The sequence below is a fragment of the Pungitius pungitius genome, chromosome 2 (assembly GCF_949316345.1).
Source record: "Pungitius pungitius chromosome 2, fPunPun2.1, whole genome shotgun sequence".
Taxonomy (NCBI): domain Eukaryota; kingdom Metazoa; phylum Chordata; class Actinopteri; order Perciformes; family Gasterosteidae; genus Pungitius; species Pungitius pungitius.
Genome location: NC_084901.1, coordinates 15,806,375 through 15,948,210, shown reverse-complemented (window position 1 = coordinate 15,948,210; position 141,836 = coordinate 15,806,375). Strand labels below are relative to the sequence as shown.

General features: G+C 45.5%; 6 protein-coding genes across 19 annotated transcripts; 4 read left to right on the top strand and 2 right to left on the bottom strand.

Annotated features, from left to right (window-relative positions):
* Positions 1–31,730: 31,730 nt before the first annotated feature.
* On the bottom strand, positions 31,731–35,526 carry LOC119210144 (transmembrane O-methyltransferase homolog). 2 transcript variants are annotated; one of them, XM_037459845.2, is made up of 4 exons: positions 35,266–35,526; positions 34,413–34,701; positions 33,815–34,023; positions 31,731–33,729 (listed from the first exon to the last, which is right to left on the bottom strand). In XM_037459845.2, exons 2-4 carry the CDS (start codon positions 34,666–34,668, stop codon positions 33,394–33,396), a joined length of 801 nt encoding a protein of 266 aa, XP_037315742.2. In that variant the 5' UTR covers positions 34,669–34,701; positions 35,266–35,526; the 3' UTR covers positions 31,731–33,393. The 2 variants fall into 2 exon arrangements, with proteins under 2 accessions (XP_037315742.2, XP_037315745.2); XM_037459848.2 differs by having other exon boundaries at positions 33,827–34,023; positions 35,266–35,524.
* A 1,152-nt stretch (positions 35,527–36,678) lies between these two features.
* On the top strand, positions 36,679–83,966 carry LOC119210142 (LIM and calponin homology domains-containing protein 1-like). 11 transcript variants are annotated; one of them, XM_062560498.1, is made up of 28 exons: positions 36,679–37,027; positions 54,255–54,325; positions 55,626–55,695; positions 59,987–60,093; positions 61,333–61,363; positions 63,232–63,342; positions 64,662–64,860; positions 67,866–68,130; positions 70,567–70,839; positions 71,932–71,949; positions 73,567–73,702; positions 73,785–73,942; positions 74,053–74,509; positions 75,437–75,745; positions 75,863–75,947; positions 76,074–76,129; positions 76,216–76,324; positions 76,855–76,929; positions 77,354–77,382; positions 77,857–77,970; positions 79,417–79,509; positions 79,645–79,785; positions 79,906–80,003; positions 80,235–80,411; positions 80,930–81,025; positions 81,321–81,429; positions 81,707–81,809; positions 82,154–83,966. In XM_062560498.1, exons 1-28 carry the CDS (start codon positions 36,923–36,925, stop codon positions 82,177–82,179), a joined length of 3,621 nt encoding a protein of 1,206 aa, XP_062416482.1. In that variant the 5' UTR covers positions 36,679–36,922; the 3' UTR covers positions 82,180–83,966. The 11 variants fall into 11 exon arrangements, with proteins under 11 accessions (XP_062416482.1, XP_037315737.2, XP_037315738.2 ...); XM_037459840.2 differs by having other exon boundaries at positions 76,071–76,129; XM_037459841.2 differs by lacking the exon at positions 71,932–71,949 and having other exon boundaries at positions 76,071–76,129.
* Positions 83,967–85,669: 1,703 nt separating this feature from the next.
* On the bottom strand, positions 85,670–88,347 carry phox2bb (paired like homeobox 2Bb). Its single transcript, XM_037459686.2, has 3 exons — positions 87,756–88,347; positions 86,902–87,089; positions 85,670–86,571 (listed from the first exon to the last, which is right to left on the bottom strand). Exons 1-3 carry the CDS (start codon positions 87,994–87,996, stop codon positions 86,143–86,145), a joined length of 858 nt encoding a protein of 285 aa, XP_037315583.1. The 5' UTR covers positions 87,997–88,347; the 3' UTR covers positions 85,670–86,142.
* Positions 88,348–119,179: 30,832 nt separating this feature from the next.
* Positions 119,180–124,219, top strand: tmem33 (transmembrane protein 33). 2 transcript variants are annotated; one of them, XM_037462226.2, is made up of 9 exons: positions 119,215–119,321; positions 120,013–120,065; positions 120,713–120,780; positions 120,912–121,006; positions 121,104–121,291; positions 121,492–121,559; positions 121,953–122,086; positions 122,643–122,726; positions 123,280–124,219. In XM_037462226.2, the coding sequence occupies exons 3-9, from the start codon at positions 120,733–120,735 to the stop codon at positions 123,407–123,409; spliced, it is 747 nt and encodes a 248-aa protein (XP_037318123.1). In that variant the 5' UTR covers positions 119,215–119,321; positions 120,013–120,065; positions 120,713–120,732; the 3' UTR covers positions 123,410–124,219. The 2 variants fall into 2 exon arrangements, with proteins under 2 accessions (XP_037318122.1, XP_037318123.1); XM_037462225.2 differs by lacking the exon at positions 120,013–120,065 and having other exon boundaries at positions 119,180–119,321.
* Positions 124,220–125,190: 971 nt separating this feature from the next.
* bbs7 (Bardet-Biedl syndrome 7) lies at positions 125,191–133,047 on the top strand. Of its 2 annotated transcripts, none has more exons than XM_037462076.2 (19): positions 125,191–125,703; positions 126,069–126,134; positions 126,258–126,320; positions 126,428–126,603; positions 126,692–126,878; positions 126,974–127,046; positions 127,146–127,253; positions 127,409–127,539; positions 127,858–127,942; positions 128,079–128,181; positions 128,310–128,502; positions 128,601–128,675; positions 128,762–128,827; positions 129,091–129,230; positions 130,713–130,877; positions 130,995–131,104; positions 131,198–131,301; positions 131,497–131,620; positions 132,158–133,047. In XM_037462076.2, the coding sequence occupies exons 1-19, from the start codon at positions 125,668–125,670 to the stop codon at positions 132,289–132,291; spliced, it is 2,139 nt and encodes a 712-aa protein (XP_037317973.1). In that variant the 5' UTR covers positions 125,191–125,667; the 3' UTR covers positions 132,292–133,047. The 2 variants fall into 2 exon arrangements, with proteins under 2 accessions (XP_037317973.1, XP_037317972.1); XM_037462075.2 differs by having other exon boundaries at positions 125,192–125,703; positions 128,759–128,827.
* A 191-nt stretch (positions 133,048–133,238) lies between these two features.
* On the top strand, positions 133,239–136,665 carry ccna2 (cyclin A2). The gene is made up of 8 exons (XM_037462077.2): positions 133,239–133,855; positions 134,478–134,709; positions 134,844–134,950; positions 135,095–135,318; positions 135,407–135,611; positions 135,689–135,802; positions 135,944–136,077; positions 136,154–136,665. The coding sequence occupies exons 1-8, from the start codon at positions 133,628–133,630 to the stop codon at positions 136,203–136,205; spliced, it is 1,296 nt and encodes a 431-aa protein (XP_037317974.1). The 5' UTR covers positions 133,239–133,627; the 3' UTR covers positions 136,206–136,665.
* The last annotated feature ends 5,171 nt before the right edge of the window (positions 136,666–141,836 follow it).

The window sequence follows — 141,836 nt, the reverse complement described above, 5'->3', positions numbered from 1 at the left end:
GAGAGTGCTGTCGTCACGGGTTCATTGAGTTTGAAATCGTACCCCGAGCGCCCGCCTCCTTTCCTCTGTCCCTGCGCCGCTGAAATGTGTTTGTGTGATTGCCTCTGAAAGCCTGCACTGACCTGAAAACAACTGCCAAAATTATAAATAACCCGCCCTCCCCTCCTTTAATCCAGAGGAGGCATGATGGGAAAGTGGCCCCCTCTTTCACACATCCAATCAAAGTCTTTTGAAAGATCAAAGGTGTCTCTGGACACTAATGCAAATCTCTAAAGATTAACACCGGATGAAACCACTGTGGAATTTTCAGCGACTCCGAGTTAAACCCTGAAAGCCACTGGCAAGAAAAAGAGAAGTCAATAGCAGCAGCAGAGCTGGACTTGTAATGATGAGCCAATCCACTGCTGAATGAAATAACCACAGCCCCTTTTTACTCTATGCCGTTTCACATCTCAAAGGCTTTTTAGCGTTTAGCTTTCATTCTTTCATTTTCATTCATTTAATGACCTGGACTTCTGAAACAGTTCCTTATCATCAGCATCAGTAACACGGTGCGCTTTATATCATTATAACTTTAGGTCTTTCACTTTCATGAAAAATCAGTTGTCGCAGAGAAATCATTTTAACGCTGTTAATCTAATAGTTTGCGGTGAATAATGGAGAAGCAGGACAATGGAATATAATGCTTATGCACTCGGTCAACAGTGATTTTCAAACAGCGAAGAAATGACTGAAAAAATTATCATTTCTTTGAAGTGCTAATTGATGTGCCAAGATAATTAAGGAGATTCCACATGCTGGGTTCTCCCGAGGTGCAGCGTACCGTTGGTGATCTGCGACCCATCTGGGGCAAAAAAAGAAAACAAACATGGCCTTTTCGTGACGTTTGATCCGTGACTCAGAAACCGCGAAACGATCCAAACCCGAGTTTGTTAACCATTGAGCCAATGCGCGCTAGATGTTTTAAGATAAGCTAACCGGCTGCTGACATTGAAGTGGTATCAATATTTTTAGAGGGCAAATAACTTTTCTCCCAAATGTCAAACTCTTGCTTTGAAGCCTAATAATCAGCTCAAAGTTCTAAAAGATCTGACTGAACAAACATCAAGTTGATAAAAGACTGGAGTGCAATATTTGTTGAAACAACTTTTGCCTCTCGTGTTTTCCGTTCTTTATCTTCTGCAGATGTCCTAATTCATTCAAACCACAGTTGGATGGGCTGGCTATATTTGGACTCAGAACATCCTCAGTAAATGGATTTTTTTATGGCTGCATGCAAGACTTCCATCAAATTATTCCTCATTTGTCATTGATTTCTGTTGAGCACTGAGCTATGTTGATTTCCCATCGGAACTCTGCAGAGGTTTCAAGGTGCAATGGGTCTGTGCACATGTGAGGCTCCGTAAATATGTGATGCCCCCCCTTTCCCCCCCCCCCCCCCCCCCCCCCCCACACCCCTCTCTCTTCCGGCAGTGTTCTCCGATCGGAGCAATTTTCCAAAGGTCCCCCGGTGAGAGCGAACGGTGCGCTCAGCCATCCGTTAAGTGAACACCCAATCGCAGGTCTGCACTGGTGCACCAGCTAAGTTACAAGTTGTGACAAGCTCAGATGGCTCCCTGACTTCTCCGGCCACGGTATTTATTAAAGTCTATCAGCTCTGTGTCTTGCAAAAATAAACACGGTGCCTGGGCTGCTGCAGAAAGTGCTGACGGTGAGCATACTTTATGCAGGTTGGAAGAGAATGGGGCTGAGCCTCATACCCCCCCCGAGCCATTACCGAGCCTCATGGGCGGTGAGAGGAGCGGAGCGCCGCGAACTGATGCAGATGCAGCCACTGGAGTAGTCTGACTACCGCCAACCCCGACCTTCTGCTTTCCACTTGACTTCAGATGCAGTCATTTGCAGAGTGAAATGGTGGCAAGAGGGAGAAGGAGAGAGAGAGAGGCAATGGGTGGGGGAGACGGAGTGAAAGGGAGAAAGATTACGAGATAGAGGGAGGACAGGGAGGGAGCTTTAGGGCGCCGCGCTCTCCTGCCAAAGAGGGTAATGAGGAGAGGAGCTGAGGAGAGTTACTGAGCGGTTCGTTGACATGCTGAATGTCAAAGGTGAAGTAGAAATCTCTTGTTAAGCCCGTGGCTCGCCTTTTTAAGCGCAGTGGTGTAACGATGTGACGCGTCTCGCGTCGGGGGCCCCGACTGCCGGTGCTTGTTGCTCTTCCACAACTCGAGTAAATCCAACGGGGGAATATTGAGTGTCAGGAACGAAAAAAACAAAAAAAACAACAACAGCCAGTCCCCTTTAGCTTTAAAGTTCAAGTTGAAAAAGCTCCCAGATAGCAATGGCAGATATATCGGCAAGATCCAGCAAAGATTGTGTTCTTCACAATAATCCCAGAACGATGGGACAAAGTGTCACGCGGTCAAACTAACTGCTTTTAAAAAACACAATATATCAACCGCTCAATGTCCTTTACTTTCAGCCATTCTTTTGGTTTCACTGTGCACAACCTTTCAGTTTTGGCCTCGTGGCTCTCATCAACCCTCGTTTTTTAGACAAAATGGTTATTATTAAAATCTGTACATGCACATGGACATGAAGTTAGCAATTAGCTTAGTGGAGCTTAGCTTAGCAGCTAATAAGCAAGTCCTTGTCCTCAGGAACCCACGCAGAGCTTAAAATAGAGTTTGGAATTTACATTTGTCAGGTCTCCAGAAATAGTCCTTCACAAAAAAGCTAACAATTTCAACCTAAGAGGTAATAATGCGTCTGCTGCCCCGTAGTGGCAACACACATTTCTAAATGCAGTTAAAGGTTGGTGAGATGCTGACAGCAGCATTGTCTCAAAAACTACTGGTTCTTTTTATACACTGTATAACATTGAGAGGGTATGTTTTAAAACAAGTTTATTCCTTCACTTTCGTGCCTTCGAACGAGAACGACAGTCGGGGGAAAAAGAACTTGAAGATCAGGAACGATTTACATGACTCAAATGAAAGAATTTACGAAATCAACCGACTATTAAAGGGCCCGATTCATCCAGGATGAGATTCCTGATGGAACCGGGACGAGGACAGAAGCTGCAGCGGAGGTGTTGATGCAGTCTGCGTGGGTGAAAGAGCCGGGGGGGGGGGGATTTACACGAGAGGAAACCAGAATCATCAGAATTCAATTTCAAGATCAAGGGGTGATGACCCCACTTTTAGGGCTCAGCGATTGGCTGCCCGCGGCAAACTTCCACACACGCCCTTCGTCCTGTGGTGTCCGTGGAGGGTTAATCACTCCCCGAGACCCCGGGCTCCCCGGGCCCGAGACGGGGAGCTCGAGCATTCAGACCGCATCTCTGTATTTCCGTCTCAATTTATTTTTCTTTGTGTGTCTTCCTGTCTGTCTTTCAACGACCTTTTTTGAAACCCCTCCGGCCTCCGTTCCCATTACTGGGCGGCCTTTTATTCGCGACGTTTTTGTATTCGCGGAAACACTAGAAACTTCAGCCAAAAGATAAGAGCGGCGGGCGGCTGAATAAGGACAGCGCGGATGGGGAGTTAAATGGCCCCGGCCCCCGAAAACCTCGCTGTATTCCTGTATTCTCCCTCTCCTCCTCCTGTCAGCTTGTGCATACTGATGCCAGGCTCTGTGAGCATGATGGCTGAAATGTCAACTGCCTGCTCGCGGCTGCTGAGGCCCCCGCAGAGCAGAACGCACTGTTTGCACTGCCCTCAAGAGGTCCAGAGCGACTCTGCAGAGCGACGTCCAGGCGGACAGGAACTCAATGACTTCCTCCAGCCCGACGTGGTTGGTGCTTCAAGTTCAGGGGTCAGCTGGGCGTGCTTTAAACAAACCCATCTTTTATGGATTCTTCCCGGTTTTAATTAATTGTGTATAAAGACGGTGGTATCTTTACAGCTGAGTTACATAAACGAATGTCAGCTAATTGTTCATAAAACGTAACGAAATAAAGGAGAGAAATACAGTTTCAAGACACCAAGTCATATGGAAACGACTGGAAGTTTCCTCAGGCTTTCCTTGTGCACTTCTTCACATTCCCCGCTGTAAACAATCCAAACCGGGTCACAGTGCGACCACACATCCACAGTAATTGTAAAAGAGGAGGAACGTCGGTTACACTATCCTATGTCTACCAGAAAGGTCTTTGGCCAAAACCACAGACAAACTCACTGCCAACGAGCGAAAGCATCCGGTTGTTGAATTCCAAACATCACGCCGCCGCATGGACTCTGGAGCTACTGAGGTCCGTTCATTCATGGACCTTGAAAGGAAGAAACATGTGGAAGTGTTTCCCCCCCCCCCCCCCTCAACCAGGTCCACATGGTAGCCTTATTATCCACGGCAGCGTGACGGGCCTCAGAAACCGGGAGACGCATGAGGCCGCGGGTCTCTGGGCTCAGACAGTAGTATCTGATGGAGGGGGGGGGGGGGGGGGGGACCATCTCAAGAGCCCCTTCACATACGGAGGCAATTACAGCGAAGGGTCCAAAAGAAATCACCACAATCCTTCTCCCAGCCTCCCTCTTCCCTGTCCGCGCTGCTGCCATTAGCAGCCAGCGTCATTAGTTCTTTCCCTGCAGCAGCTGATGAGTGTAGAGGCTCTCAAGGTCTCACTGCAAATTTCATATAAATATATAAATTCAAATGCCAGTGTGTATCTGGCAGGCTTTGCCTTTCAAATACCTTTCCCTGAATTAATTATCCCGCCCCTCCTCCATAAAGGTGAATTATTCATGTGAAGTGTTGACGTGTTATCTGTTCTCATTAGTTCTAATCTAATTTTGAATGAGATGATGAGCCCTCAGATCGTTGTATGCTGTGCTGTTTGGGCTTTGGTTCCCATCACTTGTCTGTCAAACAGTGTGAGTTTGATGATGTCTCTTCCTCTTTTCCTTCATGGCGGCTGTTGCTGCTCATAATGGGCCGCCGGGAATTAACGTTGCAGCAAATAACCTTTTTTCGATGTAAAGGAACAGTGGAGCAATGGCGTGTCGAAGCTTCATTGAATTGAGGCTGCTCGTCAATATGCTCTGAAATTGGATAAAATACAAACCTTTACCTTTAAACACATCAAGTCCTTTTCAGTTATGGATTTTTGTGTACAAATACCTCAGTCAAGTGTTTACTGGAAGTCAGATCAATACGACATGACTTAAACCTTTTTCCTTTAGTACTTTATATTTTCATATAAAGTCCTGCTACTTATAAAATGGGTTTTATCACAAAAGACATGAGCCGTTTTTATCCATCGTGTTTGTTCAAACACAGCAGAGTTAATCTGGAGCACACAGAGCTACAAGAAGGAAGATACTTTATGGATTCTGCAAAATAAGGATGGCACTTTTTATTCTTTCCTCACTTCAGGAATGTTAATCTTCATTCTTCAATGAAATGCATTCTGAGTTCTTACGAATAAAGGATAACATACAAACAAAACTCGACCTATGTTGCAAGCAACCAAATGAAAGATGATGAATCTCTTGCACATTATTGTGACAACAGCATTTATAAATGTGCAAAAAGAGAGAGCACCTTGAGTGCTTTATCCACAGTAACACTTTTCTGCGTCACATTGCACATTTAATAATGATTATTCACAACATAGTCAATAGATCCACGGATAATATGGTCACTGCACACACAGCAGTCAATGTGTTGCTTTAAGCTTGAGTTAGGAGACATGGTCTCGAGAGGATGGCACATCCTCCGGTTATTGCACATGTTGTTTCATAAAGAACCACTGAGCCTTCACCATCAGAGGAAGACACCCTGAAACGTCACCTTGTGGCTTCCTTTGAAAATGATGGAGGCAGAACGTAATACGCGGGATTAACGTGACGGAGGTGAGGGAGCCTCCACTTTGATCACAACGTACACGAAGAGGACGAAGAAGCGATGAGCAGTTAAACCACGAGAGGGTCGTCAGGTGGTTGAACTACATTTCACAGATGTTAAGTGCGCGGTAATGGCCTTTGTGTAAACTTTTAATCCGGGCAAACGGACAGAAAGATGATTCACACCCGTTCAAGTCCAAGCAATTTAAACATTTTGTCTTGACGTAGTGTTTCATTTAGGGTCAAAGCTCTGTTTGCTCATGTAGTCCCAAAACATCTATTTTTTCAATCGATACACATAAAAAAAAAAAATTTTTTTTTTTTTTTGAGAAAAATTTTCTCGTGTATAACTGTAATATTATTACCACCTCAATGATGTAGCTGGTTGGGATAAACTTGTAGTTTTACCAGTTAATATTACACTCTACTATTAAGCGCTTACTGTCAGTCCAATGCACCCGAATGTTTCACTCCGAAATATAGTGGAGTTAAAGTGTAAAGTTGCGTAAACTGTACCTCCAGAAAATGTGGAATCTGTGTTCTGATAGCTTTGGTGAGGTCACCATCCATTACTTCTTGGGCTGAAGCATAGGAGACATATTTCAGTCTCTTCCTGAACAAATTCAATGCGCTGAATCAAATTTGACCTCTGGAGGCGGAAAGGAGTCATTTTGAGATTAATTTTAAGGTTATTTCCGTTGTTAAGTTAAATAGTTCAACCTGTCCAGGCGCCCCGCGTGCTGCCGTGACCACTTTGAGCCGCACAAAGCCACATAACCGCGGCTCCTCTGGACATTAATATTCACCGCGATCCGCCTGAAAGAAAATCCCTTTACAAATCCAGAAATGTATCTCCCGCTTTGACATTTCACCAATGTGGACGTCCCCCTGGCTTAACGGCCTGAAAAGTGCATCTTCAGCGCTCCATAGTATGCATTATTCCCCCTTATTTGCCGAGTGAAGTCTGTATAGGTTATATATCATTTATATTCACTCCCCAGCTGAGGCAAGGTCAGATCTATTTGGATAGCATTTCAACCGCGACTAATATAAATATGTATTATTGAGGTGAGCTTCGCAGGATTCCACTCTGCATTTGCACCGTATGGATGTGTCAATCATGACGAAAACAAAAAGGCAGCAGTATGCGCGGACTGCATAACGAGGAGCGCACATCACCCTCTTGAATCCCCATTCGAGGGCCCGTTGAGGATGTTTTTGCTCCATGAAAGAAATTACTGTTGATTTCATGTATTGGATATAGTGACTCAGAACTGTTGAAATAACCCTTTAACCCCCCCATGCAAATTAGATACTGTGGTCATGGCTGAATAACAGTTTGAGGATTTAGTTTCTGTGTGATTCAAATTAAAAAAACAACATTTGGATCGGTGTTGACCTCGGGGGTCGCCCCATTTGAGAGGAATATTTACCGTTGGTCCGTGCCTCCGTGTCTCATGGCCACACTTTTCCCCCCCATCCCGTAACCTCCCTAAATCTAAACAAAAGCAGTAAAAACCTCATCATTACATTTACTATTTCCACTGGTCCTTTCTTGACAGCCCGTGGCCCACTTTCTCCACCCTGCGGGGGGGCGTGCACGAGGGAGAGCACACCCATCGATCACCCGGCACACATGTCAAGACTGCCCTAATAAAAGCGAGGTGTAAATAATGTAGGGGGGGGGGGGGCGATATGGCGCACAGCACCATTTTGTGTGTGTGGAGATATAAAAACGCAGCAGCGCCGTTAGTCTCAATCTGAGCGGCTTCACTTCCCCGTCCGCCCCCTGCGTTTCAGGAAGGAAAAAAAACACCACTCCAGCCAGATTCTCAATGTTCCATGTTGAGTGAAGGAGAATTCGGTCCGATATTGTGCATGATTTAAAATGTTTAACGCTGCTCTGCCTGTAAATTGTAAACATGTTTCAATGCAGGAGGAATCGGTACTTCCTGTACTATGGGGCCGTGACTTTGAATGCTAGCACGCGTAATGAGCACAAAGGATACCTTTAACTAATGCACTTAATCGTATTTAATCGATTTGAAATACGTGCAAATGTCGACCTGATGGTGGAACTATGCAAAAGCTCGAGACCAAAACCTGCAGGATTAATCGCCTGTAAACCGTGAACTTCATGCCAATCCATCTTGAATATGTTGACGTATTTCACCTGGTCTGTGGAGACTAAAATCTGAGTTCTTACAGCCCCGCTGCCGCTGTGGTTAAAAGGCAATATCAGAGACACAGCATCTGTTTATGTTGCAACGCTTGGAGAAACTCAACGTGTCCATTGTTGCATTTCCCAAATAACCTGACTCAGGAAAGAAAATGATTAAATAGAAAATGAATAGATAAAAAGGATAAAATCAGTTGTGCATTTACATGCAAATGTGACATTATGAGATATTTATTATAGTTTAAAATTCTTACATATCTGAGTACGGTTCTTGTGCTTTTATAGTTTCATAAAACAGTGATAATAAGCACAGACGGCCCCTGCGACCTTTAACGTGAATACAGCCTGACCCCATAAGTCAGGCAACATCACCACCACTTCTAGAGAAGCCTGCTACGTTCCACCTCATTGTTTCTAACCGGTGGACCTGGTGGCTTGGACCTTGTGATATGCAGAGTAGGCGCTTTTGATACATGCCTCACTGTCAAAATTTCATGCACTCCAGAAATGCCGTCTGCACCGCGCCGCATGAGCGTTTTCTCCCGGCACAATGGAGATGTCACACTGGGACGTGTGGAGACCTACGGCCCCTCGGGGGGCCCTCTGGAGAACACAGGAGGAAACCCCCTGACTCGTAGATAAACAACACGTCCCCTTCCCCTCGACTGCTGCGAAGTGAAGTCCCCGTGGCGGCCTGCTGTGGGTGACGATAATGAGGGCAGGAAGGAAGGCAATGGCTTTGGAAGTGACTGGGAACTGATTATACGAGGGCCCCCGGTTAAATGGGGCCCTTTAAGAGGTGATGCACATCGTGTCGGAGGTCTGGCTCGGTTCCAGTCGCCCCCGGTTACGTGATGTATTTATGACTGAAGGCAATTTTCTCTGTGAGATATTTACGACTCTATCCCTCCAGTTACTTAGTTCACGCACACAGGGGTCCACGGTGTTCCAGCGTCTCCCCTGGTGATGTTTCAGCACTGCCGTGTGTACAGATCAGATTCAGTGACGGCTTCTCCTGGTTCTTATGTATTGCTGTATCTGCTCAGTTTGGCTCCTTACAGCTGGTTCATCTCCCCAGACGGCAGAAAAGTTTACTGTTTTTCTCCTGCCGACAAGCCGAGAAGATCCAATATACAATGTGCAAGTTCAGAGTGGAGGTCATGAATCGTGTTAAGGGCAGCACCAAAAGTACCAGGTCGAATCAGCACGACCGGAGGTAAGAAAGGACTCTGGTTTCAGACCCGATTGCCAGGAATTTGCAGAGCAAGCTGAACCAGCTCCTCTCTGTTCCTCTGCCAAAGAAAATAAACGGCCCCGCGAAAGTCCAAAGGATCACCGGGGGTTGCTGCTCCGCTTCGTGATTCTGGGGGTAAAGAGACGAAGAGCCGGCGGAGGGGCCAACGCGATGTGTGTGTGTGTGATTCCTTTTTGAGTCTCTCGCTCTTCTGCACCCGTCAGGTCCAACGCAAACTCCCCCGCGAACAGCCTGCGGATTGTACCCCCGCCGAGGGAATAACGCGCACATTCATGTAGCCGAACAGCTCCGACAAGGCCTCCTTTCAGCCCTTTACACGAGCCATCCAAGGTCATTTAAGGATGGAAAGTCACTCATTCGTTATAGGAAACTAAGATTCTAAATCTAGTTTTCCCTCAAGAAAAAGCTTCTTTTTTTTTAGGACTACAGCCCCAGTTGAGGCGGTTCGGTCAGAAGAGTTTTGAATCGTGTTCTTTGGGATTTGGAAGCAGTGAGCATGAGGCCGTTAAACAGGGAAGGAATTATGCTGAAGATGTTTATATGGTTTTGCTGTTTCCGATTCTCAGGTTCATCGGGGAGGCGTGTGTGAGGAGAAGCAAAGTTGAAGTGACGCAAGGTGAAACATTGATGTAGAGTCTGTGAAGTGTAGTAGTCCTTTAAATGGTTGATGTACATCAGCAAAGTACAATTGATATATCGCTTTTTCACAATGTCAACGGCCTCCAAATCATTCTCAATCAATGGTATTCATATCGCCATGACCAAGTGCAATCTTTTCTATGCCTGTATACAAACTCACACTGACTCGTCTGACGGGGTCCAGCAGAGATGTTGTGTAGAACGCAGAGTTCAGGGGAGCAGCTGCTGCGGGAAACAAATTCTATCAACACTTCCTTGGCAACCTTGAAACCCGAGGTTTACCCAATATGACCGTGAATATTTCAAGACTCTGGGCTGCTGGGGGGGGGTGAACACACGTGAAATATAAAGGTGTCTCTTTCAGAATGTTATTTTGTGCATGCTGGGACGTATCAACAGGGAGGCGGCCAGAGAAAATACCAAAAAGACAGAAGTGGAGGCCAATACGACGTGTACAAAACCTCGATTGTGTCCCTGTGAGAAACAGGAAAACACAAACTCGACTCGCGAAGAACGGCGTCCGAATCACCGCGAGGGGGGTGAACACGAGTCCACCACCGTGCTTTCGCAACGAGCTGTGTGAGGGTGAAGGTCTTGGCCCCCCCCTCATAGAGAGGGGGGGAGGGGGGGGGCCTGCTTGGACACCAAAGACGATGCAGTCGTGCAGGCGCCAGCTGGTCGTAACTACTGTAATCTCTGCCATTGATTAAATGGGTTCCCAGGTCTTGGGGATGGGGGGGTGGGGGGGTCGGCACCGGAGTCGTGATGGAGCAGCGCCACGGCGGAGGGCAAATGGATGAAGGCACGCCGGGCTGCTCTCTGATGTCGTCTCGTGGGGCTGTTGGTGTGAAAGACCAGAGAGAGACATCACCTGCTGTGTGGGTCTATGGGACAAGGGGAGGTTTCTAAAGGCAGCGGCTGGATGGGGGGGGGGTGAATAGAGGTTTAGAGAAATACTGACAAAGCATAAGAGCGAGCAGCCAGCGACTGCTGGGTGCCGCCTTTGCTACACAACCATTAAGGAATATTTCGAATAGTTCTAAATATCTTGACTTGCGTTGACTGATGAGCGAAGGAAAATAGCTGTGATTCATTTTCAGTGCAAATATGAAATATCTGAGAGCATCTGTGTGTGGATGAAAGCAACGGGTCTCATCTTGATTCAACTTGAACTTGCCACACCACAATTTATTAAATTACACTTCATTGCTGAGAGAGTCTTTGTCCGTTACCTGTATAGAATTTAGAGATTGATGCAACACCTTGATATGCATGAAAGAAATGAAAGATCATTTGGTACAATCCGTTTTGGGGATAATATCAGCAGATTAATATTTATGATGATTAAACAAAATAAAACAGCGCTAACAGGCTCTCTCCCTAAAAATCCTTTTACCCAACGGGCGTCTGGTGATACAATACTTCTATCTTTTCCTACTCCTAAAAGCACCAGCACATTTCTACTCCAGACAGGACGGGCTTTTTAACAGCCCCTCGCGTGCCCTTGAGCTATTACAGCCTGTAATTGATGCACATTATGAAGTCATATTTTCACAGCGGAGCGGGTAGAGCTAATTACGAGCTGGAATCAAACAGAACCGCCCGGTGAAAAAGGCAATACGTCTCCATGACAAATAGAGCAGCCATAACCCCGGCGTGTGTGATTTGACTTGTTTTTAGCTCAAGAAGGAGTGCAGCTGAAATCTCATTCATTAAAAAAGATCCCTGAAAACGTGAGCGGGAAGGATTATATTATTCCGTTCCCTCGCGGGGGGGGGGGCAGACATAACGTGCAGTGAGGGAAGTAATCGTTGAGACAGTTTGTATTGATCAGCAACCCTGACGAATATATGGATGTCTTTTTTTCGCAACCTTACTTATTGCTCCCTTAAAAAAGACTGCATCTCCAGCACGGTGTGATGTTCTGCTTCACGCCTCTCTGGCACTTGACGAATGATGGCGAGGGCCCGACGAGGGGGGGGGGGGGGGCAGTTTTCCTCGGGGCTTTACCTGGGCCGCCGTCTGACGGACCTCTCGCTCTAATAACCGCTGTGAAGTCCCGTCTGAGAGGGAAATCAATGCGGACAGGTAGTTTCAAGGCCGCTGCTCACGTGCCCCCCCCTCCCCCTCCCTCACCCCCCCCCCGACCAGGGAGCCGTATCCGCCTGATGCGCTTATATGTATAAAGTTTTATTCGCGAAGCACTTCTCAAAGCGCGGTTACAGAGTGCTTTACAGACCATAAAACCCGGGGAGGTTTGGTAAGCAAGGCACACTTTCAGTCAATGTTACCAGTAATGAATCGTAGCTCTGGGTGTATTTGGTATTCAAACAAACTCACAGCTGAAACCTGACCAGAGTGGAAGTCAAAAAGTGGGCATGTTTAGCGCGTGCTGAAATAATCCACCTGGTAATTTGCTTTTCCTGCTTCCCCGCGTTCTATGAAAAATGTGGGGAGACATTCCGACTGCCAGCTTCAATGCCCGTCTCCACAGGCAGCACGTCATAGGGTTCGGGAAAAAGAAGAAGAAGAAAAAAAAAAAACACCGTTGGCCAGCCACAGTTTCCATGGAGACCACAATGTTCTTTTCCTTCTTGAGAAAGCAACAGTGAGTGAACATGAAGCGATCCATATAGATTGTCTCCCCGTTTTGTTATTTCTCATTTCCATGCTGCAATGGATGTTGGGTTACAAGGGTGCTGGTAGCCGAGGGAAGAAGTTGTCGTGGTTAGTTATTTCAGTGAGAGTGTGTGTGTGTGTGTGTGTGTGTGTGTCATCGTGCAGTCACCAGCTGCTGGTTCACCGTGGAAGGGAACAATCACTTAAGGTTTAGTGACCATGAGGATTAAAAAGAAAATAAGCCGTTTCCTCCATTGAAATGTTTCTAAAAGCAGGATTCTTTTTTTTTCTTTGTTTATTCCCTTTAAAGCTAATGTCAGCATGCTATGAGGTGAATAGTTGAATGATAGCGTGCTGAATGTTCTTGGAAGCATCGATGTCAATCACAAATTTAAACAACATCAACGCTTTGGGCCAAAAAAACGTATCATATGTTGTGTTTTTTTTCCCTGCAATGAAGCCTCTTTTTGTGGTACTCCAGGTTCCGTGTAATGTGAAATAAATCACCTTGGTTTGCAGGAGGCTGAGGATGTGGTGTAGGTATTTTGTAACAGGACAGATGGCCCAGTTTGTACCGCAGTAATCTGGAGTCTTTGTGCCCCTTTTGGCTCTTTGCCTACAGGTCCCTTTTTTTCTGAACTGAAGCACAAGACGAGACGTGTTACCTGCTTCACGGCTCCTGCACTTGGTGGTCTGGTGGATTTCAAAAGGAAGAGCTATCTTTGCACGCCAGAAGCACTATGTCCCCCGGGTCAGGGCCCTATATCATGTCCACATATGAAAAGGCTGTCAGTGGGGGGGGGGCACACGAAATAAACACGTTTTGACCACTTGCTCTCTTTGAATTCATTCATTCTAGAAACACGAAAAGCCTCCCCTGCCATCGGAGAAAATACACACACTTAGTGTTAATTAACGGGATTAAGCTGGACCTGCATCCTCCTGATGCTAAAGCTAATTTCCAAAGTGCTGGGTTGAGCTCGTTTTCTGCTCACAGGTGGTGAAATGGTGCCACTTATGCACCACGGTGCTATTCATCATGTTTTTTTGCACACTTGTGTTCATGAGAGGGGTCGTCCTGAGGGGGGGGGGGGGGGAGGGCATGTTGGAGGTTTATCGGTGTGCATTCATTAAACACTGAGATCTACTACAGCTTAGTGAACTACAAACTACATTACCACTGCCACTGCATGCTCTGGCTTCCCTTTGTCTTCTGATATACTCTCGGTGTGGATTAAGCGGCAAAATATAACCGTTAATCCTCGGCATTACATCATTTTGTTTGTGTTGAGCGCAATGTGTCTGAGTTGGTGAAGTGAATCCAATCTTTTGTGCTTCTGCAGGAATAAAGTCGGCATGGATGGATTTCACAAATCCAATTAAGTCGGCTGTGGCTGGTTCGCACTGCTGATTGTGAGAGCTCACTGTTGTATATTAATGGCACAAAGTAATTAGCGAAGTGAAGACGGTCCATTACAATCATCATTGTTATTATCTAATCAGGGATATTACTTATGGAGGGGAAACGTTAACTGTTCTTCAAGGGGCACACAGAGTATGAATAAGAAGATGGGAGGGTCAGGTTGCCCTGACTTTAATCATACTTTTAACTAAACCCAGTGCTCTAAATCTAATTATTTTTCTGGTAAAGATATATAAACCCTTTTGATGTGATTCCATTTTTGAAACGCTGGTATTTTGAACATGTAGGATTGGGCTGTTGAACTGTAGATGCGTACGTATGCATCAATGCTCATTCATACATACACTGGCATGTCTCTGAAGCTAGTTAGCCTAGCTTGCCGAAGTTAGACATTGGTTCTTATTTTATCTTATTTTATTGCAAACATTGCTGGGTGATAAAATCCTTAACACTAATTTGTCCTGAAAATAAAGGACCGAAAGGGGTGACTCCTCTATGTAGCTATTGAAAGTCAGCTGGGCCTACATTAGCTTAACTAGCTAGCTATAGCAATACATTTGCTTGTCCTTTTAGCCATCAAAAAGGGACCAAGCGTCCTCATTTTAAGCTAAAAAGTATATTTTGTAGTGATTTGTGCTTATTAAAGCCATGCCAATCAACTGATGGTCTAGTAGAAATCCCATCAAATTACCAACAAGATAATGAAGAGAAGCGCTGCCGGTGGTAAAGCACCCGCTTGCTCACACAACCACACCTCCTTCAGTCTGTTTACATTTCTTACTATGCCCCTTAGTTAAATCCCACGGTTTAGGGTCATTACGTTAGTGACATGGCCTGCAGAGTGGAGGAGGTCTGGGTTTAACGACGCCATTGATGTGAGGGAAACAGTCATTGGTTCAATAGTTCCTGCAAGAAGAAGGGAGGGGGTGTAACAGTTTGTCCATTTCTGGAAACCAAGAACTCCAAAAAGATCAGGGCAGGAAAAGGATATTGCAATGACCCGCCTGAACACAAAGACACTCTTTTACTCGTTCAGCCAACAGGTGTCCTTCAGCATGCGGACAGATGAAAATACTGACCTCCAGCCCTGGAGGAGAGCAGTTTTAGGAGGGAGGCAAACGTAACGGCATGAGGCAGCTGGATAATTCTCCTCAGATCTACACGCTGTTTGTGTGTCTGTCCGTCTGTTTGTGTGTGTTTGTGTGTGTGTGTTTCAGACAAAATGGTAATTGCTCCCAAGTGTTACCGAGGCATTAGGAAGAAAACAATTCAAACACCACTGAATTACTGAGCAGAGCTTTAGCGGAGGGAGCGTATACCCTGGCGGTTTAAAGTGGCTGTGCAGAGTAAGAATAGCTTAGGTCTAATAAACATATCGTTTAAGCCTTTGCTAAGTTCCAAACCCCGCTCAGACAAACTGAACAACTTGCTCCATGGGCTCCTGTGCAATCACTGAAGATTTGCTTCATTTTCAGGCAAAACACATTTACTTGTGAGCCTCCAGCCGATGGTTCTGTGAGCAAATCAAATCCTTATGAAACAGCTCTGGGTCCAATGACTTTGCTACTTTTGCACTGTTGGGCATTTGCAGCGCTCAGCCGTTGAATTAAAATGTTGTTTTCCCTGCATGTTCTTTGATAGCACAAAAGACCTGACTGAAGCTGTGCATGGTGAAGACGAAAGGGAAGCCCGTCTGTTGTTGGGGGGAAAAACACATCTCACTGTGGTACATTTGAGCTCTTTCTTTGAAGTCGTAAGTCTGCTAATGCTTCCTGTTGGACTCGAGCTTCTAGAGTCTGTTTTAATTGCTCCCAGAGAAAGAGGTGAATGCTAAAGGAGAAACAGATTTCACATATAGGGGATTTCAGTAAACCGAATGCAAAATATCAGCAGCTGTAATTTGTTTTGAATTTTTTTCCTCATCTTTTCAAGTCCATATCCTTTACAAACTGCAGGAAAAAATGATTATGGGAAAACTTGTCAGATAACGTTGCTGAGTTTGCTTTCGGCGTCACAATACTTTAACACCCCTAATCGTACCCACATGGAGGATGTGTTTGTAGCCAGATTGAATGACCAGGCCCAAAACATAAAAAAACACATATTTACAATAGCAACCGTCAAACCCCTTGAAGTGAGTCACCTTTTCCCCAATTTTTCACTGGCCAATGTATACATGAAAGGAACAGCGCGGCCTGGAGTTAATAAAAGTGGAGCTGGTCTCACCAAACCCTCAAAAACAAATTGATATTAAAATCTGCAGCGTTAAAAGATTCCACCAATAAAAGCTTTTAATTGAAATACATAGAATTGGGGGCACAAAATCATTAAGTGCTCACATGCACTCACCACGGGGAGTCATTAGGAACATCTGAACCAAATTCCCTCACATACATCATGCGTGCAGAAACACAATGGACCTTAAATCCTGTTTTTGAATGGCTGACTTGACATGGGGCGGCTTGTTGCCATTGTGTTGACACACATTTTACTTCGACAATAGAGCTGAGGGGAGATCGAATGTGGCCCTCGACTAGCCATTCGTCATCCCGCTAGCTTAATGACCTGCGTAACGAGACGTTACCACCACGGACATTGTCGACTTAATCTCATTTCCCAGCCGGACACCGACAGGCGTCTGGTGTCGAGGGGAAGCGCCTTCGGCAGAAGAAAAGGTGACGCTGCCAAACCTTTTACGGCACGCGCCAGTTTGTTTTTTTAATTGAGATGAAGGGATTCATTTGTTAAAGAAAGTGTACATAACAGAAAAAAGGGGGGAAACATTGGGGGCCTCCTTCTCTTCAGAGCTCTTTACAGCTTAGTAATAAAACTACTAATAAAAGAAGTAATTATGTTTGGTTTGTATCCCAGCAATCTTTTGAGATAATCCAAGTAGTGGAAAATCTTCCTAAACGTTTTTGTCATTCCATTGCAGACGAGGAGTTACTCATAGAGCTCTGAAGCGCTGAATGGGACAGTTGTAAATCTTGTTAGTGCCGCCCCACCGCGTTCCGTACCGTGCCAGATGTTAATAGCATAATCGATCTGTGCTAAATTGTCGTGGTCTGAAGCCTGGATGGAGCGCTGGATCCATGTCACCGTGTCAGCGGCTCCACTGTCCTCATTTCCTCTCTTCAGTTAGCCGCAGCGTCCCGGGAGTTACGGTGGGGGAATTGTCCATGTGGATACCTCAGGCCCTCGCAGCGGCCTGGTAGACGGACGGATCCAAATGGGCAGCTCCGACTGTCCGAGTGATTTATACGTCTTTAGAGGAAAGTTCGCAGGGGGAATCCGCCTCATCTGATACCCGGTACCTTTAACCCTCGCCCAAGTTATCTTGTCAGGAACGCTGCAAGACTTAAATCCCTCCCTCTGCAGCCCTGGACTCTAATGGCAGATGTTTATGGAAGCCCCCCTCCCCCCCACACACACACACACCAGCCTCCACTTAGCTGGCCTGACAACATATGGAAAGCCCATTAGAGACTGCATTGGATACGACCTTTTAAGCCCCGCGCCTGTGCTATATTTCATCATTTGGACATCACCTGCACACAGGCGCGACCCGCTCGGCACTCGGTTTGAGTCTGAGAGGAATAGGATGTCTTTTGATGTTTGAAAAATGTGTTTGAAGTCATGAGTATGGATCCAGCAGAGTTAGCGTTAAAGATTTAAAGCTGTATTGACGTGTAGGTTTTCACATACATAGAGGATTTGGAGCTTGGAATTTGGTGCATAATGATAAACAGAGGAGATTAATGAAAAAAGCATCTTATGAAAACAGCTGAACACTGTTTGAAATGAAGAGGATGGATGAGAAGAGAATGTACAAAGAAATATGCCAAAGTTCACAGTATGAAGCATAAATAATGCGTGTAATGCACACAGATAATAAACCAACAGATGGCTGATTAGATGTGGAGGATTTATAATGATGTCACATCCGTCTATTGGGGCGGGAGAAGAGAACAACGATTACTTTCATCACTGATTAATCCCACAATGATTTTCTTGATGAATTCATTAGTTTCCCTAGTAAGACAATGAGGGTAATATTTTGTCAGTTTATTTTCATTCATCACTAAAGGAACCAGATGTTCACGATTAAGAAGCAAACCCGTCTGTCACTTCAGCCATCACTTTAAAAAAAACCTTATTCAGCACTTTTTCCAAAAAATAAATCAACTGACATTTTGTGTTTTTATGTAACACTTGACATTGAATGAAACAATGACGTGTTCCTATCAGATTTGTGAATAATGTGCAAACCATTAAGCAAAACTAAACAGTACAGAGACGTTGTGCTAGGAACCAGCAGACTTCTGAATATTAGTTTAAGCGCCCTCTCTTATTTGAGACTCGTTTGCATCTGCATAAATATAAATGTTAAACTGCTATCTCTGGCTCATTAATAATGAAATGGAACTTTGAGATCCTAAAACTCGTGTGGCATTTTTGACAATTAACAGACTGACTGCTGTAAATTCAAATGCCGCCGTGAGGAGTGTAATATGCATGTGATAAATAATGAAACGAAACGGCACTCAACAGATTTAGGCAGCAGCTCTTTAGATAGTGTCAGTCACTGAGAATCTTTAACTGTGAACCTGCATACCATGAATATGTTGAACATGTTCTCTCATCAGTATTCTTCTGCAGGACAACTCGAAGGGAATTAAATCACGGCTTTGGTTCTTATTTTAAAAGGGCTCCTTCGCTTTATTACACTTTATTTTATCTTTTCATATTTTAACGATGCACGCCTTGAGCAAGTCGTGTTCCCAGCGAGTAAGAGAGTCTTAGTGCGTGTTATATTTGATTATTTGCCCATCACGTGTGTTGCAGTTCATACCCAGTGGCTTGTTTATGAGAAACTGTGAATCCTGCTTTACAACTTGGCATTGTGTCTGTTTATAATATAAATGTTAGTGCTTGCTGTCCATTCACTTTGTGTGTTTATAGTATGATTGTCTCTTCCACCCGATGGACTGGTCTTTTAAACCTTTTATGTTCCTTTTATTTAATGGTGTTGCATGTGCTCTACAAATGAAATGAAGCTGTTGTAGGCGCGTGAAGAAGGGAACGTTCATGTTTACTTAATAATACAAAGCAGCTGCAGCTCTTCAGGATGAAACAGCAGGAATCGTTATCTTCGTACTACAAAGACTCGAAACCCAAATGGACTTACAAGCAAATACAGTCACTATACTGCACTATACTTTAATTAATGGGGTATTCAATTATACAATTTATCCTCTGTGTGTGTGTGTGTGTGTGTGTGCGTGAGCGAGCGCTAATTTATTTGCCCCGTTTGCACCATTGTTTGTTGTTAGCACCGTTTGCTGTTAGCCGCGTTAGCTGCTGGCGTCGTGTTGAGAGGCCAATCATTTTTGGCATTGCTTCTTGGGAACGCTTGCCGCGATTGGCTTTGAGTAAAGCCACACAAAATACAAAGAGTTGCCGTTTATTTTCTTGAGCTGCGCACAAAAAGGGTTGATTACAGGTGTTGTTTGACAGCAGCCGTTGTGACACCACATGGTACCTTTTCTTTCTGATGCCCCAACCCTCATCCCGATCCTTTCATATTCAGAAAGTTGAGGCTTTCTAAGATCTACGTCTTGCCGAGTGTGACTTTAAATAAACAACAGATGTAAACAACATTCCCTCAACAAGTGCTCAAGCAAGCCGCTTGTGTGTGTGTGTGTGTGTGTGTGTGTGCACGTTTATCTCCCGATCCCAGTGGAGCTGTTCCTCCGGGCTGCTTCGTCACGCTGCCTGGTCCAACAGCAGCTTGGATGTAAAACAACGTGGACGCATCTTCCATCCGGCACATGCAGCCTCAGCAGCATTACAGCTGTCGCGTAATCGCCTTTCCCAAAACTACTTTTTAACTCCTCCGTTTAGAGTCTCAGAGCACTATGTAAGTGCTTTGTGCGGCACTTAAAGGTAGTTTTAGACACATAGAGGATTGTGTGATTGAAGTGTTTGTTTTTACATCCAAAACAACTGGTGCATTAACGGCTAGTGTTTGCTCGAAATAATTAAAATGCTACATCGCTGCATGGTGTTCTGATTAATTATTCACAATGCGCGGTACGCTAACTCAATTTTTCCATATCCTGCAACTATGTAGTGCATTTTAGGAGAGGGCCCTTCGACAATACACTCTTATACAAGGTCAGCACTCATGGCGTTCATCATGCACTCGTATAAATTATTCATATCCCCACCGGCAGGTTGTATTTAGCTAAATTCTGAGGTTGATTCAGTAAACCACTTGTCATTTCAAGGATAACTGCTACTGTTAGCCCTGTTGCCTAGTTAACATAATACTTAGTGCTTGAAAAAGCTTTTGTGCAAAATGGTAATGACTGTAATATTTGTAATCTCCGTTTGGAGAAGTATTATCAGGAAGAAAAAAAATGACATTTTGCATGGAGCCTGAGCCGGTTTGTATTAGATGCATATTATCATCAACTTGGGGTCCAAATCCTTCAGTGTTTGGAATCTAACGGACATGTTCGGCCGGCTGCTCATTTGACTCGGATGAAGTGAGATGAAGAAAACCCAGTGAGCAGTATTCCCCAAATGCAGCCGCCATCTGCTCGGTCTCGGCCCCCTGATCACTTCACCTGGCTGTCAGCAAACTGCGGGGGAAACGCGTCTTGTTTACTGCGCCGCCATCCAAACGAGCGGCGCGCGCGGCTCGTTCTCACGCGGCCCACCGCACGTTTCAAAAATGCATGACGATATTGCTTGAAATAAGACCCGGGAGGGGGGTTATCAGCGTTTCCGTTCGCCACCAGCGCGGCCCTCGTTGTTTACCAAGCGCGCACCGTGGGGCGGCTGTTCCCATCCAAGAGACGGGGCGAGGCACCGACTGTGCGCTGAGTGCCGTCATCCGACGTCTGCATATTGAGAGGCACCGAGGGCATCAACGAGAGCGGCTTGTGAATGTGTGTGTGTGTGTGTGTGTTTTGCCGTGCTGTGAGCCGCCTTTCGGACGCATTTTCCAAGGGCAGCGGTGGAAACTCGCTACAGGGGCCCAGAGATGGGAAAACAATGTTCTCAATAGGCCATCAGCTTGTGTTCTTTTCTCAGTGGCATAAGAGAGAGGGGGAGAGAGAGGGAGAGGGAGAAAGAGAGAGAGCGAGAGAGGAACTGCATGACCTTTAAAACTCCAACAGGAGAAGTGCTCCCCTCTGGGCTTTTAAGAGCGTTTCAACCTGAGGCCGATATCATGCAATCCCACTGTAGTTTAACCGCGTCAAGGGACGCCTCGAGTGTGCAATTTCTGGCATTACCCCGACTGAACTTGTGTTGTCGGTCACCAACGGATCCAATGAATGAATGTTTTTGCTCCGCAGCATCCAAGTCGCTTTTTTTGTCGGACGATGAGAATGGCGAAGAGGACTCAGTTCCTCGTGTGGTTCTGGTTTGGACCGCTGCTCCATCAAAACGTCGCGTCCCCCACAGCTCTGTTGATAAACATGAGCTTACAGTGTGTTCTATTGCATGATGGCAGGATGGTACGACCCCCCCCCACACAATGACAAAGTCCAGCTGTTTGTTTTAACACCCTAAATTACCTATATGCTTGCTTCCACCTAACAACAGATGGCTCTCCTCCTTCCAGAGGTGTTGTTTATGGGCTTCAAACTCAACTCACCTATAAGGACAGAGGTGGCGGCTGAGAAAATATATTCCCAAAGTCACCATTTGTCATCATTGCTTTGTCAAGCCCACTGTTCCGCCTCTAGCTCTGCAGCAAGTGACACACACTTCGAAAAAAGGGGCGAAGGCGTCAGTTGGCTTTCGAATGTGATGCTGAGAACAACCGCGAGGCTGCAAAAACAGGGAATAAAACTCTTACAAACCGTAAACAAAGGTGTCGCAGTAACAAGTGAAGCAGGAACGGCAAACATACGTCTATCTGAGCCCTCACATTTGCGCGATTAATCTTCACGCCAGGACACAGCGACGTTATTGGAGAAGTCCATCTGTTTAAATGTGGTTAGCGCTGCTGTTCCTCAAATAACAAGCTGTTGCAGACGAGGGTCATGAGAAATAACACAGAGGCTCTGCAGTATTAATGAGGATGGACTCTCTATTGTCAAGGACGGTGCATTGCAGCTTTTTCTCGTTAACTTTCACAATAAAAGCCTTCCATATATGCTGCATCACTGCTCCACGGAGGACGAACTCCCTCGATTGAACTCGCTGTGGCATTTGTAACCCTTTAGCCTCCGGAAGCTAACGGCTAGCTTCTATGGCGGTTAACAAGTCGGCTAAAAGCCAAATGTGGCTGCAAGAGACAGATGAACAACTGTAAGGAGGCCGTAAAGAAGACCCACGGAGAAGCATTCCAACAGGACCATTAAATGAAAGAAGTCTGTTTGAAGAAATGGACCTACAGTCTCAGAGGAGCAGCAGCTGAAGACGAACTCAAGTTCATTCTCAAAATGTTGATCTTTGGTGGTTCATTGCTCAAACGTGCATGTTTTGAGTTCAGCTTGAGCCATTTCTTTGTAAGTCTCTTAAACCCTGAATCGCTCGGTGCCAATGTGCTCACTTTCTGATGCAATTCAATTCTGTGCAGACTATGAAATGCTTTACTGACACTGATGGATGGAAACATCAGGGTTCTCCTGCTTGTGTTGTAACTCTGTTGTTTCCTCCCTGCAGACGAGGCTGTTAGCTGCCGTTCCTTGTTCCGCAAACATGAAAAACAACTTCCACACAGCGAGATAATTCATCGCAGGAAACATGAGGACAAAATCCTGCTCGGTCAAAATTTCCCTTCCTATTTTCTCTAAATTATTGCCCACTTGCTGTCAATCACCAGAAACTAAGACGTTTATTTTAACAGGAAATAACTCCTCAGACACATGTTTAAATCTAACAGAACTAACACAACTGTTTACAAAGCGGAGAGCAGGTGCGCTCTGAGTTCTTTGTTCCTGAAAACGTCTCAGGACGAACGTGACTTCGGGCTGAGCACATCCATTACATTACATGTTATTTAGCTGACGCTTTTATCCAAAGCGACTTACATTGCATTATAACCCGTGCATTACATTTTTGCATGGGGAGCAATTGGGGGTTAGGTGTCTTGCTCAGAGACACTTCGACATGGCACATGGGGCAGCCGGGATTCAAACCACCAACCTTGCCGGCCCCCAGCGCACTGCACTACTCCGTGCGCCACCATCCGCCAACATCCGCTGTGTGAGGAGGTTTATGACGCTGACGCTTCAGAGGGAAACATCCCGAGCAAAAGCATTTCAGTTCACCCATTGATTTGGGAAATTTTTGAGCTGAAGATCAAGCTCGGTTAGAATGCAAATCTTAATCACCGCCGCCTCCCTCCGTCGGGAGAGTCGTTACATCAAAGCGCAGCAATAACGGGGGGTCCGCTGAGCTTTAAGGGCACAGCGGAAGTGGGAGTGAGACACTCACGTACTCAGACGATGCTCACCGAAGACGGGACTTCTCCGGACCTTCCGAACACGTGGGACGGCTCTCTTAACGAGCCCCGGAACCAGGGAATTATTTCCTCATATCATTAATTGCAACATTTAAGAAAAAAGAAAAAAAAAAGCTCTGTTGATCTGCTTCAGTGTAAAAATATTAGACTTCCTCCCCCGCCTGACCCCCCCGCCCCCACACACATACACACACACACACACACACACTGGCCTTGAGGAGCCGTGCTTTCTTACTCTCACATTTAATCCAATTAATTATTGCAGCCCCCCTCACACACACACACACACACACACACACACACACACCTCGGTACACTCGGCTGTCAGGGGACACAAAAGCTCTGCCGAATATGGATGCCTTTTTGTTCCCGCGGATTTGTGCTGCCCTCCCCTGAGGACACTGAAAATCCGCCCCCCCCCCCAACCACCACAACACACACACACACACACACACGGAGCCTCCCCCTGGCTCAGGAGTGGTGAATAAATACCTGGGGCTGCTCATTGTGTCACCTCTCTGAGCACGGTCACAGCCGAAGGGAGTCGTCTTTCTAATTGAGTTGAAAAAAGAAAAAAGGGATCTAAAGGGAAATATTACCTACTGAGTGATGAAGATGAAGATGGGATGCAAGAGCTTTCATTGTGACGGGGAGGGAAGTCTCCAATTAACACGCGTTTGAATATTCTGCTGGTTGTTTGTGGAAAGATGAGAAGCATTGCAGTTGGAAAATATAATTTCTTGACATTGAAGCTCATTTAAATGCACTTTTGTTGATTAAAATGTTTGTTGAACATCTGAGTGTGTTGAAACAGGAGTGATAAATACCTGAAAAGGTAAAAAAAATGAGATGAGCCCACAATGGAAGTAAACTCTCTTATGTCTGTTGTCTGTTGCTCCTTGTCTTGAAAGCTTCGCAATAATTGTCTCAACGAATGGAAAAAAAACATTTTTGTTCTCATCTTTTGTGAGTTTTGCCGGTAAATAAAGAGGAAAATACCTTTTCACAAGACATCCAACACAAACCCCTGAAACCGCCAACACCTCCTCGGCTCTCGTCCAATTACCCGGCGTGAGTGATGGGCCGGCGCCGGGGTCACCGACGCCGGGCCTCAATTAACCACACAGCCACACACGGGATTCTGCCGCGGCCCCTTATCTGGTATTTATGGAATAACACAGAGACAAACACGGCGCCCCGTCAAGAGGCGAGACTCGCCGGGGTCAGATGTTGCTCCTGCTGGATGTTTGCAGCTGCTGCTCAGGGGACCCTGGAAAACTTTTGCAGCGAAGTGGAATGGGGACCGAGTGCAGGGAGGGTCTGAGGAGCTGCACAGCTGAGGCTCGGCTCCTTTCACTTCGTCAGGGAGCAACCGCACCGGCCGATGGCGTCTGCGGACCGCAGTGTCCACGTTTGGAAATGTGAGCTACACCTTCTTGTTTTCCACTTTTTGAGGTCTCTTTTGCCTTCTTCACGTATCGATTGCAGCCACCAGCACATCCGTAGTTCGCTTAAGGTCCCGGTTGTTTTTATTCAGGGAGTGATGCTCGTCTGTTGCTGCCCTTTGGAGTGAACACAGAACCGTGTGCTGTTGTGAGTCACCGTCAAACAACAAGCGTTCGGTCCACTGCTGAATGAAGGGCGGTGTTTTCTCTTCTGAAAAATCTACGTCATGCACATGAGCCTCGGCAGATTCAAAATTGTAATCCGTGCGCCAATGGCCGGGGCATTTTTTGTCTTGCTTCATTATGGTGATTTAATTCAGTGAGAGTGGATTTCAAATCTCTTCTTATGACAAGTGAAATGCAATCAAAGCTTGCATTAAGAGGTTTGGTAGGTGACTCCCAAGGCTTTGCATCCCCCAGACCTAGAACTAACAGCGGCAAACACACAGCATGCATGCAGATTGGTCTAATTATAGTCACTTCTGTCTTCCCCACCGTGGAAGACTATTAGGAGATTATTATGGTGTCTGCACTTGACAAGAATATCTACATAACACATGATAACGCGCAGCAATGCGAATAATATCAAAAACAAGGTGGAGACCCGTATTCCACTTGTGCCGACAGGATGCCGCGTGACTATAGATGCTTTGTGAATCCTTGGAGGAACAGTAAGGGTTACCAGGTTGCCATTGGTTACCGTTTTGAGCTGTGATTAGCCGTTGGTTAGTGGCCACAATACTCCCTGACATATTGAAACCGCAAATAGTACATCTATACGACATCTGTGTATCATTTGTGATATTTTATTTAAATACATTCAAATCAGTCTCTGATCTCTGGAAGTAGAGATTATGAGAACCAATGGTGTCACCACGGGGACTAGCGGGGGGAGGCGATTGATCTGTGGTGGGAATCAGTACAAAAGGTCCAGGATGCCAATCAACACTCACCATGTTTCCTTTTGAAAACAACAACAACATCAGCTGATCGTGTGCTGCTACTTTCAAACACACAATCACAGAGCTCAGGAAATGTTTTTGGAGTTACTGCAACAGGACTTTTTTTTTAAAGTGGCATTGTCATTCAAAAACTGCATTGCATTGTCATCTTATAAATATATAAGCTTAATAATACTTCTAACTGATCTCTCCTTTAGTTGCTGTTGTATTTAACATTGGTTAGTGAAAGAGGACCCTTCAAATTCACAATTAATTCAGCTGCTGATGCCATTTTTACAAAACTGAGATGCTTCTTTAACATTAGAAAGGCAGTCCCATAATAATATAATCACCCTCAATACAATATTTATCGTAATTAGACATTTACTATTAACAATTTTCAGCTTTAATTTATCAATCAAAGAGACTCACGGTGACCTTCCACCTCTGAGGGGAGGGGAAACGGGAGTAAAAACTTTGTTTTAAACTGGCATGGACAGGTCCGACTATTCAAAAAGGAAAAAGGAGCACTTTCCTGATCAAATGTTGCACGAGAGAGAAAGAACTACACATCTGGTCCTGTCTCTTATTCTAACCTGCACAACAGGAGCAATGTGTTTAGAGAAGGACGACGTTTAAGAAGAGCCCAGAGCATCATCTCACCAGTGAGCCCCGCACAGAGGACACTGGACCTATAATAGACCCACAGGTAGCTTTAATGGCGCGAAATGTGCCACGGTGCAGTTACACCCGCCGTGATGTACAGATCTGTCTCCAAAATCGCCCCCAAATCAGGTCAGTTTTGCACTCAAGGAAAAATGGAAGAACTCCAGCCCAGACAGATCTAATCAGTGTCTGATTTACAACCTCTAAGCGGCTCCCAGTGCCGCGTTCACATCATATACAAAAGAACTACAATAAATCTGTGGGGGGGGGAACATTTTTTATTGAAGAGATGTTATTTTCTTAGCTGGCTTATAGAAGATAATGGCCAAGAGATAGCAAGAAGAAATGTAATATTATTGTACCAAACACTGCTGTGCAACTGGGAATATAGCACACCATTATGGTTGTGTAGTACATGCACATGGATTTTAATGTCTGATACAAACCAGCACTTACTTGTGCTGGCCTTGTTAACAGATAGGTAGAGTCTGTTTATTTTGTTTTCATGCTCTACTTTCCATTGGACGGTGAACCCTAAAGAACAAAAATCAACAACGCATGAACACACGTTTCAGGGTAGAACAGCAAGTGCAATTTAAAGCTGTAGAAGAGCTAACAAACTACTTTGTCTGATGGTCTAAAGCAACCAGACATGTTTTGTTCAAATCAATCTGAGAATCTTGACAGGTGACTTCTATGATCACCAACTCATTTTTCACTGCAACGTATATTTAATTCCTCAGATCACACACACACACACACACACACACCTTGATCCACATCAGTAACAAAGGAAAGAGCCCGCTCCAGGTCTGCAAGCCGCTCCATTGTTTGAGATTTGATCAGCTGCGCTGCGGCTGCAGCCCGAACCCATCCTGGGTCCTAATGAAAAGTCCATTTGGTTGACAAGCGTCGCTGCCTCCTCTTCTCATGTGGGCTCATAAAAAAAACGAGGGGAGTGCGCGGTGGAGAGCGAGGCGCACTGGTCCCCTCAAACGAGATGAAAGACGCCGCGGCGGTGCATCAGATTGGGGATGCACAGCAGTCATTAAAAGCTGCGTGCAGGAGAGTCTCTCTCTGCAGAAGTCACAAGCAATACGAGAGCAAACAGGACAGACTGAACAAAAAGAAACTGAGGGGCTTTGGAAGTGAATTCACAATTCGTTGGGGATTCGTCTAGATGGCCTCAATTCAAGTGTGTTGGTCAGAAATTAGGGATTCGAATTCAAATTTGATGTAATGCTTTCAACATATTAGCCGTCATACAAAAAACAGTCATGGATCACATGACCATTATTCTGCTTCGAGGCTTAATAAATCTATGGCTACTTCGGCAGCAAAGGACTCGTGGGAAATAACTCTGTGGCTTCATAACTGTTTCTACTCCACCCATGGCAGAGTGTTGGAATTACTCTCCATTTTGAAATGAGGTCATTACAAGTCCCGTTCTTGTGGGGGCAGGATGGAGCGTTAGGTGAGGTTTTTTGCTTAGTAAATATTTTATATCTACTTTTACTTTTACTCTTTTCAACATTCAGAGGAATTACTTCAACTCGATCACCCGGACTTCACTCAATGAAGTCCCATTGTTTTCACACCAAGATTACTACAACCTACAAAAAATCCGAAACAAACATGGGTGGAAGAGTGCAATAACTTTGATGATCATGTCACTTTTTATTTAGCGCCCTCAGCAGGTGAAATGTGTATTTTTAATGATTAAAATATGCTCACTCGCTGTGGGATATGAGCGTGATGGGAAAATACCCACGGTGCATTTCAATGGGACACTTCTCTCCTCCGCTCGGATCGAAGGTACAAACTTTTTTGTGGTCATTCATGCCTTTATGTTCAATGCGTTCACATTTCTCAGACTGGCCCCTTTGTGAGTATTTCGTGTCGAAGTCAATGCGCCCTCGGTGGGCTTTGAAAGGTTGATGGTGCAGAAACACAATTGATCCAATAATAAAACAGTCGAGTCCAATCTATACCAAACAACAGAATAAACATTTGGCTGCAAGCACAAACACACAAACACACCCAATCTGGTTTGCCAAGCAAACGCTGGAATGACACATAACAGGTCAATGATAATAAGATGTCCTGTCAACTAGACCCGGTTACTTTTTGAAAAGACCGCACAAAATAAAGCATGAAACAAACGTGGTGATTAATAGAAAGGTCTTCAAGTAACCGAGGCTTCTATGTTAAGAGTCCCACAACATTTTTTTGTATCATTAACATAAATGAGCCGCCTCTTATGAAGTTAAACTAGCATTTTGTCTAAAGACACATTTAGAAATTTTAGCTTTTAGAAAATTAGCCTTCAGCGAGTTAGCTTTTAGCAAAATTAGCTTCTGGCGTAAGCGGCGATCAAACGTTTTAAAGCGTTGCTCAGCTTAGATTACTGGTGATTAAAACCACAATTAATAGTCAACACTTTTAAAGTGCCTACTGTATGTTATGTGAAAAGTGAATTAAGCACAAGATATAATGTATTTGTATTTTCTGATGGAGCCATGTAGTCACCATTTCATATCATGATAAAAATGATGTGTGACGACAGTCGCTTGTCCAGTAGTCCCTTAGCAGCACTCAGCTCCTGCAGTACGAGACGTGGACATTACGTGTCCCTTCTCTCCGTAACAGAAAAAAATAAAATAATATATCAAGCGTAGGAGGCCTCTTCAACCCGCAGCGGAGAAAGTACATTCTGAGAGGCTTCAGCCCTCTTAAGACACTGCATGGTGGGAGGTCTATTTTCTCTCAATCTTCCCTCTCTCTGCAGGGAGGGTGAGTGTGTGTGTGCGTGTGTGTGTGTGTGTGTGTGTGTGTGTGTGTGTGTGTGTGTGTGTGTGTGTGTGTGTGTTGCAAGTTGAAGTCTGGGTCAGAGGCGGGTGGTAGAGTCACTTCACATTGTCAGATCTCTCCAAAGATTAAAAGAGAGAAGCTGTGTTTTCATTTCTCAATAGCTGACGCTCATCAGAATGATGAGAAGTAACGAAGCTGACCTCCTAAACGTGACCGTGGCTTAACTGAAGCTTTCTCTTTGTCGAGTGTGTGTATTACGGTGAATATACACTAGCTTCATTCTGTGACCAGATGTATGCCATCCTTGTACTTTCAATTGAATCTCATTGTGTGTAAGTTCCACGATGAATCCTTTGGTGATGGCATTATGGTGCACAATGTGAACATTTTAGCATGAAAAATTGCTGTGGGTGTGAGTTTTAATAAAAGGATGTGGAAGGAGGAGTAGACACTTTTTGTGTGAAACAATGAATGTAGTTGCATACATAAATCATGGCTACGTGTCCATATGTCTATACATCTTGTGATATATCGCCAGGAGGGTTTGTTTTTAAACTGTAGATTCAAAAAGGCAGACACATGCAGGTAGATACCAGCCCATCGCTCTCATATAAACAACTCTGCAGACAGTTTAAAATTAGGCTGGGTCCTCACTCCTCAAAAGGTTCTTGTGGGGGGGGGGGGGGGGGGGTGATGACAGCCTATCACAGTGTACCAAATATAGAAGCCCCGTGGTGTCTGGAGAGGCCATCAAGTGACTCCTTTCTCCTTTGACAACCCACTCTAGTTGATGAAACAGACGCAGAGGGGGAGGCGTTGTTCCCCAAAGTGAGAATTTAAAATGACTTATCTGCTTGTTTATGCTGCGATCAAACATGCTGATGTCAAAAATAAAAAATAATAATAATCATTTCCACAACCACCAATTTTATTCAACAGAACAGGAGATGGAATTGGTGCAGGCAGGGACCATTCAGTTGTATTCAGTCGTGATTGTGGACTCGAAAAAAAAAAAATCCACTCAGTGAAAACTAACATATTGTGACACTGTGGAGGTCCTCGCGTATATCATTTGTTCCCATCACAAATAGAAAATGAGTTTTCTTTGTGACTTAATGAAGTTCAACCCCGGGAAACTGCCCCCCGCTAAATGGCAGCACGAGCTGGGTGTTCAAATCCCTGAATGTTCCTCATGATCACCTGACAGCTCCACTCAGCCTCTTACCGCGTTTACCAACGAGTGGGTTGTTCTTTCTGGGCCGTCCGATGTGACTAACTTGTGAAGACAGTGGAGCTTTTAGCAGCTAACGACTTAGATCTTTCCCCCATGAAGTGGTAGGGACCAAAGCGGAGCTAAAAGAACAGTGAAAGTTGTGGAACCAGATGGAACAGCGTGTCGTGCTGAAGGTGTAGCATAACATCCTCTTGCATACCTTTTGAAGCTCACTGTCTTGGCCCTTGTGAAGGTCACCTGGCGAATAGGCGGCCACACGAGGACCCAGCAGTGCAGTGAGGGGTATCCCGGGTATGGAGGCCTGGGGGGGGGGGGGGGGGGGGGGGGGGGCAGCGGAGCGTCGCTCTTTGAGAGTTTGATTTATAATTGAAAGCTGTGTTTACATCAACTCTCCAGCTTCCGTAGCACACAGACAGCAGTTCAGAGCATGATGGAGGTGGAACCCAGAAATTGAACCCATTAAAGTTGGAATTTTTAGGGTAATTGGAGGAAGGGGCTAAGGTTGGGGAGGGGGGGGGCGTGGTCCCAGAGCATGCTGTTTACACTTGATTTTACACCACTGTGTACACTGGTGGTACTCTGAAAGGAGGCCCAGGGAATGTTAAATCATCTCTGACAGCTGAGAAATTGACCTGGTCCTGGCTGTGACACTCGTGTTGTGGGAAGTTGGAGGACTCTCGAGGCTGAAATGGCGGAGGAAAGCTAAAGAGCAATCATACGGTTGACTCATTTTGTGTAATTACATTCACACACTGGCTGTTTGCTGCATCCTGCTAACATCTTTGTAATGCCGCTAGTGGCTCCAAAGTTCATCTATGAATTCCTTTCACTTTGTTGAAGGCAGATATTAGACAAATATTTAGATTTCAACATCAATGTGAGCAGAGGGACGTGTCAAATATTTTCAGCACAATGTTTTTCCACTGAAATGGCAACCGGCACTTCAGGTTTTCCCCCACTCGAAGGCAACCTAGAGTTCAATGCATCACGCTTTCTGCACTGAAATGATAACCTAGAGTTCAATGCATCACGTTTCGTGCACTAGTTGGCGCCATGGAGGGCACTTCGTCATATTGGATCTACGGCAAGGGGCTCGGGAGGACAATTCTGCAGGTAAATAAAAAAAACACAAGTGTGTAGACATGAGCCTGGTTTGGAATGGATGGGTCATGGATGAGTTTAAGCAACCCAAAACTTTCACTGCCTTTATTATCACTAAAGAGACCAAACAAGAAAAGTTTAGTTAAATGACTGTGTCATTTATGCCACGTTGTCTTTCTTTATTTAATGGGAATATCAATGGAAAACTGTTGTTGACACATTCTGATTCTGCTGTGGATATTTACATAGAAAACAAATGAGAACGACTTGAATCTTTGTTGTTCTTTCATCCTAAAACATAATTTACTCCTTTGGACGACAAAAGAAATCCTCACAGATGATTACACCGAGCAAAACGTCCCAGATATTAATTAATACTAATTAGTGACAATAATGTTCAGTGCTTTCACTTTCATGCAGGAAATAACCTTAATCCAAATCTTCATTTTGGAATTATTGTTGGTACATTTTGATGTTGGTGAGACTTTGTATACATCAGTTTTAATTGTTTATGCTTCTGCACTTCTGGAAAACAGGAGCACGACCGGTTGTGGAGCAAAGAGCAGCACTTTTGCTGTGTTATTTTCTATGTTCGGCAAATAGAATCACCACATCTCCTGCTGTGCAAATACTGATCCATGCATGAGATTATAAAGTATTCATGCAGCTCGTCAAACCCTCCCTGCTCCATTACCCCTTCTCCTCTGTGGATGCGTTCAGCGAGAACAGTTTAACTGGATTCTCATCTCTGGCCATGCGTTGCCTCATCTGCATCTCTAAGCGAGCTCTCCAGGTTTATTGCGCTGTTGTTCAACAATTAGGAGCTTGAGTCGAGGCCCAAAGCTCCTGGATGAATTGCATTTAATTAAATTGTGTTTTTTGCAGCAATATTAGTTGTTTTAGTGCCGCACTAAATCGTCTCTAAAGCACATAATGGCTTTCCTGCTGCTTTGAAAGACTTTGTGTCATCAGAGTCTGAGTTCTAAACACAGGAAAACCGTGATTCTCCTCATTTGTGATGCACACCATGCTGGAGGACTAGATCGTTCTCTAGAAGAGAGGGGGGCAATGAAGCGACCGGGAGCAGTTTCTGGGAAAACGTTCTACTTTGAATTGTAAACAACGACACGAGGGTCTGACAGATAAACACCACAACTCAACAGGGATAACGTGCAGGTTTCTAAAGTGGGTGGCATCTCCCTTTAAAGGGTTGTTTGTCAAACCAGGCCTGATGCCATGGTTTTTCCTTTTAAAAAGAAGTGACCGCCCTCGTGTGGTTGCTCAGTGCTCTACATCTAGGCACGTTTTCTTTGTTTCCTTTGTTTATATATATGCAATAATGTGAATTCAGCACTTCCTTTTGTGTACTTGTTTTTGTACTTTTTAACTGTTATTATTTAGGGTATCTATTTATTCCAAAGGTTTATTTATTTTGTACTATCACCTACGCTGCAGTAACACACACAAATGGAACTAAAAGGATGGTCCTATCTTATTTGTCTCCCGGGGGCCAAATACGATGTAGCAACCAAAGAGAAAAGTATAGTAATATGATCCTTTCCTTTTCTGCTGTTATTTGTGTCATGGAATAAAAACTGCTTACATATTTGCAATGAATCACTTAACAGTTTCTTGAGAGAAAAGTATGTTTCAACAAAGACTTTTGATGAAAAGTATTTTGTACTCACAGTAATACAAGAGAGAGGAAGTATTTTACACCAAACTGGAAGCACACATCTTTGGTTGTTTCTTCTCACTCATCAACCCTCGTGCTTTTATTTTGGTAGAAGATCTCGGTCATGAAAGGCAGTTCTGACTTTACGCTGTAGCGGTCGGGCCTCGCTCTGATCCAATCCATGACTTCTCCTCCGTCTGCGGCGGCTCTTCGGCTGCTGTAGATCAGAAGGACGGAGCAGCCGGACGGGCGGAGCAGTCCCTCTCTCTCAAGAGCCAGCAGGTCTGGGAGGTACTGCCCGGGGTTGTGGTCCATCAGAACCATGTCGAGCCCCTCGCTGATCCCTCGATTGACCTCGAGGAACAAACCCAAAGTTGGGATGGCCTCCGCTGAGCTGGATGTCAACACCTGGAACTGAAAGGGTCAGAATCCTTTCAGTGAGTAGACCCTTTTGCCAGGGGGGAAGGGGGGGTTACATATCACAGCTGTCATCCTTCACCTGGCCGTGTACCTGGGAGTGTTTGAAGCCAGCCACGAGTATGACCTCCTCCCCGAGCTCCGCAGCCAGCGGGTCCAGCTCCACCGCGATCAGCCGGCCGGCGGAGGGAAGCAGACGCAGCACGCGGACCGAAGTGTAGCCGCAGTGCATCCCCAGCTCCAACACCCGGGACGGGCCCAGCCGCCTCAGCGCTCGGTCCAGCGCTTCACCTGGGACGGATCACAACGCACGCTGATTCCTTTGTCGGCTTCCTGCACCGTGACCGTGATTAAATCATTGACCGGGCCCCCGGCACCATTCGTTACCACGTGGTCATGGAGTTCCAAACAGAAAGCAAATGATCAACTAGGTTGAATGCAGTTACATTAAAAATGTGTTGTCTTCATGTGTGTGTGAGCGGCTTATGACGGTTAGCTGTTAGATATTAAAAAAAATGATCCAAAGAAAATCATGTGAGACTTTTGAGTGAAGTGGAAAAGTCAGTGTTCATATGAAGGCTTTTTTTTTAACAACTTGAAATGAATGATCTGTGGGATCTTCATGTAAAATCCTCCACTTCCTGGTGACTTAATGCACTGAAGGGATCCTGCATACCGACCGGTCACTGGGCCGATGCAGGGGGACGGCCGCGTGTCGGCGTACAGCTCAAAGGTCCGCAGGACGCTGTCGGCCTGGCCGTGGGTGCATCGGGAGAACACGAAGGCGTGGGTGCTCTTTGCGCACGCTCTCCCTCGCAGCAGCCTCAGGGCCCAGGCCACAGCCCCGCGGCACAGGGAGGCCGCGTCGACACCATAACGAGCGCACGCCACCAAGATGGCGGGAAGCAGCGGGACGCAGGCGACCACGAGCCACATGTCGGGAGCTGTGGGGAGGGTCGTCGCCCAGATCTGAGGTATTGAATGAATCACAACCCGGATTTGTGCGTTCAGGGAGCCGTTTGACACGCGTAACCAGGTATTTTCAGAAAAGAGAAATTCAAATCTTGAAGTCTCTGAAATAGGAGCTCAAATGCTCATAATATTAATTAATTAATTATAATGCCAACCTTACACAGGAATAATAAAAAGCACAATGCAACATAAGAACTGAATTATTTGTGTTTCTAAGGCAACCACTAACAAATGCCTGAGCTCTGGCCCCCTCTGCAGGCCCTCCTTACTCATAACACAGGAAGATAAAAGTCACTGGATGTCTTACGTTTAGTGCTTTCCATGAATCAATCTTTAATATCTTTAATCTTTCCATGATAGGCTAATACACCTTGGAATACATAAAAATAATACTGAATATATCTTTAATGTTACCATGAAGTCAGAAGTGTTAACGTGGTGGTTTTAGTAACTTATCAAACCCTTTTTAACAAAGAAAAGGATAATTCTAATAAAGAGGCTTCTTTGGGATTTCCTGGGACAGAAGTGGTAACACGTTTGCAGCAGAGGTGTAATACTCACCAGAGTGACCTGTCAAACCCAGATGGGAACTATCAAGAATGTGAGCAGCACAACGGGAGCAGTCGGCCTCCGGATGAACCCACCATGACTGTCTGCTAATCCGCGGCGTAGTGGGAAAGGGATTGGAATGCAATGGAGGAAATCCACTGAGCGTTTCTTCTGATCCAGGAAATCCAGGCCTGAGGAGCAGAAGAGAGGAGCGCCAGGTGAATCATTACAGATGAACCGCTTCAAGCTCCTCCTACCTGTCGGTGCTGCTCCTTTATTCCACAGGAGGTCAGCGAACATGTGAGAATATCACCAAGACAAAACTGTCTGTAGGAGCTGGGAAAGTCTTGATTGATGGTCATCAAACTTCGGTTACAGATTTAGGAAAAAATGGCTTTTAAAAGTGTTTTGAATTGTGCTTAATGTGTTAAAACATCCATAAAAAAACCTAAGCAGGCTGGAGGGTGGGGGGTGGGGGAAGGTGTATTTGCATCAACAGTTTATCAGGCTTGGCGGTGGACTTAAAAAAATACCATTGACAATTTCAGATTGAGAGATTTCACATTTAAATTGGAGATTTCAAATAGATGTTCCCTGCATTCAAGTGCAAGTTCCCTGCAAAGATCCCTCATGTCCCCCGAAACAGCCTTACCAGCGAGCATGGCAGCAGGAACTAAGATTTGACTGAATTTAATTTAAAGGGAATTCTGTTAATGTACTTTACGTTGCACAATGTAGTTAAATGTGTTTTGCACCACATAAATCAACAGAAATGAACCCATTTCCTAAATGCTGTTGTGCATTGCCTCATAAGGATCAATGACTGGACATATTGTCTTGAACCGTATTTCCAGACACCTCTGTGTAAAAAGGAGGAAAGGTGTGGGTGTACACCACGTGCACATGCAGGGGACTGTGAGCGGGCTCCTTTGTTTTCTGGTGCATCTCTAAGTCAGTGCAACCCGGTGCTCTCCAAGTTGCCCCACATAGTTCGAGATGAGTGTGAGGTCCCCAGTGCGTTGCTGCCCTCTTTGGTCGTTGGAGTATTTTTGGCCAATGGAGCGGATCATGCTGCGGTTCGCGAGTCCCGTCGGTCCAGCTGCGTCAAGTGAGCCAGAAACTGCGCGATTACTACCGGAAGCAAAGCGGCTTCGCAACCAAAATAAGAACCGAACAAATGGCCAGAAAAATAATTTATTTATAATAATAAACAGAAACATAATTGATCGGTGGTTAGGAAAGCAGATGCATTTCCTTCTAAATCAATCCAGCTAAATAAAGAAATTATATAATAATCAATGGTCATTGTATTTTCCTGTGTTTATTACTCCTATTTAACAATGACTTCGTAATTGAATTTTAAAGTGTCATGCTTTTTTTTTTTTTTAAAGCTCTCACCGGAAGCCACGTGCGTGACTGTGGGTGACTTGATGCCGGTTATCTGCCCACAGACTCCAACAGGAGCGACACCGGAAGGCAGCAACTGGTCCGCCGGTGCTGCTGCTGCTGCTGCTGCTGCACCACCCACAACCCGACGGAGGTGAACCCGGCCGACCGACGCGTCGCGCGTCTAATTCCTTGTGGAACACCGCGGCACGCACCCGAGCTCCTCCTCGCCACCTTCTTCTACCAAAGAGTCAGCACTCGGAGGGCAGAGCCTCTTCGCCCGATGGCCAGTCCGGTCGCAGGCGTCGGGCAGCCGCATCAGCATCCCGCGGGCACTGGCGGGGCGGCCGCTGACTGCGCGTTCCGGGAGGCGCGGGAGTGGATCGAGGTGAGTGACGCGCAGTGCCCCCGCGGGACTTCGCCCGGCTTTTCATGCAGGTGTTTTGCGGTGCTTCGCACCCGGGGTCCCGGTCGCAGGTACCCGCTGCGCGTCTCCCTCTAACCCGCAGTTTGAGTGTTTTGCTTCGTCACCTGTTGAGAGGTGAGTCAAACTGGAGGAAAAAATGAAGTCTCTCTGCTGGGTTAAAATGCGCTTCTGGCTTAGAAATGCATTCATTGTATTTAATATTATTGGTATTTTAGTACCGTTCATATAATAACTCAACTGGAATAGTTAAAAACCTTTACAATTAGAAACTGTCCCTCTTGATCTCCGATGATACAGCCTAAATAAACACAATACTGTATGATGTTGCACTGGAGCCTCCCAAATGCTGCAGCAGCTTTCCCCGATGCTCTCGGTGGGGGCCATTGTGTGTGGCTGAAAACCAACAGTGCATCATGTGGAATGGATTTGTGTCCCGTCGGGAGCCCGCATGGGGAACAATAGTCCCACAAACGAGGGGCTTGTTGGTAATCACAACACACGCATTTGGCTTTGTCATCCTGCAGTGAGCTGGACCGATTTACAGAGAGGCTCAAACATCTGGCTGGAGGCAAGTGAAGACTCAAAGCAGCATGGGGCCACACCTTGATGAACTGTGAAAAAACAATACTGACTGTAGAGTTGAGGTGAAAATGTTAAGTCTCCGGTTGCACCATCTTAAAATGGTTTATTTAGTCTTTCAAGAGGGCTGGGGTCATCTCCTCAAGTTTTTGGATGTAATATTTCCCTAATGATGAATTTAAAAAGCTAATTATAAATCACATTGGTTAGTTCTAATCCCTTGCATGCTGTGTTTAGACTAATTAAATTGCATTACATCTCAAAGTGAGTATTGAAGCCAGGAGCCATTAAGGACCCATTTAGCAGCACCAAACTCCTTGGAGGCTCATATTAAACCTGTAAAAAGCCACTACTGACCTAGAATCTCGGATCGGCAGGCGGGAGAGTGATCTGATACCACCCCTGTGTGGTTCTTTTGTCACCCCCTCTCACCCCCCCCCCCCCCCCCCCCCTCCGAGGGGGAGCAATGTTCTCACCCCCGTGCACACATGGGGAGGGAGGATGGGTCTTCAGTCACCTCAGGGAGCCACAGGCAGGTTACCGGATCCCGGATGCACAGAGCATCACGGAGAGCCTCCGTCTGCATGGCAGGGGTTAAGGTGGAGTTTGTTCACCTGATGACGTCATGCGGCCGACGGGTCTCCTGGTTGCCGTTTGTGGCGACGTCCTCACTTTGTCCGCCAACGTGTCCTCGGGGTGCTGCTTTTATTTGTCCTCTTGTTTGTTCCAGCTGAAGTTTATAATCTTAACTCTTGTGGCGTCAAAGACCTCTGAGGGAAATCCGGATCTTCTGACCTTCTAAAGGTGTCTATTCTAAGATAATGGCTGGCCGAAAAAACACAACCTTTAATCATCACTATTTCACTTTCTTTCTTCTACCCCTAAATATTGATGCAACATTCATACATTAAATCGCTTTGAGACGTAGATGTCAAGATGGCTCTCTAGAATCTTTTTCCATGCAATCCCACAGAAGTAATGACGGTCATTTACCGTCATTCACAAAACCATTAGCTGTGAAATACCTCGCTAAACGAGATGATGGGTATAAACGCGGCGCTCTTGAAAGGAATAGATCACTTCAACCTTCAACCCGCCGCATGTTTCCTTTGCTTTTAACGGTCTGTGGCAGCATTGTAGGAGGAGAGGAGCAGCCACAGCCGACCAATCACAGCTGGTCACACTTCCTCAAAGTCCACATTATCGCAACACCTAGCGGAACTATTTGAGACGGAACAATCTGTCCACCAAACTGCAACAAAGATAAATCTTTATTTTATTTTTTCTAAAACATCCTCTCAGATGTGCCCCCGTGGGCAAATGGCATCCAGCGCGTGGACGAAGCCTTGGCGTGGACTCATCACTTCCTCGGCCTCCTCTCACCGGCTTGTCGGTCACGCCGTTGCTAATGACCGTGTTTGGGCTCCTGGGAACTTCAGCAGCGCCCCGACGGGCCCTTTGATGAGGACGACTGATTTGTGTCACATAGCCGCCGGGTGTTTGCATGAGCGGCTTCACAATGAGGCCCTCTGACCGGTCCTCCTCCTCCTCCTCCTCCTCCTCCTCCTGCCGCACACACACGTCTCATTCGCGTTTTGTCGTACTCCTCAACGGTGGTTCAGCACTTTTTTTTGCTGTTGGAATAACTCTTGCTTTGCTTCGTAATTTAATCAAAAACATGCAACGAGAAGAAAATGCATGTTGAGTGTAGAGAGAAGTCTGGTTTGAGAGATTGACTCTCTTTGGTATTGTTTGGTTCTGGCTCAGTGGTATAGTAAAATGAATGAAAGTTCTATGTAGACTTGAAGATAAACTGTGTTACCACAGAGGCTTCAAACACATGGCAGGTCCACAGAGCTCAGCTGAGTCACCTCAGTGTGTTCTTCTCCGTGCCTCTTTGTGAATTTAAGCGGGAAAGGGTTGCATTTCGATCACTACGAGAATCAAAGTGCTCAGTGTTGCCTCTGCAATATCTCCATGGACACCAGGCTGGTTTTCGAAATGATGATCTTGTTGTTGCTTGATTTAATCATGTGTCAAAAATTGTTAATTAATTGTTCTTGGCAAGTTGTCATTTTTTTGTCCAGCGCTTTTTGCCAGCTTGTTCAGTGTCTCTTCTGCTTTGTCCGGGTATCTCTCCTTCTCTGTAACCGTGGACCCCCCGCCCCCCCCCCCATTTTCTATCCAAGTCATGGCATGTTTAGGGGGCTATGAATAACAGAAAGTTCCATTGTAAGAAGCCTGAAAGGGAAGGTGATGTCATCTACATGTCAATGGCTGATATCGTTGTACTCTGCTAACAAATCAGGAGCCTGATCCTTTTCCCCAGAGGCTTCATCCTCATTCAGCATTTCACAGAACACACAAAGTATTTCATCCAGAGGGTTTTTGATGCGTGTGTCTGTGTCCACACACAAACTGTTTATCCTTTTACATCGCGACTTCATCAGAAAAAACGTATTATTACGCAGTGGCTTGAAGCCCAATAGACAAAAGATTAAACAGCTTTCAATCAATCAACGTGCATAAGTGCGATAACAACAATTAACACGCCACTAATCCGACTGGAACGAGATACAGTTCATGGGGTGCCGAAGGGGACCTGAGACCTGCTGGTACCTGCTGGAACCTCAAAGTGCCAGGAAGAGCTGTGAGAAGAGCTTCACTGATGATGACGATGGCGCATTGACTACAGGTCACACTTCCACACGCCTGCTCCGGTGTAAAATGAGTGACTTGAATAGTGCTTTTCACGTCGCGCCGATTTTGAACGCTTTTGAAGTATACGTTGATGTTTACTTTTAATGATCAGCACATTCTATTCCTCAGATACTTGATGTGCTCGTTTCAGGGCGACCCAAACTGGAGTCCCAACTGGCATTCAGCTTCAAACAGAGCTTTCTGGAGTATGTTTTTCGGGTTTGAAGTTTTTCGATGGATCCTCGTGAGAAAAACTTTGTCTGGTTTTAAAAGAGCGCCACGACATCCTGTTGTTCAGCGAAAACAAACCTCAGATGGGATCAAACTTTCAGTCTTACAGCTGTTTGTTATACCGAAACGTCCTTCAGTGTCCCTCTGAATAATTTCGACCAACACCGTACAATGTTGAGGTTCTGAATCGACCCGTGCAAAGGCCCTTTACTTCCCCGGATCCCATTACAGCAGCAGCAGTTTGAGAAATGCCATGCAGCACACCTCTCTGTCTTTGGCCCCCGGGGCTGTTTTGGAAATCTGGCGCCATGTCTATAGAAAAGATCTGTAGTCCCTCTAAATTCATCCGTGATGTCATTCCCAGTTCGGGGGGGCCTTTGCCATTCTTTCCTACGGAGTCGACGGACGTGTTGAGCGCCGGAAGGTCATGCCCGTTATTGTCAAAGCGCACGGCGTGCAGTGCTGTGACCACACGCCAACAAGGAGTGTTGTTTCAGGGGGAAAACGTCTGTCAGTGAGGGGCTTTAGGCTGGATTGAGATTCACAAACTGGGTATTCATGGCCTAGCACACCCTCTTCTCATCCCTCGGTATCCTGAATGATAAATGAAGAGAACACCATAGGGTGTTTTATTACAGGATGAGAACCAGGTTTAAACTTGCTTCTTTCCAGAGAGACCAATGTGGATTGTTAAGCTATAGACTGACATTCGCTTGAAGTTACATCAGGAGATTTTAAGTGCAATCCATTAGCATCAGTTTATCAGGTTATTAGGGTTTTTTAGCTCTGAGGCTGTCTTTGGACTTTAGAGATTTGATTGAAGCTCCTTCTTTCTGCCGACACACCAAGCCGCGGCTCGGGGCTTCAGTCCGTCACTCGCGCGGATGAGAACCCCTTGAAAGTAAGACGCTAATCACTAATGTGATGACACGGCAGCATTAGTGACGGAACAAGGGATTAGATGTTGGAAAGCAAGGCGGCGTTACATCGACGTGTGAATTATTTAAATCCCGCAAATAGTACAAGCATCTTTTCCAAATGCCAGCTGTAAGGAAAAGAGAGAAGCCAAAAGGCTCAACTTATCTCCTCAAATCTGCAGCGACTTCATTTTACAGGCAAATATATTCAAATGATGTCGGACACCAGGCAAAGCTTAAGCGACTTCATCCGGTCATGTTGATGACAACTTATCCTTATGTTTTGTTGTAGTTGATGAGTTTCCTTCAATTGATTTAAGCTTACATGGTGCCCCCCCCCCCCCCCCCCCTCCCCCGGATGGATAGGAAGTGTTAGTGGTGGACCCTCGCAGGATGCATGCTGGGATACTCTCCAGATCTCTCTATACTGATGGAATTACATAACAGCCAGCAGCATCCACAAAATCAGCTGCATGTGTGTGTGAGTGAGAGTGTGTGTGTGTGTCCTGAATGTTTCAAGTCTGTCTGTGACAAGGTGTACATATTAATCTTGTTCAACTGTCAGCTCTGTGTGTGTTCATGCACTGAACGAGAAAAGAAGCTTTCCATGGAGGAGAGAGAGCAAAGGCAGCCTGGCACTCAAGCTGCAGTGCGACACACACACACACACACACACACACACTCTCACTCAGCACCACGGTGAAGGAGGTACATCCGGCTGTGTGCCAGGGCTCTGCAGGGAAGCTGTTAACAATTGTTGTGACCTAGCGCGCTAGCCGGGGCAGCTGATGCTCACTCTGAGGGGGGGGTAAGATAACTGACAGATGTTGACAGCTCGATCCTGGACGAGGCCTTTGCAGGTCACGCATTTAAAAGTCAATTCAGAGGACGATCGGAAAGCTTCCCTGAAGGGAGAACGGGTGCATGATTGCTGTTTGAATGTTTGCCTTCCATTCTTTCCCGTGTGTAGGTGTCCCTCTTTGCCTGAATTTGGCGTTTTTTTTCTTCGGTGGTACCTTCGGTGTGGGTGGGCGTCCAAACAGGATGTCGGCGAGCTCGAGGTCAGGCTCTCAGCACGCCCTGGATCTAAGAATATGAATTCTAGTCCTGGTATCTTGATGAGACACGACGAGCCAGAGAACCTTCTCACGTGTTGGTTCCCACGCTAACCACAGCGGCTTCAATTAAGACTACTATTTTTTTTTTCAAAAACAAAAGCCAGTGAGAGTCTCTCTTGAAGTTGGATTTACGATGTATCATCTTGCAATTTGCCGCGCTACTTCATCACGAAAGCCGCAGCATGTCCGAAAAGCCGCTTTTCCGTTTATAATTCTCCTTTTTGAAGTAACCATCTGAAAGATGTCTAGGTTTCACTTGAAGGACGTGCTCTCCTTCTCATCAGGCGGCAGCAACGGACCAAAGACGACCTCCAAACCACACCGAGCCCTGGGGATGAGTTCTGTCACCATGACTCCATGACTACTACCCCCCCCCCACCCCCCCCCCTCCGAACCGTCCCAAACCTTTGCCATAATTACCAGGCGCTCCTCCTCTGTCCTATAATCAGCCATCACTCTTATTGCCCTCATTCGAAGGCTGAGATTTGAAATCTTTTTCAAATGTGCAGGGATCTACTCGGGTCCTGAAGCAAACATCTTTCAGTAAACAACGTGCCGTCCTCATCCAACATCTGCTGAGGACACCTTGTCTTCTCTTCTCTGTGTGTAATACTTACATGCTGTAGAGACTAAAACACATCAGCTGTTACTCGGCGCTCTGAGCCTTTCCAATCTGGCACACGGGGCTGTTTGATGGATGGGACAGAGACCGATGTCTCTCCTGCGTCCAGGGGGATCTGGATCTGTTCTAATTGGGTCATGCAGCGCTGAGCCGGTTTTCCGTAGTTTTCTGACTCGGGGCCACTGGGGAGCTGGACTCTTTCTGACTGTCGAGGGAGCAACCGGCACCGGATGGCAGGGTGACCGAATGGAATGGGCCCCTCTCACAGCCGTTGTCACGATTGCGTCATAGCGTCAGCTGGAGGCAAACGCGAGTCCCCCCGCCGCAGGGTTGCTGCCCAGGGTTCGGCGTTGAAAATGTTGCCTTGGGTGTCAGAATCCACGTGCACGTATTTGATTTGACTTCATCCTTGATGGTTCAAAATGTATCAACGATATCCGCTGAGGTGACAGACACTGTTCAGCTTCAAATTGCTCCATTATAAATCAGAGTAGTTAACGAGGAAGGTTGTTTCAGATGGATATGTAAATAAGAAGCGTCTGCAGAGAGCCAGGGGACTCCCGTCCTCCATGAATGGAGGCTTTTAGGACCGAGTGGGAAGCCTTTCATTGTCACACACACACACACACACACACACACGGTCTCATAGACGTGATTCTATGCAGACGCGCTGTGACATTCCTGAGCCCCCTAATCCTCATCGCATTCACACACACACACACACACAGACTTCACAGAGCTCCCCAGCTGGTCGCCCTCCCCAACAACAATGCATGCTGTCACCGCGCTCTAGAAAGTGACACAGTTGTCTGTCAGCTGACTGCCATTTGTCTGGATTGAGCTGCATGATGCAGCATTGCTGTCAGCAGTGTATTTCAGTCTACGATTCTATCCCCTAATGCAATACGTAAGTAAGAAAAAAATAAAGTCTTTCATGTCGCATTTCAAGAGGTTTATAGTTAAAGCGTATTGAAGTCGAATAACTTTTGGTTTAAGAATCTAATAGTGAGTTTGGGCTTCCATTCCGGTCTCTCATTAGTATTCAGCTAAACGCATTAGCTGTTATTTGCATGAGAAGAAGCGCCTGCTTTCTTTCTTTTTCTCACGTTTTTTACTTCACGCTTGCTCTTGTGATTTAGTGCCATCATTTTGCATCTTTAGTTTGTACAAAAGATGCAAACTAAAGAGGTTCGGGTTCTTAAGAATGATCTCCTGTTAGTGGATCCCTGTTCTGAAAGTCGTCCAAGGCGACACTAATTAGCATGAAGTTGAGTTTAAAAGCTTTGTGTTCGTCTGGGACAGAGGGCGAAAACAAGCCCTCCATAACATCGCTGTGATTACACAGGACCATCATTGCACCGCAATAGAAGCCCTTCCGTCAGCCTTGGCCACCACATGCAGGTTACCGGTCTAGCCACCACGATTGTTCAGAGCTCAGTGGCTGCAGCTCCCCCCCCCCCCCCCCCCTCTCCCCCCTGCCAGGGTGAAGGGTTCGGCTCTCCGCCGGGCTGGAAGCACAAGCACTCACTGTGGCGAAGGGCATAGACGCGTCCGCTGAATGGCGTGTGTTTGACTTGTACAGTAGGAGTCCTGTCCAGCAGCAGAGGTCCCCCCCCCCCAGGCTCCATTGGACCTGGACCCCCGCCAAGCTCTGCAGATCAGGGAGGCTGTTTGTCAGCTGCTGGCAAACAACTTAATTGTGACGGGGAATTTAGCGATTGTCATTGAACGACAGACGTAATGCACACTGCAGGGAAGCAGTGGTCCTAAACTAGAGAAATTCAGTTGTCTAAAAGGGCTCCTTTGGTTCCCGGTGCTGTTTCCCTGTTGCTATGTTGAATGCAGCATCACTAGAGAGTGCTTGGGCCTGTCTCCTCGATCAAAACTCCTAACTGTTAACTTTCTGCAGGTCTCTGCAGTTAAGAGCGTCAACTAAATACCTCCAGTGGAATGGCTTAGCTCACAGTACCGGCCTCCTGAGAGCCGTTATCCTCCTCATCAGCTTGCTGGTAAAGAAGCATAAACACTAATCCGGACTAATCTAGCCAGCTGCACCTCCCTCCTGGGGGGGGGGGGGGTGGCCGTGGCCGCTCGCCTGGGTGGCTTCGGTCCAACTTTGAACTCGGTGAAGAGAAACGTGAGGCACAGAGCAAACTGGCACCTCACGAAAAGTCAGATCAGGTTGATCTAATGTAATATATCTGGATGGATAATGTCTACGGTTGTTGCATTTCCTTGTTAAGGTCATTACTGTGGGCTTCCCTCGACCAACACATACACAGGTACTTAATGTTCATTTTCAGCAGTACACTGGTAATATCGGTGATATAATCGGTATTGTAAATAACAACTTATGCAATATGAATAGAACCTAACCCTTTCTTCCTTGACTTAGTTTCTAAAGCCTATTTCCAAAACTAATGTTGCTCCTTACTTCCTGTGTGTATGTGTGTGTGTGTGGGCTTTATGAGTAACATGACTAAGTAGGTGCAGCTATGTAAAAGAGTGAAGGTTTTGTCGTACAAATCAGAGCTCGATCTTTAGAAAAATTCTTCTTAAAATCTGCTTAGCAGAAGAATTACAAGGTAACGGATTCGTTCCCACTCGCTCAAGGCTGTGTCCTTTGCTTTATTCACACTGTAACAATGTTACAGAGCTCGAATCTGCAGCCGGTCATGGTGTGTCGTCTCTAACTAGCGGACGATCTGGCACATGCAGCCAAACCATGAATAATTGCAGCCATAGTTAAAAAATCAAATTTAATAATAACATGTAACATTTCTCAAATGAGTTTTCTACTCTACTATATCCCATTAAGAACATACTTTGCCTTATGAGCATTGATAAAATATGCCATTCTGATCCACATTATCTCCGCCTTACTGCAGCCTGTGAAGAATTAGACAGAGAAGTTTGTTATTTTGTTCTCTTGGGAAGATACTTTATCGGCCCTGGAATTCTTGAAATCCCTGAACCCCTGGGGGGGAAGCACAATGGCAGGATTTCTGTGCATTTGGGCAGGAACGGCCTGGCTCCGCGCTTCCTTTTTCTAATGGGGAGCTCAGCGCTAACTTGGACTGACAAAGACTCCTGTTCCCAGGGGTGGCAGAGGGGCTTAGCCTGACAAGTCCACTTATCCTGTAGGTTCCTCCATAGACCCAATTGAAATGGAACAGAATCCACTCGTTCAGTGGGCTCAACTCATCTTTGGATGCTACGCCGTACGGTACGTGCATCTAGGGATGCGGTTCAAACATTTGGTTTGGTCTTAAATACACCAATTGCATTCATTCAAAATGCATTTTGATTGGATTCAACATTTATAATCTAAAGTATGTTGTAATTTTAGTACTTCTTGTCAAAAACTAAATCCAATTAAATCCAATTTCGTCTGTGGATTCGTCGACAATATTTCTTCATTTATTTTGAATTACTATTTGAACATTGAACCACTTATTTTGTGTTCTGGGAATGTCAGCTGTTATTTTGGCACCGCAACGGGAAACAGTGTGTAATCGACTGTGTTGACAAGCAGATGTTTGGGCATGATTACACCACTAAGGCAAAGGAGCGTCCCCCGCGGTAAACGCGCCGATTAACCAGCGCCGCGCTCCGCTGTCGACAGAGTGTGTCGACGAGGCTCCTGATTAGCTCGGGCCTTTCTGGGGACAAGAGCTCTGCGGCAGGAAGAGGGCACGTCTGGACGTGCACTCAACCCACAACAGAATCTTATCACATTGGAGGTTTTGAAGTGGTTCTGAGTGTGTGTGTGTGTGTTTTGGCTGGTGTACAGCGCCTCCTCCCATCTTCCAATGACAGAAGACCGGGGTCGACTTTTTTTTCCCCCCCCCATCCTTCCAGTATTTACTAAAAATCAACGTCTGTTGCCTGGATACCGTGAACAGAGCGCGGTGCCAAACCTTCCGCCGCTCGGCCGACAAGAAAACAGCACTCGGGTTACACTTCACTGTCAATCAGCTGGAAGCTGAAGCCCCGTTTCCATGGGATTGGTTTTATTAACCGGGGACGTCCAGCGATGTGAAATGATTGCAGCCGTTGTCAGTGATGCTAAACCAGTGCCTGCAGTAATTGGGTGAAGATGGAGGTCTGGCGATAATACTGGAACACTCGGGATGACGCTACTCCCGTCCAACTCCCACTAACACAAAGTTGTTCCTTGACCTTGATGGGATTTTAATTCACTGCAAATAAAGCAGGAAATGGAAGTCAGCAGAATTACCGTTATATGCAATTCAGTTAACTTATAATTGAGTTGTATTTGTTGACTATCTGCAAAGAGCCACCATTTAAATGTCCTGAAAATCATCAGGGTAAACTCTCAATGACACCCTGATTTAAATAAATCTGTCTGGTCCATCACTGACTGTCTGCCTGTCTGCCTGTCTGCCTGACTGTCTGTCTGTCTGTCTGTCTGTCTGTCTGTCTGTCTGTCTGTCTGTCTGTCTGCCTGACTGTCTGTGGCTCCCAGTTGAGCGACTGGCTGCAGGGAAACTGAAGCAGGCAGGATATTGGAGACCAGTGGAGGCCCCTGGAAAGTACCCCGCTGCTTAGGAGGCTCAGCTCGGAGAGCCGGTGTCAACACGGGGGCTCTTTGTTTCTGATCGTGCAGAGCTGTAAGGGGGGGGCTGTCGCTAAAATCCGGAGTAGGTATGGGATGTGTGGTATGGGAAGGTATTTCTACTCGGGTTCAACCGGGAAAACACACCACGCTCCGGGTGTTTCTGACCCACGCGGACGAACCAGAGGCCTCGGTTGCTGGAAAGAGCTTCATGTAGCCTTACCTTTGTGGATTCATTCTCACTTTCACTTCCTGTGGCTAAGGCCCACTTAGAACTGGATTGTGGTTGGTAGGGTGGTGGGTTGTAACCACATACTAATGGCTTGTTTTGAAGAGCCACTGTGGGACGCTCTGGAGGGACGTGGTGGACGAGCGGCGGCTCGTCGCCCGGGGGACGCTCTGCTCTGCACGGCGAGCAGGAGGTGATCAAAGCCTCAGAGGAGCCAAACTGTGAGGCAGAGTGTGAAATACACATGAAACCTCCTCAATGTGGCACCGACATAACGCGCATGAAAAAAGACACAGCAGGAATCACACTCTCGTACACAATCGTACATTCGATGTTGGTCTGTGAAGACAAAAAGGTCCTAGTTTCTCTTAAAGAATGCCATGTTGGGGCAATATTGGGGTGAGCGTCAAATACAGCAAGCCAACTTGTGACAGATTTATGTTAATAAAAAAAAAAATACATAAGCTTTTATTGCACAGTGCTTTTGAGGAAACGTTTTTTCTTAAAAAAAAATAAAAAAAATAACAGAGTGCAACAGATCCTTCTCTAGTGACTCAGTGAATTATATTTAAGTAATGACTTAATATGATTAAATTAGCTTGAATCAGGTGAGTCTGCAGCCTTCAGCGGTTGCAATGCGTCATTTCTCGGGCCGCGGCTGGTCTTCACTTAACAGGAGGAATGAAATCAATGGAATCTTTAATTGCTGTGTACGATGAAGGCAACTGCAGCATCTGATATTCCAGCAATACTGGTCTACCGTGTCAGTGTTCTATTGTCAATTATTCTCAAGGTATCATTGACTGTCAAGCATCTATATGCATTTGCCTTACAAATCAAAGGGATGTGAACTGTGTCCTCCTACACAGACACACACACACACACACACACACACAGGAGCTTGTGTGTGTGTGTGTGTACTTGGCAGACATTTCACAACAGTCAGCATTACGTTGCAGCCTCACACTCGGCGTCTTATCACACATGTGACTTTACTCCGTCCCTTTTTAGCGCAGCGCCATGCCGAATACGACCCCCCCCCCCCCCCCCCCCCCTTCTCCACGCCGAGCCTAGAGGAGAATTGGGGGAGGAAAACGTGGGAGGGAATGGGGGTGAGTAGCGGGGTTAATCCGACCCAAACATTGTTCCATCATCTAATCAGGGACGAGATGGGACGTCCCGGCTGGAATACTAACACTTGGGGCTCAGGGCTCGTCCAATCAGAGGGGCTCATCGAGGAGGGAACCGGGCTTCGCAATTCAGGCGGTTAAAGTTTGCCAGGCCTTGCGGGTCACATGGTCACAGTCAGCTGTTTGCTTGCAAAGTTGGATGCTTAAGTTTTAGTTTGTGCCTTTTGGAATCCGGAATTTTTATTGTCAAAATATGAGACAGAACATTAGTGGCGTCCTGCACAACTTTGGTGCTTCTGGTGGCTGAAAACGCAGCCTGAGTAGAAATGCCCCACCATGAATGGCTCCAGTGTCGGGGAGGGAGGGAGGGAGGGTGGGGGGTGCGGGGGGAACTCGCTAAGCTGTTTTGGCCCCATTGAGTAACAATCACCACAATGTGATGGACATGGTTGTAGAGAAAGGGTGTTGTGCCTTGGGTTGGGTCTGAATCGCTTTGAATGATTGTGATAGTTTTAGGCCTCACTTTTTGAAAGAAGCAGCTTTCGATGGCAAAATGTGATCAATAACCTCTTCTGCAGAGCATCGGCAAGAGAAGGAAGCGCGGTGTGAGCACCCGGAACGATCCAGAGGACGCTTTGGATCGGGTGTCACTCACCGCAGAAGGGCGACGCCTAATTATTCCCATTCAAATTTCCAAAAACATGCTCAACGCTACAATATCTGTTTGGATGAATTCTTTGGCCCTAAAAGCTTTTTTTTCTCCCCCTGTGGTGATTTATTGATCACTTCCCTGCTGTCCACGGTGTTGCATGTTGTGACTCCTCCAGCTCGTGGGTGTCGAGTAGTGGACACTCTGTGTTTTCTTTGAAGTGAGGATGTTCAACAGGAGGCGGCTTTGCTTCATTCTGAGGACGTTTGAATGTCCGCCTCCTTGTTTAGTTGTCGAGCTTCCTCGAGCGGAGTTTATGAGAACGTTCAGCTTTTCGTCTTTCATGTGAAAGGAAGCAGAGAACAAGCAGCGGACACCTAGAACTCTGTCAAGGGTCAAAGGCTTGGAGGACATGGAGGACCACTGAAACTGTCCTTATTGGTGCGTGCATATTTACACATTACTTTGTATGTGGCCATTTTACTCGCACTCATTTATCTTCAAAATGATTACATTAATAAACTGATTGATTTTCTTCTGTGATGCAATTGCATTGTGACTTTGTGCAGAATAGCATTTATTGCCATTGAGGATGTAAATAGTTGGGTTGAGTCTTTCCCTGCTAAGTACACTGAAGGAATTCACTCTGCCTGCAGTTCTCGCATGGTTCCCCCTTGACATCATGTGTTTTTTCCGTCCCTGACATCCACCGACACTGTATTTAGCCTTTGATTGATGCAGAAAGAATGCACCTTCACTTCAAGGACCATCTTTAGAGGTGATGCACAACATACTTGGGTGACATGCGTCACCAGCAACTTAGCGGGAGCTCGTTTGTCAGCGTCCCCTCCCTCCCTGACGGAAACCATAAATACATTGATCCAGCTTGGTTCTCTAGATGAATGAAAGCAACACCAGACGTCTAGAGATCATGTTGGGATTATATGATCACAAACACTGCTGCATTGATTCATGCTTTCATCTTGGAGCTGGAGTCTGCTGGACTCCTTGTGTTCCTTTCAAAGTGTCTCCTTTTTAAAGCCTATCATTCTTTTTGTCTTCCTTCTATCTCCTCCATAGTTCCACCTGTAGGATGGACAGGTTCTTACATTTTCTGTTTTGTGCGTGCTACAATAGTGACACCGTTTTTCCCCCCATTGCACAAAGTCCTGTGATGACGCACATAAGTGAGATTTACAGTGTGAAGACCGACAGCAGAGGGACAAACAGCCACAGCCCATCCGGGGAAGGACACCCCCTCTGGGGCTGGGACTGGTGCAGCAGGGGCGGGGTGTTTGTGTCATTCTGTGACGGTTGGAGACGTATTAAAATTAATTTGTCTGGAGAACTTACAAGACATCCTCCTCGACGACGGGCTTTAATTTAAACCCAAACGTAATATATTTAAAAAATACTGTAGAGGATGCTGGTTTTCTCATGTATCCTGTAGGAAGGTGTACTTGTTAGTGGAACTGTCCTCTAACACAACAGGAGGGTCACGTGTTTGGTGTGATCCTAAAAACGTGGTACTCTACCTTCAAAATGTTGCTGATCAGATGAGGGCGGTGTGTCTTAGTGAGTGGAACCCTTAAAGGAGTCATCAGGCGTGAGGATCTCAGAACATCCTTTTTGAGTTATTATAGAATAGTGTTTCTTCGTTGTTGGGTCTCTGAACAGCAGACCCCCCCCCATAGAGTCTGTGTTTCAGAACCCATTGCACGCTGTTGTTTTTGTACCAGAAGCATCTAAACATTACGCCCCGTCACCAAATTCAAGTATCAACAGAACTGGCCGCAAAAACACTTCCGACCCCTCGTCTCTGTTTACTTTCAGCGGCCCTGGAAAGTTGGAAAGCATTTCTTTTAACAGACACCTCGTCTGGCGATGACTGACGACTGATCCCCGAGAAGGACTTTGGGTCCGGCCATGATGGGGATTCCAAAGGAAGTGAAAGGGACGGGAAAAAGCCGACCGGCATCGTTTGATTGTTTGTGAAACAATGCTGCCGACGTTCCACTGAAAACGACCCAGGCGACACATTCCTCTCCATTTAGCGGAGCCCCTCGTGTGACCCGCCGGCGGTCTGGAAACGCCGCTCGGATCCAGACGTTTCCAGCCTCTGGATGGTGCGGTCTTTGTTGCACTTAAAAACCACAGACCGCAGAATGTGTGTGTGTGTGTGTGTGTTACCCCACACAGCACTTGCTCGGGGGGAGATCTGTGGATTCAGTCAGGAGCTCCTTGGGCGCCTCAGCGCTGGATGACGCTCATGGAAAGCAGCAGAAGATGTACAAGAATCAAGGTCCTTCAAAACCGAGCAGCAGCGTGATGAGAAAAACCCAATCCCTGCTGTTTTGTGGTCGTAGCCACGAGTGTAACGAATGTGCTTGAACCCCAATGGACCAAATATTGTCTGACCCGCCCTTTTCATGCGCGGGTTTCCACCTGGAGGCTTGGGTCCAGAGGCCCCTCCAGTTATTTTTGGGGTGGTGGTCATTTCGGTACAATGTGGGTTTATTTTGTAGTTTCCTGCCTCTTGTTGCACCTGGGTTAGCTTCACTTCCTGCCCTGTCTCCCGTGTCCCTGATTGTTTCCACCTGTGTCCAATCACCTGCGTCTTCCCACGTGTGTCTCTATTTTGGTTATTTGGATGTGTTTCCCATGTTGGTGAGTTCTGATCCCCGGTTTGCCTCCAGGCATTTTTAGATTTTGGTAAATAAACTAACTTTTGTGCTCGAGTCCTATTTCCGCCGCCTCGCCGTGACAAGTGTGTTCTCCTGAATGCAAACTCGAGCATCAGTATTCGTACATTTTCTAGAAGTTTATTCTCAGATCCGCGTTGAGGTGGGGACACGGTGATCTCTCTGTGTGGAGCTGGTGTGACACTTAGAATCTCCCCTCGTATTCAGTGAAGAGCTGATGAGGAGCTGACCCAGTTATTTCTTCAACACCTGCAGCCACATTTTTTTTTTTTTTTAGCCAGAGACCAAAAAGCTGAGGATATTTCCGTAGTGTGTCATCCGCGGTGAAGACTGAGCGGGGCGGTAGCCTTCAGGCCTTTTATGTGGCGCGTTTATTGAGCAGCTCCTAAAATCAAGGTCATGTACCTCATTTGATGATGTAGGAACATGAAATGGTAGAAGCTGCTCTGTAATGTACTAACTGTACTCTGTTGTTGGGTAACATTGTGTAGTCTTATATACTTTTCTATTGGTCCAGTCCTACAAAACAAAAGATTAAACATATTTCCCAAACATTTGTCAGTGGGCAAAACCAAAAAAAGTAATTCTGGCCATGTATCTTCAGCCCAGCGGAACGATGCAAAATAACGACCATGAATCTTTCTGTCTTCGCTGCCAACTGAGAAAATCTGGAGTCTAGTGTCCACTGAACCTCCTTTGGTTGCTACCAGATGTTTCGTAGAACAGTATGCATGGTGTGAAGCATGGAGACTGATCCTCTGGAGGAAGAACACATCCAGGTTAGTGGCACACTGTCGGAGGCCAGCAGCGCCGCCACAGCCCGCAAACTAAGTCATTTTCTTCTGATGATGACCCCCACCCCCCCGATCATTGGACCTCACCAGAGAGGCTTCAGCTCATTACTACACAGTAGGCAACAGAGGCAGTGGATAGCTGAAGGTCAATGTATCCGCTTTCAGAAATGAGGCCTTCACTGCCGTAGCGGATCTGGGACCCCGGTCGAGGGGAGAAGACGGTGGACCCTCCTCCACGCTTTTTGCTGCCACAGCTGTGCAAATATATGTGAAAGAAGAATGTGAGGAAATTGAAGCTTGTAATTGTTTTGGCTTTCAAGCCAGCGGTCCGAAGGGAGGGAGAATCGCTCCGGTGTTTGTGAGAATGAATGGACTCCAAGTGGGCCCCGATGCTGAATGTCCCGTAACGGCTGGGATTCTGTGTCCTGTCTCGTAACAAAAAAAAGAAGGAAAAAGACGCATTTACACGTGTTACATATATAGGCCTATATATATATATATATATATATATATATATATATATATATATATATATTTTAAGTCGTAGTAGAAACTTGCAAAGCGGCGGCTTCTCCTCCTCCAACAGGGTTTCTCAGTCACTACAGGCCAACAAATCCCCTGTCACGACACATTAGCCGGCCGGAGCCGCTCGGTCGGGGGAGATCGAGGGCTTATGTCGAGCTCGTTAGCGCGCCGCTCTGCTCGCTACAGACGGACTCTGCACTCGGCCCCCGTTCCACGCTCGGGGATTCAAGGGAATACCTGGAAAGGAGTGGAGGAGGGGGGTTTGTTTTTTTGGGTTCGGCTGGTTCCTTGGTTCCTGGCGTGCGATTCGCCGGCGGACTTTGGACCGTGTGGTGTTCTGCTCGTGGTCCTTGAGGTTCTCGGTTTTCCCGTGTTGTGTTTTGCTCACTCGGCCCCTTTTGTTTTCCCCGCAGGCCGTCACAGGAAGGTGCTTCGGGGACCGGGACTTCAGGGCGGGCCTGGAGAACGGGATTCTGCTGTGCGAGTAAGTTTGGCGTTGTGGCTTTTTTCTACTCCTTAAGAAAAATGATTCTTTTAATTAGACTGTTTCATTGGAGGCATCGAGTGTGTTCTTTAATGACTTGGGGGAAAAAAGGGTGCAACAACAAAGAAAGCTTCAGTCCAGAGAAGCACAATCGGAATCTAAAATTCCGGAATCTAAACAAGTTTTTCATTTATGGAGTTTGAAGAAAAACGTTTGATTTCAGGACGAATAGGAAGCTCTTTGTGGTCCAGTGATCAGAGAGACTGCCGTCCTGTTGAATTGTCCTCCGCTGCGACGCCGTGAACTCGCTCACAATTAGTTTGAGGTTCTACAATGAGACGGAAAACACACATTCCTGTCTGTCAAGTTCAGTTGCACAACCCCACTGTTTACGCCGTCTGTATTGTGCAAACAGAACATGAAATCCAATTTAAAGGAATCCCCACCGGCCGAGGAATTTCGTAGATATCATGTGACTTCTGATAAAACCCGACAGACCTGAACCATAATAATGTTTCCTAAAGGATTTATTCAGACAATGCAAACATTGACATCTTTAATTAGTAAGTCAAATCAATCTGAAGCTTTGTTTTTTTTGTTTCACATCAAATTTGATATACTTGGGTTTGCACGCTGTTATTTAATCTAATCATCATGCCTTTGCTATAACATAATGTGCACAATTTGTGTCATTTGGGAAGAAAATAATCAATGGAATAATGCATTCTGCAGCATTATTTTTCTGGCTTCAAAAGTGTACACGTTGTCTTCGCTGTTGCACATGAGGTCACGTGTCTCTCGCCGTGGTTGAAAGCTATTTTGGGGGAAAGTGCAGCACAGCAGGAAGTCTCTCCGACTGAAGCGGAAGTAGAGGAGAGGAGGAGAGGTCTCTGGAATGCCATCAGCCCATCAGCCACATCGCAGGGACACCGAATACTGAAATACCGAGTGTCCGAAGCCAGAATCATTACAGCTGTGTGTGTGTGTGTGTGTGTGAGACAGAAGGTCAGACCTTCGCCCGGCGGCTCGCTGCGATGCGAAGTGCGCTGGAACTATTTAACGGCTCCCAGCGGGGCGCGAGGGGAAGCTTCTGATTTAGGATCTGTTTCGTTATGGACCTTCCAGACGGCCCCTCTGAGACACTCGTGTGAACATGTCCCTTCCTGCTTTTTGTTCGCAATGCATCGTTTATTTATTCGACACAACTCGTCAAGGAGACAAATTCACAAGGCATGACTCAGTTTCTCTGTTGAATTTGATTTCAAATGTGTGATGTCCTCCTCCTCCGTGTGTGTCTTAGGTTGCTGAGTTCGATTAAACCCGGCCTGGTGAAGAAAATTAACAGGCTTCCGACACCCATCGCTGGCCTGGTGAGTCCTCCACCTTTGCTCCACCCGGGGGCTTTTCCACTAAAACTTAACTGCCCTTTCATCCTGTCGTCCTTCCTTGTTACAAAACGTTCTACCTGTTGTTGCGAGGCCCTGAAATGTGTGACAGCCTTTGCAAATTGAGGTTAATACCGAGGGTCACTAACCCCGTCACACTACAGGTCCCCTCGTGTAAAGTGCATCACCGCATAACTTCACAGGTGCCGTCTCTTCAGGTTCTTTACTTTGGCTTGTGGGTTTCTTCGTGTTTGCGGTGCTGAAAACACTCAAAAAAGTGGGTTAGGTATAAAAAAATAGAGAGACAAAACTGTGTGTGCATATCATTTCAAAACATTACATTTACAGGAGCTTATGTTCCAGTATAATTTACGGTCTTTCCGTTGCATTTTTACCAAACAAATTGACTTATTTTGCTCCAGAGGCTAAAACCTCATGGGAATAATGCACGTTGTTGTCCGTGGTTTTATTTACGAATCTCAAGCTCGCCTGCTGCTTTGAAAGAGCGCATTGGAGCAGAATTGCACACTGACGCGCTCGAGGAGTGCAGCGCAGCGCGGGCACACTGGAGCTCTTTCATGGCGCCCTCGGGACCCGGGACCTGGATGAAGTGACCCCTTCAGGGGCCCGGGACGTAAAACGGAAGCGCTCTGAACTAAGCGCACTCCCGCCCGCCGCTGCGTGCACTGCTGTGTCAAGGGCTGTTCATGTGAAAGTTTCTCTGTGTGACCGCTTCAGATCGACTATTATAGTATCTCATCAACGGGCCACATCAGTGTGATTGAAGGAACGCATCATGTCCGAATGGACTCTAATCGGTGCATCTGCGGTGGCAGACCTCCACGTCCTCCCCCGGCTATCTTACCAAACGGCAATGCACGGTGACAAAATAGGGACGTCACTTTTAGTTTAATTGTCAAATATTGTTTTTTGAATCAAATCGGCTGCAAATAAATGTGAAAATGTGTTTTTTATTGGCAGTTGAAAACAAAAATTCCCCTTGTTCAGCGTAATGCTAACAGAGGTTTTAAAGCGTATCCAGACCTCTTCAGAGTGCAAATTAGGAGTTGATTTGTTTGTTTTTTATGCAGTGGATGATGATTAAAAAATGATCTCTTCAATCATCTCAAACAGCATTGAGTGAATCCTCGACTAGAGGAAAGAGAAAGGAACACCTGTGGTTCAGTTCCAGTCTAAACAACATGAGCCTTTATTGGCGTGTTTCATATTTATGGCCCTCTTCTTCTTCCTGTGGCTTTTCTTCCTCTCTAAAGAGGTGAGAAACGCATAAACAAGGGCTCCGCTGTTATCTGGACCATCGTAATAAAACACAGGCTGCTCCCCCTTCCCCTTCCTGTTTGAGGGGGGGCGGGGGGGTAATGGGAAAACGAGTCTCTGAGGAGGTATGGCTGTTTTCTGATTGGAGCGGCGGCTCGGTGGCGTTTTGGCTCCGTCGGCCTCCACAGGTCGCGGCTCCTCCTCGGGTTCCTCGGGAAAAACAAGAGGGCAGCAGGATTCTTCTGAGGAAGCCCTCGTTCTCCGAATCAGCGGCTCATGTTCATCTGGAGGACGTTCGGCTCATTGGGATCGTCACATAATTTGACCTCCCTTATTGCAGTGACAGCTTTTTGGGGCCTGTCAGTCACGCTGTTCATAAGCCTTAATCTTAGACATGCTGATTGATCATCAACATTTACTTCACAAACATTTTTGATGAGGATCTTCAAACCTATTCCTTTTGAGAAATTGTGAATAATCATTGTTTCTAAAATAACTCAAACATGTCATATAAGTATTACTCTACGGATGTAATATCAAGAGTCTGATCATTGGCCGCTCTGCTTCTCGAGGAGAGAAAAAGACTCTGGAAGGCCATGTTTCCTCCTTCCATCCACGAATTCTGGTTCCATAGATTACAATGAGGGTTGTGCACAGCGTGTTTCTCAGGGTAAACACACACACACACACACACAGCGAGTAATACTGGCCTCTATACGCGTCAGGGTTTACTGTCAGCTATATCAGAACATTATTTAATGTCTCACCCCTGAACATGTTTTTAGATTTGTTGTAAATGATTAAACAATGATTTATTTTCATCACACATAACTTTTTTTTTTTTCTTCTTTCTTTGCCGTCGGCGCCCAGTTTCCTGCGGCCCTGACCAGTAAATCAAAAGCTGCGCTCACTCCTTGAGACCAACACCCACCACGTTGTTGTTGCCTTGCCAGCCGCCGCTAAATGGGCCGAGTTTAATTGCGTGTCGGGTCGTTTATTGCCGTGTTTTGTTATTTCCAGTCCAGGCCGGGTGAGATACCAGCTGGGAAATGGCAGAAAAACTGCGACGCGACATTTCTTTGCAGTCCGCGATAGCCGAGGTTTCCTTTGTCATCGCCACCAGATCCCCATCTGTGCTGCTGGAGTAGACTAAACAAGCGCTCCCCTTTTTGATGGATTCTCTTGGCGATATGGCTCACTCGGGGGTTCCTTGTCTAATAGCTGGAGCCCGCCTCTGAGAGGCGATGTCTTCCAGTGGCAATAGTTTGCACAGCATGTAAGCAAGCGCTGCATAATGTATATGTTGTGGGTTTTTTTTAGGGGGGGGGGGGGTTTGGTAGAGAAGAGGCGGTCTGAGGTCGTGGTTACACCTCAATGCAACTTCACGTGAACTTTGATAACTGGTAAATCTGTGCGCTTTGAGATCAGATCTTTGATCTCATTGGGCTCCGATCAGTCGGACCACAGGACCCGGCTCTCGTAGAGTCCCTGATCTCAAGAGGCAACATGTCAACGCAAGCCCACGGAGCAGGTCTCCATCGCGGGGGGGGGAGAGAGGAGGAAAACCAGGGCCGCCGTTAAGTGAAGCTCGCACACGGCCATCGAACGGATTGTTGGAACGAACGTATCATCAAGTGTTCATGAGCAGAGCGGAAATCTGCAGAACTTCAGAAGCTCATCCAGGGAGGTATTTTGAGTTCAATTTGTGTCTTAATATCCGGGTGAGTTTTCTCCCCTCAACCTAAGGGATTCGTGAATAATTCCTTTCTTATGTCTAGAACATATTCTTCAATAGAGCCCACATTGATTATTATGGGAAGCAACCAAAGTTAAAATCAGCAGGACTGTGAGCCCCACGGAAGGTGTGGCCTCTGCCTAGTGAAAACTGTCCAAAGGAGCCTGTTGTGTGTGTGTGTGTGTGTGTGTGTGTGTGTGTGTGTGTGTGTGTGTGTATAGCTGTGGGTGGGGTTGTCTCAGCAGGAGAGCGTTCCCAAAAAAAACACAGGAAGCTGCTGGGTGGGTTTGGAGTTGGTGTTTTGCTACGAATGGGAAAGGATCGTGAGAACAAGTGTTTGCAAGTAGGTCTGCTGACGTGTGTGTGTGTGTGTGTGTGTGTGTGTGCGTGTTTACATGTAAATAAGCTGTGTGAGTCTGAGCAAATTGGAAGGATCCATATTTAAAGCAGCATTTTGTCCAAATGTGTGCACCCTGCTTACGGATGCATGGGGGATTGTATTTGTTTTCTGGTGCTTGGACAATCAGGGTGGAGAGGAAATGGTGACACCCAGAGAGGGAGAGGTGGCGGGAGGGAGAGAGGGAGAGAGGGAAGGGCTTTGGCCCTCTGAACGATAGAGAGGCATAGACACAAAGAGAGAGAGAGAGAGAGAGAGAGAACCTGGGAACGGGAGAGGAGAGCCGGGCTCAGGTTCCACCCAACAAAGACTTTGTCAGAGAGGAGAGAGGGAGCACGACGGAGGCGATGGGGGAGAGGGGGAGAGTCGGGGAAGAAACAAAAGGGCGCAGAGTGAAAGTCGGAGGAATCTGAGAGGCGGCGTCCACTGAGCCCGCCGGGGGTTCCGCCTGCGTCCAACGGGCAGCCGGATTTTCATGCTGTAAAGAATCCCTAAAAGAGGACTCCTGACATCTACTGTTCTTCCGCACCGTGGTCCAACCGCTGTGTGTGTGTGTGTGTGTGTGTGTGTATGTGTGTGTGGACTCATGGGAAACCCCGCTGTGCATGAGGGCAAGTTGAGAGACTAATAAGGTTTTCATCAGGTTGATCTCAGTGAAGCTACAATGTTGGAGCTACTAGACGTACTAGAAGTTTTCCTCGTTGAAGTGTGTTTGCATGCGTTCATGAGCCGGACCTCATCTCCTTTGACACTGAACGATTGTAAATGAATCGGAGAGACTCGCGTTGCCTCCTGTCTCTGCCAACACCTTGTTGACGCTGATGATACTCAGTGTGTGTGTGTGTGTGTGTGTGTGTTTTGTGCAGGACAACCTCAGTGTGTTTCTGTGCGGCTGTGAGGAGTTGGGACTGAAAGGCTCCCAACTGTTTGACCCTGGAGACCTGCAGGACACGTCGACGCGCCCCACCGCCAAGTGAGTCTCACAACCTCCGTGTCCCCTTACTGCTCGGCGTGTGTGTGTGTGTGTAAGGACTTCTCTGTCAGTTGGCCTTCAGACCTTTTTGATACGGCAACATTTACGTGATGAATGAAGGCTTGTTTGTGACTGAGTGCTGTTGAAGACGAACACTCCAGCTGTGCCCTCGTAGATGATGTATGGTGTGTATCCCTGAGTGTGTGTGTGTGTGTGTGGGTGTCACTCTCTCGTTCACCCCTTGTCAGTCATTCTGCGCATCAGACAATCACCCAGTTCACAAACAACATAACTAACTGACTCGGAGTCAGTGGAGGTTTGTGTAGCCTTTGTCAGCTGAAGCAACAATACCAGATGTGTGTGACACAACTGGTCTCTGTCCAAAGACAACACTCGCCGAACTGAACCACAACTCCCACTTTGTTGCTTGGTAACAAAGGCGAGTGCATGCAGTTCTTAAGATGCACGTGTGTCACTGTGTGGCTGAAATATCACAAACAGATCCGTTTCCCAGGGAGTGAGAGAGGAGAGAACAGAGGAGCTTTGCTTCCATTCAGACGGATAGTTTGGAAACACTGTGAAAAATTGAAGAATTTTTATTACTTATTTTCGAATTTTCATCTCCGATTAGAGTTCATTTGTAGTAGTGGAAACAAACCAAATGTTTGTGTAAAGGCTTTTAATTCTCTCTACGACATTCCCCTTAGTTTTCTATATTTTTTTGTTATTGACTATTTCACTGGAATTGTACCAGTTTCACCTCCCCCCCCCTTCTGGAAGTTTCCTCTTCACAACACAAGTGCATATGCATTTTCTTTAAAACGCCTCATTCCGCTTCCCTTTTGCAAGATGCACGTGTTTCCATTTTGGCAACATCTGTGTCCCCTGATGTGATGTTTCTGCTCCTCACCTCCCTGTGACCACGTGGCGACCACATCTGTCTGCTCTGACTCTCTCCACTGGAGACGGACCGGTCCTTGTGCACGTTGTGTCGTGGAGTCCCCGTGTCAGACGCCGGCGAAAACAAATATGTCGTGAATTTGTTTCACCAAAGAAAAGCAGAAGAAGCTCGGACGGTGAAAGGCGAAAGCAGAGCGCGCCGTTCTCCTGCGTGGGGGCGTGTTCTTGTTGTTTTGCATTTACATACGTGGGAGTGCGGTTGCTTTTTAAGACTGTGTGTTATTTTTCTGTAAAATGTATTCCAATGCGTCTCTCCCCTTCTCTTTGTCTTTGTCTCAGGGGAAGTGACTGCAGCCGCAGGATCAAGAATGTAAGTGATGCCTCTGGACTACACTGCGATGGCTCCTTTGGTCCGTTATTTCCGTTATTTAGTCCTTCATCAGCATCTTCCCTCTGGTTTGGTTCTTCCCATCGTGCACGTTTCAGTAGTTCTTGTTCTAAATGTCCTTTCTTGAGCTCAAATACTCTTTTTTTTCTCCATAATGCTGCTTAAGAAGTAGAACACATAGTGCTAGCCCTTCCCACTGTGCAGTCTCTCTCTCTCTCTCTCTCTCTGGGATGCTGCTGTGCACTGTACATTATGTCGGGCTGCAGAGGGCACGGCGGCTCGTTTAGCCGACTGCACGCAGGGGCTCTCGAATGCACCCACCAGCTATGGATATGCTATGCTATGCTATGGATCTGCCCTGCAGGCTACGGACTAGGATCTGATAGCAGCTGTCTCTGCACACATTGAGAGGTGAAGGGAATGCAGTGGGAAGGTGTTGTTAGGTAGATTGGACGGTGAGGCACCAAGTGGGTATTGCATGAATAGCAGTGCAGGTGTGAACAAGAAGGGGTGACTGTGCATATGTGTGTTTGTGTGTGTGCGTGCATCTCCGTCACTGCTGTGTGCACTGTGTGTGCACTGTGCATGCGAGCCGTAGTGTGCACGTCACGTGTTTAGGTCGCAGGTGCCTTTTAGCAGGGTTTCTTCACTCCCTTGTGCATGCATCCCTTAATTGTGTTTACACACGAAACAAAGCGGCGGCTGCCGTTTTTTCTCCCCTGGAACCTCTTGGACAGGTCTCTGCACACCTACAGCTGTTTACATTTCTCTCCCTCAAACCGCCCCCCTGACATGTTGTCTTTGTTGAGGTTTAGTGAAGCGTGTCTGAAGCATTTGTTTCTGGTTCGGTTTTGGGATAATGAGGGATTTTAAGCGTACCAACTAAAACCCATTTGTTCTGTTAGTACAGAAGTAACAAACTGATGATTAGTGGCACTCTGTGGGGAAGCAGGAGGAAATATCCTGTTCATGTAATATACATACAGGTCGATGCCTTCTGCCAGAAGTCTTGATGTTTAAGTATAGTTCCGCTCTGTGATCTTTTGTTATTGTTGCTGTTTTTCTATTTTCTTTTTATAGCTTCAAAGACTAATTTCTGTGAGCTTCTCCTGGACGGCAGGCCGCTTCCATTATCCCTCTCTTCCAAGTGGGTTTGAACAGCGTCAGAGGCTGTTTACACCAACGGCACGACTGAAATAAACACATTAAGCCACGCTGAGCTCTCTTATCAAAGCAATCCCTGCACAGTGCCGGTTGACATGGACACGGCAAATATAGCACGAAAGGTGCCGCTGCGTCCTGCGTGTCAGACGTCCAGCCCCGAAGGGAGAAGGCCTCCTTTCCTTTGGGTTAAGAGCAAGAAGCAGGTGTGCGTCCTACTCGCCCTTCCACGGGGTCACCGCGTTGAAAGGAGCCGAGGTTTATCCTGGTATTTTATGCACTCAAGGCCAAGCCGGGCCAACGGGCCAATGTATATCATTGTGGGCCCCCCTGCAGGGAGGCCCGGCTATTAGGGGGAAAAGTGCCGGAGACCTGCGTCGGGGTCGCAAACCGTGGCTCGGTCTTTGGTGGAGGCTGGATTGCGAATAAAGAAATGAAGAAAGAATGAGAATTCTTTCCGATATGCTTCAGTCACAGCAGCTTTAATTCATTTCTCTGCAATATTCTCAGCCGGAAGAGCTGACTCGAGCTTCGATGACACAGGAAGCATTTGTTGTTTCTTTTTTTTCTAAATGGTATTCCTAATAAATCTGTGCATTCTGGTGGATACATCGACAGGCAAATGAACGCTCACTCTGATTGAGGAAAACCGTGAGGGACTGATGCCATTTCTCTTCCTTCCTCTGCAGGTTTTAATCACCATCTACTGGTTGGGTCGTGCTGCCAACGGCTGTGCCACTTACAACGGTCCCACGCTGGACCTGAAGGAGTTCGAGGGCCTGCTGTCACAGATGCGAAAGGTTGGGCCCCGTCCTGTTTGGTAGCGCGTGGGCCCCGAGAAACATCATACGAATCCGTATCTTTAAGCACAAGGGGCCGTTTAGTCAGTGGCTGCTGTTGTGTTAGAAATCTCCTAGCAACCGTCACAGGTATGAGGGATAGAGAGAGGCTGTGCTGCTCAGTACTAACACACACACACACACACTATACTGGGCCACTCCTTTTGAGATGCACTGGATAAGTGCATATTGGTGAAATGAGACCTCGGTTCTTGTGTCAATCATCTGGACGAGGTTTCACCGACACGGTAGCGTTCGCAGACCCTCAAGAACCGCGAAAAAAACAACGACCTGCTTGTAACCATGATGTCACCGCCTGTGCGATTTATTCCACAAGGTGACGTCCCTCTTTCTGTTCCACTAAACCGCCAGAACTCAGGCCAACTCGGCACAGTAACTTTCCCAGATGCTCGCACGTTGCCTCTGACCGAGATCGATAATGAAATAAGATCTGAACGTCAAGAAAAGGTCTTCAGCTGCAAAGTAAGCGGCTCACTTTTAATGGAACAAGCTGCAATTGAGTGTGCTCCCTTACTGTTATGTGCTGAGGATAAACGCATGATTTCAAGGATCATTTTGCAGATTTATGAAATAAAACCTTTACCACAGGTTTTTAATTTATTCGCCCTGGTTCTCAGGTGTCACACACTCTTACGCCCTGTCTCACGAGCTCCTGATCTCTCTCCTCTGTGTTTATTTGTGTCTGATAATCCCATTAAATACCTCTGTAAATACGTTCTGAAGACCACTGACCATCATGTGGAGTCTGTAGCCTACTTGATAATAAACCCACAATGAAAGCTTTAGAAATCAGGGAATTTAAAGTCCTGCAATCGTATGAAGTAGATTATCGGCGTGCCAACTTTCCAGACTGGTTTGTGGCACGCAGCAAAGAGGTATTTCGCTGAACAAAGCCTTTTTAGCTCTAAATACAGTACAACGGATCTCCAGCACAATGTCTGTGCTGCTTTGAAAGCGGTCGAAAAAAGAGTCGAGAGCATAACAGGCGGTGCAGGGTGAGGAAAGGCCTCTCCATTAGCTGCATGGACATGTCTCCAATGTGGACAATTGGACGGGGGGGGGGGGGGGGGGAAATCACTGAGGTGCATCGAGAGGGAATACACAGAGGAAAGAGAGCAATAAGTGGATGAATGAGGTTGATTTACAGTGAGATGTTGTATGGGGAAGAGATTCCTCGTGTCTTTTGACCTGGAAAAAATGTTTGTTTACATATTTTTTTTGCACAACACATTCTGCATCTCCCCTATGGCGTCGCTCAGGAGGCGGAGGAGGCGGAGAGCCCCGTACGCAGCATCCGGGACAGCGGCTACGTCGACTGCTGGGACTCTGAGCGCAGCGACTCTCTCTCCCCGCCGCGCCACGCCCGCCAGGACTCCTTCGACAGCCTGGACTCCTTCGGCTCGCGCTCGCGGCAGACCCCGTCGCCGGACGTCCCGCCCCCCCGCGACAGCAGCGATGGTGAGTGAACGGACGACCACCCCACCCACCCCCTCGCGGTCAGGGTCCACCACTCGACGAGAGCTGTGATGTGGTGGTCGGCATGACTACCGTTGACATTAAAGGTTTCAGTTTAGCTACAGTAAAGAACCCCGTGTTTTTGGGGGGGTTTAAAAATAGAGTTTGGCAGCATTTAAATAGTTTAAAATGTCCAGTCCACCATATGTTGTCATTGAAAGCTGTTCACTGCTACACTTTATTTGAATTTGACCCTTTTTTTCCTCCATTTTAAAGACAGCCTATAAAAGATTACAGATGTTGTCGTAATGTTCCTTTCATCTCGGAGGCCCTCGTTCCGTCTGACTGTTTTTTTTGTTTTCGAGGAAAGGACAGAAGGCCTCAGCCCCCCCTCCGCCAACCGTAGAACCAAATAAAACCCTCGCTGTTGAAAAGGCAGCAGTGACATTATGGCCTCAGATAACAGATTTGTTCCTGAGCTGTACATTATTGGCGTCAGATAGTCCGCCACGTCCAGATGGAGGGTCATTTAGACGGTGACGTTTCTAGATGTCATTGAACAGTCTGGAGAAACCCATCGCCGAGGTGAGGGATGATGTTTTTTCCTTTTTCCGCCTCCCTCAAAAGACCAAACTGCAAAGCTGCCACAAGCCACTAACACGTGTAACCCACAGCTGTTAGTCCCATTCCGAGGCCACCTCTGAAGCACAGTAACAGGCTCTTTCAGGATGGAAAAATGTACCAAATTGTTAACCCATTAAAAGAATGAAGACTTGGCCTAAAAATAAGCTTGGTAAAAAATCCCTCATTAAGACGGACCTCAGGAAACCCCATTGAAAACAATGCTTTTGACCTTTGCTAATGGTGCTACCCATCGAACCCATTTTCATTCATATCTTGAGGTGGGATGTGAAGGGAGCGTTTTCTGCTATCGAGGCAGACATCACATCAGGGTCCCGGGGGGAGACTTGAGAATAGAATAACAATGCAGCGATCGGCCAATCACAGGGAGCTCTGGGTCCAGAACAAGAGCACCTTTTTATTCACACAGGGTTTCCCCGCCCTGACCTATTTACCTTCTTTTTTTTGACAAAGCCCGTTCACTGTTCAGCTCTGTAAACTTGACTTCCTGAAAGCGACGCCATGTTGAGGGAGCGGTTCCGTTTGAGCCTCTAAACCCCCCCCCCCCCCTGCGGTGAATGAGGCGCTTTGTGCCTCCGCGGCAAAGAGCGACCGTTTCGTAATGAGAATGTGGATCAGCTCGTGTCCAGGGTGTGAAGGCCCTGCAGTTTCCTGACTCTGGAGGTGTACGAGTCCGGGATGGAGGGCAGGCTGGAACCAATAGTTCTCTCTGCAGACAATGCGTTGTAGTTCTCTGTCGATCCAAACCACACAGGGATGGAAGAATTTTACACACAGGGTCACCGCTACTGTGGAACCCCCATCTGACACACAGAGATAATAATAATAATAAAGAAGAAGCATTACATAACATTTAAGTTGCATCTCGACATAGAATTTGAATCTTCTCATGCAATAATGTTCATAATTAGTTTGAGCTTACAATATTTCTTATATATAGATCTTTGAAGTACGTGAATATCAAACATAATTTAGTCAGAGATGGAAGAATACTTGTAGCTTTAAGTGTACAGTATTATTGTTATTATTCACAACATTTAGCTTTAATCAGAAAATCACAATGCAAACTTAAATTACACTACTTTTCCATTTTCCAGATATTTATTTCAAAAGCTTACATGCTTACATTTTACTCAAATGACTTTAAAGAGAGTTAGATACTGTGTCCAAAGGCTCTGTTTCAGTATTTGGAGAATTAATTATCTACAGCTGCTATAATTTGCTGGGGCTGATGTTTAATTCGCAAAATGTAGATTTGTTTGCATCGTTGTGAAAAGAAATCCAAGTATAACAGATCCTGAAATGAAGCGGCTGTAAGAACCGAACTGTAGATTTAGTCCACATTCCATCTCAGTCTAGTCTTCGCTCTGCCTTGAGAGATCTGTCTCGTACAACGGGAGAAATCCAGAATACTACGCCCCAATGATTTGTCATTTATTTCCCTTTAATGCTATATGACAAAGTGGATGGAATCACCGTCACTCTTCATTTGTAACTCTCTTTGTGCATATTCAACTTCCCCCTCAGGGCTTTTACGCTTCTTGTGGTATTTCTGCATGTTGGCAGTTCCTGATTCCTAAATATATTTCTGTGAAGATCTTCCCAGATGTGCACGTCGCCCCGTGCGGACATGTGTGAGTCCTTAAGGATGGATGGATGAGGATGGTGAAGTCGCTCGGGTTTCCTTATTGAACTGCTGGTTGTCAGGAGTGCAGATACATAAAGGCCTCTCTCTCTCTCTATCGCGCTCTCTCTCTCAGACCTCATCCTGTCAATCACTTTGGACCACATGAAAAAAGTCCACTGATAAAAAGGGAGCTTTTTCTCAACTGTTTGCACTGAGAGACGCAGCTGCATCCACTTGTGTCGGGTCAGCAGGGCGGGGAGGATTTCACGCTTTTGATCCGAGTTGCAATTGTGGGTTTATATACTTGGAAAACACACACATACATGGAGTCATATTTTCAGTAAGCATACATCCAAAGGAGAGGGGAATGCCAGTAGCTCGCATGCTGAACATCTCAGAGAGGCGTTTGGGACGTCCAGCGAGGAAAGTCCTTGAGCGGTGCACTTCTGCAGCACCAGGTGTTTTAAAGGGCTAACGACGGATTTCAAAAGTGGAGCCCTGAATTAAGACTGCAGGAGCGGCACGATACAAATTTCCTGATGATTTATGTTTCTTAAAAACAGGCCGTCCTCCCGCTTGGGGTTTGATTTATGTTCCGATACTGGAGTGCGCTGCATATAATACCACCGGAAGAGCACTTTAATGTGAGCTTAAATGACATAACGACACTGAGACCAGTGGAAGAAATATTCGTTTTCTTCTAAAGATACGAATCCCGCCCCCCCCCTCCCTCAAACAGGCCGCGGCAGCGACTCCGAGTCCGACGGCCCCGCCCACCGGAAGATGCCGGACGTGCGCAAGGACGACATGTCGGCGCGGCGCACGTCCATCAGCGAGCCGCGCACCGCCGTGCCCTTCAACCAGTACCTGCCCAACAGGAGCAACCAGAGCGGCTACGTGCCGGCGCCGCTCCGCAGGAGGACGGGCGACGGAGAGGAGGGGGGCGCGGCGCGCAGGAGCTGCAGTACCGCCACCTCGCCTGTAGGGGGCGACGGGCCTTTCAGGTGAGAGTCGCTGGGAGGTCGGCGGAAGAGGATTCACACGCAGAGCTTTCTTCTTCTTTAAAACCTCTTTGAAACTTCTTGTTATTGTTTAAAATAATATACATAACTAATGTGACATGTTTTAGTTTAGTTAAATGAAGCGTGCAAAGAATGGACACGGTGGGATTTATGATTCACGGCGAATGGCAGATTAATGATCAAACCGTTGGTTGTTGATCTCTACGCGGTGTGAGCGATGCTGATGGAGGCCACGTGTGCGTTTTCATTGGCTCTGACTGGGACTGAAGCGAAAGTGTGAAATATGTTGCTTAGATGAGGCGGACTGACGTGTCATGGTCTTAATGGCAGCTATTGGTTGTCGGCAGTGGATTCTTTAAGGGGCTTTGATCTGTTGTCATCTGTGTGTGTTCAGGAGAGAGCGGCGTTCCTGTGCGTTTCACCCATTGTGTGTTGCTAGTGTTCGCCTGTATTCATTGATTTTTGCACTTGTTGTTTTTTTTCCTATCTCCATCCTTTGTGTCGTCTCATGTGTCCCAACTCCGACGTCACGGCGTCGTCCTCTCCCCCCCCCCCCTGCGTGTGTGTGAATGGCCCGACGTTAACAGTCCAAATGAGGTCCCTAGCTTAGACCACCCACCCGCAGAGTCCTCCGGACAGCCCCCCACCCCGCCCCCCCAAACTCAGGCACAGATCCCGATGGGGACCCGGACTAAAGAGGGCCGAGAGGAAGGGGAGCAGGCGGCCTCCGCACCTTGCGCTGAGATCCGGGGCGCGAGGAGGAGCAGTGAGCCGCTGGCCTGTAGCCCCCCCCGGCCCCACGCGGAGACCCCCGCGGAGGCCGTGACTCACCCGACGGTCGCCTCGAAGCAAAGGTTCTCACCTTGATTCTTTCGAGTCTTTCGTAACGCCCCAAATCAGCGGCCAAATTTCATTTTTATAAAGACAGTTGTGATTCTTATTCCCTTTTAAATGAACCCGATCCAAAAGATAATAGATTTTCTTTCTAATGATAACTTGTTACCTTTAAGTTCATTTAATCCATTAAAGTTTTTTTACAGGCTAGTGTTAATGCATTTGAGGGGTCAATGTGTCTAAATACTTTTCAGGGGGCAGCTATGTGAAGTCTCGAGGGACTTTATTCAAATTTGTGAAAATGTGGAAAATAAGCCGAGCATTTTGGAGTTATAAAGAGTGAAGCAGCCCGATAACAGAACAGAATCACAGATCACGCAGTCGATGGTCGGAAGAAATGCTCGGAATGAGAAAATATTATGTTTCCTTTCCTGTTCTGCTGAACCAGTGGAGAGTTATTTGTTTCTTGAAGGCTCTTATTGCAGCAGAATCTTTGCTGTGCTTTGCAGCCTTACCAGAGGAATATTAGTGTGTTTTTGCCCCTCAATTGCGAACAAATGGGCAGCTCACCGGGCCAATGTCCCGGGTTAAATCGGGGTCATCCACATATTTCGGTTTTCATCCTTTTCACAGCTGGTATTTCCATTGATCCCCTTTTCCTCAGTGGCGTCACCAGATCATCATCATCTCCAATGCCGTTCTCATCCAGAGCCTCAGAGCAGTGGCTCAGCAAGAGGTTCAGGGCTCATTGAGACGTGGAGATCAAACAGTTTTCAATGCTGGGTGTCTACCACCAGCAGCAGCAAGGGGGGGGGGGGGGGGTCACACGCGTGCGCTTGGCGTCAGATTGGCAGGGTGAGGGTCGCTTCGTCTCTCTCTCACAAGCTTCAGCGCTCGTTCCGCCGTGATTTCTCGGTCGATTCATTCGCAGTCCGGCCGCTAGTTTCCATCCCTTATATTTGGCACAGATGTGATGGATTGGATCGGATTTTCGAGGGAACGAAGAGAAGGCTGAAAGGAAAGCAGACTTTTGTGCAGCTGCGTTCCAAGAAAAAGGGGGATTTCTAGGATGTTTTGAAAAGGGCTTTGACATCGGCTCGTTTTGGGTTGATAACAGCTTGCATTTTTCAACAAGAGAGCCGAGGCCGGAATTTCTGTGTTCAAGCTTTGCCAGGAGTTGCATTTAAGAATGTGCTGAACGGCGTGCACCCAAAAGCCCGTTCCCAGGGAGCTGGGACATGCGGCCCACCCTCAGGATGTGAGGAAATGAGGCCTTCTTCCTTCCGTGACCCTGAGCAGAGCGGGATTGCAGCGCCTTCTCTCCCCGCAATGCATCCTGGGGATTTACAGGCCGATAATAACCCTTTCAGAAAGTGGCCCGTTCATCACAGGACGTGTTCAGCTTTTGGCTTCGTGACACCTCCTTGTTTTTCACATCCAGCCCTCGCAGAAGGGATTTGTGAGCATGCTACGATGTTGTTTGCTTTTTTTCTCTCTTGATTTTCCCCCGTCGAACAAAACTCCACTTTGGAACGTCTGATGAAACGGCGGCGGAGCGTTTCAGTTTCCTTTTGCTCTCTGCAGTTCTCCGGCTCGCTCGTGCTCAGAGGAACTCTTCCACCACCCGGCGGCAAGCGCCGCGACGGCCGCCGCGAGCCGCGCCGTCGCCTCCGAGAAACCCCCGCCGAGCGCGGCCCCCTCCAAACAACTCGCCACCCCGGGCCCCGCCCACTTCCTTCCCGTGCCCGACGCCACGCCGATGGCTGGCGAAACGGGCCGACGGAAGGGGCGGGCGCTGAGCGAAAGCGACGACCCGCAAAGAGGAAGCACCTGGTTGGACGGCGGCCTTGCAGCAACGTGAGCCCCCCCCCACTTCCCCCCCCCTCCTCCTCCAGCTACTAATGATTTCCAAACCACGTTGAACTAAAGCTAAACAATTCATCTGTAACATCAAGGAATCTACACATTTTGAATCTCAGCATGTGACCTCTGACCTCAATGCTGCTGCCTGGATGACTTCACTCTCAACATTGCATGACCTTTTTATTTGAATGTGCTTGTCTGAGAAGCTTGTAAGGAGAAGCATGGAAACCTTTCGGTTGAGAGAATTGGATGAGAAGAAGAATGTGATTTTTGATGAAATGCGCATCATTTTAATTAATGTTAATTATGGAATAACCGCAATGGACACTGAAATAAATTTGACACAATTTAAATCCACGTCATTTGGCAAGAAATTGGTCATGCCAACCAATCAATCCCTGACCGTTCCAATGCATGCCAGTGAAATACAAGTTCTCCCAGACCGACGTCTTTCTACCAAACATGGTACGGCGAGGAGACGTTTTATACATCATCCCAAGCAGTCGCTCTGCTCTCGATTCAGCAACGCCTCCCTTAATTTTCTCTCCTTGTTCTCTATGTGGTGAGAAACCACAGGCCACGCTGTCTCTCACGCGACCTCCAACATCACACAGGCCGCTGCTTTCAGACTGTGTGTGAAGTTGAAGTTGAGGCCAAACCCACAACTGTCTCTCCCCCCCCCCCCCCCCCATGTTCCTCCTTGCTGTCTGATGAAAGATGCGCGCGCTGCATGTGCGCGCTGGGGCAGTAGACTTGTCTTTTGCAATGCTCTGGCTGTGACACGGAGTAGACTGCCCCCTGGTGCTTGATTTGAGGATGACAACTGTGAGGAGATGCAAACCAAGCTGGCACACTTTTGCAAAACAATACTGATGAGCCAGTGTCGTCCCAGTATCGACCCATTCGTCACCTGTGATCACTGCGCAGCACGCCACCCACCAGATATCAAACACCCCATCACTGGGTTTTGATGCTCTTGTGGGTAAATTACATGTTTTTCTGCTGTTTGCTTGTATTCATTTGTGATTGTGATTGTCTCTCTTTCTCTCTCTTCCTCCTCCCCCCCCCTCCATGCCGCACACATAGTGTGTCATGTGACCCACAGTAAGTTGTCCATTTGCACCCTGAGGCTCAGCTGCCTGGCTGCTCCGCATTGCAAAACAAGGATCTCTCAATAAGTCATTCAGTCACGAATGGAGTTTTTGAATTGGCTTTTTCTTCATGCAAGTGGGAAAAATTGGTTAAAGTAATTTAAGGAAACCTTAGTGAATTCAGTGGCAATATTTTGTGCCAGTTTGTAATGACTTTGTTTGACTATTATTCTTTATTCCGGAATGCCTGATAGCAAAAACACTTTTTATGTCTCATTTTTCTTTTAATCTTGTTTTTTGGTCTGAACAACTGAAAAAACTATAATCTTTTTATGCTCCATAAAAATCATGTGTGTTGTTGTAATACTCAGATTGACCACTAGGACTGTAGTGCATCACTTGCATGTTCCTAATTGGCCTAGCTGCATTCATGCACGTTGGATATGAACCTTGTGTTATGAGTGCTAGGAGAATATTAAATATTATTATTTATTTTAACATTTATTTTAATCTGTAATTACGTTAAAAACACAAACGTTTAAAAATTGAATCCCTAATATCAATTATCTTGCCAGACTTAAGGCAAAATTTGACAATCCGGAGAATCAATTTGGATCTGGAGGTAAATGTCTGGTCCATTGTCTTCCAGGTTTACACAGATGGTTTCATTTGAACGTAAAACAATAACGTCTTAAATTAAGCAGATTTTTCCTGCTTGCATCACTCAAATTGAAATAAGTCAAATGACGTGGACGGTTTTGGCTCTGCGCCGGCACACCATTCGCCTGATGCTTAACGCCGGACCTGCAAAACGATCCCCCTGTGGAGAGGACTTACTAAACTGTGTCGTTCGTGCTTCTACCAGCTGCATGTTAAACGCAACCATTTCAGTCTCCCAGCCATCCCCTACCAATCACATCATCATGGAGACGTCCTTTTTCATGGGAAAAGTGCAGCTTTTTGTGAGGCAGGAGAGATGAATCGACCCAGGAGATGACTCGGATGCCTTGTTTTTATTATTTGGAAGAGCCGTTTTGTACGTCTAAAAAAGCATTTCAACATCTCTTTTCTTGAAGAATTGAAAATGTACACCCTTATGAATATCAGTATTTTTGATATTGAACAACTATCGACTATTATCTCACTCATGACTTTGGGATGAGCTGCCTGCTCCAAAGCAAAAAGCTGCTCTTCTCTGGATGCTCACTGAACATCTGTATTGATGCCAAAGGGCCTCAGTGGTCTCACGCACGTCATCTTAACCTCTCAATGCGACGCATGCCGCGTTATAACAAATGTTGCAATGGGATCATATATTTCTTTATGTTGCATCCGTTTTCAATGTTGAGCAAGATTCAATTCACATGGTTTTTATTGGACGCATTGTTTTCGGTATCCGTCCTGAGCCGTTGGTTACAGGTTATTCTCTTTTAATTTTGTAAATGATGGATTGTCGCAAAGTGAGCAGTTTTATACTGATGACGAGTGTATTTTACTTTACTATTGACACGAGTGTATGAAACGCATAAAGCCGGGGTTTTACAAAACCCACTAAACCCACCCTAGAAATGATGAGATGATGTCAGCCCATCTTTTTCAGCTGTCTCTCTTTCTCCTTCCTCCTCCTCAGAAGTGTGAGCATGGTCGACATGCGCGGCGAGGAGGAGGCGGCGGCGGCGGCGCTGCAGCCTCACAGTCAGGCCCGCCACGAGCTGATGCACGACCAGTACAACCGGATGAAGGAGGAGGACGACCACTGGCAGGACGTGAGCGCCTCCGCCTTCTCCCGCCGCCGCGTTTCTTTAAAGTAACGCGTGTAAAACTCCTCCAATGTGTTTTGCGTGTCAGGACCTGGCGCGATGGAAGAATCGCCGGAGGAGCATCTCCCAGGACCTGATCAAGAAGGAGGAGGAGAGGAAGATGATGGAGCAGTTGATGACTGGAGGAACGTGTACCTCCCAGAGGAGGAGAAGCATCAAGACGTACCGGGAGATAGTGGAGGAAAAGTAGGGGAAATGCACACAAATAGGATGTTTTGTTTGAGGAGATAATAAGAGAGAGTGGGTTGCCTTTTAATTCATTGTGTCCCTCCTCTACCTCCTTTGCCCTTGGTCAGGGAGCGCCGCGAGGGAGAGCTGCGCGACGCGTACAAGAGAGCCCGGAGCCAGGAGGAGGCCTCGCTCATCCTGCAGCGCTACGCCCAGCGCTTCTCCATCAGCGAAGCCGCCCTGGAGCGCCTCCAGCTGCCGAAGCTCCTGGACCGCAGCGTGTCGGCCGACCCGTCCGTCCCGCTGTCCGTCTCCCCGGCGACCCCGGACCCCCTCGACGGCGACCCCGACGGGCCCATGAAGTATCTGCGCCAGCGCTCCGCCCCGGCGCCCAAGTTCACCTCCACGCTGGAGGCGCGGGTCGAGGAGTTCCCCAAAGAGCCGGCGCACCAGCAGCCCCAGATCCGCTCGCGCTCCTCGGAGCCGCCGTCCAGCAGGACGCTGTCGCCCAAAGCGGTGCCCTTGCTGACGCCCAGGGGTTACTCCCCGGCCCGGCCCACGGCCGGCGGGCCGCGGCCCAGCAAGGTGGGACTGACTCTTCTCGTCATCTCCCCTCTTACCCACAGGTTCCTAACTGGCGGTGACTTCATGCAAACCAGTAATAGTTTAAAGGTGTTGAGTGGAGCTGACCACTTTGCATGTGTGGGGGGGGGGGTTCCCACTGGTGGGTGAATTCCCCTGCAGATCTCTTTGCCACTTACATCGGGATGCCACAGCGCCGCCCTGGTGATGAGATGGCTGGTTTCTAGGGAAACAAGTGACTACCCCCCCCCCCCCCCCTCACATAGAAAGCATGTCATGTTTCAATTTAGCTCAAAGTACTCTCAACAGGATCCATTTACTTGGAAAGTTCTTTTCCTAATGGGAATATTGCAAATGAGATCTTGTGTTTTGGTGTGGCAGGGAGGAAGGGGGGGGGCGGTATAGGGGCAGACCGGACCAAGCGGAGCCCGGGCCCTGAATGAAGCTCTCTGTTCCCTATTGACTTAAGACGTTGACAAGTAGGGCCCTCTCAATGTGGAGTGGGCTCCGGGGCGGACAAAGAGCACCCACACAGAGGGATGAGGGGGTGGGGGTTGTCGCAGGGGGGGGGCGCTAGACTGGGAGTCTACATTCAGCCAACTCCTCCACTGTGTCTTAAGTTACGGCTCACTAGGAGCTCCTCACACATGCATCAGTGCCCCTTTGTCGCTGGGAACCAGATGAATAGCTAATAACGGACGGAGATGAGAGGCCGGTGATGACCGCAAACGAGGGCACTGGGTTCGCAGGCTTTTGGGTTCGTCCTCATTTCTGCACATTTTTACAACCAGTGGTTCCCCCCCCGCGAAGTCGTGTTCCAATACACTCACATTTTGATTAATAAATAATACAAATCCTGGCAGAGAAAATGTATCCTGTCTGGACTATTTCCAAAGCATCCCCAGTATTAAACAGCGTTGTCCCCTCCAGGCGGGGGCTATGCTCCGAGTCAACGGCGACGTCGGAAGTGACGGCGCTCCCGCCGCGCCCGAGAGTCGAGGAAGCGACTCCCCCCCGGACTTCCGGGCGTCCCCTTCCCAAACCGCCGGCAGCCCCGAGGCGGACGCAGCCTCCTCCCCCGCGGCCTCCCCGCTGCCCCCCTCGACCCGAGGAGCGGACCCCGCGGCGACAGAGGGGGCCCGAGGCGGCTCGGCACTGACTCCCGAGGACGTCCCGGGGGGACGAGTCAACGCCACCCGACATCCAACGCCGCCCGGCCGGCCCACCTCGCTCCCATCGGTCAGGATGAGGATGGTCTTCATGCTTTTACCTCGCCTCGGCCGCACATGCCTCTCGCTCTCAGGCTTGTCGGATGTGTTGTGTTCTTCTTTTGAAAACCCTCTGTGATGCGTGCAGGAGCTGCAGAAGCCAGAGGACGGCCTCGGGGGGGCCGGACGTCGGCCACCAGCGGCTCCAGAGGAGGAGAGGTCAAATGCTGCAGGTGTGAGCGGCGCGTTGAGTCGATCGTGTCGTCGTCCCTCGGGGATTGTTGTCATTTGAACTGGAAGTAATGGAAGACACTGACGGATAAAACTCTGGTGTGTGTGTGTGTGTGTGTTGTCAGAAGCCCGTCCCTCCAGCGTCGTCCAATCGGGAGTCACCGCAAAGCAGGTGGCTTTACAGGTGAGGCTTCATCCCAGACAAGGGCGCATCTGACTGAACAATTCGCCCCTGTACGTCCTGCAGACAATCTTTGCGTCTCCCTGCAGGAGAGTGTCCCCAGGTCCCAGGAGTCCTCGCGGAGAAGAGAGAATGTCCCGAGCTTAGCTTCTCCGGGGTCGTTTGAGTGCCCCTCCCCTGCCAGGGACACGGCAGCCGGTGAGTGAACTCTTTGCATCCACGTAGCAAGCCAGCGGCTTCTCTCCATGCATCTCATCTTGGTTTCTGGGTTTGATTAATCCTCCTGGCTGGCCTTTCTTCTCCTTTCGCCTGTCAGCGCGGTTCTCTTTCCTTTTTGGGCTTTACTGCTGTGTGGGATTTGTTATCAACCTGCATAAACTCCTGCTTTATCATTTGTAATCCGCTTGACAGGCAAATATATTGAATTGAGACTTACTCTAAACTACCCTGTTCACCTTTCCGATGTAGATGGATTTAAAAGCTAGTGACCCAATAAAAAGATGCATTGAAGAGGTTCAATATTATCTCATCATCAGACAGTCTAATAAACGCACTGCATTATTTTTTATTGCCTTTATTTTGATTTTTTTTTATGGAAAACACTTTTAACTTGTTCCCTATTTGTTTACCCGAACTATCTGTTCACTCCCTTCCCTCCCTCCCTCCCCGCTTTCCTTTCCTTCCACTCGCATCCTTTTTTTTTCTTTCTTTTTTTCACTTGGCTATAGAGTTTGCAAACAGTGTCAGGTCTCCGTTGGCAACCAGCAACCCTAAGTTACGGCGGGAGTTCTTCGTGCCGCCAGGTAAACCCCTTCATTCACCAGAGGAGCTCAGTGGAGGAGGGTGGGGTGGGGGGGGTGTTTACCTGACCTTTTGGCACGGGCGATACAATGGTCCCTCGTTTTCCCGGAATTTGCCCATAGAAATGGATTCAAATGGACCCTGTGGTCGAAAGTCCCGGTCGGACCATAGATTTTAGAAAATGTGTAGCTTTCCACATCAAAACCCAAAGACGAAATATCAGCGGTGTTCACTGTCGCTCTCGGTGGATCAATCCCTCGCTTTGTTTTCCTCCATCAGCGTCTCCACCGCTAAAGGCTGTCAAACCAGCACTCAGTGCTTCATTAAACGGAAGATTTGTCCCATCCGAAAGGCTTTTGGTTTCATGGCGTGTTTGTTTTAAATTGTAAATTCAACTAATGTTCCCCCGTCACGTTTCCTCCACAGAAGAGCTGGATAAGGATCGTCGAGGAAACGTGAGTAAAAAAAGTGCCACCTGACAACATTACACGCCCCCCCCCCTCCCTTCTACCGCTTCTCATCTGGCTCCACCCCCCGGGTCACAGAGGTGGAGCTCAGCATGCCGTGTGTACTCACACACAGCTTTCCGCGCAGCAGGCCAGATGAGGACGCAGTAGAAAAAACTGCTTTAGTTTGAGCTCATCTCGCTCTCTTTCTCTGTCTTCTCTCTCCTTAGTAGGGATCCTTTGGCTAGCATTGGAGTAGTGCTGTTGTGGTAGACCAACTCTTTCTGTCTCCTCCCTTCCCTTCTTCTCTTCCTGTGGTGGATGTGTGAACGCATTTGTGTGTACATGCGTGTGTGTGTGTGTGTGTGTGTGTGTGTGTGAGTGGTCAGTTTGTCGGTAACCGTGAATGTGTGCATGAATATGTATGTGCCGTGTGTATTTGTGCATGTTGTTTATGTACTTGTGTGTGTGTGGGTCTACCAGGTGCCCGTCCCGGTGTTGCCCCAGGCCAGGCGGGGTGACCGCTGGTCTTGGGACCCGGACGGTGAGCGAAAGCGTCAGGAAAGGTGGCAGCAGGAGCAGGAGCGCATGCTGCAGGTACACAGAATCCCTCACAGGGCAAAGCACGAGGCGTATGAGGTCTGGGGACCACTTACGTGTGGCGCTTAGGGGGTGGAGCACGCCACCATCACCGTGACGACTAGGCACAAGGAGGACTTTTGGTTGAACCCAGTTCAAAAATATAACCGGGAAATCCATGTTTGAGGTGTTAATCTCTCTGTCATTATAGATCCCTGCATGGTAGATACGTGTTATTCTAACACACGGCTGACCTTCAAAGCTCAACCATGAAGTTTGGCAAAATGCAGGCGTATACAGGATAGTTAAGATTACTTGTTTTTTCTAATGAGACATGGCGTAAGCATTGTGTCTCATTAATACGTCTTGATTAGTTGAGTAGCAGAGAGATTTAAAAAAAGATGTGTCTGCTTTTAACTGAGCTGTCTTCACAAACATCCAGGTTTTTTTGTTTTTTTGGCGAGGCAGGTCCAAAACTACCAAAAACCTTTTTATCAGATAATGTAGTTACAATCTCAATGGCTAAGGGCACCAACTGGGATACTTTACTGTTCTCCGTACTGTGAGTCATGCAGTGGCTCAGGAAGCTGCAACGTGACCCATCAGATGGATTCACCACATTTCATTGCTCATTGCTGTTCACATCGAGCCGACGCTCCCCCACAGATGCACACTTTGACCACTAGGGGGCGTTGGTGTGCAGCCTAAGAGCCTCCGGTGTGCTTCCACCTGCTCACCGTCTCCATCTCATGCGCGCAGACAGGCTGCTGCTGCTGCTGCTGCTGCTGCTGCTGCATCTCAGGTCCACGTGTTGTTCCGACCTGTGAAGGGTTCAGTGATGCCCCTCGACGTGCTGCACTCATCTGCGGTGTCATCTTTTTATATAATGAACCAGTGATGAGGACACATATCTGGTTGTTTGGGATGAGATGCGCTGAATTGGATGGATGTCCGTGTGGTGCATCGACGTGCTCGTTCCTTCTGTGTTTTCCCCGTGCTTTGATCCGTCATCTGTCCTGCTCATGTCACTTTATCCAACGTGAGGTTCCTCCATAATTCTAAAAAGAGTGAAAATCTATTCTGATGATGGTTTGGCTCATCTGGAATATTGGAAAGAATGCTGAAAGATTGTTCAAATGAATATTTTGTGGGAACCTCTGCATGCGCTACTTTGTCCACAGTAACTACTTTTGCCCTTTTTGGCTTTCTTTTCATTCCTAACAAGCAGGTCCTGAACACAGGAGTAGCCTTCGCTCCATCCCTTTAAGTCAATTTCTTAAATACATAAATGATTTGTCAAGTGTTACGGCAAGAAGTGGAGGTCTTTGTCAAATTAAGCAGTCCGCCCTGTCGATGCCAGATAAGTCTGCGCGTCACTTTGTGTCGACCGGCGCGTCGCCTCAGTGTCTGTCTCTGCGTCGAGGCTCCGTGCTGCGTGTCATGTGTCTGTTGCCATGGTGACAGGAGAAGTACCGGCGCGAGCAGGAGAAGCTGAAGGAGGAGTGGGAGAAAGCCCAGAGGGAGGTGGCGGAGGAGGAGAGGAGGTACCACGAGGAGGTGCGTGCATGTTTGAGCTATACATGTCGTGCCTGTGATGTATAAAATGTGTGTTATTTTCTCAACCCGTTGTGGTACTTTGTGTGTCGTTGTTGTTGTTTTTTAAACACTCACCCAACCCTCCCATCACAACAGGAGCGTAGGATACTGGAGGAAACTGTGGCGCCTCTGACTCCCCGGCCCCCGGCCCAGCCCTCCCCCGGCCGAGGAGACGTCCCCTGCACCCCGGAGCTCCGGGGCCCCTCCGACTGGGAGCGCGAGCAGGAGCTGCTGGAGGTGAGTGGCTGATTGATTATAGTCTGGTAGAATGCAGAATGCCACCAGAGGGGCCGCGGCGTTCCTCTCCCCCCCCCCCCGCTCTGCTAACTGTGCCCTGTGTGTGATTGGACAACGCAGAGGGAGAGCTCAGAGGGCGCGGAATGGAGACGCGGGGACAGCGGCCGGACCAGTGACATCAGCTCCGCCGCCGCCGACGGCGTGGAAACGGCCAGAAGGTTGGCTGCTCGACCCCAAAGTGATGACTGTTGTGTTCATGACTTTTGTTGCTTGAGATGCCGATTTGTGCAACAACGTTGTTGATGATGAAGTAGAAATGAAATGTCACATACGCCATGAGTGTTCATGTGACGAGGGCCGTTGCACTGCGGGGTCCACGCTGTGCATTTCAGTGGGACAACAGAGAATGTAATCAATACGACGGTCCACGCGGCGTTTCTGATCCTCAGCCCGGAGAGTCGGAGCGGCGGCGGCCAGGCGGAGACGCTCGGTCACGGCCTGCAGAACGGACAGAAACGTCCCGCCGCGTCCACCAAAACGTCCACCAAAACGTCCGCTCCGGTGAAGAAACAAGAAGAGGCTTCAGCGGGCAGAGACAAGCCCGACCGGCCCGAAGGAGACAGGAGGTGTGTGTGTGTGTGTGTGTGTGTGTGTGTTGTACAGCCATTGAACACATCTCTATTATGCAGAATGTCCTTTAAAGCTTCGTGTCGGGGTGTAAGACACAAATAAGAACTGGTTACTACACCAGGATGTATGAGCTACTGTCACAACAGAGAACATCTACATATTGAATAGTGATTTAAAAAGAAGGTTCAGTGGCTGGGAGACATTAATACATTGATTTCAGATTTTTTTTTTAACATTATTTTCATTTCAAACATTACTTAATTTCCTCACATTACTTCTTCTTTTTGAAAGAATTCCTCTAAAGATCGATTAGATTGCATTCCTTTCAGAGTCCTAACCTGTTAGTCAGTATCACATAACTGGTGCTCTTTGAAGAACAAGGTAAGTCTGAGCCGTGCGGTTTGTTCTGGCTCTGATTTGTTCGTGTCAGAACCTGGCAGCCAATAGAATCGCGTTATCTGTGAGTCGTCATCATCATCATCATCATCATCCTCATGTTGCTGTCCATTTCCAGGAGTGGTCCCATTGATAACAACATGTGCCGCAGCTCATCAAAAAAGCCTGCAGCATGTCCACCGCCTCCAGACGCGGTGCTGCCAGCACCCAACAGGTACCGCATCCCCAACAGGGGGGCGGGGCTTACTTTCTGCCCTGTCATTGTCCGCTTTTCATCTCTCACTCGTCTCATGTAGCACTGCAGCAAGGACCCGTGAATGCAATGTGAATTTCAATACAACACAAGGCAACCGGTGTCTTCTTTAATGATTTTAAATAGAAGCCGTCAGATTGTTCTTTGGGTTTTAACTTTGCAAACATTCAGTTTTAACACAGCAGCTGACACGTGAGAAGCTTATTCCTATTGTCGGGTGTTCTGTCCTTCCTCCTCCTCCTCCTCCCTCCTGCAGGTCCGTCAGTGGGAAGAAGCTGTGCTCCAGCTGTGGGCAGCCTTTGGGGAAGGGGGCGGCCATGATCATAGAGACCCTCAGGCTTTACTTCCACATCCACTGCTTCAAGGTCGGTTGTGTCGATCCGCACCGTTTGACTGGCATGTTTACGTCGTGACTGATCAGTCACCAGAGCACCGAATGTGTATTAATCCGCAGCTGAAAATAGTCCCGCCTGCAAATGTGCTGTTTGAATTTTTCACATAACGCCTGTGCTGCAAGTTCCTCGAATTAATCAAATGGAGTCAAACACTGTTAAAGACGACCTCTTCAGTGAGAACCGCCTCAAGTGTCTCAAAAACGTGGTATTGACCCCCCCCCCCCCCCCCCCCCCCCCCTCTCACCAGTGCGGTGTGTGTCACGGACAGTTAGGGGACACGACCACGGGGACGGACGTCCGGATCAGAAACGGCCTCCTGAACTGCCACCAGTGCTACATCCGCTCCCGCTGTGAGTCCATCTACCCGAATCATTGATGAATGCCCCCCCCCTCCCCCAAACCTCAACCCCCCCCACCATCCAGAATGTCTAAAACACACAAGCGCCACAAATAAGAGGATGACTTTACTGTTACGTAATATTGTGTAAAGAGTAGTTGTGTGTGTGTGTAGTTGAGTCTTGTGCTTCTTTATTGTTTATCTTCCCTGATGAATAATCTCAATGAGGTGATGGTGTCACTGAACCACCTGCAAACACAGAGCTCTGCTAGAAAAGCAGACGTCGCTCTCTCCAATGTTTACCTATAACAGATGGGTGGGTTTATTTTTTCCATTTTGTTTCTTTCTCCTTTCAAGCGACCGGACAGCCGACCACGTTGTGACGCTCGGGCAGAAAAGCACGAGCCTCACGGAGGGAACGCCGTCCTCGTTTTAAACCCCATCGCCTGCAAATCACGCCCTGCACAGCGGGGCGAGGCCGCTGCATCCTCTGCGAGCTCGGTAAACAATGAGGATTCGGTCACGGGGGGATCCGGGGACAGACGGATGTATTAAAGAAATATATATATATCCATATCTAAATAGATATAGATATGTGCGTATGTAAATATATTCTTTGTGTTTATGTCATCCATTATTTGAGTGGAATCTGCATTTTATTGGTTCCACGTACAACCGCAGACTCCATGCATGTTACATCATGCAAAAGGGAGCGAGAGAGAGAGAGACAGAAGGGGGAGGGAAAGAGAGGGTGAGGGACTGTTGTCTAGTGGCGGCCATGTTAAAAAAAAAAAACATGCTTCAAGCACAGGTAAGAGGAAATATTGGGTTCTAGTTTTGTTGAAGCAGATTCTATTTTTCAATTCCATGTGATGTAAACCCAGTTCATCCCGTTGTTACTCAATCATTGTGTTGTCATTTGAGAGAGATTTTCTTAATTTGGAAAGAAAATCCTCAAAACTGAATTGGACGCCCCGCAACTCTGATTGGATTATTCTTTTTTTCCTGAACAGATATAATCTGTGAAATATTAATAATTGTAAGACCTTTTAATTTAATGTGAGAATAAAAAAATATATATACAGAAAGTTCATTTACAGAGTAGATGTCCCTCGAAGCCCTCGCAGTGACCCCTAATGTCTGTCGTTCTGCGCTCCTGAACAAATCGATCTTTTTATAGATGTAGTTTCATCTTCAGGGCAAACTTGTGATCTGTTTTGGTGCTTTTGGGTCACAGCAGGTTGCTCCTCAGCCAGTAACGTGCCTTAGGAAAAGCAAGGTGGTGCAGGAAAAAACACACCAGCTGTATGGTGTTTGATTTCTTTATTATTCTTTTTCTTTGGGGTGTAGGGAGAGATTTGGCCAAATTTGAACACTTTAAACTGCAGCTCTCCCTAATTTTTGCTTTTTTTTTACATAAATGACATTTCATATCTTCTCTCTCTGTGATTTGCAGTGAGAAAAATCAGTGCAAAGGAAGACATTTGTTTATTTGGAAACATTTTTCAGGGGATGCCATTGATTTAATCCTGAATGTTGTTTTACTATAGAGAGAGACACGACATCAATTGAGGCAACTTGATAATTGCTCATGTGGAAAATTACATCAACACAATGTTGAAACTATAAGAACAAAGGTGATTTGAACACTGCAGAAGTTGCTCCTGTGCAATATTTGGTTGGGCTCAAACTAAAGAACCCGCTGGACATTTGAAATCACTTGCTTTGTTTTTTGGGGAGGTGTGTAAAAGTAGCTCGGTTGTGTATTGCAGATGTAAAAAGAAAAAAAAATGCACGTTTAAGCCTAAAACCAAATGATTTGCTATCAGAAAGCAAACTAGTCCTCCTGTAGGGCATCCTACAGCAAAGCTTCTCCCGCGGCTTCATCTCTGATCTACAGTATTTTTAAGCTTCTGTTTCGGTTTGTGTATTTTTTTTTAAATTTTTATCCTCATTTAGTTGAATGAATATCAAGTCTCTTTGAGACACGAGCTCTATATTCAGACGGGCTTCGCAGGATGGTTGGGGAATGCAGCCATCACGTCTGTTCTGTATTTATTGTATTATTCACCTGAACATTATCCGAAATATAGATTCCTTTTGATGTTGAAATGCAATGGCATTTATAGCGAACTGTATGTTTATAAATAAAATGTTATAAATTAAAACGGTGATGCTGTCTGTTATTTCTCCAAAAATAACATTATTTAACCAGATAATTATTGATGACAGATCTGGTAAAATACATTTTGTGAAGTTCGGGATAAATATTTTTTTTAAAGATCAAACCCTTAAATTCTGTCAGATTTATCAATTCAAGGTTGGGTCTCATTTTATGTTAAAGTCTTATAGTTAAACTCCATAACTGACAGGTTTAGAGGCAATGTAAAAAAGTATTTATGTGTAAAGGTAATATGTGATATGGAATTTCAAGTTTCAAATATGGATTCATAATATTCCCGTTGGGGTCACAAGTTGCCATGAAATTGTGACCTTGGAGACGCAGATAGTGTCGCACATTTAAGTAGCTAACTAACATCCAGTGTCAGCGGATGGGTCGCTCTAAAGAGTCCGACCTGCAAGTGGTTGCTTGTAATTTGACACAAAATCTGACGAAATACACGTTGTAAAAATGGCTCCAAAATTGTCCGTGTTTGTTAAAAATGTAAAAGACATCGTTTCCCCCTTTTTAACTTGTCATTGTCATTTAGGCAGTTTTTTTTCGATTTGCTTGTACAAAAGACCAAAACTATTTCGTAGATTTGCATTGAAGCTGGTAAAATTATGTTTACTTTAATTAAAGATGAATGTTTTCACCGTGTTTCGGAAAAACAAATGATGAGGACTCCGTGAATTACGGAGCTGTCTGTGGTGCTGAAGTCTCGGGATTATTATTCTTATTAAACGTATACCTATGAGTAAAACAATGAGTAATTGTTAAATTGTTTGTTTTATCTAATTGATGATTTCGTAAACATAAAATAATAAATAAAATTCCTTTACCAAAGAAAACATGACAAAAGCCACTTAGACTTTTTTTTTTTATCATCAACAACCATTTCAATGGTACACCTGGAAAACTATGTGCACATGTAGAAATATTTCCTTCTTAAATATAAGCATTCATTACCTACATATAAATAACTTTCAGATCTTGGACAAAACGTGTTACATAATGCTCACAGAAAGGAAGAGGAAATCATCGTAAAATCAGACAAAAGACAACATGCAAATTATATAGAAATAAATACAATGTTTGCATCCATTCCCTCTCCTTTTTTTACCCAAAATAAATTCTTCCGAGGGAATTTAGTAAAACATCGAAATGTATGATCGATCTACGAGGGAGTATGGCCTATGGTTCAACTATAGGAGACAGTAATACGCATTAACACTATACAGTTTGAGCCACAAAAACACTGCCGTAGAAAGACACACAAAACACACAGATTTCCTGTCAGAGGTGAACATTGCAGTAGTTTGTGCCATTTTTTTCGAGGAAATAATTGTGTTTATATTGATACTTTAAAGAAACTAAACTCTCAGCAGCTCTGAAAATGAAAACAATCAGAAAACACACACACACAACCACACACACACACACACACACACACACACACACACACACACACACACACACACACACACACACACACACACACACAACCGTAGAGAGGCTGCTGTCCGAACTGCATATTGTGTCTGCGCAGGTCAGAGAAGCCTGTCGGGTGCGCGTGCATGTTAAACGTCTCTCTACCAAACAAAGCGAGGCTGTTGAACTCTGACATGTCACGTGACTTCATAACGAGGCTCCTGCGCACGCTGGTGGCGCGATGCCAGCGCCTGTGTTTGCGCATTAATCAGGCCAACAACAAACAAACAAAAAGGTTCATCTTAACGAGTCACTTCATCGGGGATTGAGCCTCGGATGTGAACATTGGATTCTTCACTTTTGCTCTGGTGTTGTCTCTTCTGGATTGACGCGTGACGAAGGTCAACAGAAGTGTCATTTTGTTGATATTAATACGCCTTCTGCTTTTTATTTTCATGGTTTCAGTCTTTGCACAAAACAAGCGGAAACGTGTCTCCCGGCTATAACTCGACGTTATTATCAGACAACATGAATTGTCAAGATGGATATTTTCACAGCAAAATGTGTCAACTGGCCACAAGAAACGCCACAAGGCATAAAAATAAAGTAACAGGAGTTGTCGTCTTCTTTTTTCACTGCTTTTTATTGTCCTCAAGTCTGTAGTGAGCAATTGCTTTTCGGTCTCCGGAGGATGAGGAAGCCTCTCTTTTTGTCTCCCACCACTCCCACCCCTCTTTGTCGCTGCGACGCTTCATTAGAACATGCTGGTCTTTACTAATGTAGCTTTGGCTCCGTTCTGTCTTTGCAAAGACGACAGCACGCTGGCGAACGGCCCGCCCAAAGAGTCCGGGATGGAGGTGATGGTCCCCGGGGCGGTGGCCCAGCCTTGGCTCGCCGCTGTCACCCCCATACCGGAGGACACGGAGGTCTTCACTTGGTCCACCTGTCCGTTCCCGATGGTGTTGACCTGGCCCCCGGTGGGGCTCGGTCCGCCGCAGTTGGAGGTGGTGATGGGGTTCGGCCCCGGTCCTCCCGTGCTGTCCGGGTCGGTGGATTTATTGTCTTTGCTGTCTTCATCTCTGGAGTCGGACTTCTTTCCGGAATTGGACTTGGCGGCGGCTGCTGCTGCTGCAGCTGCGCGCTCCTGCTTGCGAAATTTGGCGCGCCGGTTTTGAAACCACACCTGGACAAAACGAGGAAGGGCGAAGAACCAACGTTAATCCACCGCGAAGGCTTGATTTGTGACCAAACAAAATCAATTACTCGCTCAGTTTTAAAGACTTAACTCTAAATGTCTTCAAGCATCCCTAAAGATAAACATCATCGGTACGTTGTGCATTTATGAGCTTGTATTAGGTGGTAGCAACAATTGGAGAGCAGTTAATATAAACTCTCATTTCATTCCAGAAAGTAAACGATTCGAGGATAAAATTATTCTTATTTGCATCATAAATCCGCTTGCGCGTAATTGCGCATATTCGCGCGTGTGACTGGAGCCGGCTGGCGTCCGTACCTGAACCCTGGCTTCAGTCAGGTCTATTTTGAGTGCCAGCTCCTCTCTGGTGTAGATGTCCGGGTAGTGCGTCTCGGCAAAAACCCGCTCCAGCTCCTTCAGCTGCGCGCTGGTGAACGTGGTCCGGATGCGCCTCTGCTTCCGCTTCTCGTTCAGTCCACCGTGGTCCGTGAAGAGTTTGTACGGAACTGTGAACGAAATGGAAAAGACAATGCCACCGTTAGACGCGCACGGGGTCTCATCCTCGCTCGCAGTGTGGCATGTGGGTCCGTGTGTGTCATTGGGATGTTGTCAAATGGGGGTAAATTCGATATATTGTATAAAATCAAGTTGTGGCTGCTGGGCAACAGCTTTGGATTCTATTGTGCCTTTGATACCTGCGCATTAGTTCTGAATTGATAACGTCGCTGACCTGTGATGCGGTTAATTGTGATGTTAAACTAATTGTTGCTCCTCACATTGAGGCTCAAGTTTGAAAACTTGTCGTAATGCTGCGCGTCCTCCCCGCTTGTTGCTGCTGCAGCTCCAATTCAGTGCCAATAATGAGCTTTAGTCTTTGCTTATCTAATTATTTTTCGGAGCTGTCTCATCGCACCTGTCTCATCGCAAAGTAAATAAATTATGCCTATCATTTTGGCAGCTTAAGATAATTCTGTTGGCGGTTTTTGGGTGTGACTGGGATAGTGTAACCCCGTAACCGAATTACCGCTTGCCTGCAATCGCTTCTAACGTGATAAATTCTTTCATTTGTGTAAGCAAATTTCGTTTGGTAAATACTAAACACATTTCCATTTTCAAATGCAATCAAGGCGTCCTATAATACGGCGGGTTCGGGCTGCGGAGTCGCTGCTTACCTGCGGCGTACGGGCTGCTCTGGTGGTCCCGCAGGGTCCCCAGGCTGCAGGACCCCGGCGTGAGGGACGGACAGCCGGAGGTGGCCCCGAAAGTGGTCCTGATGGGATTGTACTGAAACCCACTGGCTTGACTGCACGAGCTGAAGTCCGCATAGGCCGATGCCAAGCTCGTCGTGTCCATCCCGGCCATACATGACTCGTAGGCAGAGGAATTTAGGTAAGAATACTCCATTTTATACATTTGAGAAGGCTCGGTGGAGTTAGAAAGCTGCACTTCCCGGGAAAAAAAAACAAGCAAACAAGGCAAACAAAAATTACCCCCCCTCCCCAAAAAGTGGGTTAGAAAAATAAAAAATAAATAATCGAAAATAAAAAATGAGGAGGACGCGCGATCTGAGTTTGGGGGGAAAGAGGACTTGTTTGGTTTGAACTGGATGGGAAGGGATGCTGGACGGTGGGTAGATGTTCACTGCTCAGCGCCTGCTCCAAAACTGGCCTCCTTTATAGGAACCTAGCCCTGTTTTATGAAAAGCCCCCTAAGAGCCGCCTAGCCCGAGGTCTCTAGAGCATATAGTCCTCATAATAAACTTGGCTCTTTCCGCTTGGACAATAGCAAAGCGTTCGGTCTTATTGCTAGCGCTTTTTTACATGACAATAACTCATCAGTCTATTGGGCTGGCACTGGGGGCCCGGGCTGTCCAACCTCCCTATCATTGATCCCCTGCATCTCTAATTAGAATTTAATACCACGCCATTACGCGCACCCCTCCACCCCCCCCCCCACCCCCCCCCCCCTCTACCCCCCTCCCCCCTCTCCACCTCCCCCACTCCTCTCCAACCACCATCTTGCCCTTTAATTCAATCACACCACTTGGAAATAATGAAAGTTGGGTGACGATTCTCCCTGATCCAATTTTCTCCAAGCTTTTAAGCCTTTTAAGCGAGCGTATACCTTGGGCAGGATTTCACAGAGTATTCCCCCTCTGCCTCTTCCCTCTGCCCGTCTGTTGGCTCTTCTGACTCTGTATCTTCTGCACGGAAGCTGCAAAAACATGGTCATCTGCACAACGATTTCTTTTTGTTGTTGCTACGGCTCGACGACTTTCATTTTATTGGGACGAATACAAATTCGCAACTGAGGTGATGTCACCTGATTTTTTTGCATCATATATGGCCCACATGATTTTTCTTCGTTTCAGGCCATTGACCGCCGAAGATCTGATGAAACAAGCTTCGAAACGACTCATCTCCGATTCTCATCTTTTCTTTTTGAGAGGAAAATGCTTTTTTCATGTCGCTGTAGTGAATAAAAAAAGGCTTCTTCCGGTGAATTTCTTCCCACGGTGTCTGCGCATCAATCACAAGCAAAACAACATAACATTGCATTGCATGACTTCTGACATTTTTCATTGTCTTTGGTGATTCATTAATACTTTTATATCAAGTCTGAAGCCAATGAATTATTATTATTATTATTTTCCCCAACACATTGCAAATTATTCAGTAATAAACGAGCATCTTCGGTTTAATAACGCTTTTTCTTCCAAATAAACAAACAATTTATTTTCCTCTGCGCCGCTGCAGTTCAATCTCTGCTTAACTTCCGGGTGTGTTTCTTTATGATTCAAACGAGTTTGTAATTGTCTTTATTACTTTCATTATTCCGTTTATTTGGCAAATAACATCTTTCTAATGAAAGTAACGAACTGGCGAGCCAGTCATCGGACCTTTTAGGCTCACAATATTGGCTGAGTGGTTAATTTGGTTTGTGTAATAAGGTGAACCGTTTTCTATGGCGCTTTGGACGCTACTCGTGCGTCTTTCTTTTTTTTTTCCTCCATTGGACCGAGTTCAAGTCCTCGTTTCGTTTGAAGCTGAGAGTTGTTTTTTTTTTCTTTTCTTCCAAGTGATCGAAAGACAAAGCGCGATGCAGAAATTATGGGGCAGCAATTGAATTTATCAGCTTGAATTTGTTCACCAGTGGTTCAGTGATTGATCTGTTGATGATCTTACACTTAAAAACGACTAAAATTCTCCAAATAAGTCTATATCAGTATTTTATCATAGGACACTGGATATTTTACACGTTTGTCATTTAGATTGTATTATAGGATTATAATAGATCCTTTTTTCCCCTTTTTATTTGATTTAATCTTTAGCGTTATTGATCACATCTTAAACTAAGAAGGCTGGCAAGATATTAAATACACATTTATTTGTTAAAATCGGGACGACAAGGAGAAAACGAATAAATAAGAGCCCTTCTAAACCCCACAGGTCACGTCTGAGGTCACCGTTCTAAAATTAAGTTTAACAATGTGTTGAGGGACTCCAGCCTATCGGTGCTTGATCTAATTTTCAAAAAAGATTTCCAGACACACACGTGCTGCTGTCGTAGTTTAATATTTACTGGTTTGTAGAGTGAATAATCATAAAATAATAATAGAAAAGCAGATTGAAATGTTATAATTTGCTGCGCAGAGCAGGTCCCGCGTTAACGGTTCCAACAGCCGCGCGCATTCGCCATCTACATTTCGTCTTCCACGATTGCTGACGTGTTTCAGTGTGTTTCTATCTTTTCTCTCGTGTGTACATTGTCTTTTCAGAGATCAACGACAGCCAGAAAGAAAGAAAGAAAGAAAGAAGAACGTGAATGCTTTCTTGACACAACCCGGTGGCTATTATGTAAATGTTTTCTTTTCTCTTTTCTCTTTTCCACGCACGAGCTGGGACCCCAAAGTTGTACCAAATGGTTAATTTGATTATTGAAACCAAAGAGCCAAATGGTTCACCGTCCTCCCTCCACGCGTCTGGCCGCGAGAAAAGAAACCATCTCTGGGAATTAATCGAATAACGCTCAAAGAAACGAGGAGTCTTTTCTGATATTTCGCCGAGGCAAATACAATTATAGCTTTTAGCCATCGGTTTCTTTCACTGCAGCCGCTCTTTATTCTTGCAGTCTATAGTCCTTACACCATAGTCCACCCGCTATGGAAACGCCTCCTCTTTTATGGTTTCAACATCGTTTAATCCTTTCAGATGTTGCGGGTGGGACGAGGAGACACCGCGTGATGCTTTGATGTGAGGGAGATTAAATCCGAAAAGGCGGAACTCTGCAGTCTGAGTTGATTGAATGTATTTATTATTACTACTATTCGTTTTTGCAAGATGCAAAACGTGCGGACGGTGTAGATCTTGCAGAGGGGGGCTGGTGGCTGCAGGTTCTATCGTTTCCACCCAACAGCAGCTCGTGCAAACCGTGATTTACAGTAACATGATGATCCTTTCATTCAAATAAAGCGGCAGTTAATTCGTAATTACGCGGCAAATAAAGGGCTCCGACCGTAAGCCTTCACTTAAATAAATCAAGGAAATGCGATGTGCGCAAGACCCTAAATCCCCCTGGCAAGTGCCGGACAATGGCCGGGATACGGGAGCAACTCCTCTCCATTTAGTGCGCGCTATCGTTGCTCAGCAATATAGGAATGCGGGTCGACAGGAGGGACAAAAAGAGGAACAAAATGCCATTGTCTCTGGATGGATTGGATGGATCCACTCCCCCGAAAAAGGCAAAGACACAGAGGAGGATAAAGAGCGAGGGGAGCGCGATGGGAGGGTCCCGCTGTCACATTTCACCTACAACGTCTCACTCCTCCGCCCGAGGGAACCCTGCGCTTATCAAAGCGCTTATTAATAAGGCCGCGTGTTGCAGGGGAGGGGCTCGAGAGCACCAAAATCATTTTGGGGATGCTCCCGTGGCAATTTAGTGTGATGTCTAAATTTGACAGGGTGGATAAAGGCGAGCCTTCACCTGCAAAATGCAAGAAAACCAATCTGAAAGATGAAAACTACCATCTTCACAAACTATAAGAAATCATACATCACAAATAATTTTTCAATGGTTTAATATAATATATTATATTAGTTATTTTACTTCGCTGCTTTCTGAAACTGAGCAGGACTAAATATTTTGTTACAAAAAAAGAACTTGTGTGTGGTGGTGGTGGTGGTGGTGGTGGGGGGGGGGGGGGGGGGGGCGTGTCCAAACATTTAAGTTAACGCTGTTCCAAGCTGGTGCGTAAAAAGCGCATCACGTTTCCAAGCGCACAGATGGAAAGTGACATCTGGAGAAGAGGTGAAATTCAATTAGAAGCTGTGGTGTCTTCTCTCTCTGCGCCACAAAAGAGATCCGTGTCTCAGTCTGGTGCGCGCGGGCTCGTGTCGTGGGTTTTGTTCTTAGGCGTTTTTAACATGATTTCCCCTCATGCTTCTTTATTCCGTTTTAAACGCAAATTCGAGTGCCGTTTGCGCGTCAGAATCAAATGAATGAGGGGGGGGGGGGGTATTCGTGATGTTGGCTTTTTATGCATCAATTAGAGTTTATACATCTCTATAAATGCGGGATTATCACAATCCAATAAAAACGAAGAGCAAATGGCCCGTATCAACAACAATAGGAATGCTAGATTATCAGATCCCTCGCGTGCAAATGTGTATAATGTATTCTCATGTACCCCACCATCTTTCCCCCTTCTCTCCCACATGCTGCAGGCAGCTCCGGCGTAGCACGGCGCGTCTCCGCATGGCCTCTCCGGACCATCTTTTATCGGCGCTTCCCAAGTGACCAAGAGGCCGAGCCAGTGGATTAACATAAAAATCTTATTCCGGGGGATAAGATTAGGAAACGTATTACCCTCAAACGCGGCCTTGGCACGAGCGAGAGCCAGGCTGGGAATCAATTACTAAATTACTCCAACCTCTAAGTCGACATTAACGCAGAGAAATGCCATCGACCGCTTCTGAAATAAGATTTCGCAAAGATGTGATCATTAAATCTCTTGCCAGCGTTCAAGAATTTGATTCATAAAATCGTCTGGAATGAGATGGAATTAAATTCTTATCGGAGCTCTTGTCATCGTTTCATCCCGCGCTGTTTAACGTTGGTCAATGGCCTTCATGAGATTCCCCCCTGTAAATAAACTTAGTAATTGAATCGCCCCCCCCCCCCCCCCCCGCGACACATTGTTCGGTTGTTATTAATTTATTGCAGGCTGGGGGACGGACGGATGGGCCACGCGGGCCCGAGTCTGTTGTTGTTGTTGTTTTGAATGCTTTAACTCCCGGAAACCCAAACCAACGCCGGGCTCTGGACGCAGTTCAACCCGGGCATGCTTCTTCTTTTGCAGGGAGGATGGACAAGGAGGAGGGATGGGGGGGGGGGGGGGGCGGGGTCTGAAACATCATCTGTCCATTTTTATTTTCTTCTTCCTCTTTTGGCCTTTTGCATTCCCCCCCGCCCCCCCCTCCCCTATTGGGGTCAAGGCATATTTTATTTAGCATAGTCTAGCGGCATTGCCCCCTCCCCACACCCCCACATTAGCAATTGACAATTATTAGCCCAGCCTCATAAATCAGCTGCGTGACCCGTTATTATTGTTGAATTCAATAGCTGTTGGGGAAGTGAGGGTCAGTGTCATTAACTCCCCCCCTCCTCCTCCTCCTCCTCCTCCTCCACCACCACACACCACCCTCGGGCCCCCTGAAGGCATTTGGCCCTCTATACAAGGACCTGCTGGCTAATAATGCCGTGTGGTCGGCCTCAAAGCTTAATCACACATGCATTAAGCGGCAGACAGCGGCCCTTTGTGCGCGCGTAGGTTTACTGGAATTAAGCGATTAATGGTCATCTGAGCGGCACATCCAGAATGATGGAGCGGTTTTTAATGTCAAAAAAAAGAAGGGAAGAGAGGACTGGGCTGTAAGAGCGGAGGCGGCAGGGGAGGGAGGGAGGAAGGAAGGAAGGAAGGACGGAAGGAAGGGAGAGAGAGAGTGGGCAGCAATTACAGTAGACCGTTTCTCCCAATCCATCATAAAACGTCAAGGTCATTGTGAATTATATTGATTATTATGCAACGCATTGTAATGTTTATTACAAACCCCCTGCTTGGACATTAAAATATGCAAAAGATACCACATGTAAACACCTGCTATCAATTTCTAAAGCTGCTAATTTGTCTCGCCTCGTGCCCCCCCCCCCCCCCTCTCATATTCTTTTTATGTATTATGACTTAAACCGATGGCCTCAGTTGTACATTAAACTCCGTGTTTTGCCCCCCAGCCTCAATCTGCATAGTCCGTCGGGCAGCTCATATGAATTATTATTTCCATATTCAAAAGAGTGGCAACATGCATAATAGCACGCACACAACGGGACCCTCCGCCAAGTATTGTCTCAAAAACACAATCATTTATCAACACTTAATTGAGACATCGTGGGGTTTTCATGAATAAATTGAAGATATAACAACACTTTGTATCGGTGAGAATGGGGGAGAAAACACCAGGTGTTTCGGATGTAAAGCTCTCTACAGGTGCGTTTGATTGGATCAATTGAGCTCTCTTTTCTATTTAGATTCAGACTAAAAATTGCAAAGTGGACTCTAAGATACGGAAGATGTTTGATAGTGGATATCAATCCCACTTAACTTATGAGAGTCACAGAAGCGTCTTAAAAGTGTCAAATGTTCTTTATTTCAATAATTAACGCTCTCCTTTCTGTATCTTTCTTTACTTTTGTGTCTGATGATCCATTTGGTTTCCCAAACCAGTTTAGACTTAAAGTCAGTGCTGTTTCAAACCATATTGATTTTAATTGTATTCACATTGAGAGCTCTGATAACAAAGCAATAGCCAAAGATGCCAGTAAATCATGGAGGAGTTTGATGTGAGTGAGGTTATTACTCCCTGTGTGTTAATCTCTGAGGTGAACCACATCCATCCTTGAATGATCCAAACATCATTTTCTCTCTCCTCAGCAAAAGAGAACTTCAGTCAGTAAATTTGCACAAGGAAGTCAGCTTCCTTGAATTTCATCTGCACTTTGTCATTTTTCTGCTCTTTCCTCAGGAAAGGCATCCGTATTGACGGCAACGGCTGATTTTTATTGCCAGGACCACATCCAAAGGCTGCCGCCTGTTGATCAATCAAACCTAATTCTATTGGACGGACGCCTTAAAGAACCGCCAGATGGGAGCCATCAGAGTCAGTCTGTCCACTGCAGGCGCTGATTCACTTCCTGTTCCCAGAAGGCCTTTTCTCGAGGCTCTGAAGGATGATGCCGCACCACAGAACTGGACAAGATAGATCCAGTGTTCACGTGCAAATCAGTATATATGGATTGGCTGGTAGATAGAATGAGTTGTTTTAGAAAGGGGGTGAGAAAATATGTACCGCACACACCACTTAGATATGACTCGTTTTCGACAATTCGCATCCAAACACAAAAATCCGACCTTGAATTGACCCAGACAAATATTTTTTGCGTCTCAAAAGCCAATGCAGCTTATTCCCCCCCGGTGCATAGAGCTCCATTGTTGCTCAGAGCATCAATGAGCCACATTGTTACACAGTTTGACATCTCGTCAATTACCTTAAACATAGGCGGTTCATACCCAGTGGATCCTGTATGTCTTCACTGTTTAGAACCATTCAGTAATAAAAACACCAGACATTTAAAAAACGGATACTTTTAACAAAAAGGTCAATGACTGCCCATGTTAAATTGTAGTCTAATGCCAGGCAGTTTTGCAGGTATGTGGTCTCTATGTATGTGGTAACTCAATTTAATCACAAGAATTTATTTTATATGTCAGGATAAGCCATTTCAGGGGGTCTTGGTGCTGTTTCATGCCACGTTGCGCCGCGTTATGTTTAAGGGCTTCAAACAAGCATGAGTGGCATTGTTATTGCTAATTGTTACATCATTCACGCACGCATGTGTTATTTCGTATTAGTTTTTGATTTTACCCGACGATGGCATGTGATGAAGAGTCACTTTGGGAGGCACCAATGCGTTTGCTAAATTTGAGTTGCTGAGACATTTCTCCTGAGCGAGGGGAAACGTCGGGGGGGATGACCAGAGACGGTGGAATTCCTTTTCCGAATAACGTTGCAGCGATCCATCCGGTTGTTGAGGTATCGACCTTTCTATCCCTTCTGTTTCTGTGCTGTGTATTTGTCTTCCTCCGCCTCCCCCGTTGATGCTTGATGTGACAAATAGCTGGATCTGCACTTTTCTTTAGCAAAACCAACATGCCCCTCATCATCGGTGGGTGCAAATTTGATCAGAACACACCCAGAATCCCTCGGGCCGCCTGATGATGAATAGGCGTATTAGGGCCGATGTTTATGCATCAGGCCAGCACTCTCCAGCAAAATGACAGCAAATGGCTTCTCAGACAAATCTCTGTTCTGAGATCCGTCCGACTGAGGATAAATCGAATCTTCCTCAAGGGTGCCGGGGAAAAGATCGTCCACTAGGGTGGATGACGACTTGTCGTTAATGGACGTAGGTTTGCAGATGTTCTTCAGTGAAATTAGTTATTTTCCTGATGAAAAATGAATGTGATGTCAAACAAACCTAAACTCACAAAAGCACTTCAGGGTTTGTTTGTCACTGAATTAACACTTTGAGAAAAAGCTGCATTCATCCACAAATGACTTTTTACAGCACATTTACTTTTTTATTACGCCGTCAACGTGTAATCTCCCACTGATAGAGCGAACTTGTGAAGTCTGCAGTTGTACTTGACTGTTCATATAGTTTTTCGTATGACTTTCTCAGTGCCAGCTAGTCTAGCTGAGCCTGCTGGTCCAGATTGGAGCCACAGAATGAAAACCAATAGCCCTGGGCTGATATGGAGTGTGAACCGTGAGAGAAGCAATAAAGCTAATGTGATCATAGAAAATGGCTCTCAGAATGGAGGTGGGATGAACGCCACACGCATCTGAAATCTGGGTTTGCAGGCCATGCAGGAGGTGACAGCATGATGAAGTTTCCGCTGGATTTCTTGAGAATGGAGACAAAGTGACCCTCAACCACAAGCACTCACGCGTCGGATGTGAAATTGATAGGCCATGTGTGTGTTTCATAGGTGGGCCTCTGTGGGGATGACGTCCCAAAGTTGAGTAAATGTCACCTATATGGCGGAACTCCACTATTGCTGTTTGGCAAATTAGCTCTAAAAACTAGTGAAGTCGCCTGTTGTTTCTAAAATGTTAAGATACGTTAAGATATGTCACACGGTCCAGAAAAAATACAGAATGGTTAATAAACCGGAGGCAAGCCACCAAACAGATGACAGTCTGAAAATCTGTCTGTAATTAATTCACAGTACAACTTTTACACTTTTTATCAGTATCAAATCATCATTCTCAAATATCTCTAATGGAATGAAACAGCTTTGTTTTCAACTGGTTTTAGCTCAAACTGTAACGCAAACTCACACAATCAAAATGTTACCAAAATGTCATCCTCATTTTTTATTTTTTTAAGAAATAGTTGGGTTCCGAAAATACAAGAAAATACACAAAATGTATATATAAATATTCTTTCAGACCTTTATTTTCTAAGGGGTCCATTTAAGTCTGAAATACTGAAATAACATCACAGCGAGGACTTTAAATCCCTTCAGGTGGTTTCATTAAGTACGAAAGGTATTCGAAAAGCGTACAAAATGAATATTCGAGTGATTCTCTGCATTAAAACGCAGCTTTGAAGCTTGATTACGGCAGTTGGCGCCTTATAAATCAAAACAACAAACTGGACGACAGTCCTAATCATTTATTCGCCTGTACTATGTGCGAATAGGCCATCGGCAGACCGTAACACCCACGAGGCTGCAGCCAGGGTGTGTCGAGGTCTCGTTGAGCCTCCATTCGAAAAAAGCAATCACAAAATGCCCACCAGTCTGCGAAGCAGCGTTCGTTCGTCCGCCCTCTCCTTCCTTCCCGGCTGTGTTTGCAGGTTTGCATCTGAATCAGGAGGCTGGCGGGGGCCCGGGCCCCGCTCAGGCCACGTGGACCAGATTGATGTCATTGTCTCGGCACACTGACCTTTGCTGTAATACCCACGGCAGACATCACAAACTCTCACATCAATTTAGTCCAATTGGATGTGGCATGTCTTGGCTAACTCAATTTGTGGAGAAATGCACCTGTCTCTGCCTTCCCTCCCTATAGATTTACTCCAGGGGAGGAGGGGGGAGGAGGTATTGCAGGGAAGAGAAAGGGAGGGTGTGGGGAGAGGTTTTTGGAGTGGAGTTGGCTTCTGATTCACCACCCCCCTCGGCCCCCTCCCCTCTCCTTCCTTTCCAACCAGAAAAAAAACCCACTCACCCACATGCGTATGAACACCAAACACCAGCATCTCCCCCTTTCTCTCAGCTCTTTTCCCTCGTCCATACTGCAGATGTAGCTCTTCTGCAGTGCAGCGTGTGCGTGCGTGTGTCTGTGTGTGTGTGTGTGTGTGCGTGCATAGTGTTTGTGTGTTTTCCAAGGTCTGGGCAGAGCGTCTGGGAAGAGCAGAAGGAGAGCCATTAGCTTGGGGGTAATCCGATTAGAGCGACGTAAAAGGGGGATGTGAATTTAAACAGCCAACAGAGAGAAGAAAAGTTGGAGGTGTTATTAAGGTTGTTCATTACTCACATGCTCCCAATGTGTGTGTCTGTGTTTGTGTATGAAGCATATGGTGTGCAAGGTCACTTTTGCTTGCAGCATGTGTGACCACACAGTAGATGTGGATTCATGCAGCTGCAGGATATGTGCCCTCGTGGCAGCTTTTTACTCTAAGCATACATTGGTTCTTAAATCTTTGCAGCACACGTGTGTGTGTGTGTGTTTACATGTGTGTGTGTTTACATGTGTGTGTGTTAGTTACAGGCAAAGCGGGGGAGCTGTCAGAGATGAATAATATGTGTTTGGATCTGAGCATTAGGCAGCGCGCTGCATGCTGTGAGGCGAGGCAGAAGCCTTCCATCCGAACTGATACTGTTTACCTGTAAACAAACACGTTTGGGATACTACCTTTGTGAGGACCTCCATTCCTTCTTTAATGAACACAAATCTCAATCATGAGTGGGACCCAATTTAAAACTGCATATTAATATTAAATCAAGTGATTGAAAATGGTTTCTTACAGAATGCGACATGTGGAGTAACAAAAAATCAATACGCTTCATAGATATCACACTAAATCGATGTGTATGTAATATTCAAAGTGTCGAGACACGGGACCAACAAGAAGATAGATGGATTGATGTAAACAAAACCCATCTTCAATTCTTGAACCTATCTAATTTGTTTCCTGTGACGACAGAAGGTTATTTTGAAAAGGTTGCATGCATTTAACCCGGACAGATTTGACGTATTAAGAGTAAAGCTCAACTTCGTATGAAGCTGACGTTGGTGCACCTCTCAGGAGCTTTCTAGCCTTCTTTACCTGTTTTAGTTTTACAACAGTTATAGCTTTCACCAACCTTTCTTTACAGCAGCATAAATCAGAATAATGATAAGATAAAAGGTAATGACCAAAAGAACCGGACCAGATAAAAGCTGCTGCTGAAAGTGTAAAGGCCGATGCTCAGTGCCTGTCCAGGAAGTAGTCTGTGCCTAGCAAAGCAGCTTCAGACCTAACCACTTCTTAGTTCATTTGCCTTTAACACAGTCTTTCCATAACCTCAACCATTATGGATATTTCTTTGCAGAATAACTCAATTTAGCAAAGCTCTAATTTTCTGACAGGGTTGATTTGTTAAAACATTAACCACATCAGCTTCATAGTGCAATAGGGGGATGCGGTCCTAATATTAAACTATCATTATACACCAAAAATCTGCTTTTGTTGATACAACTTTATTTCCCTTATGTATCACACAGAAAAATACACTTGCATCATCAATACGTTTGACCCTATGCAGGAGACTTCTTAATACACCAGTATCTCTAGCAGAGCTCTCGGAAAACATTGGATTAGATCTTCAACGCCTCACACACGAGTGAACACGCCCCTAAAACGGATGTTGAGATAACATCTGCAGGCTCTATGGACATCCCCCCCCCACCCCCCCGCAGGCATATTGACAGGTGAGTCAATAAGCCAGCGGGGTAAAGACAAACCAAACCTTAGGATTCACTTAACATTGACTTTAGTGAAAACTCCTGCAGGACCCAGTGACGGGAGCACTGCCCAACATACCTCGACAAAATGCCAGTGATGTTCACCAACATTAATCTTTTCAGCGTGGTTAGCTGCATCGCTATCAAACTCAACAAAAAGCGTTGTGTTCTTGTGAATATGATGATGTATGTACTGTATGTGATTTAGGAAATCACCTTTTGTTGGTAGCCGTGTCGAGGTGTGAGCATCTGAATATCTCTCTTTTTATTATGTTGTTCTTCACACAACTTCTTCTGCTGACTTTTTTTGTGAGGCGCAACATGATGATTGCCTTTAGTTATGCGTCAAGGAGTGGGGAGGTCACACCATCTAGATGGTAGCATGGTCATCTGGTACAAGATGTGCATTTCAGTACGACGTGCCCTGAACGTGCCGTTTTCCAGCTGTCCAAGAAAGTCTTTTGTCACTTTTCTCTATCTCACAATTTGAAAATGTCATACTCATTAGACCTCAACTCAGGTTTGAAAGTTAATGTTGAAGGAGAAGGTCCTACAATCCCAGGGCCGCGTGTGAGGGAGGAGATTGACCTTGACAATCGGCATGTATTTAGTTTGAAGGTCAGTCACGATATGTATATAATATACAATAATAGTGTTTTCAAATGTCAATAAAAACCTGTCAAAGCTCACCAATAATCTTGTCATCTGCTATTTGCCACCACTGAATGCAGCGAGTTCATTCTCTATCCTTGCGGGAGTTTGAAAGGCATTCTGGGAAAGGGTGGAAATTACCTTCTGGGGTAGAATTAGCTGAAGAAATGATTTATGATATCTGTCAGATGTTATTAAGGCCGTTATGAAACACCTGAACAGGTTTAAACACACAACACATACACACACAGAGTCCCTCACAGTCACACAACCCCCCCACCCCCCGACCCCTGTCCCCTGCCCCCCCCCCCAACAAAGTAGTTTTTTCCCCCTCCTGTTCCAAGCCAAAGGTCCAGTTAGTGACCTATTAAAGCCCAGAGTGACCCCAAGTGCCCCCTCACACCACCCGTCCCTTTGCCCTGCTCCCCACCCGAATGCTGAGGCATCAGTGCTCCTGAGCACACAGTCCTGCAGCACCCCCCTGACCCCGCGCTGTCCCCCCATTATAGAGCAGTCAGAAAGCTTTTAGGGGCTCCGGTAACGCTGAAAGATTGATGGCGTAAAATAGGGCAGGGGGGGAAAGAGCAGGTGGTTAAGAAGAGAATGTCCTGCTTAATGGGTAGCCAGGAATGTAATTCAATAATTATGAAAAGTGACTCAGGAGAGCTGGCTGGATGGAGGGAGGCAGAGAGGCCTTCTGCACATGCCTGAGCATCCTGGGCCTCCAGCGCGGCGGAGGACAGGTGAACAGCTCCATTATTCAGCCTCCGCTTTAAACCAATAACTTTGATTTTAGAAAAGCACAACCCCCCCATAACATCAAAGACTTGATGTTGGAGGATTTTTTCATGGCACTCCTTGTTCCAGATGGAAGAATTGAACCAAACTTTCTTCACTTTGGAAGAAACATTTTTCATTTGAGTCTAAGGGGACGAATCTGTCACAAAGGTGCCACCGAATTACAACTCTAGTCGCTTGAAAAGCCCTGGTTTGGTTTGGTTGATCCGTCAACCGGCCCCTTCGCCCACCATGAGGGGTCTCTGTCACGGGTTTGTCCTTCATCAAATAGCTCCGACTGTTGTCACGTGCTTAAAAAAATAAAATAATAAAAAGATCACAACTGAGCAACACGGAAAAAAGGAAAAATCTTGTCCACGTGCGCAAGTCCTTCATCAGTATTCATCAAGTTCCTGTGAGACCGGGTTGAAACACACTAAATCACTGTGTTTGGGTTTCATGTCGTATGAAGATCAGGCCGACAAAATGAACAACCGGATTTTCAGAAGAATTTAAGTTGTCATCAATCATCGGGTTTTTAAAAACCACATTGAGCACTTGACCTCATTGCAGCTACGTGCACAGGTGGTGTAATCCACATGATATCAGCTCGGTTATGAAATCTCAACAATGTTTATAACTTTAATAACCATCTTATAAAGGAAGGTTATTTGGTTGAATTTTGTCTCATAAATTGCTTTCTCTTTTCTTAAATTAGCACCCATGTTGATGTTAGATGTCACACGAATAGAAGTCAAAGTTTTCAGCAATAAAGTTTGTGTGAAACTCATCTTCTTGTGGCCTCAGGTAATTGTGTACACACATTTGTGGAGATTTCTAGCATTATTGCCCCTTTGTAAACTCCCTGGCTGCTGGGCTGCATTTTAAGGACTCATATTTCAGGATGGATTTCTTTATCTGTCCATGTTTACTGTATGAGTTTACTGATCGGATTAAAGCTATTGCTTTGCCTCAAACTCTGTGTGTCATCAATATTTCGCAGGCCAGATGTTAAACACTGCAGGACCACTGCATCGCTTTAAAGTTTGTAGCTCTGATGCTACACGTCTTCTTCGTGTCACAATCATTTAAAAAAGAAAGAGGGCAGAGAACTGTTGCTGTTGTGCTCAGAGTAAACCGAGGAGAATATCAAGTGCTGATCATTGCAATTTTGCTTTTGTTCTTATTTACGGGTTTATTTTGTAACGCTCACTCCGAAAATTTTCTACGCTTAAAACTATGTGCTTTTATTCTGAGAACCCACAGAATGGTTTTCACATTCACTCCATGCGGCTTGCACATTTTAATATACCCATTTAACAAGTAGCCGTGTTCTTCAGTTTCGATGTGATTTACAAACATCTGACCCCAGTCTGGAAATAAATCCCTTTTCCAGTTGGTTCGCATCAACTCTTCCTCATCTTTCATCTATTTCATCCTCCCTCCCTCTCCATCTATCCAGGGTCTACTTTCGCTCTGTGTCTTCTTACTTTTGCTCTGCAAGATGTATTGATAATTTCCAGCAAAAATAGGATTTCAGTTTATTCTACAGAGCAAAAAATCTAATAGCCGAGTCCTCAATTCGATTGTGTTTTACCGGAGTGGAGAACAATAAACAGGGAGGAGGGCTCCGATCCAGACGTTCACCATGAGATTATTGTTCAATAGAGATCTGATACGATTACAGGAAGCAATAGATGATAATTACATCAGAACATGACTTTTCCTCAGCAAACACTTATATTCATTTGGGTTATACATTGGCCCAAATCTGAAAAGTGGCAATGCATGAGATGGCAGGGCCGGCTGGTGCCGGACCCTGTGGGTGTAGTTTACAGTCATCACTGGGTCACAAGAGCAGTTACAACGTTTAATAAAACACAGCGGCGTCACAACTCGATATTTTAAAGCCACCAACACAATTTGCATTGTTGAATTATCGTCCCTAATAATTAAATGAAATCTCAAAATGTAACAGTTCAGAGCTTCTCAATGTAAATATACTCACAGTTTTTATTCAATTTGATGACAAAGTAAAAAATACATTTTGGATAAGTGCATGAATGAATAATTAATTCATTAATAATTGTTGGTGGCAGTGGTGTGTGCACTACTATGTTTTGTTGATGTTACACATTTAGTAATAACCGTCAAAGTGCTCTGGTGTACTTTGTAAGATATTTTGAGCACACTGAGTAAGATCAGTAATTCAATCATTTTCATATAATGAAAGGACATTAACACTGTGATGTACACGACAAATTACAAAGCACGGATCCCTTCCAGGACCAGTGTGTTGTTTTGCGCTTCCTCAGTAACAGTTGGCCGCGCAATCTGTGGAGGAACAAAAGCCAAACAAACAGAAAAAAAACAAACTTGGAGTAATGACGCCCATCGGCCCGGCTGTGTGGTGAAGAACGAGCGGAGGTGAGGGCCAGGCGTTGAAATATGGCCACTTTTACAAGGCAGGACAATGCAAAAGAAAAATAACAAAACGGGCCAACTTTGATGGCCCCTGAATATATTGGGCACTCTGCCTCTGTGTGTGTGTGTGTGTGTGTGTGTGTGTGTGTGCCTGCAGCAGCGGGTGGGGGGCAGAAGGGTTAAGTAGGATAGAAGGCACCCATACTTCAGATTGGCAGCAAGCTGCCGCAAGGATAATCTAATCAGGGGACGCAATTCAATTAGCCGAGGGTCTCTGGGGCCACCGAGCCGGGCAGCCGGGCTGCCGGTGGCGGCGCTGCCGCCGCCGAGGGCCCTGCTGCCGCCTCGGCCCCCGACGCCCCGGCGCTACACGGCCTCCGCCGCCATCCCCCTCCCCCGCGCGCGTGAACGCAGGAGGAAATTTGAAATATGAAAATCTCCGATAATTTATGGAAGTTGTCGGGGACGCAGAGCCGAGCTGCTGCCCAAGAGGAGGGTGGGGGGGAGGGTGTTTCTCTTCTCTGGAGATAACATTGTTTGGCTGCTGCTGCTGCTGCTGACATTATAACACATAGTACAGGCTGTGTATTAGTGCTCTAACCCTCTGCTGTCGCCATTTTGGGGATTTTCATGTTCCAGGTGATGTTTTTAAATCAATGTGAATGTTTTTTTTTGATAACAGGGATATCTCATGTGATGCTCAAAGCACATAGGGGTCTTATTAACTAATGTGCACAGCAGAGTGATATTTAGTATAAAACAGTCAAATATTGTTCCTTAGCATATATATATATATATAGATATATCAGATTAATATAGCTGAAAATGATGTTAATCCACCATTTCTGGATTGATTAACGAAAAGTGTCACAGATCTTTAAATATCCTGAAAAATCTTTTTTTTATTTCATTACATGAAAAGAGAGAGCAATTAGTGTTTTTGACCAACATGTCATGTGTACCTTACGATCTTCTCACCAATAAGCATCCTGTGTGTCCTCCAGGTCTAATAAACAAGCCAGATTTGAAAAGACAATATAGATTCATTCATCTCATGTTAACAAGTTTGCTGTTGCCGCTGTATTATTTCTTTTCTCCTCATCACCACAAACATATTTCTATAACATAGCAATATTACTAAGTTTTCAATATGGGCAATTTGCTGCACTAAAAAAGAGAAAATAACACGTTGCGCTGTAAACAGGTTCCAATTTTCCAACTATTTTTGCAGAGTTATCACTCTAAAGAAAAGAAGAGTTCACTTTTAAAGCATAGAATATAGAATATATGTATATAATATACATACACAGGAAAAGAGAAGGAGCTGATGAGAGCTGGAGTGGCGTTGTGGGAGAGGGGGGGGGGTGGAGGTGGGTTAAGAGGTGGATGAGATAGAAGATGGAGGGAGCAACCTTAGCACACACAGAGAGAGAGAGAAGCTCTTAGACAGATTATTGCTCATTAGAGGCCGCCTTGCACCGTACCATTATGTCAAGAGGAATCCTTTTTCATTTGCACAAATTTGCCAGGAATTTTTCTTATTTAGCCCGGGCGCCATTATCAGAGCTGGAAATCAAATTAGCCGATGATTATTCTCTGGCTCGCTTGCCAACGTTTCCCCATGCGGCCTGCGCCGGTGGCTCGGATTTGTCTTGGCCTTTTGCTAACCTCTGCCCACCAACGAAGACACAACAACAGGCGCGATATGAAATGAACTCGGGCCCGGGTAATGTGCTGAGCCCGAAGGTCCGGCACCATTCGGTTTGTTGGCGCTGCACATTAACATTGTGTGTTGTCCACCTCAGTCAGAAGGGCTGCATGATGTGGATTATCCCCTTTTGGATGCATAAATGTGGATTCATGACATGTACAGGTTATATAATGTCTTTATTTTGATATTTTGTAATAGGAACGTGTTACTAAATACTGTCGTTAAGTTACATTTTAAAGAGGATCTTGTGCGTTGCAATTTGCTTGATGATTTTGGTTACTTTACTTAATAATTATGAGTGAATATGACTGGAAGGAATAAATACTACAAATTAAAACATAATAATCTGAGTGACCTTACCAGATATTTGTAGCTCCTCATCTCTGCCCGAGGCTACATTAGCCGCCACTAGCTTACCAGACTCATGAGGGAGGAGTTTGTGGTTGTGTTGCATTGTGGGTAATGTAGGAGCCAGCCTTCGACAAGGCAGAAGACGGATGTACCGATCTGCAGAACAGGATATGTGTGCGTATTCTGAGATGGATCGATTCTTTGTGACGACGTTCCCATCTAACTAACTAACTACTGCTATATTACGCTGTGAGGGGAAAATATTTCCTCCCAGATTTTGTTTGACATTAACGCTGTGGGCTGCAAAATTTAACCTAAACCATTTTTTTCAAAGCTTTATTTTATTTAGTTACTTTATACTGCATCAGTATTAATGTACTACCACATTGTTATATTGTATCATTCTAAGGGGGTATTTAGCTGCAAACTTTTTTATACTTTATTGTGCTAATGAGTATTTTCACATTGTGTCACTGGTACTGGTGCTGGATCTGAGTTTTTCTAGAGAGGATAACCATGCATGTCAACATGACCACCAAACACCGCTTTCCCTTCCAGAAGTACAGAGGGGGAACAGGTGGAATGGTTTCCCATTGCTAAATAATCACTCCAATTAGGCAATTAAAATCCAGAATCCAGTTATGGATACCCCACGAATAACCCCCCCCCCCCCCCCCCCCCCCCCCCCCGGCACTAATCACAAATCAATAAAGACACGCTTGACTGTTACGCTTTCATTAACCTATTGCTTTTGAGCTGCTCACACGGATTTTGTGTGGCTTTAATTGGCCGTAAAGCAATAAAGCCTACCGTGTTGTTAGTTATAGATTCATTAGTAAATAGTGTAAGTCGTTGATTATAATCATGATAATAATGTAAACTTGATAACAAGTCGGATGTAAGCGGGAACGAGACCGTGTGGCTTCAGAGTGCACCTGAACAGGTGTGTGGAAACTGTGCTACTGCTGTCATTTACTTTACGTTTACTATAAGAATTACAGGTAAATATGTCCCACACAAAAGGTAATTTGGCTGTTTCTTAGCGTAAATCTGTGTGCGTTTTGAGCTTTGCTGTCTCGTCTCTGTGCAGGTTGTCGTTCATTAACACAACATAATGCTCGTATTTTGGCAGTTTGAATCCCAGCTGCTCCATGTGCCATGTCGAAGTGTCCCTGAGCAAGACACCTGACCCCTAATTGCTCCACAGGCAAAATGTAACGCATGGGTAATAATGCACTTTGGATAAAACCGTCAGCTAAATGACATGTTAATTGTCAAATGTTTTCAAAGTTAATTTCCACTAAAGGTAGCTTTGCATCATACATGTTGGTATGCAGTTCTGAATAACTTATTCTATGACTTCATGGTCGACTTGGATTTATCTGATTTGAAACATCTCCCAATAACAACTTACTATGCCTCTGTAATGAACGAGCAGAGCAGAAATTAAAAGTACAACAAGCTGTTACTTTGTGAAAACTTTAGCAGATTTATTAAAAATCAACAAAGATTCAAAAGAAAATGAATGCCAATTACAAAGCATTGCAAAGAAAACCATTTAGAGATTCCAACATTATTACATGGGGCTTTGATTGAAAAAAACAAAACAATTAGAGCCTCTTGTTTCATCTTGTTTTTATGGTTCATTTTTTTCTCAGTCTGTTAGAAAATCCAATGTATGTGCAACACAATGCTGTAACTGACACAAAATGACTTCTCGTCCTTGATCTCCGTGCACCCTGCAGGGTAAAGACGGTGACCAGGCCATCACTCTCAGACCTCCGTCCTGCCAACTCCAGCCAGGAAGGGTCTGCAGGACGCCGTGTCTCCATGCTGGAGTCACTGAAAGCCGGCTTGGTAGGAAGCAGATTGCTGCCTAATTGTGCTTTTCAGAGCCGCTGTGCACTGGTGGGGGGGGTTACGGCAGGGAGGCATGCGGACCAGGGCCACTGCGCTGGACCGCTGGAATCCAACCTAACAGGGTCTCATTGATCTGCCGAAGCAAAGGTCACGACAGTCCTGCATCTGTAGGCTGAGTGACGGCTGACTGACTGGCGGCAGCGGCAGCGGCAGGGGCAGCGGCAGCAGAAGCGCCAGAGCCCCGATCAGTTCAATCACTTTCTCGTGGTCAACTTTTTGGGATCTTTTCTAGCTTGTGTGAAAAGCATTCTGCAGATTATATTTCCAGTTTCGTTCATGCCCCCCCCCTCCCCCGTCCACCATTATAAACCATGAGACTGGATGATCTATCTCTCCCTATCTTTTTCTCCCCCTCCACACCCCCCCCCCCCTCACACCCCCTCCAGCACTCCACCAGCCAACCCCTGCTATTTTCACCCCACACACATCCGTCGCTGCACTTATCCAGCCTCAGACGGCTGCTGGCTCGATAGCTAAACAGATTATCTAACAACAGAGTACCTCTCCTTCTCTCTCTCTCTCTCTCTCTCTCTTTCTCCCTCTCTCTCTCCATGTAGTCCTCTGGCCGTGGGTCCTTGGAGGCGAAGGGGCCCTATTGAGCGGGGCCCAGGCTCTCCACTAGCCAGGCTCTTTATTGAGGCGTCTATGGGGCTTTATGCTGCCAGCGCTCGGCCTTGCCCTCGCCGTCATCAATCATCCTCGGCTCCAGGGCTGCTATCGCTGCCCAGACAGCCGGCCAATCGCAGCCAGGAAGCTCTACAGGAGATGGGGGGGTGGGGGGAGAGAGAGACAGAGAGAGAGAGAAACAGAGGGGAGAGAAAAATGGAGAATCACTCGGTTTCTGTTGCTGCCAGTCTCATTTGATTGACATCTTCTGTACCTTGTGGGTGCAAAAACACTGGTATCAAACAAGATTAGATCATGAAGTGAGAGTCTGAGTCATGAAAGCACATATAACCAAGTTAAAATCCTCATCATAGAAAGCATTTGGCAGCAATAACAGAGCCTTTTATGGAAGATCTATAGTAATCTTATGAGTTTGAATTCTAGATGAGGGCTTCAGTACAGAAATATTGCAGCAAAACTATGATTCCCATAAGAAATAAAGCTGACGACTAAACCTGATACGGTCAGTGAGACCTCACTAATGACTTTCTCAGTCACAGTAGACGTTTTTATAAGAATTATGTAGCTTTATTTAAAAAACAAAGGTGAGAATTTTTCACTTTTTCATCAATCCTCAACAGTAGGTCGAATTTCTACTCAAGTCTTAACTTGATTTTTCTTTTCTCTTTTTTTCTTCCGTGTTGCCCCATCTTTCTCGGCAGCCCTGAGCTCTCATCCTGCTCCAGGAGGAATAGGCAGAATCTGATTACAGACCTATTTTACAGCAGACGCCAGGGCGCAATAAAGGGAGAGAGAGCACGGAAACGGGACTCGGCCCATCAATTAGATCTCTATTAGCAGCCAATGCAGACCTCACCTCAGGAAACGCCGGGGCTCCGAAATTAAGCAATTCTTCAAGCTCGACAAGCCAGTCAACTATATATATGTTTGAGAGAGGGGGAAAGAGCGGACGGTGTCCTTACCAGAGCCTCGATCTTGCAAAACCTCTTACAAAACCCTGTAGAATAAACAAAATAGACCAAAGGGTTTGGCTGAGAAGAAACAGAGAGGAACATACTAAAGACATATAGATCAAGGTTGGTTCTGAGTACCAAATATAAGATAAATGTTATTTTTAGTTAGGGTTAGAGTTATAGTAACTTTTACAGTAAGTTACAGTACAATTGTTTTGAAATAACAGCTGCCCACCTTGATCTCAATATATCCTGGTACATGATTCAGCATCTTTTGAATTACAGTATTTAACTGTAACTTTACAGTAAATGCCTATCATATTAGGATTTAGCAGTATTCTACTGTGTAATTACTGTGTAACCTGGTTCAAATAAATGAAGTACAGAATGGTCATGAACTGAAGCATTGCTACAACTGAGAAAATTTCCTTTGACTTAAAACCTCAGATATCTTAGGAACATGATAATGATATTATAATCATATTAAGGTGGCTTTTCTTCCTGGTCCCTCCTGTAACCTCCTTCCGGTGCCATTAATCTCCAACTGTTGACCTGCTGACCTGAGGCGGGACAAAATGTCAATATTGGATAATTAGCCGCAACATTAAGGCCATTTAGAGAGGACACCTTGAGAGGCGTCAGGGCCCTTAATTCATAATTTCCTTTTCAGGAAATTAAAAGTTCTAATTTGAAGGTTTTCTAATTTCATCTCAGGCCTGTTCAATCGACAGCTGCTGTGAAATGCCATAATTGGGTTTTGGTCAAAGGGATGTGGTATTTCCATGTTAGCAGGCTTGTAGAAGGGTGCAGGGATGCAGCATCAGCTTCTAGTGACTCCTGTGTTTACTTCTTTATCTGGTCAGCAACAAAAGACCAGGATTACTGTGATGAATTATTGCACCTTTCCCATCATTCAGAAGTGTCCTATTACTGTTAGATTTTGTGTGCAATGCAGACGCAAAGACAATATTCTGCTCCTAAGCAGCAATAAGAGTTCTTTACATAATTATGCATGTCAGGTCCACTTACGGTCCATATTGATTTGGGGAAACGCAGTAGCTTTTACAGCTCTAATGTCCCTGCTCAATTCATTTCTGGCATGATCTGACGCAAGTCCTTCCTTAACAAGCCGGGTTCTCACTCTCCTGTGGCATGCATTTCTCTGTTTGCTATCAAAGGATGGCCATTTATCATCGAGAGGGACAGCTTCGTATTTGCTACCTTGCCCGCTCGGTTCCAGCACCAAATTCAGCATTTTTATGGAAAACTGCAGTCATTTTGATTGATGAAATCCAAAGATGTCCAAAACAATCCGGGGGATCCCCAACTGTGGCGCACCGGCGGGGTGCTCCAGTGTTGTCATTGTTCCGCAGAAAGAAAAGAGCGCGTCCGGAGAACACCAGGGGGACAGAAAATCACGATTTTCAGTTCAAAGGGGTCCGAAAAGCAGCGTTTCTTTACAGGCAGTGGGAAAGTGGAGGAAAACCTTTCCCCCCCTCTTGATGCATTCAGCTATTAAACACACGGGCTAATAGAAACAGGGCAGAATAGTGAATTGATTATGTTTACTGTGAGGGTTGATGTTATTTGTGCCGTGGCGTGTGAGCCGGCTGAATGTCTGGCGCAACACGTCCCCCCTGCATTCATCCGATTTGCGCACATCGCCACACAGAGTGTCGTGTATAGCGTGCGAGAAGTAAAGATTCCTCAAAACTGGACTCCAGACCAGCACGGCTCAAAGCCTCTATTCACCCCCGCGCGCACTGCCTCGTTTGCTGTGATTCATAATGCCAGAAAGTCACCTGTCCGCCCCTAATCGGCACCTTCTGTTATTAATACTGAGGAGCGTGGCTCCCCTTTGCACCCGTGGAAATGAGCCTATATTGCGTATACTTAATACAGCATCACCCCAAAGGGAGATTCAATAAATCTCCCCTTTTAACGGCGTTTTCCCCCTGGAAACTCCTTCGGGCGGGTGGAGGCCGCGTCAAGATAGCGATTGTGCGCCAGTGCTCAGGAGCAGCTGCTCCCAGGACAGACAAGCCCTTGTCAAATTAGGCGGTGACAAGCAGGTCCTCCAACTGCCTGCAGGCGCTCCACCAGCCAGCAGTGTACAGTCCGCGCAATTAGTATCAATTTCTGTCGAGACCTCCTCTGAGCGCGCAGACACCGGCCGGATAAATGGCCAAACATTGTCCAAATAACACCGAGGGCCACAAACGACAACGCGTAATGGGGCCAGTGTTAACCGCGCGGCGCTGTGCGCAAAGACAAACGTTTGAATTTAAGAGGATCGGGACGTAAACTGAAGGATTTATTTTCTAAAAGAACGCCCTCGACCTGCTGTGACCGCGTGAATGTCAACATTAGCACTCGTGTTCTTGTTGATTTTAACGAGTTTACAAAACATTGTAATTGCATTACTCGTATTGTCGTGAATAAACGCGGAATGTGGTGTCATTGGAGAAGCACTATTACCACTGAGGCTTTCGTGTTGTAAGAATGGCTTTAATAACTGAATTATGCATTTAACAATGCGTCAGAAATCAGTTTAAACCCATGCACAGTAACACCTTTGGAGGTGGCTTGTTTTTTGTTTTTAAATATATTAATATTTTGTTAACAGACCATTCATTTATTTCAGACTATTGCCATAAAATAGCCTTAGTGGATTGATTACCAACATTGATACACAGAAAACAAGTTGGGACTATCGTTTTTATATTTTGGATACCAGGGGTTTATTTAACATTTGTTATTGCTTTATTTGTTGTTATGCATCATCAATGAGACAGTTTTGGTTTGCCAAGTTGGGATTATTCCTTTTGTTCTTTCTTTTTTGAATAAATACAGTTTTAAATGCTTTTTTATTTATTGTGTTCTAAGCCATCAATTCAGCATGTTTTAGGTGTTATTATACTATAGTATACTATACTATATATTATATTATAGGTCTGGAGTTGTAGGTGATGATTGAGATTGTTAATTGTATTTTCCTCATGTTATCCTCAGACCTTATGTTGTTTATTTATGCTTGGCAACAAAAAATAAAGTAAAGGTACCATATATTTGGTCCAGATCAGCAGTCCAAGCAGTCAAACTGTAAAACCATAATGTGTCCTTTTTACTTTTATATGAAAGATAACTGATCCAAAAAACCTTTGAAAACCACTTTAGTAAATAAGAGTTTATATTCCAACGGGTGCAAAGATTCACACTTAACAGTAAGAGATATTAGAAGGAAATTCAACTCAGTGGCTCACTATACCGAACTGACCGTTTGGCGGTCCAAAGAGAGTAAATAAATGTCAAGCCAGCACTGTCACAACACTGACAACCCACAGAAAGAAGCATTGCTCACCAAGCCCCCTTTGTGACCGGTGTCACCGCCAGCAGCTGGTGGTGGCATTCCCGGGCCTCGGACGCTGCCCTTTGGCCCCCACGGGGTGGGGGGGGGGGGGGGAGGTTGGGGCGAGGGGGTGGTTGGACTCCGGACAGGGCGGCCCAGTCGTCTCCACAGCGCCGTGATAGCTCGGGTCAGCGGGGGCCACGTTTTTTTTCCAGCAGGAAAAGCAGGGGCAAAGTGTGCGAACAAAAAGCCCAGCGCGCACCAGCCCGGTGGGACCATTAGCGGGAGCGTTTGTTTAACTAATTAGCAAGCTGGGCAGCAGAGGGAGGCTTGTAAAGGCGACATGGACGTCATATATGGCGAAAGGTATCACGGGCATCCGTCAACGCGGGGTGACCTGTGAGTGACGTGAAGCTTGTGTGGATTTGAAGCCCGCGTAGGGGGGGAGGACACGTTGAGGAGCGGCCTTTCGTCACATTGACCAAAATATGACAGCCACTAACACACTGAGCGAATGGTGAGCTTTTTTGTTCTCAGAAGGGATATTGTCCCGCAGGGTTCAAAGTACAGGACGAGGACAAGGCAGCGCACTGAAGTTCAAGAACAGTGCAAACAGCACATGCCAACAAAAGGAGCTGCGCAACATTCGGCCGCAGAGCAGAAGAAGACGTCGTTTTGGGGGTTGGAGGGGGGGGGGGGCGGTCCGGGTCCCGCTTTAAATGAAAATGGGAAAGTTTTTGTGGAGCGAGGTCAACGGGTCAAGAAAAGTAAACAAGAGAGCAGTCTTGATGACAGAAGGAATTTAATATCAAAAATACATAAATCTTCAAGTGAGGGCAGGCGCACAATGGGCACAAAGGAGGCGAGTGTTCGAGTCAACACGGGTTTTTTTCTTTTTTGTTTGTTGGCGATTAAATGGATCGGGCAAAGTTGTTAACATTTAACACAAAACCTTGGCACTAGAATAGAGGTGGAGCAGATAAGGAAGGGGGTTGCCCGGGTGGAGCTCGGCCCCGCGATGGATGACAAGCGGGGACAGATCTGGCGCTTGTGCACCGACGGAGATCTTTTTTTTTGTCTATTTAGTGATCTTAGTTATAATCTACCTTTCCTTGTGGTGCAAGCATCGGCGAATGGCGCAAGGCGCGTCTGCACGCATTGATTCTATGTGAATCCTCGCGGACGCTCGTTGGACGGATAAACCCCACCTCGTCCCGTTGAATGGCATCACTGCACGGCGATCCTTCATCGGATACAATTAATCTCCCCGGTCGTGTATAGGAAATAGGCCCACGTTTGTCTCCGCGTCCCCTCTGACTGCTGCCACACTGGCCGCAGCGCTGAGAACTCTGTCTGACCTTCGCCCTCGCCCCCGCGAAGCCCTGCAAGTTCCCCGGCCGTCGCAAACAACTCTGAATTCCATAATTCTTCACGAAAAGGCACTATTAGGGAAAAATCCTTCCTTTTTGACAATTTAATAGTGCAAACTAATCATCTGGTTGACACGGGCCATTCATCTCCGCACAGGCGCACAAAGACGAGGCCTTTTTCCAAAGGTTCGTCTGGACCCTGCAGTCAGACCAGCCTCTATTTTCAGATCAAGTGCACAATAAAAGCATTGTGACTGCTTAATGGCTATGTTTGTGAAGCCACCCAAAACTCAGTGTATTAAATGCTTTTCTTTTTTTGGGGGGGGGGGCAGCGGCTGCAGAAGTGAGAATAACCGGTTTCAATGAGAACCAGAATGATACAAAACTTTGCAGTTTAAAGCAATCAAAAAAGAAACAAAAGATAGAGGTGCAAAAAAAAAAAAGAACTGAGGCGCCACAAAATTGCTTAAACCCCCCAAGTTATGAATTCGTTTCTGAATCAATTTAGCGGTGCAGGCATTTTCCAAACATCCTCTTGCGGGAGTAACAAGACAGGGAAATTGATCCGGGGAGACCTCACCTCTCGGTGCGCCTCAATAAAAGAGACATCAGCCTCTCTCGACGACCGTGTAATTTTTAATATATATGCAATAAATGTTCAATTTGTTTCCAGAAATGACAGGAAATAATAACCTAAAAATTTTAAAGGCATCCATTATAGCCACAACAATGCGCGTGCATGCGTGCTGTGACGCAGTGCTTTGATTAATTCGTATTTTGATTGTGTTTGATGCAGCAATAAGGTTACAAAGCTCGACTTTGGAGCATTTTCCTCACTGAAAAGCATGAAGATAGCTTTGCTTTAATTGTATACATATATACAGTATATATACATTACATATATATTCATGAATAAATATATATTATTATTTAGGACATATAGATTGCTTTTTTTCTATTTCATAAAAGCTTATTTTGGGGTCTGCTGTTCATCTTCAGGATCCTCAAGGGTGACTTTCCACACAAATGATTCAAATCATTTGACATCCAATTAGAGGTGTCACACTATTTCCCTAAGCAGTATACTCCTCAAAAGAATTTTACATCCTCAGACACGAAACCCCTTTAGGATACAATTATATGATTAAAAAATGAGCTGCTATTTGGTATAAATCCTTAAACCATTTGGGATGAATTTAATCAGCTAATTGCCTGATTATAATGCTACATTTTAAATAGTAAATGTATGTGAAATCCGCTGACCAGTGGAATTCTGTTCCTTCCCATACAGTCGATCCAAAGAATCTCCCTATGAATGTAATTAGGGAACAATTTCTCTATATCAATTGCCACATTTCAGTGTAAACTCACTATTGAATGATAGGAACGCTTCAGTGATCATTCGAAGGATCTTTTTTTTAAACCCACTGAATAAAAGGTCTCAATCACTTCAGTGTTTTTCATTCTGTTTGCAGCTCAGCCGTGGATGTGTTCGGATGCAGGTATGACGAGAGGCCGGGGGGTCTTGGGTCGCTGTAGACCTTGACACAAAGTGCATTAAGCTGGCTGATCTCTCTCAAACAGTTTGATTAATTCACTCCCATTCAGGCCTAAGCGAGCAAGGAGTGGAGGGGACGTGACCAATGACATAATAGCCTCTGTCAAGCAGCCTTGCAAAACGCCCAGACCATTTGTGGTGACAATCCTGATGCCATCGGTTCCATTATAGACCCCCATTCAACCCAGAAACAAACATAGCTTTACTCACAAAAAGTCAGCTTTCTGGTGGATTCCATTTGCTTTGTATGTCAATAGGTTTTGGCTCCAGGCCCATTGTTAGCATCAGATTCCCTCCCTTATAGAAAGTGCTGTTTTTACACCAAACACAGAATACATACAACACCATTAAACCAATGCCTTCTAAAAAAGAATGAATTCATTAGTTATTTTAAATACATATTTAGTGATATTATTAATAATAATAATAATTTAAAATGAACACAAGCCTGCTCATTCCTGAAAATCTATTAAAGATATGTAGATAAAAATGTTTGTGCATAAGGGATGTATTCTCAAATCCCATTTCGAAATGCAGGAATCTTTTCCCGTTTGTCCTGGTATATTTTTAACAAAATTTGAAGTAGAAGGTTTCCGGGAATTTTTCGTCTTTGCTCACATGCAAAGACAAAATGTTAATAAAGGGAGTTCTGAGTGTATAAGGAAGAAAGAAAGGAGATGTAACGGCATCAGACGGATCATGGAAGCCAAGAGGCCGAGAGTCGAGCTCAAATCTCCTGCTCTCCTCGAAATAAAACTTGTGTTTTTCTCCAATCCAATCGGGACAATAAGGGTGCCGAGATGGCCCAACGCCCAGATTTAACGCGTGTGTTTTTTTTTAAATCGTTTTTTCGTTTGAGCACATGTGACAGCTTATCGTTCAATCAAATGAAGCCTGTTCGTTTTAGCTCGAGTCTCCGACGCTTCGTTTCTTCCGAAAGAAGGAACACGCTGCTTTTGTCATTCCATGCAAACACTAAATGTCAACACATTTGTATCGAAAGACTGGTTTTCATGTTCCCAAATAATTTTTAAAAAAAAGGAATATTTAAAATAAACAAAAACAACCACTGCAGCAATAAAGCGAGAGCCTTGACCTCCATTCTGGAGAGAATAAAACACCCGTGTAAGAGCATCTCTTGGATCCTTAGTGGCTGTTTTGCAAATGGTTGCCTCTTAGCTGTCAGTGAGCAACACAAACAAAGCAAACGCCACAAAGCCAAAGGTGAGCACGAACCAGGAGCTTTTGAGATGGCGTCTGTTAAATGTTGGAGGCCTACAATGTAAGAGAGATGTTTACAGGGGAACTCACTCCCATCATGAAATAATCGCGTGGAAGCCCTTCTCAGATCATCCAACAAAGAGATAAAAGGCCCAGAAGCCTGTTGATAACTCGCTTCATTGTTTCTTTTACCAGTTTGAAGGAAATGCACCGTGTCCTTCGGTCCCTCCCCATCGCACCAGCTCTTTCTTCCCGTCGTCTTCCTCGCTTGTCCCGATTTCCCTCTTATACCACACCCTGGTTGTTTTGGGCCGAATGGACCCGGAGACTGAGATAGAGCGATTACAAGTGTCTTTGAGTATAAACGGCGGTTCACTTCTCTTAGAAAGCTTCTGCTTTGGTCTGTCACTCACTTTCTATTCTGTTTTTTTTTATTCTTCCGAAGGGCTTTGAAGGAAAACATTAAATAAAGCGTCAAAGTGAGGTTGATCCTCGTTTCGTTCCAGTAGGGAAAGCCATGATATCCTGAGGATATTGTTAGTATTATTTGGCCTAGTGTAATTGTAGTAATTGTAGTATTCTTGTTGTGTCTAAAGTCGTAACGGTCTTAAATATTCCATTAACTACAACAATACGAATGATTATAGCATAATTTTAACAACAGGAACATTATTATTAATTATAATAGTATCGTTATTATTATTATAATGCCAAAATAAAGCAATATCTGTCCTATTTTATTTCATTTTCGTTCCGAAAACAAAGCATTCAAATGATGCAACCATCGTTTTGTTTTTGATTCTTTACTTTATTTATTGTATTGTATTTATCGAAAGATATGGGATTATTCTAACATCGTCTTGGTTGTAAAACGAGGAAGAGAAAAGAGGACAATCTCCAAATAATGTCTCAGAAAAAAACGCAAAACATTAAGATTATCCTTTCGACGACGTGTTAAACCCTCTATTTTATTTCACAAAGGGCTGTTTGTTCGTCTTAATTCAAATATGTTCTTTCTTTTTAAAACAAAAAAGAAACATTCATATTATTTTCTAATGAGAAGTTCCAGTTATACTCCCTCGTTTACACGTTGAGTGTCTCTGACGTTCCTCAGCGCTGCATCACTGTAATGCTTCTTTAATATTCTGCTGCTGTACATATTCATTATTTAGTATTTCTGGACACATTTCTCCCACTGAAAACGTCTCTCGGGGTCTGGCAGTCGCTCAGAAGCCCGTTCAAATTAAAACTGCGGCATTTAAATTCTCACCTTGATCTCTCTAGTGACTGGTAATGGCTCCAGAAGAGCTGACGCTTTTAAAAAAAGAAGTCATCAAGTTCTATTCTCACCGTTCTGTGAGTTTCTGTAACGCCCGACGAATTAGACAACAGTGTAGAGATCAGAAACAAAAGCACAGAGGATAGAAACACTGTTTAGTGCAGCAGGCAGAATCATCAGCTAATCATAAAAAATGCATGCAAGGCACGACGCCGCAGCCTTACTTACTCTGTGTGCCGAGTTGAGTCTCCGCAGTTTAATTACGAGCCCTAATTCCCAATCGCAGATAGTGTCAAAAAGTCTGCGACTATTTCTCAGAGATTCTCTTTAACGAGTGGAAACTTAGAGTCCTCCTGCACCATTTTATACATGATGAGCCATCAGTAATGGGATTATTAAACAAAAACGTTTCAGGCGCTGGCGTTAACCTTTTTTAATGCCTAATTAGGTTTTGCAAAGAAATAATTAGATTCTACAGTGCTTACACTGCCTATATTTTCAAATGGCATCTGCAGCAAACACATCATCCTGCGACACTCGTGCCAATATTCTGCGGATATATGCGCTACAGCAGCAGTCAGATGTAAAATTTTAAAACATGTTGCGACCAAATAAGGTGCACTTAAAGCTAAAATAATCATCCGATGCGCACTATAGGCCGGGCTGCAGGAACACGGTATTCTGGTCGAGTGTGCCCTCTGGTGGTGGTTGGGTTGACCATTGTGGCATGAGATCATTTCGATTTTTGTCATTTCTGTTATTTACATTTTCCGAGAAAATATAGAAATAACCAACAGACAAATAAGCTTTATTCATCCAGTGCAGTTTTCAATCGGTGCTAAAGCTATAAAAAAAAAGATTTGCGCGGTGACCACTGCGCAGGCGCGCACTGCAGCTTTTTCCTTGTTCCCTGCATCCCTTGCTGTGACGCCATGCCATATTGAACACAATAAAACAACCATATTGAACACAATAAAACAAGTGAGGAGCTCTATATCTTAACAATACTTTTGTCCTTTAGTACACTAAAATCAATCTAATGATAAATAAAAACAAAACTGTCTTGTTGTGTGATTCCTGAAAGAAATGTCTTGTGTTTTGGCTTCTTTGGCTTCCTTTAATACAGCTAAAAAAGATATTACCAACACATATGCCAATACAGCCCAATGTAGCAATTTTTGTATATCTTTTTCCTTTTATAATGCAACACTTCCGCTAGAGGGAAGTGTTGCCTAATGGACCAAGGAAACCAGCCACAAACTCTCACTCTCAAATCTCGCGAGAGGCACCTTTCTTTTCTTCTCGCTCCCCATGCATGCTTCAGAAGGTCAGCTGATCATTTACTTCATTCAGAGTGGTGAACAGTAGCCTGTCACTTTTAAGCTAGCACGCAACGTAACTGTTCGACGCTGTAACGCTGGTAAGCATTGTGTTTTATTGTTCATTTTATTATTATTATTACAATCAACCAGGAGTATTCCGTCAGTGCGATCTCCTTTAAACAGCTGACGTTAGTAAGTTTAGTAACGTTGCAAGGGCTATCGAGCTAGCTAACGTTAGCGCAGGTTTTAGCTCAAATGCTAGTAACGATGGTAACAGAATATTCTAGAGCCACCTGCTAACGTTAGCTGGCTTCACGTTGTAGCATTAACAAACCACCGACAGAAGTCTAAACTGTGTTTACAGACGCTAATCCGTACTGATCCATGCGTAGATCTACGGTTCGCCACGGTCCTCCATTTAATTTGAAGTAACGTTCGTTAGTCATTACTCACCGTAAGAAGCTCGGTTGGGCTAGCGTAACTGAGCTAACGTTGTCTTAAACAAGATAATAGTTTATACGCTCATATAATAACTGTTCATATGTTTTGTATGTTACTAACGTTATGTTCATTATTAGCGCTGTCAGTTAATTATTGTAAAGTATAAAAACAGTATTCAGCTCTGAATTGTGGTTATTGGAGTAAAAGTAAATGGCATGACTAGACAAGATATTAAGCTACGTTAATTGAACTACAGAACCGAAAAGTACTGGACCTCAGTCGATGTAACTTTTTCACCCCTGTGGATTCAAAAGATTTATTGACAAAAATACTTCATTATTGTTTCAGTAATTCGTTGAGGAAGAAGCCAAGCATGATCTTTTCATTCCAGTTTCTCAGCTGTGAGTTCTCTGTGCTTCCCTTTGTCAAATGTGTCAGGTCACTGGTGACATGTGTCATTCTGAACACACCCAGCTGAGGCAAACACAAGTTGTGTTGACCATTGAGGCATGACATCCTTCGGATATCTGACAAATTCGTCGTTTACATTTTCTTATAAAATATACAATACCCAAAAGACAAATCATCTGTATGCAAGCAGTGCATCATCAAATGTGTGCAGTGACCTGTGCAGGGGCAAAATAATTGGTCATTAGAAGAGTAATTGCTTCAGTAATTATTGAGAAAGAAGATCATCTTATTCCAGCTTTTTACCTGTGAGAATGTGATGCGTCCCTTTGTCAAATGTGACAGGCCACGGATGACCTGTCATTCCCTACACATTTAAGTTGAGGCAAATTTGGGACTCTATAGAAAAATTCATATCTGAAGAATTGCTGCCTTTATTCAGACAATCAACTTGGAAATGTCACATGTCGCTTATAACTGTTTTTAATGTTTCCCGATGGAAAGAATGTCATCTGACTAATTGAAGAAGAAATCAATATTTAGTTGCTGCAGCCCAAGAAACCTTTTTAAGTAGTTACTTGTGACTCATGTTGGTTTGAATGGTCAAATGGCTTCATGATGAAATTTTTCTCCCGAATAGAGCAACCCACTCTCCCAAAGATGGCAGACACAAACCAACAAAGTCCTCCTCCCCAGCTAGGGCCATTGGTAAGTTGAGTGTTTGTGCCACACACCGTCCCCTTGCGGCTCCCAGCGCATCACACTACTCCATGCGCCACCATCGCCTCAAAGTTAGTTCCCTTCACGTGTTTATTTATCCTCTTTCCTCATTTCCACAGCAATTTTTAATGAGTAACAAGCTGGAAACTGCAATGTGGCTTTCTCGACTCTTCACAGTCTACTGCTCCGTTATGTTTATTCTACCAATTTTGGGGTGAGTTACAGTCAGTGCACACTAACGTTCACCCTTCCCCTCCTTTCTCCCAGCCGGAATTAATGTGAAAGTATTTGTGACCACTTGTGTATTTCAGCCCGTATGCAGCAGCTAACTTCTATCAGCGAGCCTTGTTAGCGAACGCTCTTACCAGCGCCCTGCGCTTGCACCAAAGGCTCCCACGCTTCCAGCTGAGCAGAGCTTTCCTGGCCCAGGCTCTTCAGGAGGACAGCTGCCACTACTTGCTCTACTCACTCATCCTAGTCAACTCCTACCCCATCACGAGTATCCTTTTCACTTTAAAATATTGGAAAAAGACAAATGTATGGGCTGTATGTTTTATGGAGCAAGTCTTGTGACGACCCCATGGTTTAATCATTAAAACATTATAATCCAGAAATATCTGACTCTCCTAACTGCACTAGATTGTTGTGGCAAGGGGGTTTCACCATATTGTTATGTTTATCCTTAACACTTGTGACCAGTGAGCATCTTCCCAGTCTTCCTCTTCTCTGTGCTCCACGCCACCACCTACACAAAGAAAGTCCTCGACGTGAGTACGAAGCAGCAATCATCCGCTCAGACATGTTTAATGCTCATAGTGGAGAGCGAATGACAGTGAGCCTGTTGTTGAACATGTTTCACCCCCCCGACGAGGGCTGGTTGAAAGGGAGTCATTGCCCTGTGTCACTGCGGTGCCTGAGCACACTGATCAACTGCATAAAATACCTAGAACACCGGACGAGAGTTTGCACAGAAGCTCCGGGCGCTCCGACTTCCATTTCACTTACATTTTCAGAAATGAAATAAATGTAATTTAGATAATGCTATTGGCTTTAACATGTTTGTGTCTGTATTGGTATCTCAGGAACACACATTGCCTCACAGCAAACTTTGACTGCTTTGTCGTTTCTTCTGCTTCTGATGTTCTCCTCCTCCTTTGCAGTCTGTGGGCCCCAATAGCTTGATGTTCATCAGAAACCTCCTGGACAAACTGACATCCAATCAGCAGAACATCCTCAAGTTCATTGCCTGCAATGAGATCTTCTTGATGCCAGCCACTGCTTTCATGCTCTTCAGGTAAGTGCACGTGTTAAGTGTTTCTTTTGAGTTCTTTATTGTCTCAACATTGCATATATGATAGAAGCAGCTACTGTGTTCTTAGACAGTTTGCTGCTCATACAACCATCAGTTGAACACTGATCTTGTGTTGAAATAAACTTGCGGGGATTATGTGGAACAATCCAGTTGTCGGTGCTTGTCAAACAACCTACAGGACCCACAGGAATTGCCGTCTAGATTTTTATCTAGAGGTGCACAAAAATGCAATCCTGGATATCTGTGTTCCCAAGTTATGTCCATTCATCCATTTTTATTTTATTTTTAAGTTTATTAACTAATATGCATTTCTGCTTCAGTGGTGATCTGACAGATCCTTTTCCTTTGCATATTTCCAAGGCTCCCTACGGAGTTACAAGGAAAGCAGATAGTTATTGTTTTGGATTGCATTAGCTTTTAAGGACTTTCTTTTTTTCTGCAGATCACACTTTTGAAACATACTGAGTAAATAACTATTGATGTTATAGTTCATAAATATAATGTTGTAATGTCTGTTTTCCCTTTATCTTTTTGACAGTGGCCAGGGTAGCTTGCTGCTGCCTTTCATTTACTACAGGTTCCTCACCCTCCGCTACACATCCAGAAGAAACCCATACTGCCGGTAAGATGACGAATGATCCCATCATTTGACACAAAGCATCATTCTACAACAAGTTAGTTCTTTTTGCAGAATCAGGGGTCAAGAAATCCTGAAGGTTTCTGTATTACTCTGAAAGTTTACCTGAGACATTTGGCATTTGACGCAAGAGATATTCGCTTTGCCAACCAAAATAAAAATACAGAGTGCCGTGTTGGAATGTCTGGACCTTGCATGCATGGAAGCGATGATTCAGCTGCAGCGACATTCAGCCGTCAGTAGGTCATGTGCGATGCAGTCCAGCATTATCAGCGTGTTTTTGAGCAAAGAGACATTGGGAGATTAAATATGGGAGATTTGTTTGAGGTCATTCAGAAACGGTGTAGCGGTTACATTGAAACAGCACTCTGTGTCCTGTTGAATCCAGTATTGGTCCGACTGCATGTGTGTGCAACGGTTTTAATAAACTGCCATCCATTATGATAAAGTGTTATGCTGAGTTTTCTCTGATATGACATAAACCAAAGGATGACCTTGCCCGGCAGTTAATTATTAAACAAATCTGTTTCCACCCTAGCACCTTGTTCACAGAGCTACGAATTCTTCTGGAGCACTTCATCATGAAGCCCGCTTGCCCCGCCTTCTTCAGGAAGATGTGCCTCAGCAGCATCGCCTTCATCAGCCGCCTCGCCCCCGCGGCGGTTTGATTCAACCACGTAGACGTTTGGTTTTCTTTCTGTTTTGGTTTTCCACCATTTGACATGTGAACTTTGATGAGGACAGACATTGCCATCAACAGAAGGAACTGTTTTTTGAATGTCAACTTTACAGTCTCTGCTCTAACGTCTCTGTATATTTGAGTATGGTTGAAGAGCAGCCAGTAATGCACTGAAGTCTCATGGTGATATTTCTTTTCCCATCTTCTTAATGTGACCTCATTCATACGGTGGACACCTCTCACTTTTATGTTCACTGGATGCAGCGCAGTTAGACTTAAACTGTGATCTGCATGTTCTGGCAGTTATTTTCTTTATGTCCTTATTTATTCATGAAAATCACTTATTCAAATATGAAACATTAACATTAGTAACTTAAATTAAATGTGCTTATACATTATTCATTTCTTTTTTTAACATGATCATGTTGTGCTTGGATAGATGGAGGGCTTGTTTTCCGTTTCTATGTGGTCCAATTTTTTTTTATGTGCAAAGCATCCAGTGCTCTGATTTGTTTAAATGCCTAAATTAAAATGTGTTCTATTAATGCCATTGAACCACTCTTTTTAACAACATGCAAAATCTATACATGTGTGATGTCAAAATAGCTGTTGAACTGAGAAACAAGATATCTGCTGTATTTTATAGAATGTTTTAAGGTACCAGACATTAGCTGTAGGATTCGTGCTTGAACAGAGTTACACAATGTCATGTGTTGAATGAGTTTCTTCTTGTTCGAAAGCTGTTTTGAAATTTGCTTCATTTATTTGTCGCTAAGTAGTTTTCATCCTGAATCCATGCTTTTTTTTTTGCCATTTTGCTTCCGGACAAAACCATTTTTATGATGAGAATGAAATGATCTCTTAATTAAACCAATAAAATATTAAATATTAGGAAAGTGGTTTGAGTTTATGATTTGTTTTGATTGCTTTAGTTGAACCTGGCCTTACAATCTCTGCCTCATAAAGTAAAGACCCTCCTCCCCCCCCCTCTTCTCATTGAGAATTGAGATGAATTGCATAGATGTTTATGCCTACAAATTAATTAACCCAAAGTTGTGAGTTTATTTTTAAACATACCATCGCCGATGTCAATTCCATCTCATGAGTGGATGAATATTTAGTGTTAAAATATTTCTTTAAATTTGAATGTATGCGTTAAGATACACTACACTTACTGGCCACTGCACTCAGTACAGATGTATGACTGGCAATCTCAATACAATTGCTTTTATGTTGCCCATAGTGTTTACGGGTTTGTGACACTCAATTTAGGTACATGTGTTTTTAGGATTGAGCTCATGGTTACTAGGGGGGATGAATATGAAGTCCAGTGTAAGACCATGTTTAATTAGGCCCAATGATGATGAAATAAAAATCAAAGAATATTTGAATTAACACACAACAATGTCAAAGAACCTGCAATGGATCTTGTAGAACAGTGGTTCTCAACTGGTCAGGCTCCGGGACCCACCATCACCCCTTAATGACAAGCTGTGACCCAAAACGGGGGGGGGGGGGGGGGGGGGGTAGCGGTTAGTCAGCGCCAACTGAAAACATGGACGGACGAGCCGGCAAAAAAACCGACACGCCGCTGCATTCAATAAAAATCATATGATTTTTTTTTTTTTAATTTCCCATGCAACGGCCCGCGACCCACTAAAAACGGGTCCGCGACCCACCAGTTGAGAACCACTGTTGTAGATTGTACTGTTGTGCTTTGGCCCTGGTTGTCTCAAATGAGAGGAGCCTCTGTCTTAGCCCACCAATCAGGACGCGGTTACCAGTCGGTCTCGTCCAATGGCGTTACGGCTTGTTTCTTCAGCAGCGTTGCCATTGACAACAGTTGCTGCATTTATTCCGACCTTAAGTGTTTGAGAGAGCTTCTATCCGCGTTTAAAGAGGTTTATGTTCGATTTGACAGCACGTTCAAACCGTGACCCGTTTCCGTGGTTTCGTGGTCGCCCGGTAAATTTAGTTTAAGATGATATGATTTCACCAAAGGCGTGCCAGTAAATCGTTTTAGCCAATTAGCCTGCTAGCTAGCGTTAGCACACCGAGCTAATCTCCTCGCTTTAGATAATCTTTGGTCTCTCTTCGCCGTTACTTTCTTCTTCAACAAGAGTTGAATTTGAATTAGGTGGACTGCAACTGATGGTCTCCGCAGTATTCCGACTGGATAACCATACGTAACATTTTAACGTTACATGTTTATCTTCTGAGATAAAAGCCCGAGTGGAAAAGAACAAGATGGAACTCCACCTTAATCGAGTAGATTACATGCAGGTAACGCCAGAGGACAGCCGGTGGTTCGTTCGATTTATCTACCTTTTAGATGTTTTTTATTCCTACATTGTATTCATGAACATTTGTCAAAATAAAAACACTTTGCATTTGAAAGACGAAACAATAGCAAGCAAAACAACTTACAGATTAAATATAAGCACTGGCTGTAATTTACTGTAAAGTAGCAGTAAACAATAATATTTGTTTTCCCTGACAAGTGAATTTTTTTTTCTGACCAGATGAACTGAGGTGATGGGTCTGGATACTTTAAATGTTAAATCAGAGATGTATACTAAGGCCCGGGATATTCACTTGCAGTGTTTTCCAATATGTGTAACACAATTTCTTCCACTTTGTCCTCATAGGTTGGTGTGACATCCCAGAAAACTATGAGGCTGCTTCCAGCATTGGGAAAAAAGGCAACTCAAAAGGTAGTTCTGTCAGATCGCTCTTTGTGCTTCTTCATTTGCCTTCAGTTATACCGGTTTGGAGCAACTTGTTGTGCTTTAAGTGTTTCATTCTACAGCCTCTTGGTTGTTGTCTCTATGTTTCAGGTTGCTATCGCTGATCACGATGGTATAATCACTTGTTTTGGGATGAAGAAGGGAGAAGCACTGGTGAGTGTCCTGGATAAGATTCCTCTTTTCTTGTCATACAGTTGGTTTTATCTTAATGCGTACAATTTGAGTTTGTAATGTTAAGGAATGTGACTCTGGTGTTTCAGCCCGTGTTTAAAACACTGCCAGGGCAGAAAATAGCCAGACTGGACCTTGGAGGAGCTGCAGGAACTCCGCAGGAGAAGATCTTTGTTTGTTCTGGTTCTCAGGTCCGAGGATTCACCAAGAAAGGCAAACAGTTCCTCACCTTTGAAGCCAACCTCACTGAAAGCATCAACGCCATGTAGGCACCGCCGCTCCCCTTCTCGTTTGACTTGTGCTGCTTGAATGACTCGCGCACAACTGTTAACCGTTGGTCATCTCTTCTCCAGGCACGTTGCAGGCGCTGACCTGTTAGTGTGTGCAAGTTACATCTACAACCACTACTGTGACTGCAAGGACCAACACTACTACCTCTCTGGAGACAAAATCAATGACATCACCTGTTTGTCTTCAGAAAACCTGACCCGCCCTGTCCCGGTCCTGGCGTGTCAAGATCGAGTCCTCAGAGTATTGCGGGTAGGCCAATGATAGTTGCTTTTCTGATTTTAATACAGGTTGTTGTTCTATGTGAAAATAAATATAATAATATATGTTGTTTTTTTATTCTGTAGGGATCAGAGCTTGCCTACGATACGGAAGTCCCTGGCCCTCCATCTGTTTTGGAACTATACAACAAAGAAGGAGGCGAGTTGACCTTCCTGTGTGCTGTGCACTAGAACAATAACACTTAACAACTGCTTTGTATGGTACAGATCTCGTACGACGTCGTTGATTTCTCTGCAGGTGAGGAAATCCTCTACGGAACTACCGATGGCAAAGTAGGATTGGTGCAGATTGGTGAGAGCGCAGCTGCGACCAGATGGGAGATCGACAATGACAAAAAGAAAGGAGGTACACTCCTAACACGATCACAGGGTTTTACGGTTTTAACCACTAAGAGTCCTTTGACATTATCTCTTAGGATGTGAAATAAAGGTGCATGCATAACTTATGTCTTCTTTTCAGTTTGGACTTGGCTTTAATTAAACTTTCTTGTCTTCCATCAGGAATTCTTTGCATCGACACCTTTGACATAATGGGAGACGGCGTGGGTGACGTCCTGGTGGGCAGAGATGATGGCACTGTGGAGGTCTATGGTTTCGACAGCGCCAGTGAGCCCACATTACGCTTTGAGCATGTGAGTTATGCCAAGCGCGACTCTTTTATCAATTTATTCCCTCCAATGTCCATCAAAAATCGCTCAAATTTTTGGTTTTGAAATGTTGATCCTGTGTGTCTGTCAATTCATTTTTCATACCCAGATCAATGCAAGTCTTGTCTCTTTTAAAAGTATTAGGTAGCTTACAAAATGAAATTCTACTAGTAACACCTTGCATCCCTGTACCTGTTACCTTACTGGCCTTTTCTTAGATAGCTGTGTCTGTTGATCTCGTTTCATCAAATGACTGATGCTCATCATTGATGGCCAAATGTTCCTGGATTGTTTGGACTTTAGGTGTTGTCGGAGAGTGTGACCTCCATCCAGGGTGGGTGCGTGGGGAAAGAGTCTTATGATGAGGTCTTGACTGCGACTTACACAGGTTGGATACAATTCTTTCCAGATAACTTGCAGAGAAAAAGACATGTCTGCTGTTGTGACTATTACTCAGGCCGTCATCTATCTGCGATATGAACCACTTTTTTTCGGTTTTTCCGTCCTGTCATTGTGTCTTTCAGGATGGGTCACTGGTTTGACCACTGAGCCCCAAAAGGCCGAGTCCGGCCCCGGAGACGAGGTCAGAATGAGCAAGGAGATGCAGTCCAAAGTGGAAGCACTCAGGTACCAGCAACAGTGCTTTGGTTTCTCATTATACAGCATGTTCTGTTTTTTGTTTTGTTTCATGCATTTGACTTCCTATACATTTACGTACATTTTAGTGAGATTTCAAGACTAAACGTATTTCCCAGGGCAGAGCTGGAGCAGCTGCAGGTCAAAGTCCTGCAGGGCCGAGAGCAGTACCAGCAGACCTCTCAGTCGAGCACAGCCGTCTCTGCCGTGCCCGTCTTCAGCATCAATGACAAGTTCACCCTCTGCCAGGACGATGCCAGCTACAGCCTCACTCTTGAGGTGCAGACCGCCATTGACAATCTACTGCTGCAGGTCTGCTCGTTATCATAACCCTTTGCAAACCTCTGTTGAGGCCCACGTTGGAGTTGTGAACAGGCGTGAACAAGTGTAATGACGAATCTCCTGTGCAGAGTGACGTCCCCATTGACCTGCTCGACGTGGACAAGAACTCTGCTGTTGTCAGTTTCAGTGAATGTGATTCAGAGGTGAGCGGTTCAGGTCCTTTTGAAAATAAGTTAATGAGCCTGCTGCTGCTCCCAGAGGCCTGATGCTCTTCTTCTGTCTCCAGCAGCCTAATGGGAACTTCCTCCTGGCCACGTACAGATGTCAGGCCAACACTACCAGACTCGAGCTCAAGGTATCACCTGCACATTGTCGTATCCTGTTGCTCCCACGTCCTTCATGAAAAGCTTTCCTTCCTGTCATGGTTCTTCCGTGTGTAATTATGAGGCTTACAGAGGGTGCTGAGTGGACTGTTGTGCTGATTACGTCAATCAATTTACCCGAAATAGAAGCACTCCTGTTGTATTTTCAACAAGGGCCAACAGGTCCATCTGCTTAAACTGTTTGATTAACCCCCTCAGGAGGAATAACGTGTTTAATCCTCAATGACCCTTCTAGGTGAGGTCCATCGAGGGACAGTACGGGAACCTCCAGGCTTACATTACCCCCAGACTGCAACCCAAGACATGCCAGGTTCGCCAGTACCACATCAAACCGCTGTCCCTCCACCAGCGCACACACAGCATAGACCAAGAAAGGTAAAAGACGTCCACTAAATAGACTTGAAGTTGTGCTCCCTGTGTGAGATTCTCCTCGCTTTGTTGACACAGTGTGAGCGTGTCTGTGTGGGATTCTGCTCGGGCCGCTGGTTCACATATATGCAGATTACAGCTGTTAATCTTCTGCTTCCCCCTTTGGCCTCAAAACATTGGTTTACCCATTACTTTTAACTTCTTGAGACATATATATATATATATACACTCACCGGCCACTTTATTAGGTACCCCATGCTAGTAACGGGTTGGACCCCCTTTTGCCTTCAGAACTGCCTCAATTCTTCGTGGCATAGATTCAACAAGGTGCTGGAAGCATTCCTCAGGGAGTTTGGTCCATATTGACATGATGGCATCACACAGTTGCCGCAGATTTGTCGGCTGCACATCCATGATGCGAATCTCCCGTTCCACCACATCCCAAAGATGCTCTATTGGATTGAGATCTGGTGATTGTGGAGGCCATTTGAGTACAGCGAACTCATTGTCATGTTCAAGAAACCAGTCTGAGATGATTCCAGCTTTATGACATGGCGCTTTATCCTGCTGAAAGTAGCCATCAGAAGTTGGGTACATTGTGGTCATAAAGGGATGGACATGGTCAGCAACAATACTCAGGTAGGCTGTGGCGTTGCAACGATGCTCAATTGGTACCAAGGGGCCCAAAGAGTGCCAAGAAAATATTCCCCACACCATGACACCACCACCACCAGCCTGAACCGTTGATACAAGGCAGGATGAATCCATGCTTTCATGTTGTAGACGCCAAATTCTGACCCTACCATCCGAATGTCGCAGCAGAAATCAAGACTCATCAGACCAGGCAACGTTTTTCCAATCTTCTATTGTCCAATTTCGATGAGCTTGTGCAAATTGTAGCCTCAGTTTCCTGTTCTTAGCTGAAAGGAGTGGCACCCGGTGTGGTCTTCTGCTGCTGTAGCCCATCTGCCTCAAAGTTCGACGTACTGTGCGTTCAGAGATGCTCTTATGCCCACCTTGGTTGTAACGGGTGGTTATTTGAGTCACTGTTGCCCTTCTATCAGCTCGAACCAGTCTGGCCTTTCTCCTCTGACCTCTGGCATCAACAAGGCATTTCCGCCCACAGAACTGCCGCTCACTGGATGTTTTTTCTTTTTCGGACCATTCTCTGTAAACCCTAGAGATGGTTGTGCGTGAAAATCCCAGTAGATTAGCAGTTTCTGAAATACTCAGACCAGCCCTTCTGGCACCAACAATCATGCCACGTTCAAAGTCACTCAAATCACCTTTCTTCCCCATACTGATGCTCGGTTTGAACTGCAGGAGATTGTCTTGACAATGTCTACATGCCTAAATGCACTGAGTTGCCGCCATGTGATTGGCTGCTTAGAAATTAAGTGTTAACGAGCAGTTGGACAGGTGTACCTAATAAAGTGGCCGGTGAGTGTATATATATATATATAATCCGGCCTTCTGTCTGTCATACAGGCCCATGAATCGGCTCAGCCTGGTGGGACAGTTCAGTTTTGCTGAGATCCACTCCTGGGTGGTCTTCTGTTTGCCGGAGGTACCCGAGAAAACACCTGCAGGAGAGAGCATCACTTTCTGCTTCCATAACACTTTTCTTGGAACGCAGCTTGAAGCCACATATTGGTAAATGCTAGCAGAGAGTAGGAAGGGGCTTCTAGGATTACATGTATATTTGGGGGGAACCTTTATAACCTTTCTGACGCTTCTTGTTTTGGTAACCTTTTGTTTTTGTGATTTTAGCAAAGGTGAAGGCCACTTCAAGTCAGACAACATCTCTACCATCTCCATACTGAATGATGTTCTCTCTAAAGAAGCCACCAAGAGAAAAATCAATCTGAACATTTCATATGGTAGGTGGGGTATAATTTATTTTTACTGTCAGCGGACGGAAACATTCAGGGAATAATATCCCACAAATGAAGTGCTGTTTATTAACCTTTCAGATATCAATGACGACTCTGTGAGCCACACTCTGAAGATGATACATCCAAAGCTGGAATACCAGTTGTTGTTGGCTAGAAAAGTTCAGCTCATCGATGCACTTAAAGTACGTGTTGGTTAAATGTGTCGTCTTGATGGAGGAATTCATTTTTCTTTCAATACATTCACTGTTTATGGTCATGTGTTATGTCTCCTTTTGGTTAAAGGCTTTCAGTTCTCTTAGGGCTGTTGAACAGCTGGTTTGGAAAGTATTTTCTTCATTACCTGCCTATCCCCACCTCACTTCCTGTCTGATTGACAGGAACTCCAAGTTCATGAGGGGAACGCCGACTTCCTCATCCCAGAGTATCGCAACATCTTGGATGAGTCCGCCAATCTCCTCGAGGAGTACAAGAAGCAGCCGGCGCATCTCGAGAGGCTTTATGGTGCAGCGTTATTTCTGTATTTTAACATGTACACGTGTGCAGGAGAAGTTTTTTTTTAAAAGCTCATAAAAATTCATCCCCTGATGATCGAGGTTTGTGTTTTCTAAAGATAAGAACAAATAGTCACATCTAAAGGCAAATATAATCACTTAAAGACTTATTTGGATTAGGAAGATCTGAGATGAGTGTGAAGCAGTATGACAATGCATAAGATGAAGATAAATTAAGATGTAATTAAAAGTTCAAATACAGGAATGATTCAGCACTCAAGATACCACAAGAGACTTCATTAATCTTCTTTTTACAGACAACCTCTGTATGGTAATAAGTATTTCCACTGACACACTTATCAGAGACACTTTCACTAAACTTAGTTTCCTTCTTCCTCTTCATGTGTCTTTTACTAATTCTCTCATTTCCGAAATTATGAGAAGATGGTTCTGTTACTCAAATGTTCTGGTGCATGGGCTTGTTATTGTGAAGAAGAGCGTGTTGCCTAGTGGTAACTTAGTTTGTTTTTCTCTCTCTCTCCTGTAGGAATGATCACCGATCTCTTCATCGACAAATTCAAGTTCAAAGGCCAGAATGTAAAAACCAAAGTATCCTCGTTGCTGGAGATACTCGATAATTATGACTTAAATTCTCTGTTAGACTTTTTCAAAGAGGCATGATCTCATGTAGATAAGATATTTATTAATTCTTTATTTGTGCAATTTTTGTATTGTAAATACAAATGTGTTGTCTTGTGTTTCTTACTAGCAGTGTTTTTGTCATGTTGTCGTTTAGCTGTTTTTATATGGTGTACAAGATTTAAATACTAATAATATATTTTGATAGCACATAAAACCAAAGTTGGTAATTAGTAAACCACTACATGGTTGCCAGGATAGTACATTTTTCTCTTTTTATTAGTGATATCAAATCAAATCACTGTGAGACTGTTTGTAATATGTATAGTGAAATAAAGAGTATTCAATTCAACAGGAAGGAAAAGCTCATTTTATACCACTACCCATATGAGACTCTTTGTCAACACCACTCACTTAAGTCTGCAATCCAATGATTGTTAGTTAATTACCATGCACGTTGCCTTATTCGAAATCTGTATCCTCTTTACAATTGTTCAAATTGATGAACTTTCAAGAACCAAAACTTTGGTGGCAGGGTACTTCATTTGAGTATTTCTATTTGGTTCTGTTCAATTTTTTTTATTTCACAGCCGTGGTTTCACTTTATGAAATACAAAGCTGTGTCAAAGACTAAATGTTGGGAAGCCAATGCTATACTAAATACACCACTACATTTTGTTGTCCAGTGCTTGTTACTACTAAATATTAGGCAACTCATTTATTATGATGGATCACATATAGATTAAGACAGCCAGTAGTAGTATATAAAGTAATTCAAATGAACTCTGCCCGCTACATGTAAATAACGTTATCAATTCATACATTCAAATCAGTCAAAGCGGGTTTAGATTTGCAATCACGCGAACCTTGCACTCTACAGGCTCCCGTACTTCCGACACGTCACTACCTGTGCGGCCTGTGATTGGTCCGTTTCAATCCTCGCGGGCTACTTGAACTGAGAGAAAGCGACATATATTGTGCATCTTTCCGTGTAAATGGACCGAGGCTAGCTGGCTTGTGTGCAGGTTGGTACTGAAATCGGCAATAACGTGTGCGGCGACCTAAGAACTCTTTGGACCGCTTGTAGAAATTGTGCCGCCGAACTTTGCGTGTTGTTTTTCTGTCGGCTGTTTGTAATTTGGCGCAGAAATCCCGAGAGTGTGTTGCCATCTCAACAGCTACGACTTTACGAATCTTTAACCTGCCCGAGCAAGCTAGCAGCTAATGCTAGCCTCCTTGTAACCGTCCTTACCCGATCATCCAAATCCCGCTTTCTTTACACAAGTATTGTTCGAAACACGGGTGAACCTCGCCTGTAACGTGAGTACCTACGGGAAGCCAACCGATCCGCGTTGGGCTGAACCACCGAGTGTGCAACATGTCTGGAGCTAACGTTAACAGAGGACAAGCTAGCGCGGCTAGCGAGCTCCACAACCAGGAGAATGTGCTGTCAAGACTAAGGGGCTCTCTGAAGACCCGAGTGGCCGTGAGTGAGGACCAGGAGAACCTTCCACCCAAACAGGCGGCGGCCGCCACCAGAACCGTCCTGGGAGCCCTGCAGAACAACCAGCGGAGCAAAGCCCAGAACCAGCGCGGCTGCAAACAGGTCAGTACGGGCGACGATGCTACACGACTCGCCTAGCTCGAGCTAGCCTCCTCCGATCATCGCTGATCAAGATGGGGAGCGGGGGGGCCATTGTAGTTTTTGGAGGCAACTAATTTTGGATACAGTGTCATGTGCTTACCGAGTTTTAACCTGCCTCTTTAAAACTTTAAAATTCGTGTATTGCTTTGAATTAGCTACGCAAGTGTCCCAATGGATTGTCCGCCATTTTATTTATCACAATAAGTGTTACACGTTTAATACTCCGCTGATGTACGCGCAGAATTCAACGATGTTACTTAAATTAGACCACACACCGACGTGGTGCGTGCGCTTACACACTTTTAAACCCATTTCTTGAGTAAGTGGGTTCCTCCCGCCTTCCTTAGTGAAGGACACCAGCTTGGGTGCAATACGATTGCTCTCTAACCTTTTACCTTAAACACCAAGCGGATGCTGGAGTGCAACAAGTTATATACATTTTTTTTAAACCTGACATTACATTGCTTTTCTTAACTAGTATCCTGGTTGTCGCCAAACTTATTGTTGCCTGTTTTTCCTTCATTTCCCAGCTTCATTATCTCAGGTTTTTAAATTTAAAACAAATTCCCCCCCCCACTTCCAGGAGTCCTCACAGTCCTGCAAAAATGAGGAAAAAAGCTGCTCCGAGAAGCCCTCCACCAAGCAGTCGGCTTTCCAGATCCACATGGACGAGCCCGATGGCGCCTGCGTCAAGAAGCCGCTCCAGGTGGCCGCCGCCAGTGCAAAGTCCGACACTGAAACCATCAACGCCGCAGCCAGACTGCGGCAGCCCCTGGCCACCATTGAGATGCCGTCAGCAATGGACCTCAGCTTTGGTGGGTTGTGAACAGCTGGCAAAAAAAGCTGCTACTCTGCTAAAAACTTGCCTTTTTTTAATCTGCAAAATTTACTAATGAATTGACACTGTTTAAATATTTTCATTGTGCTAACTTGCCTGTTCACCCCTCAGACTCCCCCATGGACATGTCCATAGTAGAAGGCGAGGAGAAACCAGTCGACGTCAACAACGTCCCAGAGTATGCTGCTGAAATTCACACATACCTGAGGGAAATGGAGGTGAGAAAGGAAGTAACATGTTATACAACAGTGTACTAGTCATGGACTTTTTTCGAATGCATTTAAATATTAATTGAATAAAAATTAAGTGTGTATACTTTCTCGGCAAGAACAGTTCTTGAATGGCACACCGAATCTCCACAGGTAAAAACACGACCCAAAGCCGGCTACATGAAGAAGCAGCCCGACATCACTAACAGCATGAGGGCCATCCTGGTGGACTGGCTGGTCGAGGTTGGAGAGGAATACAAGCTCCAGAACGAGACTCTTTACCTGGCTGTGAACTACATCGATCGCTTCCTATCCTCAATGTCTGTCCTGAGGGGGAAACTTCAGCTGGTTGGGACGGCCGCCATGCTGCTGGCTTCGTATGTAGCCGTTCCATTCGGACAATTTATGCAGGAGACGTAAAATGCTATGTACAAGTTTTTAAAAAATGTCTATATTCAAATCCAGGAAATTTGAAGAGATCTATCCCCCAGAGGTGGCAGAGTTTGTTTACATCACAGACGACACCTACACCAAGAAGCAAGTGTTGAGAATGGAGCATCTGGTGCTCAAAGTGCTCTCCTTTGATCTGGCGGCACCAACAATCACACAGTTCCTCACCCATTACTTTCTCAACCACTCGGTTAATAAACGGGTGGAGAGCCTGGCAATGGTGAGCAAAGTTCAAATTGGTCAATGCCACATATCAGACATGACATATCAAAACATAATTACTTTTATTTCTTTCAGTACCTGGGGGAGCTGAGTCTGGTTGATTCAGACCCCTTCCTGAAGTACCTCCCATCACAGGCGGCTGCTGCAGCCTACACGCTGGCAAACCACACAGTGACCGGTGGCTCATGGGTAAGCTAGAGCCGACACAGGCTGTTCTGAGGAGTCGTGCCTATTTAACGACTACCTCAAGGATGTTGAGACCGAGGCGACCCCCCCATGTCTCTGAACTGGTGCAAACCAGCCAGATGACGCCGGCTTTGTCCTCCTCAGCCGCAGTCCATGACTGAGATGACTGGCTACTCGCTTGAAGATCTGATGCCATGTGTTGAGGATCTGCACCAAACGTTCCTCAATGCCGCAACGCATGCTCAGCAATCTGTTCGGGAGAAGTACAAGGGCCCCAAGTAAGTGTTACTCTTTAGATTTTGGCTTCAGTTTCATACTGTCTGCAAATGTTCTAATGGCGCCTTTTCTCTTCAGATACTCTGAGGTTTCCCTCATCGATGCTCCCACTAAATTGCTGCTGAAGTAACTTTCTCCCCCCCCTCCCCTGTCCATATAGTTTTGTACCAATGTCGGTAATATTTTTTTATTTTTAATGACGCTTTTCACATTTTAAATGGCACGGCCGGCTCTTCTTGGAGTAGTCGATGTTTAGAGTTTTTAAGGTATTTTTATATACTCAATCCTGACATTCATACCAGGTGCTGCAGTTGTGTTGGGTAATCAAGTTTTACTTTTAATCTCAGACAAAATGTAGAGGCCTCTGCTCTACAGTGTCAAACTCCAACGGACCTGCGATGTACTAAAGTCATTTCACCAAACCGTTTGTTCCACTTTTTTAAAGGTTGAGTTGATGGCATTAAAGTACAATGAGTCTGTAATGGAGTCTACTGTCTAATTACATTGGAGTCTTGGAAGGTAACAGCTTTTTCAAGTCACCATCTGCACTGTAAAATATGGCTCTTGTAAATAAAATTCGTTTAAAGTAACACTCACTGTCTGCATCTTGTCACAATCGACTCATGGGGGCAGCAGAGGACCAGTTTTTTGTCCTTCAAGGGTTCTTCAGATGAACAAATAATTTAAATGGGGGGGTTATGTATTGGTTAAATCATTTAGCTTGATTAGCTCTAAGCCTAGTTTGGAAAATGAGGTATAAATGCCAAGTTGTGGCGAATGAGTAACTTATGTCAATGATTTTGCTTCTGAAGGTAACAATGCTTTACTACAGATAAATATATAAAATAAACATTCCAGCTTTCCTTGCAATGTAAAGGGCAAAATTAAACTACAGCAAAAGGCAGAGAAATCTTTGCATTAATGTATTTCCATTTAGATTCACTAATGATTTGTGCATCAAAACAATGACAAACTAGAAACCAGCATGGCAAAAAAAGGTCCCTCTTATCTGCACGTGGTTGGCAATTAGTAAATTGCATTGATTCATTGATCCCACTGAACGTGAGCTACTGGCCGGTGGTGGAGAATCTCCTCCTCTCTCCCCCTTCGTTATAAATTGGGAGGTTGTCTTTGAGACGAGGCGCCCGAGGGGGGAGGCACAGATGCAGAGAGCTCTCCATTTCATCTGCGAGTGGACCGACCCGACCATGCACGCGCCCCACAGGTTTCCTGCGACGCGTCACATTAACGCCCCACTGGACGATTAAACCATGGGAACAGATGGGAGATCTGTGAGGGCCAAAGCAGCTGGATACCTGTTTGCCTTCCACATCCCAGCATCCGTGTAAGCTCTGAGATCCAAGCGCGGGAAAGGAGCCCCCATCCTTTTACTCCGGGAGGGTGGGTCGCTGACTCACCCGTCCACCCGATGCCTGCCCCCAGGAAATTTCTGGTTGCGTCCACCTCGCTGCCCCTGGCGCTGGACTGGGGCTGGAACCTGGGCTTGTACGTGGCGATTCTGCTCGGGCTCCTGGTGCTGATGCTGCTCCTCCTCTGGATGCTCCTCAAGCAGCTGAGTAACTCGGCGGGTAAATCCAGGCTGCAGCCGGGGCGCTCCGCCAGGCAGCCGCGCTTTGAACAAAGGTTGCAGCACGTTTTGTGAGGCTCCTTGGAGTGATTCATGTAAGGAAAAATGACTGGAAAACGATTCGTTTTGGACTTAATGCTCGTTCAAAATAACAAATAAACCTGTTTGTGTTCGTATTTACAGAAACCCCTCCGTTCTTTCAACAGCGTCATTTGTTTTCACTTATTTCTCTACTAAGCGCAAAAGTATTTTCACTATTCAGTACTTTCTATTGCTTTTCATCCCTCAGGTGAATTTACACAGTCGAGGTCAAACGTTTAAATTGCCAAAGGAAAAATAAAACAAAAAACGAGCCAATATATACAACCTGCATCTGGATTCAAGCTGATTAAAGCAATGCTTTCAGGAGGGCAATTTGCACTTCTCTCATCTCGCGGGTGAATTGCCAACAATGAGAAATATGAAAGGATCGGTGTGCCACATGGTCCACGTTGGGGTACAAAGTAAATGAGTCCCTTCAGGGACGAGGATCAGATTATGGTCTTGGGCTAATACTATTTCTCAGGTATTTCCCAGGATGTCTTTGAGTATAGTCTGAGAGGCATCAACAGCCCTGAAGGGAGCGTGTCCATTACACGTTGACAGCTGATTGCTTCACAGAGCAGCACAACAACAACAACACACTGTCCAGACTGATTGCTTCCGGGTGTGACGCTTCAGCACAGTTAAGGTTATGCAAGGGGGACTGTTTTTTAAAATTGTGTATAATAAAAAATCCAGTTTTTTGGACTTTTGTTAAAAAATAATATTGCCCGTAAATAGCAGGAGCATAGCTTAGCTCAGCTTAGCATAGAGACTGGAAACATGGGGAAACGGCTAGCCATGTTTAGTGCAAACAACATCCAACCAGCAGCACATTTTAAACTCATTAAATAAATGTTAGCTCCTCTGTTTTTTTTCTGTTAGTTTTGTTGAGCGCTAGACAGCTTATGACCTCTGTGGTGAGCAGCTTGACCCCCATTTGGCATCTGCATCATTCGCGAAGACAGTGCACACACACACACAGGCAGCTCACACACACAGAAGAAATCAAAAGGTCACATTTGGTTGTGAATTGCAACCTCAATACAAAACAAAGAGCTTTTGCACAAATCATTTTGCCTTTGTTTGTTATTTGTTGCTTTCAAAGCTGTGGTTTGAAAATGCTGCTAATTAGTTTTAATGTATGGTTTAATAATAATAAATCCACTCTGACTCCCAGATCTGAAGCTAGAGATATTAGTGCTATTTGCTTTTCAAAGGGTCCGTCACCACCAGGTGACGTCGGTTGAAAGGGAGCGGCCTGCACTCGATAACATCGGCCCTCGGGACACAGATGGAGGGAACTAACCCGAGCCCATCAGTGGTGGCCTGGGAGGACCATTGATGGATGACAGAGTTTATTGTCCGTCAGTCAGCACCAGGAAATATCGAGCCGTCCTCGGCTCTGTTTACGGAAGAAACTCAGTGGTTTTGCTTCCGGAGCCGACTACTCGGCGATGATGGCGGGCTGCAAAAGAAAAAGAGAGGTTTTCAGCATCCCTCAGTGGGCCGTTAGGAGATGGAAGCACTTTACAGCATCCACATGGTGGAATACATTTTATTTTGAGGGCAAAACTTTAGTCTGGAGAATGTATTTGTCAAAACAAGCCCAGCGGTAGGCTGAGGTGTTGTGGAGTTCATCGGGATTTGTTGTAATGGTTTTCATGCGCTGCGACAAAGTCTCCTCAGAGATTTAAAGCGGTAATTTAATGCGCTTAAATTTCATGTGACTTACTTGTGCGAATCACACAGCCACAGCTTACAAGCCACGAGCAAACATGCCATTCTCCAAAATACTGTGGAATTTTTTCGGTTGCTGCCGTGTTGCTATGGCAACCAGCTCACGTCCAAGTTTGCTTCCTGTTATAGCTATGGCGTGGACAAACAAGGTGACAGGAAGTATAAAAGTGACCATTTAGAAAGGTTTAAAATGTCTTTATAACATGCACAATTTCAAAACCTTTTGTATTCCCTTTTTGTTCAAAGTAGTTTAGCCATTGGTGGAATGCGGTATAGCTTGACCTATTGTGATTTTTACTTATGAGTGTCTAAATACCTTTCATTCCAGGTAGATTGATTGATTTTTCTTCCCTAAGGGTTCTGTGTACTAGTATATATTTCCCTTATTTTTCCCACCTCTCCAAGGGAAACAGCTCACTAACATCCACCACTGAAGGTACTGAAAGTAGTAGCAGAAATACAAACCTCCGTTCTGTAACCTTCATAAGATAATCAAATGACACTGAAATTCAAAACCAACTTCTGAAGGATCAGGCCTGACATTGCGTGGACTGTTCACACTCTGTTCCGCTCGCTTTCATCGAGGCTGGCAGGGACGAGGGCGGCGAAGGCGTCTTCGCTCTGCTGATCCCGCCGCTCCTTCACATCTGTCATCGAGCATCCGCTGTTCGTGTGTTGTTCGTGACGCGTTTCACCACTATTTCAAAATGGATGGATCGTCTTCATGGAGCTGGCCAACACGTTTCCACAGTAGTCCAGAATGTACAAAAAACAACAACGGTCCAATCGGGTTTGAAATTACCTCCAAAATGTTCGGTTGGTTGCAATCTGCAAGGCCGCCACTAGATGTCGCCACATCCGCCGCAGTGCGGGATGACCATTGGCGTTTGTGGAATCAATTTAGTAATTCGTTCGACTTATTACGTAAAGCTTCCGTCGTTACACAGTTGTGGACATTCCAAACTTGTCCCGGTTGGCTTCCTGCCGCGTGGAAACAAGGACATTTATTAAACCATTAATGATTCACAGGCTCCTCGGGTGGCAGCGTACAGTGAACGACATCAGCCGACAGCAGGTAAACACAAACACAAGCCGTTGCCTAGCAACGCGGCTCCCTCGAAACCCTCTATCCCCGCGGGCTCCCTCTGAATTCTACAGTGACTCGTCACTTTTTTTTTTGGAAGATCACGCAGGTGCGGCTGCACGGGAGAAGAGATCAGAAAGTAAGGAGCTTCTACCTGAGCAGAAGGTAAGAACATTAAGGGCGACTTGTTCCCCTCAACTGATGCTTTTAGGCCATAACACACAAACAACTTAATGAGGAAGAGGGGCTTCACTTAAAAGTAACATGACCTATTGTCAGTGTGTTACGATGTCTCTTGATCAGTTATTACTGCGGTTTATTTTCTTATAATAAAGGTTTATGTTTGAGCTAATGCGAACTTCCTAATTTCATCCTGGCCAGTTTCATCATGGTTTATATTTTAAAACATCATGTAATGTCTGTATGTACTAGAACTAAGTTAAACTTCCATGAGCTTAGAAAATCTGTGTTTTCAAATTCAAAAGGTTGTCAGTATTTATATATTCAGCTTAGTGCAGTGTTGGATTCTCTCAACCAATGAGCTTATTCAATTAACATGTATTTACAGTAAATATCAAAATGCACTACATTTGAAGCTATATAAAGCTGTAAAAAGCACAATATTTCAATCTTGAGATTGCAAGTATAAAATTCCAATAAAAGGAAATAAGTGAAGTACAAATACCTTGAATTTGTAGTCTCAAGTCTTTACTAAAGCGCCTATTTTAATCAGGAATCTTTTCCACTTTCTTTCAGTTTACAGTAGTCTGGAATTTGCAGAAAAGGATGGTAAGTTTTAATTGCTTTAATTATAAGTATTCTACAATATATAAAAATAACTAACAAGTTTAAAAATAAGTAAAGTATTGGGTTAGCGTGTGCATGGAAACTGTCGTGTTCCCAAACAGGTTTTATTACAGCAATATAGGAGACAATATTCCCCGACATGAAAAATTCGCTTAACCTTTTAGTTGAAATTGACTTATTGTCAATGCATTTCCATCTTAGATCTAAAACTGCAATGTCATTGAGGGTTGATGATGCAAATATACTACCAGGCACTAGAGATGCTAGTTTGTCTCAGGGAGGGGCAAAAATACATAAGCCGTAAATACTGGTGCCAATGATTGTAACAGTTTGCAGCATAGAAATAACTTTCTGGATAGCAAGTTTACAATTTAGTAAAGCAGAGCAATCAGGTTTGGGTTATATAGTGTACACAATGTATGACTAACAGTGCCCTCATTCAAGTGTGGTCCCTTAAATGA

Excerpts from the sequence above, each read along its gene's own strand:
- LOC119210144 (XM_037459845.2), bottom strand. The coding sequence starts at position 34,668 with ATGTGGCTCGTGGTCGCCTGCGTCCCGCTGCTTCCCGCCATCTTGGTG. Across the intron at positions 34,024-34,412 it reads CTGCATCGGCCCAGTGACCG|GTGAAGCGCTGGACCGAGCG; the intron begins GTCGGTATGCAG and ends GATCCGTCCCAG. Across the intron at positions 33,730-33,814 it reads ACTCCCAGGTACACGGCCAG|TTCCAGGTGTTGACATCCAG; the intron begins GTGAAGGATGAC and ends TGACCCTTTCAG.
- LOC119210142 (XM_037459840.2), top strand. The coding sequence starts at position 36,923 with ATGGCCAGTCCGGTCGCAGGCGTCGGGCAGCCGCATCAGCATCCCGCG. Across the intron at positions 68,131-70,566 it reads GGGGGCGACGGGCCTTTCAG|TTCTCCGGCTCGCTCGTGCT; the intron begins GTGAGAGTCGCT and ends TGCTCTCTGCAG. Across the intron at positions 77,971-79,416 it reads AGCAGGAGCGCATGCTGCAG|GAGAAGTACCGGCGCGAGCA; the intron begins GTACACAGAATC and ends CCATGGTGACAG.
- phox2bb (XM_037459686.2), bottom strand. The coding sequence starts at position 87,996 with ATGTATAAAATGGAGTATTCTTACCTAAATTCCTCTGCCTACGAGTCA. Across the intron at positions 87,090-87,755 it reads GAGCAGCCCGTACGCCGCAG|TTCCGTACAAACTCTTCACG; the intron begins GTAAGCAGCGAC and ends TTTCGTTCACAG. Across the intron at positions 86,572-86,901 it reads TGACTGAAGCCAGGGTTCAG|GTGTGGTTTCAAAACCGGCG; the intron begins GTACGGACGCCA and ends CGTTTTGTCCAG.
- tmem33 (XM_037462225.2), top strand. The coding sequence starts at position 120,733 with ATGGCAGACACAAACCAACAAAGTCCTCCTCCCCAGCTAGGGCCATTG. Across the intron at positions 120,781-120,911 it reads CTCCCCAGCTAGGGCCATTG|CAATTTTTAATGAGTAACAA; the intron begins GTAAGTTGAGTG and ends TCATTTCCACAG. Across the intron at positions 122,087-122,642 it reads ACTGCTTTCATGCTCTTCAG|TGGCCAGGGTAGCTTGCTGC; the intron begins GTAAGTGCACGT and ends TCTTTTTGACAG.
- bbs7 (XM_037462075.2), top strand. The coding sequence starts at position 125,668 with ATGGAACTCCACCTTAATCGAGTAGATTACATGCAG. Across the intron at positions 127,540-127,857 it reads CCACATTACGCTTTGAGCAT|GTGTTGTCGGAGAGTGTGAC; the intron begins GTGAGTTATGCC and ends TTTGGACTTTAG. Across the intron at positions 128,676-128,758 it reads TCAGTGAATGTGATTCAGAG|CAGCCTAATGGGAACTTCCT; the intron begins GTGAGCGGTTCA and ends TTCTGTCTCCAG.
- ccna2 (XM_037462077.2), top strand. The coding sequence starts at position 133,628 with ATGTCTGGAGCTAACGTTAACAGAGGACAAGCTAGCGCGGCTAGCGAG. Across the intron at positions 134,710-134,843 it reads AGCAATGGACCTCAGCTTTG|ACTCCCCCATGGACATGTCC; the intron begins GTGGGTTGTGAA and ends TTCACCCCTCAG. Across the intron at positions 136,078-136,153 it reads GAGAAGTACAAGGGCCCCAA|ATACTCTGAGGTTTCCCTCA; the intron begins GTAAGTGTTACT and ends TTTTCTCTTCAG.